Below are 144,179 nucleotides of genomic sequence, written 5' to 3' on the forward strand. Positions count from 1 at the left end.
AATCCAGCTCCACTACCGTTAATGGAATTGCACCGAAATTTACTGGACGGCCATTCAATGTTTATTGCTGTGCCCTGGCTTAGATACAAGGAACGGGTGTTCTCAGGAAAAAAGCACAGGATTGTGCAAGGTATTTTTAAAGTACAGATATGTCTGTGAGCTGCTGAAAGCACATTGCCTTGAGCCCAGTCACTTAGTGTGCTCTTACAGAACACGTAAGGAAGTGCGCTGAAACTGGAGAGCCGGAGAACCACACTGGAATGTCCTCCTTTTCGTACGGATCATTGACATCTTTAACCGCGCAGAGAGATTACGAGGAAAAGAAGACATAATGACACTTCCTTCGTGAAATGATACCGTAATTATAACTCATTAAAAAACAATTTCTTGTCATATTTAGCAGGCCTTGGTTAAGCAGCAGCCCTCTGGGTGGCACTCAGTGATCATCTGCCATTGTTTGAAAAGGCATAGACAACAAAGAGTCTGAAATATTGATTCTGGAATGATAGCTGGAACACACACCACGCTGTCAGAAAAAAAGGAAAAGGGATCAAAGATACGTTTTCCTTCCCCCTGCTGCTAGCCAGGTTGTTGTGATTGAAACTACTGCGTGTGTAGGGTGGAGTGGGGGCACAGCATATAATATTGCATTTCTTTGGCCATGCATTGTGACTGTGAGATTTACTGCATATTGGAATTACAGTATATATTTGATGAACTATTTTTTTTTTTTTTACCCATTTTTCTCCCCAATTTAGTCATGCCTGAATCTTATAACAGTATGGGCAAACAGTATATCAGTGGCGCTGACAGTGATGGAGATAGTCAAATGGAGCTCTACCAAAATATATGAGCCTCAGGGATGTGAAGGCATGAGCCAAGACCATCAGTGTGTTGGGTTTCGAGTCAGCAGACCCAAAGAAAGCATGGAGAGAGAGGCGTCAGAGAACAAAGCTGCACAGAGAGCCACATGCTGAGCTGAACTTACAGGTCAGTGCCGGAGATAATTAGAGTTGTTACCAGCCCTAATGATCAGGACGGATGTCTCAGAGATAAGGAAAATCTAAAGTAGCGCTGCACTTTGGAATTGGAATGTTACGACTGTTCATTTTCAATAAAGGAAGTCAAATCTTTGCAAAGGCTCTGCTAAAATACTTTGAGTTTATTCATATCTCAGGCTTCAAGCAAATCAAAGTGTCTTTCTTGGTATTTTGCCGAGATAATGCTCCAAGTTTTCAAGTCTGTTGTTAAAAGCATATTGAGAAACACTTTTGGCTCTAAACGTGGTTAAAACACTTGAAAGGTTTGGATGGAAGCTGGAATCACAAAGGAGCTACAATCAGTGAGGACTCTTTTGAGTTGTTTTTAGTTTTGACATTGACGTTACAAAATCTTATCCAGATCTAAAAATGGCAGCTATTCAGGAAAAAAGACAATAATCTTCTTCATTCATATTGTGAGTTAATGTAAAGACATTATATTGAAAGAGCTTATAGAGCAGCGGTTTTATAAAACACAAAATACACCTCCCATGTTCCAATTATGTATAATGTTTAGTGTTTATTGGGATAGTGATGGTGAATACGGGGGTTAATCTGTTCCTGTGCCTTTAGCATCCATACAAGTGGTAGGGAGAAAGTGTACAGAGCTCTGACTTTTCCCAGGCTTGTGTTATACTCAGTTACACCATACACACATGGCCCACCAGATAGCTATGCCTGATTGATATGTCCAATTGGGGTCACTAAGCCATTCAGCTCCAGTGACTGATTCTAGTTTTGTTTTTCCCCCCAGCAGCGTTTCTCGGCAGGTCTTTTTTGCTAATTATGGTCATGAATACTGATCCTTTGAAAAGAAAGGCCCTGGTTATGGGATCAGGGCATGGGCCCAGGGGAGAGGGGCGCTTTACTGTAACGGATTAGGCCTGAAAAGGTCAGGGTAAGACCTCCGCCGAGAGTTCATCTGCTTCAGGCTTTCAGAGAGAGCTCGCTTTCCTCCTGGATGTTGACTTCAATGGGAAACCTCATGGGAATGTGCTAATGTTGCTAAAGCTGTGTAACAAATAGTAAGGGGCAGTTAGCACCATCAAGTGAGATCATGTAAAATGGTCTTGCTAGCTTTATGCACTGTGTCATCTTAGCATTCTAGCTGTATTTCTTTGAGCTTGTTCATTAGAGCTGGGTTAGGTCTCAAAGGAGGGCACCTGGGAAACACACACAGACAGAAGTCCACAGAAGGTCTGCAGATGTTGTACTTTTGGTCTTTCAGCGCGAGGTAGGTCTTGGACTTGAGCGATCTTTTGCTGCATATGGCACTAATACTGCAACTGACATCATTTCCAGTCTGAAATATGTGTGGCCCAAAAAGCAGGGAGACCGCCGCATTGGTCAAATGGATGGATCCCGCTTTCTTGTGATCTTCAAGGCTGTGAGGAAGCATGTCATCAAATGTGTTCCACATTTTGGAGGCTTGTTACACTACCGTATGTGTGTCAATAAGTGAGTGATTTTCATGACATTGAGCTTCGTGTCAAGACCCTTGAGGTTTGGGGTGATTCTGATGTTTCCTCTGTCATTTGTGCCTGATTTCATTCCCATTCCATTTCAAACATGGATGTCGAATTCCTCAAAGACGATGGTTAGTGGCTTTGTTTGTCTTGAGCTTGTGGTTGAGCCGTGGTCGAGATGCATGCCCTGTGTGTGTTGCATTATGATTAAATCCACTAATGACTGATTCGCCATCAGCAGCAGGGTTCAACCATAATTAGTGAGCGTTCCAAGAAGTCTGCTTACTTGTTGCAGGCTCTTCTTGTTTCTCTATTCCCTTTGCCCACAACACCATCCAGACTGAACTTATAAATCATGGTGGCAAATCCAGAGCACCAGAGATGGGTAATAAATACAGGGTAAGTCCATAGTTGCAGGACACCCTTTGATTTCAGAAATGAAAGGGAAAATTACATATCTGAATACCCCTGCAAGTAATGGGTGAGGGGGCCATCTTTTAGGCTATGTCCAGAACATTTCCACCATCTTGAAAGCTGCCATATTGGATCTGGGGTAAATTGGGGTTGTCTTTGATATACTACATTACCCTCTTCCCAAAAAAACTTGCACTTGAGCCAATATAGCAGCTTTCAAGATGGCGGCCATGTTCTGGACATAGTCTAAATGATAGGCCCCCTCATCCATTATTTCACCCATTGCCTGGGGTATGTCATTTTCCCTTTTGTTTCTGAAATAAAAGCGTGTCCTGCAAATTCTGACTCGCCCAGTACTGTATATTTAACTGGCTTGTACTAAAGTGCATTTTAAATGAAGGAATCCTGTTGTTACATTGTGATTGGATGCATCACTGACTCTGGAGCTTTACTATTTTATTTCAGAGCTAAACTGTTTGTATACAAACAGCTCCACTGCAGTTTTATTAATAACTGTTCAGGCTTTAGTCATTGCCAAATCAAAATGTGGCAGTTGAGGCTCAGAAGCCATCTCTTTAAAACGACACAGTGCTGCTGAGCTGAGAGGGTGAACATTTGAAGCCTGTTTACTTAGCTGCCACCAATGATATATTTTGAAGCTTATCACCAGAACACCACTTATACCCTGATTGTTGCTTCACTGTGGACTGAGCATGCGATAGTTTTTATAGAGACATTTTCTGTATTCAGTAACAACTCCATATAAGATTTTACAAACATAGCTGCTACTATAGGAGATCTACTGAAGTAAGTTTGTTTGGGATGCTAACCCTTCCCTTCTACCCATTGTAGAGCACTACCATCAGCTTTTCGGTGCAGAAGAATTTCACCGCTCTCGAACCTAATAAAACTTGTTTATCTGATTCTGAGCCTCTCCATAAAACCATTTTATATGAAAGTCACCCAGATCAGTTATTGTCTTGATTAACACCGCCCTTACCACCCCTTAAAAAAAAAAAAAACAGGCCTTTGAATAGAAAAGGCCTTCCAAATGAGAAGGTGCGTCACATTGTAAAATAAATGACATGGTATTCCCAGCATCGTATCTCAATATTCCGAACCCTAATGACCACTGTGTGTGTGTCTGTGTGTGTGTTGGGGGTTTGGGGGCGGTGTCCACAGCTGCGTCACCACTCCCCGGAACGCTTTGATCTCTCCGATAAGTGCCATACCTAATCAGGTTAAAGCAGCACATGGCACGGAGGAAGGAAATTCCACTCATAATGGTAACATATCTGTTCTGCTCTTATGTGTCGCATTCCTCCAGCTAATTAGGAGTAAATACCTGACCCGAGGAGCGTCCGTATTAGCCCCCGCCAGTGTGGTCCATCTGCTCCTTCTTTCCCTTTTTTTGGATGCTAATTTGTAACACAGATGACACAAAACATAAGGAAGCTTTCCATGGCAGTTCATCTCTCACAAAGCACAGCAAAAGTTTGAGGGCACCTTTAGCTTAAGAATGATTAATAGTGAGCTCGTTATTACACCTTGCTATATTAAATCATACAACAGCACACTCATTATGCCATTATTAATCTTAAGGGTCTGAAAGTTTATATTCAGTGAATTCTATGGTACCCATATATAGAATTTGCAGTGTAAAGAGTTAATTATGGCCTTAAAAGGTTAGAGATACAATGCACAATAGTAAAAACAATGGCACTCAATCTGTATACCAAAAGCATTTTAAGTCCTCTTAGCTTATAACTTGTGGGTTATAACTTATTAACACACTCCCTCACATTTAGCAGTCCAAATGTTTTCCACAAGGTGGAGTTGTGTACTTGGTATAAATGATTGGAAGGAAATAAACTGACATCAACCCACGTCAAGCTAGAATTCACAACATCAAATGGCAACATCGTTTTTATAAATATTTTTTGATGGTGAAAATGGCTTGTTGGTCTTGTATTCCTAAATTTACCTTCTCTCCTTTTGTGTTTTGCTTTCAACATTGAACAAATAACACTGAATCAGCCTAAATGGAACCACTTTCTTGGTCTGGGAGCTGAACATGTTCTTTGCACCTGACCACTGTCTCCTTGGCGCAGCCTCCAGACTTCCACAACACTGCTGTCTCGTCTCATCCTGTGATGAAATTTGCTAAATATCTGAGGCTTTGTGGGTGCTCGGCTCACCATGTCAGCGCCCTGAGGCTCTGTGGAGTGACGTAAAGAGGCAGACGTTACCATACATCTACCACCCACCCCACAGGGCGATCTGGAGCGGGATGCCATTGATGAAACAGGGCCTGGCTGGGCGCGTGCAGCCACAGGCCGTTAGCGCTTGGCAGGCAGCCCCGGGTCCATTCCTCTCACCTTTCACCCACACAAATTACAAACCAACGTCATGGTGGTCCAGGAGCCTGCGCTCACCCACCGAGTCAGATATATCACAAAGGTATTATCTCGGGGTGGGGGAGCAGGACAGCTTAAGATATAACAGGAGCAAAGCTGAATTTAAACACAGCCCAAGCTTAATGTTTATGGTGTAATCTTCTGCTGCATTTTTCCATGTGGTAATGCCACTGGGTCAAGCAGAAGTGTAATACTAGGAGTGACTGTTTCCAAATAGATGGGACGTGTATAGGTTCATATACGTACGTGGTCAGGGGAGTCCTTGGCTGTTTCTGCTACGTGGTGGTTTGGTGAAAACATAGCTCATAAACACACAATGTCTGTGGTGTGTTTTTGTGGTTAAAGTGCTGATTGGAGCGAACAAATATGTTAAACAGTGTAAGCAAACCACTTTGGTGTGAGTGAGTGTTCACTCTGAGAGTTGTGAATTGCTGGATTCTTGGTCAGCTTTCAGCAGCCAATTCAACAATGAGCTTTCCATTCTTGAAATGGGATGCATCATTAGTAAGGAAAACAGCGACTACACAGCAGCAGATTTATAATTCCCCAAATAACTGACCTGCGAATGAAGCTCTCTCTCACATGGCGTCGCTTCACTGGTAAACTCTCAAGCGTTAGATATATGTAGGAGTGAAGGAAACAGCTTGAATGATGATTTATTCCAGACCCTGAGAGCCTTGGGTTGTCAAACGCAGGCCTAGGGAAGGCTGTATAGAGAGGGGAGGAGAAAAGCGAGACTGGGGAAGAATGGGGAGGCTGCAGGCCACAGGGATGAATGCCACCAGTGCTTGACCTTTTGGCATTAGAAGCCTTGTAAGTTCAAACCCCAGCGATTACCAAGCTCAGCTTGTGCCTGAAGTGGCCATTCAATAGCAAGCCTGAAGCCCATCTCTCTTCAAGGGACTTCAAGGGGATGGTGGCTGGGTGCGCAGCTATGTTGGACTGATTCACTGCCATTATTTCTGCCTGTGGTCTCGGAGATCTTAGCATCTGAGCGGACCCTAATTTCCACTGTGTTCCCTGCTTAAAAGGAAATGACCTTATTGGAATGTCATTGCACAAGATATTGGATTAAAGGCAGGAAATTGATTAAAGAAACATGTCTAAGGGTGAAATCATGTCACATGGTGGTCCAGTCTGGAGTTTGCCAACACTGGACTGCACCCTCTGGTCTTTTCTAGCAGCGGCAGCAGTGTGAGTGGTTGGGTTTCAGATGTTTTTAAGGGAGAGGTGGTGGTGAAAAGGTCAACAGAGTTCTCTGAGGGGTCAAAAGAGTGAGGAAAGTGTAGAGAATGTCACTTTTATGAATTTCGTATGGTCGTCTCAGTAGACATTCTAATGGGCTGAGACAGCTTTTAAAACACATGCTTCTGTGTTATGAAAATGTTCATTTAAAAGCGTTTACCTAATAGCGTTTATCGATTTCAAAGCTGTGCAATTCAGAGAGCACCATTCAATTATAAAACTTTAATTTTAGTGATATTTCAAGGTTATTAAAAAGGCAGAACGCTGTAAAACAGACACTATGCCCACACTTTCCTACATTTTTCACTCCTGCAGTGCTTTTTCTGGGTTTCATAATCCAAACAATCCTTAACACCTTCAGACACATTGACGTCTGTACTCTACACTACTGTACTCTACCGTGCACTGCATCCTTTCAGACCCATAGAGTGCAGCTGCCTCCTGCAGAATGCCCACCGACAGGGGATTTTGTTCAAATCTGAAGTGAGAGTGGAGTTTTGACGAGAGCGATTTTTCACCTCCCTCTCTCGAAGATGAAAGCTGCACTGCTGTTCATCTGATGGTGACTGTTTGGGTGGTCTACCAGGTCTTGCATGGTTATTATGGGTCTTATTTTCTCTGTAACTTTGAAAAGGTTTAAGAAAAATCTCCAGAAGCATCTATTGAAAAATTAAGGGCTTCTATTTAATGGTCATTTTTTTGACCAGAAATACCATAAATGTAAGGTGGTCTCAGACCTCATGAATTCATTCATCATCTGTTACTGGTTAATCCTGATCAGGGTTGTGGTGTGTGTCCAGAGCCTTGGTCTCAGTACTTTACACGTTTTTTTTTTACTATACTTTATTACATTACATTACATTATTGTTGTACATCTGTGTGAATTTAAAGGGGCCTTTGGTGGTTCTTGTTTTGAGGAGTTTGGAGCAGTCCTTATAAATATCTGAAACAGATATTGAGGGCCTCTATTTCTGAGACCACAAACTACACACAGCATATCACTGTGCTGTCTTTGTTATTTATGCCAGTTTTTTCCCTCCCTCACTCCCTCTCTCACAGAGGAATGTTTACTTCATATTTCCAGTTCCGTGAAAATCATTAAAATTTCTTCACTAGCTTCTAATATACATGGGTTTATAAGGGTGTGGAGAGCACATGCAGAAATCCACCCCATGCAACAATAAAACACATAAAATCACTGCTCACTCTTGTAAACCCACTCCTATACTGTATGCCTTTGTGTGCCAAGGCAAGTACGTTGAATATAAAACATCAAGGAAGGAAAAGAGGGGGAAAATATGGAGCGAGGGAAACAGAAAGAGTCCAAAAAGCACAGGTTTGTGGATGTAATTCACAACAGAATAGTGTTATCCCCCGGGGTGCTACGTGCCTTCACAGATGTTGCATTCAGGCCCTTGCAGCGTTTGGCCTCTCTAGAGGTGCTCCAATGCCTTATTGCATTCCCTTGCATTGAGAGAGAGAGAGAGAGAGAGAGAGAGAGAGAGAGAGAGAGAGAGTTAGAAAAAAAGGGAGTAGAGAGAGAAAATATAGAAAAATAGAGAGGGAGAGAGTGTGAGAGACATAAGGAGAGTGGAGAGAGAGAGAGCGAAAGAGAGTTGTTTACCACCCCCACCCCACTTCTCCATTCTCCCAGTAGTTAGCTTGAGGGAGGTGGGTGGGATATGTGTGTGTGTCGGGGTGGGGGGTGTGTGTGTGTGTGTGGGGGGGGGGGGGCTCAATTGCGAAGGGTCCAGCTTGGAGCTTGGGGCGGCGCAGAGGGTCACAGAATGGAGCTGCTGCGGCGTCTGGGCCTCCTGAATCCTGAATCCGCCGGGTGGGTGGTCTCCTCTCTCTCTCTCTCTCTCTCTCTCTCTCTCTCTCTCTCTCTCTCTCTCTCTCTCTCTCTGTTCTCCCAACACCTCAGAGCAGAGCGATTAGCTCATCCACTCTGGCCCTGGCTCGCTCTCTCCCCCTCTCTAGCGCCCCCTGCTCACATCTGGTGGTCAGTGGTATGGCTGTCTCTTCACAGATACATGGGGGACCTAGGCCCAATTTTGAACACATTTCAATTTTCTCCAAATACTTTAAACTTTAAAAGCCTTTACAAATACATTTGAGTTATTTTGTATATTTAGTATCAAAAATATGAATCTCTACTTGCATTAAGAGTTAAGAAGGTTTTTTTTCCTTCTCCTGTAAAGTTACTATTTTGGAGATACATGTTTATCTTTGGGTAGTGTTGATATACAGTTGGCCCTCTGTATCCACGGGTTTAACATCTGGTGATTCAACCAAACTTATCATTCATTCATTCATTATCTGTAACCCTTATCCAGTTCAGGGTCACGGTGGGTCCAGAGCCTACCTGGAATCATTGGGTGCAAGCCAGGTATACACCCTGGAGGGGGCGCCAGTCCTTCACAGGGCAACACACACACACAAACACACTTTTGGACACTTTTGAGTTCCCAATCCACCTACCAACGTGTGTTTTTGGAGCGTGGGAGGAAACCTGAGCACCCAGAGGAAACCCACGCAAACACAGGGAGAACACACCACACTCCTCACAGACAGTCATCCGGAGGAAACCCACGCAGGCACAGGGAGAACACACCACACTCCTCACAAACAGTCACCCAGAGGAAACCCACGCAGACACAGTGAGAACACACCACACTCCTCACAGACAGTCACCCGAAGGAAACCCACGCAGACACAGGGAGAACACACCACACTCCTCACAGACAGTCACCCGGAGGAAACGCATGCGGACACAGGGAGAACACACCACACGCCTCACAGACAGTCACCCGGAGGAAACGCATGCGGACACAGAGAGAACACACCAGACTCCTCACAGACAGTCACCCGGAGGAAACCCACGCAGACACAGAGAGAACACACCACACGTCTTACAGTCAGTCACCCGGAGGAAACGCATGCGGACACAGGGAGAACACACTCCACTTCTCACAGACAGTCACCCAGAGGAAACCGACGCAGACACAGGGAGAACACACCACACTCCTCACAAACAGTCACCTAGAGGAAACCCACGCAGACACAGGGAGAACACACCAAACTCCTCACAGACAGTCACCCGGAGGAAACCCACGCAGACACAAGGAGAACACACCACACTCCTCACAGACAGTCACCCGGAGGAAACCCACACAGACACAGGGAGAACACACCCCACTTCTCACAGACAGTCACCCGGAGGAAACGCATGCGGACACACGGAGAACACACCACACTCCTCACAAACAGTCACCCAGAGGAAACCCACGCAGACACAGGGAGAACACACCACACTCCTCACAAACAGTCACCCGGAGAAAACCCACACAGACACAGAGAGAACACACCAAACTCCTCACAGACAGTCACCCGGAGGAAACCCACGCAGACACAGAGAGAACACACCACACTCCTCACAGACAGTCACCCGGAGCGGGACTCGAACCCACAACCTCCAGTTCCCTGGAGTTGTGTGACTGTGACACACTACGTGCTCCGCCACCGTGCCGCCACAAACTTATCTGAAAACAAAAAAATGATAGTCCAGAAATTTTCAAAAAGCAAAATTTGGTGTCTTGAGCACTATGCTGAATATCCGAAAATGATGTGAGGTAGGCATACCCTCCTTTAGACTCCCACCATTTCACACATGTCCAGTGTCTATCAGGCACTGACTCTTTGAACACACCACCTGCTTCTGTACAATTTCACAACTACTACATACTGTAGATGAGGTATTATGACCTAAAGCATACAGGACGATGTGCATAACATTTCAATTGGTCCACACATTGTGAAATATTCACGCTATATGTTACCATTCTCCCTTGAGAACATTGGTGAGGTCAGGTTCTGATGGTGTATGATTAGATGTGGAGCAAAATCACTGCTTCAGCTCATCCCAGTTATACTGAATGAAGCTTTACCACCCCAGAGAACACAGCTCCATTGCTCCATTATATCCATCCAGCTGATATTTGGCGTTGGATATCGTGAACTTAGACTCCTGCTGATGCTTTAGAGCATTCCTTTTGATTAATGCTTTTCTGTACTGTTACATGTACTATTGTCTGTAATGTTAGCATTTTTATACTGCATTACACTGCTACAAATGCTCTCACGACTGTTGTTTACAGTCATTATTATGTAACTCCTAAAGGTCTGATGTCATTTTCATAACTCCAGTGTTCTTTCTAACGTATGCCTCTTTATTTGCACCCAATTCTTGTCTGCTACTTTATTGTTTACCATATTGTTTATCGTTTTCCGTGGACTTACGCACAGCACACAGCTGTATTAGATTCGAATACCACCAACGTTGTGGTGTAGCAATAAAGCATCTTGACTCTTGATTAGAGGGCCTCCTGGGTGAGCTGCGCAGTCAGGCCCACAGAGAGCCGTAGCCTTTGCTGCTGTTGGGCCTGCTCAACCTGGGCTGCCCAGGGCCCAGTCTTGGTCACAGCAAGTTCTAATCCTGTCACTGATTATCTCTGGCATGAGGAAATAAACAGTAATAAAGGGACACACAACCCCTTTCTTTACATAAATACACACACACACACACACACACACACACACAAATGCTTCTTGTTTGAACTTTTCAAGCTTTTTAAGCATCCTGTTAACTTTGACTGCTTGAAAACAGCTCTGGAAAGTAGGTCTTTAATGAGGCGTCTGTATAAAATCCCAGTGATTTTCAGTCGTCAGTCATCAGCACACGAGGTTTGTATTTACATTTCTAAAGCTCAGTCGGGACGCTTGTATTTACGGTGTAGAAACACTGCAGAAATTGGCAAAACAGCACCATCTTAAAGTAGAAAGGCAGTTCATAAATGTGATCTATCTTGTTATTAAACTGCGCAATATGTTTGTGCAATGAGCCCAGAAGGGAGGATGAACCTTAGGGTTTAATTCCATCCAGCTTTCACTGATTGATGTGATTTACTTTTGAATGTGTTCCTGTGTGCTCCAGCCTTGCTCTTTCCTACATTGACACCTTGTGGTTAAATGTGGCAGTACATGACACACAAACACAGGGTTTCAGAGTTCACTCATTCATCTTCCGTATCAGCTTCGACATGATCAGGGTCACGGCGGGTTCAGAGTCTAAGCAGAATCATAGGGTACAGGACAGCAACACACACTGGACACGGTGCCAGTCCATTTTAGAGTTGTTCTTCACTGTTGTTTTGTTTTTTTAAGAAATGAGGAGCTGATACTGAACAGATGTTTACACAACCTTGAAAAAGTCACAGGCCATGCTTCATTCATTAATCTTCTAGCCAAAGATTCTGGGAAAAAAAAAGACACAGGAAATGAAGACACAGAAAACACAATAACATTCATTTATTCATTAACTTTAAGCGCTTATCCAGTTCAGGGTCATGGTGGGTCCAGAGCCTACCTGGAATCATTGGGTGCAAGGTGGGAATACACCCTGGAGGGGGTGACAGTCCTTCACAGGGCAACACACACACTCACACATTCACTCACACACCTATGGACACATTTGAGTCGCCAATCCACCTACCAACGTGTGTTTTTGGACTCGAAGGAAACCCACGCAGACACAGGGAGAACACACCAAACTCCTCACAGACAGTCACCCGGAGGAAACCCACGCAGACACAGAGAGAACACACCACACTCCTCACAGACAGTCACCCGGAGGAAACCCACGCAGACACAGAGAGAACACACCACACTCCTCACAGACAGTCACCCGGAGGAAACCCACGCAGACACAGAGAGAACACACCACACTCCTCACAGACAGTCACCCGGAGGAAACCCACGCAGACACAGAGAGAACACACCACACTCCTCACAGACAGTCACCCGGAGGAAACCCACGCAGACACAGAGAGAACACACCACACTCCTCACAGACAGTCACCCGGAGCGGGACTCGAACCCACAGCCTCCAGGTCCCTGGAGCTGTGCAACAGCAACACTTCCTGTCGTGCCACAGAGCCAACCTATAGCATACAGGGGTCGGACAATGGAAGTGAAACACCTGGTTTTAGACCACAGTAATTTATCAGTGTGGTGTAGGGCCTCCTTTTGTGGACAATACAGCGTCAGTTGGTCTTGGGAATGACATACACAAGTCCTGCACAGTGGTCAGAGGGATTTGAAGCCATTCTTCTTGCAGGATAGTGGCCAGGTCTCTACGTGATGCTGGTGGAGGAAAACGTTTCCTGACTCGCTCCTCCACAACACCCCAAAGTGGCTCAATAATATTTAGATCTGGTGACTGTGCAGGCCATGGGAGATGTTCAACTTCACTTTCATGTTCATCAAACCAGTCTTTCACCAGTCTCGCTGTGTGTATTGGTGCGTTGTCGTCCTGATACACGGCACCGCCTTCAGGACACAGTGTTTGAACCATTGGATGCACATGGTCTTACTGGTGCAGTGTGGAGTTAATGAAGATTGTCCACCAGACTGCTCCAATTTAGCCATGAATCCTCCCACACTACAATGACAGGTGTGTTTGAGTTTCACTGTCTAACCCCTGTGTATTATATATACAATTCTCCCTTAGAAGTTGGTTGCATTTTCTGACTCATTCCCTTGTTTTGGTAGTGGAAAATTTATAAAGGAACTCTACATAATATTTGACCTTAAAATGACAGTTTCAAAATCACTGTGATACTTCACCAGCCTGTAATAGGGAGGACAGGGCTTCTGCCATCGCTACTCTCAACTCTCAACAGAAAGTGTGTGCTGTGAGGCATGGTGAGACGTGCGGGAGGGGAATTCACTGTCAACGAGGACTGTGTGCTCTGGAGTGTGGTATCCCCTTGCTCTCACCACGCATTGTGCCTCTATTGCCCTTTCAGTTGCTCACATGGTCCCTTTTAAAGATAATGCAGTTCCTGGACGTTAAAGACATGGGATTACGTTTTATTTAACAGTTTTGTCTGTTAATAATATAGTCTGGTCTCTGACTTTTGCACAGCACTTTATCAAACCTTGTACCCTGCAGCTGTACAGTTACATCTCATTTGTTAATGCATGATGATGAATCACTGGCCGAGACACTAATTTTTTATAAACCACATTAACACCTCTGATACACGCACACACGCACACACGCTGTGCTGAGAATAGTTCACCACTCCATTTATAGTGCAGCAGACCACTGATAAAGGCGTATAGTGAATGATAGACAGGAGAATATGTGGTATGGTATGGTGCAGGTGAAGAGTATAAATGTGCTCATAATAAAACACTGCTCATTGTCTCTCTCAAAACCGAACCCCATTCTCTGTGTGTACGGTACTATAGTAAAACACAGGGCACGGTACATTAGAAAACATTGTTTTGTTGCCATTGTTTCTAGGAACATTCGTCCTACAATAACCTTCACCTCACTTGTACGAGTGATAAATAAGAAAGGAAATATGGTACACGTTTATAATAGGAGTGCCTTTATGGTCACATACTAATGGGTATTGATTAGGTGATCCGAGATCACAGAGGTGAGAGGAAAAGACGTATGTGAACGTTTGGCCATACAAACTTCAGTTATGTCACTGTCTAACAGTCAAAGCAAATTTTCTCTGCAGGTAAAACATAACATCATGTAACTGTTCAGCTCAAACTGCATTTATGTTAAAGAAGAACATCTTCTGTAGCTTCCTTTTTTTACAGCACTTGAGCAACTTCTGCTACATCCTGTGAGGAGGCTGTGGTTATTAGCTCATCGGTCACTCCGTGAGCACAGCACGCACTTGATCTCTCTCTCTCTCTCTCTCTCTCTCACCTCTTACTCACTCTCTCTCTCACGCAGACACACACACAGTCTCTCTCTCATTCTCATACACACACCACTTGGCAACCTGAGCAGGATGGAGAAAATAACGGCCACCTTTTGGATTCTTACACTAACGGGTATGTGTAATAACATCTGTGTTATAAGACTGTTTAATAGCTATATATATATATATATATATATATATATATATATATATATATATATATATATATATATATATATATATATATATATATATGTATGTGTTAAGTATCTGACATACGGTTTCCAAGTGACCTGATTTGACACCATGTGCCAATACTTCTGTACATAACTCTGAATGTGCTTGTGAAAATGTAAAAACACCTGGAGTATCCAGGCACTGCTAATATTTTAATCTGTAAATTATCATGGCATTATCAAATACACGTAAAAATATTAGCTAAAGTTTTAAAAAGTTATCTTCCTGTTTGATCTGATTCCAGTATTCCATCATCGCTGAGCAGCCCTAAAGATGCAGGTTCTTATTACTGATGACAGTTGACTTAATTATTGCATGTGAATGAGTGTTTTTCCATGCCACAGGTGTTTGTGTGGCTACATCTCTGGCCAGTAATGCTACCACAACAACTGGTCCCCAACCCAGAAACAGAACCAATAAAGAGGACAGAAGTATGAACGCATCTACCGCTGGCTTAAGCAGCCCTGAAGCAGGACTCACATCAAACGGTGAAGTGCAGTGGTGTTTACTGTGATCTACTGGTGTTGTTTGTCTAAAGGTTTTGCTGGTTGTTTCAAGACAAGAGAAAAAGTGTCAGAAATCTTGGGCGTGGACACTGTGAAACCACCAGGCCTCTGCTGTTAACAAAAGCACTCCATGAGTGCTCACTTTACCTTTACCTAAACTGTCCTTTTAATTTCCTGACAATGACAGAGATACATTTTTTTACGCCTTTAAAATAAGTTAAAAAGAGTACCTTTAAAAGGGCTTATGAATATTTTGTATACATTTATTAGTAGTGCAAATATCTAACTAGGTTTGTGTGTTTGTGTGTGTGTGTGTGTGTGTGTGTGTGTGTGTGTGTTTTGTTTTCCTTCCCTTTTTCATGTTTCCTCCAAGTGGCATCTGTTGTTTGCTAAACTGCCATTGTAAATATAAATTAGTTCTTAATGACTGGCCTGTTTCTGTATAATAATAATTTAATAAAAAATCTTTAATAACCCCCAAATTTTGGGAATCATCCATATTCGGTTGTGTCTGACATTTTTAAATGTGATTACTTTTATTCCAAATGCATTTAATTCCGTTCTTTTCTAATATCATTAAGAACCATCCGTTGTGATGCGCTTATATTTTACACTTATGTGTTTTGTTATTCTCCAGAAACCTACACATCCACTAGCACTCCTAAGACATTTTCTACGGATTCTGGAACCGCACCCAACACTACGAGAAGTAAAGAAACATTCATGTAGTTCCATTTACAATGCGATGCATCACAGCACAATAGTAATGACTGTTTTTGGGGTGATTTTGAGGTCTCGTTGCTTTCTATTAATGCTTAGATGTGTTTTTACTACTTTTATTACTTGATTTAACCACAGTCTTATTTCACATAACTAACTGTTTTAACGTAAATATAACTATTTGTACTATGCACTTCTAGAACAGAAGTTTCAGCTATACATTTAATGCTTAGAACTTTAAAGACTGCACAAATCAACACTAAAACACCCTATAAGCCATGTTTTATGACTGTTTTCTCCAGCACTGACATGCGTTTCTGTGTAAAATAACGAGGTTAATCTTGGGTATTGACTTTGACTCACAGACCAAACTAAAGAGGAGACCCCCAGTGTCGCAACAACAAAATCCTCCACAAAAAAGACAAACCGTAAGTCATCTATGTCATATATACTACGGTTAAATCCCAATTAAAAATGTGTGTGACTGAGTTGAGCAGTTCTGCTGTCTACTGCAGGGGCATGAGGTGAAAAAACTCAAATGCATCCACGATTTCATAGCAATTAAAGCCTTTAATACGTTTCAGGGAGGAAGCTACATGGTCTTTTCAAGATTCATGTGTACATATTTGATTAAAAGGTTATTTTCAGGACTTGTACAATGTGTACAGCATAAGAAATCACCATTAACCCTAACCCTAGCCCTAACCCTAAGCTAGCAAACGTCAGAAGCAGCCCATCACGGCTAAGATAACATTCTACTTTTCAAATGTTTGCTTAAGCTTATAGTTTTGTTAAGTTTTATTCAATATTTCTACATGTGGTTACTCTATTAACTTATTATTTGATACAGAATATAATCTTAATAAGTATTTAAGTATTTTCAGATATTGATGCATTATATTTATAATTATTGCCACCACTTCATCAGCCAGTGAAAGAGAAACTACACACAGACCAATATTATGCAAAATTAAAATGAATAATGCATAATTGTAAAGTGGTAGTTCAATTTGTAGTGATGCACTTATATTTTATACGTATGTGTTCTGTTATTCTCTAGAAACTCTCACTCCCACCACCCCTCCTACTACAATCAAACCTACGACAAGTAAGGAAACATGCATGTAGTTTTATTTACAATATCACACAGTGATGCAACACAGCAGCACATTGTAATGGAGGTTTTTGAGTTCTTATTGCTTTTTATTAAAGCTTCGATTTCAATATAAGCATGTAATCTGCAGGTACAAACTATGCAGTGCTATTTGTACTTAAGTACTGTCTTAGGTCGTCTAACTAACTGTTTTAAGTCAAATACAATTTTTTGTAATGTAAATAATATCTAGAACATTTGTTTTTTCTTTGGTGAATGTATCCTAACGCTGACCATAGTAATCATATGGCACTTCCTAGAAAAGAAGTTTCAGCTGCATGTTTAACAGGTTAATGCCTTGAGCTTAAGAGATTGACCAAAAAAAATGAATAATAATAAAATAAATGGAAAAAAATAAAACCAACCAAATAAACAAACAAAAAAATGTATAAGCCATATTCTCTGATCTGGTTTGAATTGAGTTTATGTGTGAGCTAGTAAGATTAACCATGGGTATTGACTTTGACTAACAGGCTAAGCTAATAAACCAGACCTCCAATGTTTCCACAACTGTCTCAACAACACAATCCTCCACAAACACGAACATTTCAATAAACACAATACAAATTGTAATGCCATATATACTATGTGTTTAGCATCTCACAGAGGCACAAGGTGAAAAAACTCAAATGCATCCACAATTAAAACATTTTCTGTTACTGTTAGTACATTTCAGGGAAAGCTACATGGTATTTTTAAGATTAATTTGTACATATTGATTAACAGACAATCTTTAGGATTTTTACAATGTGTACATGATGTAGCTCATGCTTTGTGGATGAACATGTGATTTTTGATGAATTCTCAGCATCAGAAATCACCATTAACTCTAACCCTAAGCTACTAAACGTTAGAAGCCGCAGGGTTGTTTTCTCCATCAGGGCTAAGATAACATTCTACTTTTCAAATGTTTGCTTAAGCTTATAGTTTTGTTAAGTTTTATTCAATATTTCTAAATTTTGTTTATCATATTAACTTATTACATGACAATGAATATAATCTTATTAAATTACACAAACACCTTGATTATTTAGTTATCACACATTTTAATATTTCTCAGATATAGATGTTTTATATTTAAAATCCTCACTGCTGCAACAGGTAGTGTCGCAGTCACACAGCTCCAGGGGCCTGGAGGTTGTGGGTTCGATTCCCGCTCCGGGTGACTGTCTGTGAGGAGTTGGTGTGTTCTCCCCGTGTCCGCGTGGGTTTCCTCCGGGTGCTCCGGTTTCCTCCCACAGTCCAAAAACACACGTTGCAGGTGGATTGGCGACTTGAAAGTGTCCGTAGGTGTGAGTGAATGTGTCTGTGTTGCCCTGTGAAGGACTGGCGTCCCCTCCAGGGTGTATTCCCGCCTTGCGCCCGATGATTCCAGGTAGGCTCTGGACCCCCCGCGACCCTTAATTGGATAAGCGGTTACAGATAATGGATGGATGGATCCTCACTGCTACAGTTTCTCCTGTAAATTAATTACCCAAAGACTTTTTAACTAGTGACTACTGTTGTTGTTGTTGGGTTTTTTTTTTATTTGTTTTTATGTTTCTTTGATCAGTTCATATGTAGTGATTTACTTATATTTTATACTTATGTGTTCTGTTATTCTCTAGAAACCAAAACTCCCACCACCACTCCTGGAGGTACTAATTCAGCCAACCCTACGAAAAGTAAGGAAACATGCATGTAGTTTAATTTACAATATCGCACAGTGATGCAACACAGCACATTGTAATGGTTGTTTTTGGGGTCATTTTAAGTTCTCATTCCTTTTTATTAATGCTTCAATTTCTTTATAAGCATGTAATCTGCAGGAACATACCATGCAATACTTTTGTAATTAAGTACTGTCTTGTGTCATGTAACTAACTGTTTTAACTCAAAAATAATTATTTGTACTTAATATCTAGAGCATTTGGTATTTTGCTGTGGAATGTATCATAACGCTGTCCATAGTAACCATATAGTACTTCCTAACGAATGAATTTCAGCAACACCTTTAATAGCTTAATACAGGCTGGCAAAAAAAAAAAAAAAGTGAAAACAAAAACAAACAAACAAAAAAGAAACAAACAAAAAAACTAAAACAAAAAAGAAACAAAGGAAAAAAAAGAAGCAAAAAAACCAAAAAAAAACTAAAACAAGAAGGAAACAAAGGAAAAAAAAGAAGCAAAAAAAAAAACTAAAACAAAAAAGAAACAAACAAAAAAAAAACTAAAACAAGAAAGAAACAAAGGAAAAACAAACAACCAAAAAAGAAACAAAAAAAAACTAAAACAAAAAAGAAACAAACCAAAAAAAAAAAAAAAAAAAACAAACAAAAAAATAAAAATAAATAGTATAAGTCATATTTCATGAATATGAAAATGAGTTCCTGTGTGAAATAATGAAATTAATCATGGTTACTGACTTTGACTCATAGACCAAGCTAATAACCAGGCCCCCAATGTTTCCAGGATTTTGTGTTGCAGCAACCAAACCAGTCACAAACATAAAAACTTCAGCAATACAGCAGACAAGTCGTAAGTCATCATGTCATATATACTATGGTTAAATGGCAATTAAAAAGTGTGTCTGCGTTTAGCAGTTCTGCTGTCTACTGCAGAGGAATGAGGTGAAAAAAGTACAATACATCCACCATTACACAGAAATTAAAATCTTTATTACTATTATTACCTTTCAGGAAGGAAGCCACGTGGTCTTTTTAAGATTCATTTGTACATATTTGATAAAGATCATTATTAGGATTTATACAGTGTGTACCATACCCTTTTTTTCCCCTAAAATAACATTCAATTTTTCAAATATTTGCTTAAGCTTAAAGTTTTATTAAGTTTTATTCAATATTTCTATATTTTGGTTAATTTATTAACTTATTACATGAAAAATAATATAATCTTAAGTATTTGCACAAACTCTTGATTATTTAACTACCTCAGATTTTAACATTTTTTCAAATATAGATGCATTTTATTAAAAATCCTCACTGCTACAGTGTCTCCTGTAAAATTAGGCTAATTACTGTATTGAATAAACAATTTCAACAACCGGTAACGAAGAACCTCAACACAGCACAACATTAAGATGATTATCTCTTTAATGACAGTCATATAATTGTAATTTGTAATATGTTTGTGGTTTTACAGACCCTCAAATTGTTGATAATAACAGAAAAAAAACAAGTAAGTTTTTATTAAAGATTTTTTTTTCTGTAATCTCTGTTAAACATATAACAATATACATTGTAGGAATACATTGTGATTGTGCAAAACGTATCTGAACTGATGCTAGACTGTGTGTATATGTGTATTTGGTGTGTGTGTGTCTGTGTGTTTTTGTTTTAGTATTTATCATCATCTTCAGCATTGTCATCATATGTTTTGTGATAGCCATCGTTTATTGCTGTGTACAAAAAAAATCCCGGGTAAGAAACTATCAAATCAACATTCATTTATTTGTGTCAAACAATAATATATTCTTGGGAGTAAGGTTCGATATAAAAATAAAAATAAACGTTTACAGCACTGAATTACTTTAGCACTACAGTAGCTTTTAAATACTTTCAGAAATTCAGAATTCAAAATTAGAGCAGTCTGTTTTAGTATCCATGAGCCAACAGGCTTGTTTAACAAATGCTAGACTCCTGAGCGGCTGTTAAAAATACACCTCATGATACTATCTACAAATATATGTGAGGGCAAAAAAATCTATTTTCTAACATCAGTTGATGTAATCAGACAGTGTTATTATTTTCTAATAATAATAAATAATATTCACCCACAACATTATTTGTATCAGAGTTTTTCCCTAGATCGCGATGGGAAAATTGAAGATGCTCAGATGCCTCTGAGTGCAATGGAGCAGGAAGTGTTTGAGACCGGCTCACGAAAAGGTGCACAGACTTTCTCACACAGTTAAGGTCTTTCAGCTCTGTAAACTGTAGCTGGCAATACTGGATGTGATTTTTGACATCTACAGAAATGGAAACCTTCACTGCTACTGAGACCAGCGTGCCGGCTACCAGTGCTCCGCCAGCGGATGGAGTGGAGAAGCAGGATGGAGAAAAAGGTGTGTGCAAATTTTACATATCATATCACATTTCAGTTAAGGGTCGCGGTGGGTCCAGAGCCTACCTGGAAATCATTGGGCGCAAGGTGGGAATACACCCTGGAGGGGGCACCAGTCCTTCACAGGGCAACACACACACACATTCACTCACACACTCACACCTACGGACACTTTTGACTTGCCAATCCACCTACCAATGTGTGCTTTTGGAGCGTGGGAGGAAACCGGAGCACCCGGAGGAAACCCACACAGACACGGAGAACACACCACACTCCTCACAGACAGTCACCCGGAGAAAACCCACGCAGACACAGAGAGAACACACCACACTCCTCACAGACAGTCACCCAGAGGAAACCCACGCAGACACAGAGAGAACACACAACACTCCTCACAGACAGTCACTCGGAGGAAACCCATGGAGACACAGAGAGAACACACCACACTCCTCACAGACAGTCACATTTCACATTTGAAAAATATACAAAAAAAAAAAAAAAATCATAGAAAATGTCATCGGTTGGATTGGTTGCATTGCCCCGCAGTGCACTGGGGCCCTGATTAGTGTCTGCATTAGTGTGTTGCTGCCTAGCGTCGAATGACTCCCGGTAGGCTCCGGACCCAGTGTGACACTGATCAGGATAAAGTGTTTACAGAAAATAGGTTAATTCATTAATATAATAAATGTAAACCTCCACCAAGAAGTTGTATGATCATTTTTATAAGCCGTATTTAAAGATGTCTGTGAAAAAGATATCATTAACTGAGGAATATTGCACTGCAATTTTTGACCTATTTTGTCATCATAGACAAAAACTGTTACCTGTGGCTCCCAGATTTTTTATTTTTTTTTGGGTGGGCGGGGTATTATGCCTCCCTCAGGGGTGTGGAGCTATTGGGGGTGGGTTGGGGCACAGCAAGGCAAATGAATGAGATACGTAAGTCATGTCAATTGTAATTATTTCACAGTCAAATTTTTATTACTATTCCTTTTTTTAATAATAATCTGAGGCTTGTATTAATGACCGTTTTTAAAATAAATTTCAGTAGAGGCTGGAATCAAAACATGTGTCAGAGTTGGGGGCACTGAAGGAAAAACAAGTCCAATTAATATCACAGAACCATCAGGTAGAAGTTGTAGTAAAAATGTTTGAACTGAGAAATGAAGCCTGTACCCAGCTCTTCGGTGCATTATCACTAAGTTTCAGGATTTCAGAATAAAACTGAAAGTCATGCGCATGCTTATAGGTCTTTGCAACATGTGTTTATAGTTCCAGGTAATGATGCACCCTTCTACTTCCTCTTCAGCTCGAAAAACAGAAGGAAGTTGCTATTTAACTTTTTGTTCAACTTTTCCATCTACGTACATTTCTTCATTTTAAAATAGATCAAATGGCTCTGGCCTGGTGAAGTGGAAAAAGTAGAAAGTACCTAGTTGTGGTGAGGCCTATATTTGCTTCCTTTAATCATACATCATTAAGACCACTTGTGTAGTGTTTTCCTCTCACTGGCTCTGAATTACACACCCACATGCTTCCATTTAATTACTGATAATTATCAGTATTAAAACATATACACGTTAGACTAGGCCAGAGCTTCATACATGTCATGTATAGATCATGTGTTTTCAGTTGGCTTTAGCTTTGTTTTGCATATGTAACTAAATCTGAGCTCAAGCTTTTAGATAAAGTTATATTCAAATAAAATCTTTGTTTTATATAAATATATATAGGAAAAATAATTTTGAATGAAATGAATAAAACCTTACATAGTTCTATTAAATAACCAAAAACACCAAGGAGGCATAGGAATACAGGGTACAAAGTAAAAGTTTACAGCTTTGCTTACGTCCAGGTCCATACACAAGTTTAGGAAAAAAACAAGAGCTCATAATGGCTCTATTCTTTTGTCTAAACATATTTTTTCTGCAGTACTGTAGTAGAAACTCAGACCATCATTCAGGCCTCTGTAAACTCATGCCAGTGACTCACACAATGCTTCACACATTGGGAAATTAACCAATTCTACATTTTTCAATACAATATCCAAGCAAATATATGTCAGTGAAAGTTAATTTGCCTACAACTATGATATTTCATTATTGTGCATTGGCCAGTACTGCCCTTTAGTCTTTACACTGCTCTCGACCCAAATACGTTAAAATTGCATTGTTTATAATAAGTGTGGTTTGCCAGACAGGGAATAAGCCTAGATCTGAATGACACAGCTGATCTTTTTGAATCGTGATCTTTTGAAGTAATAAATAAATAAATAAATAAATAAATAAATAAAGGATGCAATGTGGAAGGCTTCCACTAGGTGGAAGTCTATGCTAAGAATAGAATAGTGAGGCCTCAGCCAAATTCCCTCAGTCACTTTAAACTTTTTTCAGGTTAAGACTCTTCAGAAATCTCTCTACTTCTAATTAATACCAACAGGTCATTTATTTATTATTATTATTATTATTATTATTATTTTTATTATTATTGGATGTATTATTACCAGATGGAGTAGATGTACAGTGGTCAGATCTTCATGATTAGAAAAAGTGAAATGAGAGGTAAAAATATACTGTGCCATAGGTTCTTTAACAGGAACTTGATTGGCTGTTTTTAGGATCTGTTTTTTAATCACAGTGCCGATCTGTGGGTGAGATATTTAGTAATATATATTTTTTTTAAAATGCCACCCCTCTCATGCTCAGGAAATGACACAATTCACAGTTCTCAATTTTGAGGAACCAGTGGATGCAAGGCCTTGTCAGCATACACACCCAGAGACCAGTGGCGCCAATACAAATTTGGCCCTCATGGTTCTCAGAGCCCTGTGCAGTGCGTGTCTCTGCCTTGTGTCCAATGGTTCTGGGAAGGGACCTGACCTGCTGCAATACTAAACAGAATGCATTGGCTCTGGAAGATGGATGAGTGAATGAATGATTTTCCTTACCATCTTTATTTTAATAATTTATTAAATCGTTTAACTGTGAATTTTTAAAGTCTTCAAAGAGATTTTCTGACTGCTGTCACTGACACTACATCTACAAGGTGAATCAAGAGGGATAGTGTGTCTAACAGAGTTGGCAATAAGTGGACACAGTGTTTAAAAACTTAAGCAGCACTGCCGTGTCTGATCCATTCGCACCAGCACAATACGCACTAACACAGCACCACCACATCAGTGTCACTTCAGCATTGAGAATGATCCACCTCCCACATTGCTCCTGCTCCGTGGTGGTCCTGTGGGGGGCTCCTGATCATTGATAAATAGGATAAAAGGGCGTTGGCTAATTATGCATAGCAACAGATGAACTAATGTCTGTAATTATAGAACAACAAAGTGTATCTATATGTTCAGTAAAGTTAATCACATGGTCACTTTTTAATATTTTAGCAGATCTATGATTAAAAATAAACTATTCTCACTAAAGTGAGAACATCTCAGTATGTGCCAAGTCCTCCATCTGTCTTCATAAACAGAGAGTCAGTGTCAGTCCCAAGTGCAAGTCACGTCACATGTCACTGCTCTGACAGGATAACATCTGTCTGTGAGCAAAACTTGACTGCCTGTGAATGTTTGCCAGTTTGAAACGTCTGTAATTCAAAACATTCCTGTCAAAGGCAGGGCTGGTTCCACAGCTACGTGTTTAAAAATAACAATCATTAACTGCATTTTTACTTTATATACAGGACTTTAAGACGTGTCCTGCTTTTGCTGCTTTCTCCCTGATTTATAACCTTTGTCTTTTCTTTAAACACCTGCAGGACTTTCTCAGACGGTCAGCACTAATGGAAATTATAAGTCGTGTTGTGGCTAATGACAGTGGTTTGAGCTCTTTGGTGCTGAGTCTGTAGATTAGAGTGTGAACCATGGGAGCCAGAAAGAACTGAAAATTGATACTAAAAGAGAGAAAGGCTTGGAGCGCTCTTGGCCCATGGCTGAAGTACAGTGTGGCTGGGTTGAGTCATGGCTTAGAAACTGCACACTGTGTAATAACGGGGTGTCTCTTTTTTCCCACCTGAACCAGCTGCAACTTCTTTAAAAAAACCTCCTGCAGATTCAACTGTGCTTACTAATCACACATCTGATTCACTTTAGCTGTTTCCATAGGGGGCATTAAAAGTTAGTTAAGGTGGAAGTGAGTATGTGGGAATGGACTAGGAACATAAAACTAAATGATAATGGAAGGAGAAAACGGTGGTGACACCAGCTGTTGAGTTTTTTTTTTTTAATCAATGGAAACAGAGAATCCTCTAAATATACAGTTCAGTTTTCATCAGGTGTCTCTGCAGATCTTTATCCAAATTTTATCTTATTCCTTATTTGCTCTGTACTTTCTGCAATTAATATTGCCATAAATTGGAGTGAAACACCTTAGTGACCCACATTTCATGTTCATGCAGAGAGTTTGCTATGGTTGATACTTAAATACTTATTGGGGACTTTGGGTGATGTGTTCTATATTTAACTGAATTTTTGCAGGGCTCAGATCAGTTACAGGGCATCATATGGTTCAAGTCGTTTCAAGTAGAACTGGGAGAGACGTCTCAGGCCATTTTCAGCTACAGCCCTAAATTAATAAAGATTTCATTTCCTTACACTTTTAGTCTTTTGAGTTTGAGTTTTGGTCTTCCTCATTTAGATGAAAGTATTGTTCCTGAAGCAAACCAGGCAGAGAAGGAGAGTTCACCTGACCCCCTGACCACCGCCCCACCACCTGAGAAAACAGGAGAGCTGACTGTCGTGGACCTGAATGATGGAGATGCAGCCATCTCTACCAAGACCTCAGTAGAGTCTCTCGATGAGCCACTCAATGAAAACAACAGTAACAACCGGGCACTAGCGAATGGTGGGTACGATGAATAGAAACGGGACTTAAAATGAGGTGATGGTTTTGCAGAATTCCTTATTCTAAAAAAGTCCTTATTCTAATCAAAAAGTTTACAAAAAGAACTCACGCATTATATTTTGACTTCATTGATCACATCCTGAGATGACATACAAGTGAACATTGATACTGAGAGCTTTTGCTCATTGTGCTTTCTCTCTAACAGTCTTTGATTATAATAACTTCATCGAGATCTCCCTTGGTGACCTGCTTTAAGTGAAACGGAATCTGCATCTTCTCAAGTTGTAACAACCGTAAGTTTGATATTCTGTGACCTATGTTTACACATATTAAGATAATTTTAATAAGACATTTATCTTAATCTTTACGAATGTTGGCAATGTGTTCAGGACGTTATGCTTAAGCTTAAAAGTAATCTGACAACCATTTTATCTCCATACAATTTTAAATCCACATTAAAGTATAAATGCAGCGCAGCAAAATGCAGCAAAATGTGGTGTGTTCTCTCTGTGTCTGTGTGGGTTTCCTCCGGGTGACTGTCTGTGAGAAGTGTGGTGTGTTCTCTCTGTGTCTGCGTAGGTTTCCTCCGGGTGACTGTGAGGAGTGTGGTGTGTTCTCTCTGTGTCTGCGTGGGTTTCCTCCGGGTGACTGTCTGTGAGGAGTGTGGTGTGTTCTCTCTGTGTCTGCGTGGGTTTCCTCCGGGTGACTGTCTGTGAGGAGTGTGGTGTGTTCTCTCTGTGTCTGTGTGGGTTTCCTCCGGGTGACTGTCTGTGAGAAGTGTGGTGTGTTCTCTCTGTGTCTGCGTGGGTTTCCTCCGGGTGACTGTCTGTGAGGAGTGTGGTGTGTTCTCTCTGTGTCTGCATGGATATCCTCCGGGTGACTGTCTGTGAGGAGTGTGGTGTGTTCTCTCTGTGTCTGTGTGGGTTTCCTCCGGGTGACTGTCTGTGAGGAGTGTGGTGTGTTCTCTCTGTGTCTGCGTGGGTTTCCTCCGGGTGACTGTCTGTGAGGAGTGTGGTGTGTTCTCTCTGTGTCTGCATGGATATCCTCCGGGTGACTGTCTGTGAGGAGTGTGGTGTGTTCTCTCTGTGTCTGCGTGGGTTTCCTCCGGGTGACTGTCTGTGAGGAGTGTGGTGTGTTCTCTCTGTGTCTGTGTGGGTTTCCTCCGGCTGCTCCGGTTTCCCCCCATGGTCCAAAAACACACGTTGGTAGGTGGATTGGTGACTCAAAAGTGTCCGTAGGTGTGAGTGTATGTGTGAATGTGTGTGTGTTGCCCTGTGAAGGACTGGTGCTCCCTCCAGGGTGTGTGTTCCTGTGCCCCAATGGACTCCCAAGCAACTTTTGAAAGAGTTCAAAACATTTCATCAGAGACTTAACAAAAAAAGAAAAAAAAAGAAAGATGAGTGCTGAAAACCTATAACTGCTTTTGGTGGGCTGTGAAGACAGCTTAGAAATGTTAGCAGTGTGAGGTGGCTCTGTACAGCTGCAGAAACACACAATATCAGTAAAAGCAAAAACAAAAATGCATACTTACAGAGTTGAAAAAAATGTCCACAGGCCTCTACATATACAACAGGTGAATTTCAATCCATAAAATATATCATTTTTCAGATTCTTCCTTGGCATGATTTACTGGTGTTATAATAAAATGTGACATATTCTGTGATTATTTAATGGTATTCAGCCATAAAAAAATATTGAGAACAAGTACTAAGGTTGTGTCATTACATTTTGATGCTGGGAGGCATTGGGAATGGTGACTTTATGCATTTCTGAATAATTTGATCATGATTTCTCACTGCTTCACAGCCCAATGTTGAAGGGCTTATACCCTTATAGCTGACAAATGGCATTGGCCATCGTGACTTTATGCTCATGATATCCATGCTATTAGTCTATCCTTTTTGGTGGGTGGGCACAAGTTTTTGCAATATCTGCCTGCTATAAGCTGCACTATAAATTACTAGCAATAACTCATTAGAAGAGGTGTCTACTAACATTTGAATGCATTGTGTAGCTGTAGTGCTGTGTTCAGTAAAATATAAATGCCTGAGCTCTGCATCATCTACCGGCTTCAAAGATCATTACCAGAAAAAGGCAAAAGTTGTAGTCAACTAAAATTGTGCACTGTCATCACACCCCACTCAGCACTCAATCAAACACACTCTGTCTGGTCCTCGTGTCATCAGACCCTTGAGAGTAGTAGCTGAGCTTGGGGATTTCTCTGTCAGAGTGTTGTTAGTGACAGTATGTTAGCAGCTCACCTGTGCAGGAGCAGATGGACGCTTTAACTCTGCCCCAAGCTCCCCATCCTTCTTCAGTTCCCAGAGGAATTCACGTGACACTTCCCAGCTGATGAGAGAGCTTTATCACAAAGGTTTCAACAGATACTGCCACCTTTTATAACCAGCTGAGGGAAGAGTACTGAAAAATATCCTTGTTGTGTTCTTACTTCAAATAAATCAGTGGAGCAGGCGTAAAAGTACACGGTGGAACGTGAATGGAACGTATGTTTCTTAAGAGGTGTTTGGAATAGTTTTGATGTATAGATACTGTAATCTTTGGCGAGAATCCTTCACTAACTTTGGACTTCCTCTGAACCTTGGTAGTAGTGTGTCAGTGGTGGAACAAGCAGACCAGTGGTACCCCATGACAACAATTCAAAGGAAATTAAATAGGTTAGCAAAATAAAACCATCAAAAACACTTTCAAGAAGCTTCCATCCTGTTCCAATTTTTACATTCTGCAACATCTTGCAGTTCAGAGACCCTCAGCTTTACATGTGAGATTTTTTTAACTACACTGCCTTGGTATTATAAGAGTTGAATTCACAACAGATCTAAAAGGTCGTTATAATGACTGGATAGTTCTATCCTTCTTCTCTGTGAGAACAAATATCCTAATGGTCACCCAGTTGTAATGGGCAGTAGCTGAAATAGAATCCAGGTAAGATTACCAGGCAATGATTAAGTCCGGTGAGGGGTCAAGCTTTGGCCACAGTTCAGGCTTTGTGAAGGACCAGACTCTGGGCTTTCATCTGTCAGCCATGACACACAGAACCCACAGGCAGAGCTCCTAATGCCCACTGTGGCGCCGCTCTGGAGGAAGGACAGGCTATGTTCAGCTCATGTGTCTAGTGGGTTTATGATCATGTATGAAAAACACTGATGGATGTTTTTGGGAGTAGCTTTTATCCTGAAATACATTACATATTCCAATGTTAGTAAGGATAAAAATTTAGTTAAAGACTAAAAATGAATAAGAATGAATAGTTGGTTACTTGGGTAAAATTAAAGTTTTAAGTAAAAGCAAATAAACTTCTTCAACAGCAACTTTAACAGAACAACAGAAGTAGCAGCTCAGTGTAATTCTTCAGTCCTGAGAAACTTCTAGAATTGCAGCAGAACTTAATTTAATCCACTACATTCAACATGTACCAGCACAGGAACTGAAAAATGTACAAATTCAAGCTTTCTTCTCGTTTTTGGATTCTTTAAGTCAGAACGTCAGAAGTGTGACAAAAATTAAAGGAGCAGAAATAAATTAAACTAACAGTAACTTTATTGGAATTCATTGTCATTTATTGGAAGTCAAAGTAGTAAAAGTAAGCCTGAATGTACTCACAGAAGTACAAAAAACATCAGCATTTTACAATATATTTACATGTACTTTTATTGGATTAAATGGATTTCCACACAGCGCTTTAGATGTTTATTACAGCAGTTTTAACTTGAACTAAAGCCAGCTCTAAACATCACCCCACTCCCCGCACCCCATTGAGGCATAATTGCACAAAATTAAAAATGAAATCCTTTCAGAAAATTGTCAAATATTTTAATCTGTTGGTTCACATTCACAAATGGAAAAAAAGCTGTTTAACCTATCACTTCATGACAGATATTTATAATCTCATCCACACAGCAGGCGTGTAACTCTATAGCTCATCCTGGCTCGATATGTCATTTTATACTAGCTCATATACTATCACCCCTCACTGTGAAATGTAGCTCACACAGGTTATTCTTTGCAGCACACACTTATACGCATTTACAAACAGTGAGCTCCGTGTTTACTTCTAGATGTGGCATTATTCCATATCTGTTCTTCAGATGTATGAGATGGGTTCAGGAATTAACTCTGGACTTCCAGATGAAGCCATGTCTAGCATGAATACTGTAAAGACATTCACATTCAAATAGTTTGTTTGTCTTTAAAACTCTCCACTATCTTAGAACTTTAATACATTATCTTCAAAGACAGCTACAACAGCTGCAGGAAAAGGTGGCTGACCTGGGAAGTAGACTCAGGGGGTACAACCTTCAGATATATGCCATACAGGAATATGCGTTTGCCAGAAGCTTTGACTAAAAGTGAGGAAACACTTTTTAGGTTATGAACACAAAACTATCAAAGAACTAAACTATGTTTAAAATCTGAATTAGCAATGTGTTGTTTAAACACTTTTTGCATTAGACATTAAATGGGTTTTTTTTTGTTTGTTTTTTGTTTTTGTGCCAAATTGTTGAATCATTAAAACACAAGCAGATTTACATGCCCAAAATCAAGGGAATGACCTAGAAGGCTAGTTCTGTGGACCTCTGTGTGATATCTGTTCAAAATTAAAAAAATCTATGATGCTACCACTTTGACTTTAATGCATCACCATAGGTGATCTGAGAAAGCACCAAAGAAAGTCCCATTTCGGAAAAAGTGACTGTTTCAAGAAAAAGACAAAGGAAGACATGTAACCTGTCATATACCCCATCTGGTTTTTTCCTAAATGGTGGGCTGGACAACCCAGCCAAGAAGAACCGTTACTGTTTATGACAGCCCTGACATTTCTTAGCCCAGAATCATTAGCCCCTGCCTGGGAAAGTGCTACCTGGTCTTCTGCCTTCCAGTAAAGTGTGGTATTTCTTGTGCTTTCCAATCAGTGTCGGATGAACCATTTCCAGGTATCTAAGATGGGTTGGTGGGAGTCATAAACACTTCACATGTAATGACAGGCAGCATTTACACATCACAGCCCCATTCTCCCCTTAGTGATTTACGGAACAAAGAGAAATGAGGCTTGTAATTAGCAGTGTTTTATTTTATAAGGAGAACAACCGTTGGTTAGTCTGTAAATAGATTTGAAGGTTCAAAGGCAGGACACTAATCTATAGATGATCAGACAAGGGTTTGGTGTGATCCAGCAGACAGCCGGAAGATTATCCATTCAGTTATGTAGCATTTATGTAAAGCTATGTACAATATTAATGGTGAACATACTTTGGGTGTTTCCAGTTGAAGTGATTTTATTGAAGGTTATTTACAAGAACAGGAGGTCAGAACTTAAACCAGTTTTCAGTAGCTAGCCAAAAATGTCAAATTAATTATCCAAGAAAGGAAAAAATAAATAAATGTGATTTTATCCTGTAAAAAAACATGAAATACCAATCATTTACCGATGTGATGTTTTTCCTCTGGTGTAGCAAAATGTTGGTGTTGTTTCAGTAGTAGTTTTCATTGTAGCCTACGTTCAGATGATGATCTTAAGCGATTTGCCTCTATTTAAAATAACTTGTAAAATTTATAAAGATAATTGTTTTTAAGAAAAGTATAGTTTTAATTTGTGCTTCAAATATGAAAACACACTGGAAAAGAATCCAAAACACATTTCATTTTTGTTTTTGAGGGACACAACATGTCAACAGTAACAACAGGACCCTGGGTATTAGTTTATTTTGTATATTTTTGTTTAGTATATTTTGTATTAGATGGTATTCACTTAATATTTGATAAAAAATTAAGATATATTCAACTTTCTGTTTGATGCTTATCAGAGTCTACAGGCTTAAGTTTTAGCATTAGCTAGAACACCCTAGTGAAGTTGTCCTAAGCTAAGTTCTAAGTTAAAGAAACTGTCATTTGTTTTTCTAATACAACAAATACATTTAGATTATTTAACATAACATAAACTTGCTTCTCGGCTGCATGTCGTGTGATGTGTATGTGCCAGCTGTGAATGCTTCTTAAGCTTATTGTATTGCTGCCATTATTAAATGCAAAGAGGTAAGTGGCTGTTATGCCAGTCTGTCTATGGTATGCATTTAGCCCAAGGACCCAGACTTTGGACACCCTGACTTAAGTAAAGCCACCATCCAATTAAGACTGGTTTGTCTATGGTAATGCAGCAATGATACCATTTCCTATCGTCACACTGAGGTATTAAGATATCCCAAACTGTGCAACACAATCTGTATAGACCAGTTTCCCTTACTGGCTCAACAAAGTGTGTTATAGAGTTATAGTGTGGACATACTGCTGATTTATAACTGCACCCTGTCTCTGGCCAAGACCTGCAGGGGATTACCCTCCGATGTGTGCGTCTGACTTAGTGTGTGTGACCACAGGTTTGTACAAGTGTAGTATATGCATGCCTGGTTTGTGTGAGTGTGTGCTTCCTGGCTGGGTTTTGATGTGGTAAAGGGGCTTAACTGCTTCACCTGGACAGCTGTAGTCCTGTGTTGAACAGGTGGTGTATGTGTTTTGCTGCTCTGAGCTGAGGTGAATGTGCATGAGAGCACATTTTTCCTTTGTTAATTTTATGACCAAGAATCACTCAGGTCAAATGCAAGGAATAGGATCCTGAAGAGAACTTAGGTCAAAGTATATGTAGATATTAATATCTGGAATGGACTGTACAAAAACAGTGAAAATGAGAGATTCTGTTATTTTTGTGGCTTATTATCATTTAAAGGGGCACCAGCTGTTCCACACGGGGCTGTTTAGACAGGTTGAGAATGGTGCTGTGATGAATGATCCTTGTCATATTTTGACCAAAGCATGTCACAGATGTTTCATAAAACCCCCGGAGAACTGTGTTAACTTGTGGAAAGTGGTATAACATGTGAGCTTCAGTGCTTGTAAATGATTAAATAAAATTCACTCTATCTAAGGACCACAAAACATTCATATATGCACACTTTTACCCGCCTTGTACTTCATTAAGTTAGAACTGATTGCAGCCCTGTCTGTCATCTGTCTGGGTAGCTACATTATATCTGTCGCTTAGTGGATCTTCAAATTTGAGAATTGCCTATAAACACTTCCATTTTCATATTTAATAAACACCCTAAAATAGGCTTCATAAGGGTTTCAATGCACCCGCCATATAATGTGTCCCTTCATACTGTCAAGCTTTTCACAGTATCAAGTTGGATAAGTTTTTGGAGCTGGATTACAGAAGTGGAGTGTAATTATAGTAAAACATTATTTACCAACGCCAAGCTACTAATACGTGTGTCTCCGAGGTAACATAAGGCAGGTGTGTTTTGATAGGATTGATGCAGTCTTTGGTGATGCCAGCGTGGCAGCGGTCATGTTGAATCAGGTTTTGGAAAGCAGGATGGTGAAGCACACCTCACAATTTATAGAATTTATAGAATTGCTTTATCCCAGAGTATCCATTATACACAATATGACCTTAAGTTGGTAGACACTTTATAACAGGGGGGAAATATAATTACATTAAAGGCAACCATTGTAAATATACAGTGTTTATAAACTGTTTATAAATTACATGAAAGGTTCCTGAGCAGTAGAGTATTGGCTTGAGGCACACACCATACACTGTGCCATGCATCAGCTGGAGGGGGAGTGATGGTTCAGTGATATGAGATAAGTTAGAATGAAGAACTAATCATCTGATGTCAGCGCAGATCAGTGCTGAAGCATTTTACACCTGTCGTTTCAGTATTCTGCATTGGTTGTTCAGGTGCTTGAATGTCCCATTTCTTTTCGCACAATGCTATGAAGAAGCGGTGTGTCTTTGTCCATGCTGCATCTTAAAATATCTGAAATCACTAAATAGAAATGGAAGTCCACACACTTGGACTCACAAACATCTACATGCTTCATAATCTTGAAAGTGTTTATATATGTGTATCCAGGCTTATATCAGTGTGAGTGTGTGTGTGTGTGTGTGTGTGTGTATTTGTGGGGTTGCTACACGGTTAGTTTAAGGACAAAACCTGTATCAGGGTGTTCTGCCATAAGTAAATGCCAGTATATCCCCTCGTCTTTAATTCACCATGAAAACATCCATCAGCCACGCTACCTTCCCATAAATCCTCACACCTTCTTTGTTCACTGCTATTTTTGCAGTGCGAGTGTGTGGTTTGGGGAAATGCGATAGGACCAGCAGACTTGCTGGCTTATTTTCCCCCATGGTTGGGAGGCAGAAAACACTAAGAGCCTTTTTAAATCTCATTATCCACTGCTCAAGTGCCATCCACACCACCTGCATCAATTATTTTGCATTTTAATACAAAAATACAGTTGTCCAAACAGATTTACAGGTTCATTACATTTTTAAGTTTTGCTGTTTTTCATGTAGGACACTGTATGTATGAGACACAGAAAACAAAAATGCATGTTAATCACAAATAAATAGAGCCCACTTAAATGCAAAAAAATTTACAATTAAACAACAGATCATTAAAGTTACGTGTTCTTTGATCACATGTCCAAGCTTCCTCTTCCCCAGCTGTCCTTTCTTACTCTGAAAACTTTGCTGGGTTCTTTTAGAAAGGCTAAATCGGTAAGTTTACAGCAGGCTCATATGAAAGAGGTGATAATTAATCCAGAGTAAATGAATGTGTGTTTGCGCCAGAACACCACCCCCTCCCTTCCCTTTCTTGTCGGTCATATTTTTAGGTAGCCTCTACAAATTTGTTTTTATGGCAGTTCTAAAACTAGCATGTCGTAGTAACAACATAAGCTTTATGTGCTTGCTCTTACTCAGACAAAGACATTCATTGCATTTTAGAGGTGCAAGTTGTTTAAATTATGGTCCCAGATATGATTACTACTTCATTTTCCTAAAATAAAATTGATGCTGAATCAAAATAAGATGTGAAATATGTTACAGCTACAAGGTCCAGTGTTCAAAGCTAAAAATGGCATATGAGCATAAAACAAGCCTTAACTTCAAAAACTGTCATTCGTAAGAGCCATTTGTATGAAACGTACGAACAGTTAATAATCAGTAAACATGGGTGCATATAGATTACAGCCATTTTCCATGCAATATACAACACATTACAATGATTTAATATTTTCATTAAAGTGCTTATTGTGCTTAGATGTAAATACACTATATGTGTGTTGAATAAAAGATATCTGCAACCAACTGAAAAGGAGAGCAAAGTGATCCATAGAATTATCTTGACTTTTGAAAATTTCAAACTTGATTCCTGCTGATAAAACCCAACCCCCCGATCTGCTCAGGAACCCCAACAGACTGCATTCTTACAGGGAGAGACCAGCACATTTTGCTGAAAAGCTATTGTTTGGCCAAGGGTACCCTAGTTGAGATAAGCAGGACCTTTACTAATGGGGTCAACATGAATGGGCCTGCAGTTCTGAGCAAAGAACAATTCACCAGCTACTCACACTCAGCTTGTCACATTTCTGGTTATATTTGGAAGCAATTTTTACCTGTTGATATTATGACTACAATGAAAATCATTTTTTCAAAAATATACATTTTTAAGGAGGTTACATGTTTGTTATTAGTGTACTAAAGAATACATATTTCATAAACATTTCTTACTTTGCTGCAACTTCTTTGAGGGCAGCCATGGCTTTAAGGTTAGAGATGTGAGCTTGAGGCTGGAGGTTGTGGGTTCCATTCCCAGAACCAGAAGAAGTTCAGCCGTGGCTGAATTGCCCTTGAACAAGGCACCTTACCCCCAAACTGCTCCCCCGGAGCAAGGTCATTGGCAGCCTGCTGCTCTGGTTGTGTGTGTTCACTGACCCCAATGTGTGTGAAGAATTTCTCAGTTTCTGTGTGTTCACTGCCACGGATGGGTCAAATGCAGAGAAGCAATTTCCCTAAAGTAATTACAATAAAGGTGTGTCTCTCTTCAACATTACATAACAACAAACCTAAAAACTTCCATAATAACTTTTAAAATGTACTGCCATGATGTTATGTGTGTTTTGTGAGGGAGATTTACACTAGTATGTAATGTCCTGTATTTCGAAAAATGACAAAAATGTATTATGTTTCATGCAACATTTCATGTGATCCGAGCTAATAAAGGACAAAGGCTTTACCTCTGAGTGTGAAAAGTATTCTCGAGCAATAGCTGAGAGTTGCTATAGCTAGTTTCTTGACCTTTGATCTTTGGAAAACTGTTGAAAAATCCTTGCGATACAATGTGATACTACATTCGAAAAATTACTGGATTTGTTGACTGAAGAGTATAGGTGTGTTATTATCTACCTGCTGACATATTTACACGTGGCATGTCTGCTTCCTACTGGTGTGTCTTCACCTGTCCTTGGGCACCTTGATGGGAACTGTGTCAAAGGTCAACCGTCATCAAAGTTCAGACCATCATAATTAGAGGAAACAGACTGACCATGAGAGTGAATCTCATAACCTTAGTCAACCTCTGTCAAACAACACATTCCAGTCAAGAACTTGAGGCAAGTCTCCACAGAGAGGACTCAGTTACTCGACCAATTACACGCAAATTAACATAAACCCCTATTTATATATTAGACTTAAGTACAGTCATAATGGTTTTGTGATGAACGCAAAAGGATTCGTTTGGGGGATGGTTCCTAGCTTGTATTTGGGGTTCTGATTGGAATTACACATTATCAGTTTCCAATCCAGATTGATTACTTTTTGTTCAACAACAACCAAAACAAATGACATAACTTTAATACTCAAAAATAGGAGAAGAACCGTAACATGTCATGTTTAAATTATTACATGCAGGGAAAAAAAGGGAAAGGAACAGGCCAAACCCAAAACTGGTCTTCTCTCTTTTCTCCCAGTGGCCTCAGAGTTCATGTCCTGCTGTGAGCGGCATTGCAAGGCAAGCTGTGATCAGACAGGCGTTGAAAGACCGATGCCTCCACCTGCCCATATCAACCTTACCCATCACAGCTGCATTCCTCAACCCAGCACTGACAAGAGAAGTCCAGAAATCACTCAGTCCCTTCTGCATAGAGAGAAACACTGAGGTCTCATTGGGATGATCTGGCTACAGAAGAGCGTGGCATGAATATAATCTAACAAGTCTAAATATAAGATAATGTTTGAAGGCTTTCTTATCCTCCTTTCAATGGAAAAAAATCACAATCAAAAATGCTGTGCAGTCCAGGACTAGGTTTAGTCTGTGTCTGTGATACCATCCCTTAGTATTCTTAACAGAGTCAGCCTATAAGGATGTCTTTACCTTTCAGTATACTTGGTGTATACTATAGTGTAGCACTCATGTTCTTGTATGATTCCTTCCCTTGCTGTCAGGCCACTGAAGATTGTTGTTCAGAGCAGAAAGCCCTAAATAGGACAGATAGGCCTGAAAATATGTGGGAAAGAGGGAAAGATTGCAGCACATTTCACCACAAAGATATTGCCAAATGTGTTTAATGTTGGCAGGCTCTGAAATAACACTACTTTTTTTGTATGCATTCTAAAGGACGTTTCTAGTTTCTACTAGGGATGTGTATTCTGACAATGTGTGTATTGTTGTTTCTGCAGCCACATATAGGTCTACAGTGAACTAACGTGTTTTTGGTGTTGCCGTGTAGTTGTGCTGGTACAAGAGGATCAGACACAGCAGTGCTGTTGAAGATTTAAACCCCTCAGTGTCACTGCTGGACTATCAATAGTCCACCCAACAAAACAATCCAGCCAAGTGTCCTATGGGCAGCGTCCTGTGACCACTGATGAAACGTTACAATGAAAGAGAAACTTTGCAGCAATAAAAATCTTGTAGCTCCACTTTGACAAACAACAGCACCTAGAGGTCACACAAATACCGTGGTCTCTGCTTGGTTATTTTTCATGTCCCAGCCACGGGGGGTAGAAAAACTCAACAGACTGAATCATGCTAGTATTGACTTGCAAGATTGACTTTCCACCTAGGTTAATTTAATTAGGCCACTCTCTCCACTCCAGTCCAAGTATAATCTCAGGTTCAATTGAAGAATCCTCTTATTAAAGGTTTTCATTTCCAGGATGAACATTATAAAACCAGTCCATGCAACTCAATCCATCATCGTCTTAGCTAAGTTTGGAGGGAATAGATCGTTTGAGCCTGGCTCTTGGATTAGTCCTGCAGGTTTCTTCCACCTTGATAAATCTCCCAAGGAATGCCTTGCTTTCAGCGGCCTACTCTCTCCTTTCCCAGGTCAAGGGGGTGGGGGGAGTGCACAGATTCTTATCACTGCTTCTGCCTCAGTTTTCTGTGTAGTTCTTACTTACTTTCTGCCACAGTATGCACAGTGATCCAACCCATAGCAAATCACTAGGGTCTTTAGTTGATGTGAATTTGGAGACACAGTATTGATGCCCATATGGTCATTCTCCAAAGAAAAACATCTCAATTATGGTTGAATTTAATTTTACAATATTATTTGAACACAGCAATATTATTTGAACAGTTAAGAAAGTTAAGAAGGTTTTTATCTTCACCAAAATGTACTTTTATGGGGATAATTGTCTTTCTTTGGACAGCGATTATATGATGGTTACCATTCTCACTAAATATCTTTGGACTGGTGTTGTGGAACCAGATGGAACCGACTCCAGGGCCAAACTGGCCTCTAAAATAAGATTTCACATTGGTTAATCTGTCAGAGGTCACCATGTTAACAAGAGCAAAAAACATATAAACTTTCAATCATTACTAATACGTAATCATTCAAATGTTATTTATTGATGTAGCTCATGATAACCTTGTGATTTCTAGATGCAAAGCACCCCAGGGCACTTGCTTATAACACTTTATGTCCTTGTTCATAAATCACAAGAATGGATTTTACTCGAGTCCCTCTCACAAACAGATGGTTATAGGCATAAAATATACTGTGTAACAAGCTTTTTTATTTTTAGTTTGAGATCAAAATTGTTACCCCTTTCAGAAAAAAAAAAGTTAATTGTATAATTTATTTTAATTTTAATAAAGGGCTGCTGACATTTGGAAAAAATCATAAATTTGTTGAACATTCCGAAATTTCAAAAGCTATAATAATGAATGTACTTGAAATACAAAAAAGATGATACACCCCTGAGCATTTCTTAAGGAAAATCTTTATTGTACAAACTTAAATGCCAGCTTTTTTTATGTGTAGTTTCTGATAGCAAATCCCAGTAGCACACATGACTTAATATATTCTTTTTGTTTTACAGACAGAGAAAAGGACAAACCCATTTAATTGGAACAGCATAGAAGATATGTGAAGATATTTGTAGGTTAGCAAAATAAACTTTCCCAAAGTCTAACTTATTATCATCATCAAAACAGATTTAGGATTTACTATAAACTGAATTTTATTTGAAACAGAGTGTACATAGGATGAAACAACATCAGCCGATTGTATTGTTAACATACACAGTATATATCTAAAGTGATTGTAAATAAAATAGTTAATTTTAAAATGTGATAGGATGTTAAAGTATCACACAAGGCTAATTAAGATGTTTTGAATATAACCCTGTACATGTTTTGCCTAGTGTTCTCAGTGTGTTCACTTTAGATTTTTGATTTGACTCAACAAGCTCTAAATCTGTTACGTTATAATTTCTTACTGTTGAATGAAATGCATCTCTTAACCTAAACACAGTAATTGCTCAGTTGATTTAACAACGTTTTCCCTGAAGGATTCACATGATAAATCTCTCAGACCTATGGATGACTTATTTTATGTTTCTGGGGTTTTTATTATTATTATTATTATTATTATTATTATTATTATTATTATTATTATTTCATGTTTATTTCATTTAATTATTTATGAATTTACATCTACTGTGTTTTTCTCCTTTAAACGGTAATATATTGGAAACCTAAATGTAAACTGTTTGACTTTAAGTTCCTTGTTTTATCTCTGAGTTTAATTTAGAATATTTGGCCCTTTTGTAAAAATACAGTATAGTAGTTTTTTTCAGGACAAAATTTGCATTACTATATTATTTACTATTTTGTAATAATATTCAGTAGAGTGCAAATTAGATTTCAGTCCAATATTTAAGAATATTAAATATATTTTTAATTCTGATATACTATTATACATACCTTATACATGTTTTTGACTGATACAGTTCATTAAAAAAAACTATACTGTTCAAGAGTTGTGTGGTTTTCTTTAGTTTGCTTATTTTCTGCAAAATTTTATATTAAATAAATGGATATTGGATCTGGGTAGTTTTCAGTATCCAACAGTGAAAAGACTGATGTTCAAGTTCTATACGCTCAATATCTGCAAACTTTATTACAAAAAGGCCACAGCTGGTGGGAATGTTCCTGTGAGGTGAATGGCCATAAAAGTGCTTCCATGCTTCATGTAGCCAACGATTGACATTGAACCTAGGAATACATTCACTCTCTCTCTCTCTCCTTCTCACATAACTACACAATATTGTCCATCCATAGTATCTCTGCCTGCGGCTACTAACTTAAGCTCCAGGTGCAAACACACCCATCTCAAATGCTAGGTGTAAAAAGGTAGGAATTAGATGGTACTGCAGGCCAGTCAAAACGTCCAGCAGATAAAGATGGTATAAGCTTTGATTTAGCATTGTCTGCACTTAAAATATTCAGAACATGCACATCATCTTATTTGAACCATTTTTACATCTTGCTTCCAAACTAACAAGGATAAAGTAAAAGTATAAGTTACATTACTGCACTTGTACTAATTACAGACTCGAAACTATAATTAGCTAAACATTGCATATATATATTTAAATGTCAGAAATCTGATGCCTAGAAGATTATGAAGGTTTGCTGTTAATTTGAGAAATGCATAAGGAATGGTCCAGCAGGAATGCTTTAAATTTTTAAATGTACTTAGAATACAATGTGGTTACATTAATTAACATTAAATAGTAGAAGATATTAAACTATGTCCCAAATGAAATGAGACTTCTTGCACTAAATAAATTAGTCTAAATTAAAGTAGGGTTAGATCAGGTCCAGCTGTTATATTGAGCTCTTGTTTCTATGCCTTTGAGGCAGAGTTTGATTACAGAAGATGCCAGCATTAAGAACACTGCTTTGACACACCAGTAAACCGCTGGCTTTCATGTCGCTTTTGTGGTTAGTGGGTGTGGAGAGAGAGAGAGAGAGAGAGAGAGAGAGGGAGGAAGTGTCACAGGAATGTAGAGATGACATGACCAAAGCACCAAGCACCGGGAGAGTGGTGCCAGTGGGTAGGGACAGGAATGCCGCCCTTCTCCCTGCTCTCTGTGCTCTTGATCCGCAGGGGTAAAGTATCCCAGGATCCTCTATTTATACAGTGTGTATATTTACAGTGGCGGATGGTCGGGATGCTGCAGCATGCGAAAGCAAAGAGAAAGTGTATCTCTCCTTTCTGGGGGAGAGTTATTCTGAGGCAAAAGTGTGGGCTGAGGTGTTGGTGACGTTGATGGCACTTTCAAGCCAGTAAAGCCTAGGCCTAGTATGACAATCAATAGAAACTAGTTCTGTAGACGTTTTACACAGTTGCATTCACTTAAATCCTAACCTAACAGGAACAATACTTGTGAAACCCATGTAAGCATCTCTCAACTAACATAACAGAATAGCGCAGCTACGGTTTTCCTCCAAACAAGCTAAAGAGTGTAATGACTCTGTGAATGCATGGTATGCTATACACCCTCCCACCTTGGTTAAATCTGCCTGAGACTAATTAAAAGCCTGATGATATTTCTGAAGGTGACAGAACTGATGCACATGTGTTAAACAGCAGTCATGTACCATTCAACAAGTTTGACAGGCATGTTCACTCCAAACCAAGACATCAAAAAACAATAGCCACAATCAGCCGTGACGGTACTGAAATAATAATGAGTTGTTTATTAGCATACGTCAGAATAGCGCTGTAGCTGCAGGGGAGCAAGACTCAGCAGAAATAACTCTTTGCCCCTTATCACCCTGTTAGACAGTGACACATATCTACAATTGCTCTCTGCAGCTGGAGGCAGCCCTACTTCAGCACGGCCATATGTCATACATAAGGTTGGGAGATGTTCAAGTATGATAAGGCTACGGGAGGTGATAGGAATGCCAGGAATGACTCAGGAGAAATTTAATTTTTGAGTATTTTACAGAGTATTTTACATTTTCATTGCATACATTTGAAATTTATTTAAGGTTTGTATTCTGTGTTTTATCATATTTATTAAGGCAAATGTTAGTCTTTTTAACACTGACACTTTACAAATCTAACGATGAAACCATGCAGATTCTGGATATTAGATACTGATATTGAGCTGAAACATCATGACCTTGACCAATACACTTAATCCTGTGTACCGCTGTCTCATGCCCTATAGCCCTGGTGCTGCAGAATGTTGGGAAAAATGATAGCTCAGATTAATTTGTACAGAGTTGTACCAATGTGGTCATCATGACCATAGTGGCTCTTTGAGTTAGAGACATTGAATTGAATCAGTGAAGTGACATCATTAATATTATCCTCCTAATGTCTGTCATGCATGTAGTATATGAGAACTAATATATCTCCACTCTGCAAGACAATACATTAAAAAAATAAGTGGATAGAAGCAACATAATGTCTTTATTTGGAACTAACTGGTCACTTATTATTAAAGATATTGATACTTTTTTAAAAAATTAAGCCTATTATTGACCTAATGCTTAGATATATTAATAAATTGAAGTGGACTTCATGCTTACTCAACTGCTTACTGAGCATGTTAATTAGTGGCTAATTAGTGGATTTGAGGGGTATTATAAAACTCCCATTTATTGAAGTGTTACTGCTTATTATGAAGCAAATATTGGAAAGGATGAATGTAACAGGAGAATAAACAATTTCCTTTTTCAGTGTATAGACCAAAGACATTTTAACCTGTCATTTAAGGTATTTTTAAAGCTCATCCAATATGACGCTACACTAGCCACCCTAAATGCTAAATCTGGCACTTAAATGCTAACATACTTTGTTTCTGCAGTGGGTTCATTTTAGCCCTGTGTATCCTCATTAGGTGCTTGACCGGTCATTAGTAAGGAGCACACCAAAGTTTATTTTAGCAAAGTAACAAAATAGAAAGGGATGCAATGAGTGCCTGTGGCGTTCTGAGCACTTCGAGTATGCTAACAGAGGGTTTGTCACAAGCGTCGCTAAGAACGGTGTGGAGCAGTCCCAAACACGCACAAAAATAAACAGAGTGCCCTTTATTTCTGTCCCTTTTGCTGAAAGCATCATATGATAATGTTCCACGCTCTGCATTGTTCACTTGTGTTTATAATTACTCTACAGAAAATTTATGACCATCACCTTCTCCAGGGAATGACTGTGACAAACGATCATCACGTCAAAAGAGGAACCTCGGTTAATCTTAACATCTTACTGTATGCAAAAATGAAAACCACATAGCTGTTTAGGAAGTTGACTGCATGGGTAAGTCTTAAAGAAAACAAGAGAAAATGAGAACTTAAAAGAAAGAGAACCAAACTACAGTTGCTAAAATCCTTCTTTTCGCTCCTGGGCTCTTATGGCGATCTGATCCCATTTTCATATAAGGGAACAGGCACTGAAACCGGTTGTTCCTAAGAGTGCTGTTTAAACATGGGGAGATCTCTGCTGGAAAGAATATGTGTCATTTATTGGTATTATTTGTACTATTTATTGGCTCTATTAATGCCAAAATATTTTCTAATGACCACAGCCAAGTGGCTGCGGAGTGTACCAGGACGACAAGACACCAAGCTGGGGAAGTGCTTATTTTTTAATTGTTGGTAAAAATGAAAACGGAATTCTTATTGATAAAAATGTGAATTCACACATTCTTTATTCATAGTTTTATTGGTTAAGATGAATACAATGTGTTTAATGGTCCATTAAAATGAATTTCTTTACACTGATGGTGATGTGAACCAGGGATTGTGATGTGTAGAGTGTAAATGTATATTATTTATGACCAATGAATGAACACTACTGATATTTTAATCGGAAACCATTTTTGAAGGTCCGGTATCATTTGCCATGTCCATTTGAAACACTGCTCCATAAATGGAAAGAGAGTATTTTTATCTTGACGCAGCCGTGAGGTTTCCATACACAGCGTGAGAGTGTGCAATCTCAACTATCTAACCCAATTCTCAATAAGCTGAGGTCACAGCAGGTCAGTATGTTCACATTCGAATATGAATGAGATGGAAGGTAACCGATGTATTATATCTTTTTTAAAAGGCCATTTCCTATCTTTTCCACACAGATGGATGGACAGTTGTCTTCTCTTTGCACTGGATGCTGTATTGATATCCTAGATCATGTGTCATGTTATTGGATAAACCCATCTGTGTCCTGACAGCAATGGGGGGATTTCCATCTTCAGCTACTGCACGTATTTAAATCTCATCCCCGGTGACAGCAACCACAAAGGTTATATTTAAACTTCCTAGGAATAAAATTATATGAGAAGTATTTGGATAAAAAAGGCAACAGGTTTACTCTGATTCCTCAACCCGGTCAAGCATGTGCTGCTGCCATATGGTTTAGAAATAACACATCAATGAAAAGTAAAGAAGTCTCAAAATATCCTTCACCAGAGCATGTTTCAAATGCCTTACACACATTGTTTGGAAAATGCTGACATCATATATTACAGCTTCTCCAGAGAAATGTGTATAATGTACACTATATGCTATAGCACTCAGCCACAAAATATTCATGAGTTCAGGTACTGTTATGTATGTAATGTAATGGATCACAAACTCCACACCAATTCATCCCAAATGTATTGGATGGAGCTCCATGACTCCGTAAAACAGTTCTATAGCACTGCAGCCCAGTGTTGGATTGCGTAGCCCAAGCTTAACATTGGTCATCATGACTGTAGACTCAGTATCTACAAATTATAGGATATTCAGTGTAGCATCATGACATTATTAAAATGTTTTTTTTTTTCTTCATACATGTGCATGCAAGCATGTAGTAAAAATGCAGATATGGACTGCATTTTTAAATTTATTCTCATTAGTAACCACTGAGTATAGATAACAATTAACAATTAATATTGAATACAGATATCACAAAGTACCAGTATTTTCCTGACACTGGCCTTTATTCCCTTTGTCCACCTGTCTAACCAGTTGCTCCTAATGGAAGAGAGCTGTCGGTGCCGGTGTGTCCACACTGAGTGACCTCCCAGGACACAGGCATGTCAAAATCCCATAGTCCAGCATTCTAAACTTACACACACCAGGAGGTCCACATTACTGCACATTTCAGTGTTTTTACTGCCCTAATACATCAAATATCAACTGATTAACTCAGTATGGTCAAGGCCTTCATGAGGAAAACTAGATTTGGAAGTGGAGAAAAACACTCAGCTCTTCACTAGGGATTGCAGAACTATTAATTATTTAAATCAAGTATTCATTCAAACAAGTCTGTTGTTATTTCCATTACTAAAGCAAACAGATATTCAGGACATCACTAGTTCTGAGTTTCTCATTAGTACAGCTGAAGGCTGAGCGAAGAATACTTCGAATTTCACTTAACAACAAAAACATTTCAAATTAAATTTCCAGCTTCAGGGCTTCTTTAGGCTTCATGTTTAAAGACAAGAAAAAAATATGTGCAAAATAATACATTTGTGCAGGAGCTTACATCAAATTGTCTGTTCTTTTTTAAACCTTCACTGAGGAAAACAAAACATGTAAAGACCAATTTAAACAAAATATAACCTCTCTTCCCTGTGCAGTCAACAAAAATACATTCTACTCACTTTCAATTTCATTATCTGTCATTGTTGGTCAGCAAAGTTCTGAAAACTGTGATGTTAGCCTGCCTGCATTTACTGTATTTAGTCTTGCTACTACTGGAGTTTGCTGTTAGCACTGGATCTTCACTCTGAGATGCTTATCGCAGAGGCATTTTTACTGTATTTTAATGCAGATTTACATATTGTGCAGCTGTTTGTAGAGTTGGATTCATGTTTGAAGTAATTGCAGACCACTGTATTTTGAGTAGCAAGGTGTTCCCCAGAACAGCTGTGTTTATATCATTTATATCATCTGCCTGATTCCATCCTGCTGATTTTTTCAATCCTCCCAAATGTGGACTGCTTCCCACTGCAGTGACAAGGATATCCTACTGGATTTGTCTGTGCAGTCCCTACTGTCAACTGGAGCCTTTCACCAAAACCCTGGAAACACTAGTTTGTTTTCTGTGCAGAAGACTGACACAATGTGCTTTCAGTTGTTAAATGTGAGTGAGCCAGTATACCTCATGAATCTAGTAGAAAGTGATTGCCATGATGTTTCCATTGTATTGTTAAACTCCAATTAACACTGTAAAATGATAACCTTTTCTACAAGGGTGATTTACTTAATGCTAAATAAATAATACATGACACTAAAGATGTTTATGTGAATGATTTGTGATCCTGTGTTAGCAGACACTGCCTTAAACTTCAAAGTTACCATTGAGTCTTTTAAATCCCTGCCTAGGGCATGTAGAGAATGAAAGAGTCAGAAGAGGGGGCTGGGTCAGTGCAGCATTGAGGGGGGCTGTCCAATCTGCTGCCTTAAATTAGCCGTGGGAGAGGTCGGACTGAGGGTGGAGTCATGCACTGTCACTGTCTTTTGGGTTAAGAATTACCTGCACTGCTTCAGAAGGAGGACTGCACTTGTGCTTTGTGTGTGGTTGAGTGTAGTGGGAGAAAGGGAATGAGACAGAGACAGTGTGTGTGTGTGTGAGAGAGGGAGAGAAAGAGTCTGAGAGAGAAAGGAGGACAGCACCAGCAGAGGACAGACCAAGTTTGAAGTGATTAAAGAAGGGAGACGCTCTTTCTTAACCTCTTGGAGACTGAATCTCTTTTGTTTTTGCACGTACTTTTTAAGCCTGCAGTGCAACTAGCTGTGGACATGGCTGGTTGTCTGCAAAGGACAAGACTCTTTGCAGACCACATGCTCCTGAAGTGTTTATTTGTGTTGTTTTCAGTGGGCTGTTGTTTCTACCCAGCAGAGGCAGATCCTTTGGACCCAAAGGTCTTCTATAGGCACCAATCTGGACCTAATGCAGACGCAATTTTGGTAGCCAACAATGGGATTAGAGTTCCTTTTGGACGCTCTGTCTATCTGGACCCTATCAATGACCTTGTCACTGAGGTGCAGCCAGGAGACCGCTGCCACATCACAGTCCTCGACAATGATCCACTGGCTCAGAGACCTGGAATGCTGACACCCAAAAAATTCCCCTGTGCTTTTGGAGCAGAGGAAGTGAAATACACTCATTTTGGCTCACGGAGTCCCAGCAAGGACCATGTGAAGCTGCAGCTGAGGTATGACTCCCATACAGACACTGTGATCATCCCTTTTATGCTGGAGGTGGAGGTGGTCTTCCAGCAGCTGGAGATCCTCACCCGTAACATACCTCTTGTTGTGGAAAAGCTTAACGGCCAAAGCAATCCCATTGACAAAAAGGGCCTGGATTTTGCTTATGAAGATGGTGTCACTACTTGCAAAGTGTCTACGCTGGTCGGTGCAGGTGGGCTCCCCAGGTATGGAACTCTTTCAGATAATTCTGTTAATGGGCAGATGATCGACTGTGATGAATTACTCAAGAAAGGCATTCGATATCAGCACACGGCCACCACCAAATCTCCTAACAGAGATTACATACCAATGTTAGTAGAAGTGCAGGATAATAACGGCAATACTATACAACAGGAGCATTTCCAGATCATGGTCAGAATTAAAGAAGGTACAGAAAATACGCCTCCAAAGGCCAGCTTTACATCTATGATGATGATGGAGGTTGATCAGTTTGTGATGACAGCAATAACATCTGATATGCTGGCAGGTGAAGATGTGGAATCAGATTCTGATGACTTAATCTTTAACATAACATCTCCCCTGGGCTATCAGCAGGGATATATTATCAGCACAGATGACCAGAATTTGCCCATAACCTCGTTTTATCAAAGAGATATCAAAGATCTGAAAATTGCCTATAAACCCCCATCTGAAGACTCAGACAAAGAGAGGATTTTCCAGATTGAATTTGAGATAGTTGATACTGATGGGTCTGTATCTGATACATTTGCATTTATGATTGTGGTGAAGCCAATGAATACATTAGCCCCAGTGGCAACCAAAAACACTGGTCAGCTACTCTTTGAAGGTCAGTCAAGGCCATTGTCCAGTTCTCAAAATTTGGAAATTAGTGATGAGGATAACCTTGAAGATGTGAAAATAACCATCATTGATGGCTTGAAACATGGTGAGCTGACAGTGTTAGGCTCTCAAAGAAAATTTTTCACACCTGCTGATCTGGAGGATGGCATTGTCGTATACCAGCATGATGGAAGTGACACCTACAGTGACAACATCATATTTAGAATGACAGATGGGACTAATGAAGTGGAGTTTTTATTCCCGATTACAATTGCCCCCACTGATGATGAGCCCCCGATCATTAATGCTAACACCGGCATTGTGCTTTTCAAGAATGAAATGATGCAGATCTCCCCGTTTATCTTGAGTGCTACTGATATTGACTCAGAAGACTCTACCATTAAATTTATTTTAGAGAAACCCTATTCCACTATCGGTGAGCTTCTGCTTAGACAAGTGGAGCCCCCTGCAGATGCCTCTGTGTGGAAGTTTAGTGCAACAGATGAAATGTTTGAACAGGTGGTGACCGAGTGGTTCCAACAGGATATTCTGGATGGGAAGCTGTTTTACCGCCACAAAGGTCCCCACAGCACCACCACGGTCACTGACCAGTTTGTATTCAGAGTCCAGGATGACAATGACCCTCCAAATCAGTCTGGAGAACATTCATTCACTATTAAAATCCAACCAGTGGATGACATACCTCCTACACTGTACCCAGGCACGGCTCTGCACATGACAGTTCAAGAGTATGAGGTGACACACTTTAAAAAGAAATTCCTACGCTACACAGACCTGGACTGTGATGACAGAGACCTCAAATATACCATCATCAAGCCTCCCACAGACACAGATGAGAACAACCCGGTGCCACTTGGAGCTATTGTACTGACTGATAGCCATGACACTGTCATTGCTGAGTTCACTCAAGCTCAGATCAACCACCATAAAGTAGCATACAAGCCACCTGACCAGGAGCTGGGTATCACCCCAAAGGTTGTCCAGTTCACTTTTACTGTAGAAGATACAGCTGGAAACTCTGTAGATGGTGTGTTTACTATCTTTTTACAGCCTGTGGACAATAAGCCTCCCGTAATCACCAACACTGGCTTCACTGTCCTGGAGAGAAGCACCTACATAATAACCAAGAATGAGCTAGATGCCACTGATCAGGACACAGAGGATGACAACATTGCCTTTAAAGTGACCCAAATCCCAAGGTATGGGCAGCTGCAATATTTAGGGATCGATATGTCTAATGGGGAAACATTTGTCTTAGAAGATATTGAGAGTGGTCGACTGACATATATCCACAGCGGTGAAGAATCTCTAAATGATGTTATAAAAATTGATGTTAGTGATAACTTCCATGAAGTGCCCATAGTTATTAAGATTAGCATTAAGCCTGTTGATGATGAAGTTCCAACCATCATGCTACCAGCAGGCCTCTTAGGGGCTTCGATTGATGTGCTTGAGAATGGAGCCACAGAGATCACTAGCAACATGATCCAGGGTCGAGACGAGGACACAGATGACCTCATGCTCACTTTTATTGTGGAGGAGTCTCCGAGGCTGGGAGAAATCTTGGTGAATGGTGCTCCAGCTGAGAGCTTTACTCAACAGGACATTATCAATGGAGTAGTTGTCTATGCCCACACAAGTGGTGAGATTGGCCCTATTAAGGAACATGATTCCTTTAACCTCACCATATCTGACATGTCGGATGAGTGGGTGGTAGGAGGCAACAAAGTCCAAGGGGTACAGGTACATGTCACCATCCTTCCTGTAGACAGCATTGCTCCTCTTGTTACTGTTGGGGAGCAGTTTGTGGTAGTAGAGGGAGAAAAGAATGTTATTACACTGGAGCATATCAAATCTGAAGACATTGACACTGATAGCGATGATATCCTCTGCACCATTATAGTCCAGTCAACATCTGGTTATGTGGAAAACATTTCTCCAGCTCCTGGCTCAGAAAAATCAAGAGCAGGGACTGCCATTACTGCCTTTAGCATTAAAGATGTCAGCCTCAGTCACATCTACTATGTTCAGAGCATTCATAAAGGTGTAGAGCCAGTGGAAGACAGGTTCACTTTCCGCTGCTCAGATGGCATTAATTTCTCAGAGAGGCATTTCTTCCCCATTGTCATCATTCCAGCCAATGACGAGAAACCGGAAATTTTCATCCGTGAGTTTGTTGTTATGGAGGGCATGAGCTTAGTCATAGACACTCCCATTTTGAATGCTGCAGATGCAGATATTCCAGGAGATGAACTAGAGTTTGAGATCATTAAGAACCCAGAACATGGCATGATTGTCCAGCAGATGAGCACCGGTGCTGTCCCTGTAGTTAAATTCACCCTGGAGCAGATCAAGGAAGCTTCCAACATTGTTTATGAGCATGATGACTCTGAAACCAAGGAGGATAGTTTCAAAATAAGACTCACTGATGGGAAACACACAGTTGAAGAAAATGTCCTTATAATGGTCATTCCTGTTGATGATGAGACCCCAAGAATGACCATCAATGATGGATTGGAGGTTGAAATTGGAGAAACCAAAGTAATTAGCAACAAAGTGCTCAAAGCAACTGATCTGGACTCTGAAGACAAAGAGCTTACTTACATTATCCGCTATGGTCCTGGTCAAGGCTTCCTCCAGCGGATCACCAAGCATGGATATGTTATTGGCAACATCAGCATTGGAATGAATTTCACACAGGATGAAATTGACAAAAACCTCATACAGTATGTCCACACCGGCCAGGAGGGAGTTCGAGATCTGCTGAAGTTTGATGTCACTGATGGTATCAACCCTCTCATTGACCGCTACTTCTATATCAACATCGGAAGCATTGACATGGTCTTCCCTGATGTCATCAACAAAGGAGTGACCCTTAAAGAAGGAGGCAAAGTTACCCTGACCACAGATCTCCTCAGTACAACTGACATCAACAGCCCTGATGAATACCTTAGCTTTAGCATTACACGTGCTCCAAGCAGGGGTCACCTAGAATGCACAGACCTTCCTGGTGTGCCCATCTCTACATTCACACAGTTACAACTGGCTGGTAACAAAATCTACTATATCCACACCTCTGATGATGAAGTGAAGATGGACAGCTTTGAATTTGAAGTGACAGATGGCTACAATCCAGTGTTTCGCACTTTCCGGGTGTCCATCACTGATGTGGACAACAAGAAGCCAGTCCTGACCATCAATAAACTAGTGGTGGCTGAGGGTGAAACCAAACTGATCACACCTTTTGAGTTGACCGTGGAGGATCGTGACACTCCAGATAGTCTGCTGCGTTTTGTGGTCACACAAGTCCCTGTGCATGGTCAACTGCTTTTCAATGGCACTCAGGCCATAACCACATTCACCAAGCAAGACCTAAATGAGAACCTAATTAGTTACAAGCATGATAGCACAGAGAGTAATGAAGACAGCTTCTCCTTCACAGTTACTGATGGAACTCACACAGAATTTTATGTGTTCCCTGATACGGTCTATGAGACCCGTAAACCACAGACATTGACCATATTTATCAACACAGTGGACAATGGTGTACCTCAAATCTTGGTCAACAAAGCTGCACCCACCCTCAGGGTCCTCCATACTGGGCATCTTGGATTCCTGATTACTAGCAAAGTGCTAAAGGCAGAGGACAGGGATAGTCCAAACAAAGTTTTAAAATACACTGTGTCCGAGGCTCCTCTGCATGGCTTCATCATAAACACTGCCCTGGGAAACAACAGCATCAAGACCTTCTCGCAAGGTAAGATGTTATAAAAGTTAAAGTACTTCCAATTGTACATTCTCCATTTCTGATATTGGTGTTACCTTCACTGAATGGTATATATGAGATAAAAGTTTCATGCATTGAGACAGATCGAAATTGATAAAAAAATACTAACAAGTAATTGTGTCTTATCAGGTGATATTGATGACATGAAAATCTGCTATGTCTTGCTTGATGGGTCAAATGCTACAAGTGATATATTCTACTTCACTGTAGAAGACAATGGTGAGTCCACATTTTTTCCCCCTGTGAATCTCTCATTAAGTGAAGCTGATGTGTCACAACAACTAGTAGTTGATTATTCATTTGACTGTTTGTAAGATGAGTTTCAATTAACAGAATTATTCCACCACAAAGCATCTTGAGGGGCAGCAGTGATTTAGCACTTTTCCGTGAAATCCGCAGCACAACAAAACCTTTTGAGTCTTTGTTGTCATGTCATGACAGTTGACTTTTGTTTCTGGAATTGTAACTAGGTTTAGTCTTTATAACACAGGTCTTTGTTGTTTTCTAAATTTATGTTGCCCTCAGTCAAGGACATTATTTTGGGTTGAACAAGACCTTTGTTGGAGGTTTGTGGTGCATACAACCATGGGAACGAAAGTCAGAACTATTGAGCTACTACCTTTGTAAATATATACCAAATAAATCACAGTTTTAAAATAAAATTATTGTATTTAAACAGTGAGAAGTTATTTGAAGATTTACAATTATTGGGGGGAGTAAACCCCATTCTCGTTGTTTAAAAATAATGTATAAAAAACATGCCAGTTAATTATTAACAAGTACGCGTGAACTTATTTTCATGAAATATTAATTTATCCAAATTTCTTACACATCTCCTGTGGAGATTGTTCCAAATGTAAAGTAACAAAATGTAACAGGTGGGAGGCTTTGCTATTTTAACTTCTGCTGTAAATGGTGTATGTATCCTGAGGTTTTGAAATGCAATCCACACTGCAAAGATTGGGCTATATTTATGCTGTATTGAGCATCATCAGAAGAGTAAGCTCATGGCAGTCACATTTATTTTAAAGGCTAACAAATCACCATGCCATCATAATAACATTCTACTAGCATGTTTGATCAGTGTTTATTTTGTAGTGTTATTTCCTTTCTATATAAGTATTTTACCTTGCAGTGCATTCCATAAATAATTAAATTATGTCAATATTCCGTTGTTCATAGATATTTTTTCTAATAAAGAATGTCTGAAAGTGACATTTGACAGCAGAAATTTGGCGGCAGAAGTTTCTCAATTAAAATACTATTTTTTTTTTCATAATTTTTAATCAATTCTATTTATACAGTTTGTTTTTATCAAGAGCCAACAAAAATGAATTAGATTTGTTTTCTTTAAACATTCTTTTCTTAGTTATATACATATTTCATAGTTATATGCAGGTATCTGTAAAATATACTTCATATCATAATGTCAGGAAAGAACATAAACAATTCAGTCTGTCCTAAATACTGCAGTTTTCAGGTTTCCTCTGCTAGCGTAATGCGGGGAGAGACTACAGCCCCCCTACAACAGGTCTGTCGATGTCCATGGTCCATAGCCCATCATTTCTTGTCGTAAGTCTTTAGCTATTCTTTGCTGAAAACCATCGTGAAAACCATGGAAGGCCACAGTTTTGTCAAGGATTTCCATAAATAGAAGAACAGTATGACCTTAGAGGTCTGGAACAAAGTCTTGTAGGAGTGGGTGGGAGGGGGGACAAGAAAAGATTAACCTGAGCCATGTTCCAGGTCATAGGTTCAAACAGTCAATGCAATTAAATACTTTTTTTACATTTTGGTTGCATTTTTAATGGCATATTTGAAACAGCTTTACATAAATCAGGATACAAAATACATTTTTTTAACTGTTTCAGATATTACTAGGATGACAATAGTATAATAGTAAACAGTAGTATTATAAACCATTTTCATATTGTGTTTGAAATAATTGCAAATTAATATATTTATACTATATACACTTAAGTGTATACGTTTACATTTGTGAAATGGTGAGAAAAATCAGTTATATTACGAAACTGTTTTAGTGACAGATTAAACACGCACAGCCCTGTAGGTCCAAGACACTCAGGACATTTATAGAAAATACCTAGACCTGGACCTTCCCATTGCTTGGGTGTTTGTCTTGGTGTGTTTATTCAGGAAGAGAATGGAATCTTTGTGTGGGACAAATGGATCTTCTAGTTATTTGAATGAGCGTTTTTTTCCTACTGTTTGAGATTTTAATGAGCTCATCAGAACCAGATGTAGGAATCTGTATCTGTGCGCGTGTGTTTTAAAGGTATGTTTAGTGTCCCACTCACTGAATCTCCCAAGCATGTGTGGGCACAAAAGCTGGACACAAGGGTCTTGCTGTAAATGGCCAGGAAGACTTAACCTCTCACCTCTAGCTCCCTGCCCCCTCCTCTACCCACACCTGAAAGCAGGAGAAGAAAGGAGAATGATTAGATGATTAGGCAGAGGCTGTGTTTCAGAGTGGACATGTCTGAGCGGGTTAAAGAGATTTTGTGGTCAGTAAACAACCACGCATGGATGATTGATGTTTCCGAGAACGTCTCATCAAAGTACTTGGATGGAAAGGCATCTTTAAAACAGAGCTTTTACTTTTCTATCTAACCTTCTCTGTAAAAGCTTTGCAGCTCCACATTCTTTCAGACCCACGTTGTTGAGTTACAAGGGAAAGTAGACGCAAACCTTTGTGTTTCTTAACTTTGAAGTGCTTGGCCTAAACCCAAAAATGTTCCAGACCCAGAACAATAGTTGTGAAGAAGTGTAGCTCTAGAAATTACTCAGGACATAATTTGTATTTGAGCTGCTACTTGGTATTAAATGGTACCTTACCATTTACCATTACTTTGTTTGTTTGTTTGTTTGTTTGTTTTTTATTTGTTTGTTTGTTTTGTCACTTAATCAGTGATTTTTCCTAATCTAATATCTCTGTTTATCCTGTTCGTTGTATATCATTTATAAAACAGATGGCATTCTCCTGATCACTGATTACATTCTTCTAGTTGAATTCCAGCTTGTCCTTTATCCAGAGAGGAATGCTGTGGTGAATGTGTATGAGTGTTTGTGTGTGTGATTGGAGTGGACCTCACTGTGTCTCTGGCAGCTCATCAGCTGGAAGGAGCTACTGGTTTAGGAGCCAGGCAGAGTTATCTATGGTTAGAGCCTCTGACAGGATGGTTGGGGCATGGCAACATTCAGTGCCAGACAAGAAACAGTACACGGCACTTTTAAAAATCCTGACATAAATCTCATTATTGTCAGGGTCTCATCAGAGAAAATCCTTATCTGCACTTTGTTTAGCGCTTGATTCTTTCCTAATATGACCACAAACTACCATTTAATGACATTTAACTAAAATCAACACATATATTTATTGCAAAAACTAGCCAACAGTAATCAAGTAGTCATATAATCTGTTTAAGTCAGGTTCACTCTAAAAGTGTTATGACAACCAAAGCAATCAAAGTTCTGCTTGAGAGGAAACTGCTTTCAGCAGCTCTACCTGTGTGTCTATATTTGTGTATGTTTGCCCTCTCATGCTCACACTCTCATAAGTGGGCCAAGTCTATAATCCTCCTCCATCATAAACACAAACATTCTGAGTGAAGCACTTCCTCTGGGACGTCTTTCCTCTGGCCTGTGAGGCCGCACCTGTTTGACTGTGAAATCAGATACACAGCATGTATAGAACCCCGTGAACCAAGCCCTGTCCCGAAATGTATACATATGCCTTGTAGAAGCCTTGGAGAAATATGCTGCTTCACACACACACACACACACACACACACAGACACAGCAGCTCATGTGTTGTGGAAGATGCACATTCTCATATAACTCTGTATAGAAATGTGGTCTTTAAAGGGTAGGGGAGGCTGGTTTATGGAGCAGTGGCCTAGTTAATAAAAAGAATCTCAATTTAGGACAGGAATAAGTTTATTGTAGATTAAAAAGCACCTTCCATTTCATGCTTTGAAAAAATATCTCTGCCTTAATTTGCAGTTGGTGTAAAACAGCAACAGTGTGTGACTGATAGTGGCATGCAGCCATATAAACGTTAAGATTTAAGATAGATTTTGACTGTCATTTTGACTTATTTAGGGTTGGAAAAAAGCATGATGTACAAATTTTGAATTTTTGGATTTAGCTTGCATTACTGCATCAGGATCTCCTAAAAATTAGCACATGTTCCACTAAAGGAGAACCCCAGAGTCACTCAGTACAAAACCCTCACTGATTGTTTCTTCTCCTGAACTGACTGAATCTAAAAAACGTAGAAGCACTGTTCTGAAACATGCTCAGTATTCATTATTTACATTGTATAGAATGTAGTAATAAGTTTAAAATATTTGCCTGTGTTCCTGAGGGGGTAGGAGTGAGGGTAGGGGTCAAATGATTTTGTTCACATTGTTATGGGTTTGATGGCTGCACAGATTTAAGGTTTGGGAACCTCTTTTCCAGCCAGTGGCACATTGCCAAGCATGTCCTGACTTGGAAATCTGCTCCTGGTCTTTTAGTTATAGCCAAGATAGACACATAAGTCTGGGAAACTAAGGGCTTGCTAAGCTGGGACAAGCTCAGATCAGTACCAAACTGTACACCAGCATAGGCATTCAATGGTGAAATGGGACTGGAACATATGCTCTGTACATTTAATGTCTCAATTCCACCACACTTTAAATTCTGTAAGGGAATAGTGGCCCATGCTTGTCATATCACACTTGATATCACTTTAAATACCTATTTTAAGTGTAAGCAGACAACAAAACCTGTCATCTAATCACTTGGTAGAAACAGGCATGCATTTTTTGCTCTCCTCCAGCCATCAAAATCTGAGTGGGAGATCCTAAACTCTTGTGAGTGTATATGTGCAAAGTCTGTCTGCTTACCCATCTCTTTTTAAAGCGTCCTGTACACCTGTAATCCTAACCCAGTTCTAGATCAGCTGATAAACCTGGGGCTTTCCGTTTCATCAGGCTAAGGGTAAATTGTCCTTCTATGTGAAGAGGAGGAGCAGTCGGCTAAGTTAATGCACACAGGTTGCCTTTGTATTAGTATGTTAGTAGGATCAGAGCTTCAGTTAAGCTTGTAAATGTGACACAAGCTTGAATATAATCTGAGAACATTCTTTCCGAGTCCATCCTGACCAAAATCACTGAAAAAAACGTCAACCCAACTTTATCCTCAGAAATTCTTTCAGAGCCATCGGCAAAAACTTTGGTCACCCTTTGACCTATAAATACAGACATTCCTACAGATGTGCTATCATTTGCTGATATTATGTGCTGTAGAGGGTGAAATAACTAAGATCTCTGCAACCGCTAATAGCATTTTAACTGTAGGATTTTTCACTGGCCCCTTTTTGGGAAAAGTTAAAGCCTCAACACATTTTTGCATGAAATTATATCGTCTTTTAAGAAGTTTTTAAAGCCTTCCTCAATGTTTCTATTTTTTCAAAAATTCCCATGGTCCTTATTCTTTTTAAAGCATGTTGAAAGCATCAATCTCTCTGAAATTAGGTTTGCAAGGACTCTAGATGTCGATCTTTGTAACACTGACCTAAATGGCCCAAGAACACGAAACAAGCCATTAAGTGTTTTCTAACACAGCGGGTCCTAAGGCCTGTTTCCTGACTGTTTTGTGATCTGACCTCACTCACTTGTGTCAGCGGCTGCTGAGGATTTACTGTTGACTGGTGCCATTGGCTGTTGAAATCTGGAACTTCCTCTTTAGCTCTCCAGCCTCATGTGTCAGAGCATAGATTTATGGTTTTTAGTGGGGAACTTGATGTATGACTTTGGGGTTATTCTTATCTGCTGCAAATGGCAAGGCTGTTCCTGTGCCCCAAGGTCTCTCTTCTCTCTTAGTTTTCTCTCTCGCTCTTTCACCCACCGACTCTCATACCATCTCATTCTCTTGGATATGGTATCTCTGTCTTTCCCTCAGGCTCCCAAGTGTCGCTCTCCTTCTCACTTTCTCCCAATGTCTGCACATCCTTTTGATACTCTGTAAGGTTCTTGACACAGTTAGTCTGCTTTTGGCATTTTCCAGTCAGGCGTCGGAGACCATGTGGCTATAGTACTGGTGCCTTGGGTGACTGGTGTCAAACAGGGCACTGCTGACTTGTCACCCCATCATCCATCAGCTCAAAGGCCTGAGGATCAGATCACTCCAATGGATACAGTATGATCAATGCTAGGGTAGGGCATATATCAGGAGCATGTATGAGCAGGTGTGCTTGTAGTTTGAGCTTTTTGAGATAAAACATTTTGTATTTTTGCTGTCCAGTGAACACATGTATTTCCAAAACAGCAACTTTGAAGTAGAAGGAAAAACCTTCATATCTTTAAATAGAAGTCAATGAAAAAGATATTATTTCAAGTAATTTTGGAACATTTCTATTGGTCCACTCCTCGTGAAAGTTTGAAGAACTTTTGCTGTGTTTTTCACTGGTCAGCAATAATATATTTGTGTTAGAAATGTGTGTGTGAAACTTTTAGCTTCAATTTCTGCACACCATATTTACAAGTCATTTAGTGGTGGCAAATAATCATGTAAAAAAAAAATATAATTTCTCTCCTGTCCAACTTTATTGTGATATGATTCACCTCAAATGATTCAGAAATTACTCAAATGGTTTTGACTTCTAGGTCAATTACAAAGCATTATAAATTATATCCTAAAATAATAGGCAAACTGATTCCAATTCATGATGCATGGTGTAATGTGTATGTGTATATTGACTGCTTTTGAATAAGTCAGAAAATATGACTACAGTAAGCACATGTCCATGTGTGGAATACCTAACATGGCCCTGAGTGCTAAGATGAGTATAAATGGAAAGAGAAATGAGGGGGAGAACTCTGAGCTGATAAACTTAGCACTGTACTTAAACAGGCACTATTGCTTACCCTTGCATCATGCTGCAAGCTATGAATGTTGACCTCTTCAGTCAGTGGCCCCTTGCTTCTAGCCCTGAGTAGCCAACTTAGCCAAATGTGGGCTAAGAGGTCACTCTTACTGAATAATCTGTAGATTTCTACTAACAATATTTTTCCTAAAAATATCATTATGATGAAAGATTTCCATACTAGGTTCCTGAGCAGTGGAACTGTATTCTCAAACAGAATATAACTCCAACCAGTACCATTTGAGTGGCTTTTGTGATCCAGAACTAATTTTCAGAATCTGATTTTCAAATTCTGATTTTCAAATTCTAATCAGGATCTGGCCTCCCTAAAGTTTATTTGGCTGAATGCAATCAGCTGAATATAACCAGGGTTTAATGTAATATCCTTGATTTCAGAATAAACATTAGGCAAGCTAGAGCTTACACATTTTTGGCACTCGTGTGCTGGCCTTCTCTCATCAGTATTGAGTTAGCAGTGTCTAAAACCCTCTGAGCTCCACAGAAGCAAAGGGCTATCCAGATAATTCTATCTAATACAAATACTATCCGGGCATTTTTATTTTATTGATCATAATTTTGTGAAAATTATGATCAATAAAATTATGATCATAAATATTCATCTGATTTGGCTTTATTTAACTAATAAACATTTAGCAAAATATTTCACCAATATGAAACTAAATAACACTTATTGAGTATGTAATGAGTTGAAAGTTTATGATGACTCCATTATGCTTTCAATCTTAAGTGCCCACAGGAAGCCATTCAGAGAATCTTGGCAAATCTCTTTTAGTGGATAATTAATACAGCTGTGCAAAATTAGCACAGAGCCGGCCGTGCTAACGTCACAGCCCAGAACATGTGACCAAATATTATCTAAGTTATTTAAGGATCTGCTACACCTTAAACACATCTGGAAAAAGGCCAGACAACTCCTGGGGTCTGTAAGACTAAGAAAAATGAGAGGATTTACTTAGATTTTTAGGGCAATATGCATGCTAATTTGGATGATTAGCATAAATATTTCAAGTTCATTTATTAAGCAGATTATTGCTGTCTCATCTTTGGATACACCGCATATGAAATATTTCAGTCATGGTCGATTTGGACTGTGGAGGTAATCTGACCTACTGTAGCGGAAGCCCAGACTAAATATTAGTTGTAAAGACTGCAGTAAATGTTTTAATAAATCAGAGGTTAACCATTCTGACTACTATTTCTGGAGGTTTTTATTAAAGGCTGGTGGAGCCCTGGTCTCAGGGAATGTTACAGGGGTGTTACATGAATTCTTTGTCTTCATTATTGCACTCATAAATACCTCTGGAGACCAAGGGTCTTTCTTACACTTGTGGACTACCAGTGTCCTCATTTACTGACGCCTTGTTGTGAAAGTGGGTAGGTGACTTTATTGCACCTTTTCTTCAGTGAAGCCTTGGTGTTGTATCATTGTCCTAGTGTTATACAAACAAAGTAAGTCAACAGAACATTTTGAGCGACTTCTACTAGTCCATTTGTCATGAAATGTTGATATGGAGTAAACAACAGATGAAGTGGTTAAAAAAAATGGAGATACAAGAATTTGCTCCAGAAAGTTGCATTGAATTACTATATCATTCTTGTTTGTCCTGGTCCATTAGGGGAAAAAAAGAAAAGAAAATAGGCAAAATACTAAGCAACAGTTTAAACCTTGTTTATTCCACATACAATCTCCCTTTTACCCGTCTGAAAGCCCCTGATCATGGAGGGTCTCAGCCCACCCAGACAGTGCCTGCTGTCTTCCTCAGTTGTTGCCTCTCTGCAGAAACAAAAGCTGACAAAAGGGTTGAGTGAGGGAGGGGAGAGGATGGGAAAGTGAGGGTACAGCTGTCAATCTTTGGGCCTTGGAATCTCCAAACCAGTGGAAATGAGGGCAATGTGGGAAAATAAGAGAAGTAAGGGTGAGCTCTGCCAAATGTGAGTCTGAAGCATCCAGTCAGAGGAGAGAAGGGACCTCCCTGTACAGTAAAATAACACCTGTCACTCACAGGGGCCATGAAACAGCTTAGCACTGTCAGCACTTACAGCTACTGTCACATTGGAGGTAACCCAACTTTTTATTGACAAGTCACTAAACCTCTATGTTGGAATACACAATACTAGAGACTGGAGTTTGCACACCTTGGGCATCATGCAAATTAATATTAATTCCACATTAGAGCTGTGATCTTTTACAGGCACTTAACTCTTCAGATATCAGGTTCCTATTGATTTGCTAACATCATAATAATTTATTTATGCAGAATTTTTGGAAAATTAGTGGAATTTTCATTTTTATATAGGTATAAATATGACAAAATCTCAAGATTCAAAGCTTTTATCAGTTTTGATTATACTGAAATACAGGATACAGTATGGACTACTGAGTGTGTTTGTATACTGTCAGACTCAGATTGCTGAGGAAAGCTGTGTGTGGTGTTTTTTTTTTTTAAGGGGCTCTTATTTTTACATCCACATTGGTAATCCAACCCCATTTTTAACAACTTGCAGATCAGGTGCTGAATGCTTAAATATAACCAGATATTAACATCATTCAGATCTTCCTCTTAACTTTTATAGTCTTGATTTATAATCCTTTGGCTTCTGACATACAACCAAAAGTTTGTGGACATTTGCTAATTCAACATTGTTCTGAAATCATAGTAATTAATAGGGAGTTTGTCCTCTATTTAATTCAGGATAAGCTCTATGCTTTCAGGAAGACTTTACTCAGATTCTCAAACATTGCTGTGAGTATTTGATGACGTTCAGCCTTAACATCACTGGTGAAGTCTGAACGTTTGACGATTAGTTCTGAATCCAGAAATCCACTCCAGTTGATCCCATTGCTACTCGATGAAGTTCCACATCTACTTTTCTAGGCCTCAGTGCTGGGGGGTTTATACACCTATAGCTGACCAGACATGTTAAAATGGGTGTCCCTGGAGCAGATGCACATGGCCAATCATTTCATGCTTTTTTTGGAGATTATAGAAACCTGGTAAAGCTGATTTCACTAATTATAAGTGCGTCTACGAACACTAACAATGTAATTTTGGAGCATTACTATTGGTCCATTTTGACACAGTGTGAATGACAGCTGCTGTGTTCAAATGATGTAGTAAACAAATATCTCACAAAAATGGAGATACATGCTTTCATTAGAAGAGTGATATGTTATATAGCTATTGCTTCCACATACATGTTCTGTACTGCACAGAGAGGCATTATCTAAGGAGATCTATTTATTATAATCTAGCAGACTAAGCGGCGTTCTCCAGGGCCGGAGGAATGTGACAGGGCACTGAGGCTACCTGCCGGATGCTTGGCTGAAAGAGAGCTTTTTGTCAGAGCACCGTTCATTTGATAATCCTCTAGTACACACTCTCTAAGCTCAATATCAACTCATACTTGAACTGGGCATGCTGCCCAAAAAAGCTTAACCACTCCTCTGTACTGTGCCCTTATTGTATACTCAGCTTGCAGACTCCTGTTCATCCCACATTTCTTCTAAATCAAGGGTATCAATAAGGAGTTTGTCCAACTTTTACAGCAGTAGCAGCCTCAGGAATAGCTTTACACTAGATATTAGTTGTGAAAGGCTGTAATAGATGGTACCCTTCGCTCCAGAAATTATCACTATAGAGTTCAGGGGCTTTAAACCCCTGTAGCTGACATCTTGCACTAAGCACAGTGACCTACAGCTCATGTGGAGATGCTTGGTTAGTGCTTTTCAATGGACACTGTAGACACTATAGGTGTGCTGTTGAATGCCTGTGATTAGATTGCCATTTGGAAATATTATGTCCTTCCACAAGGCCCCTGTATAACTAAGACGTGCTAAGAGCCACACAGTATTCACACTTATGTTGTGACTTAAGACATAAGCATTCCAGCTTGTTTTGGGTGCACTCTCATCTTGTTCGCCAATCACAGAAGAGCGCTGAGCCCCCGTGATGGAATGTGGAGCAGCCAGAGATGTATATGATAAATGTTTCCTATATTTTTAGCCTGAGCTCCCAGATAGGATGTCTCAAGGATAAGATTCTCCTTCCATACTCAGAAGCTTCTTAACCCCTGGGGGAGGTGGGAAGCAGAGGGATAGATGGAGAAGGCTCTCTCCTATTGAAATGCATGCAAGCTTGCTTTCAGTTTTCAGCCGTGGCGAACGCCATTAGGGCATGTTTTGTCTGTGTAAGCCCATTTGGCTCTGTGTTTTGATAGAGGTGTCAGGAAGTCGGCCCCATCCTATTCTCCTCTCCTGCATCTATACTCAAGTCTTCTTTCTTCACACTCACATAGCTGAACACCCTGAGTTGTGCCAGCTGAGAGGCCAAGGGTCAGCAGGATGCAGGTGGATTGTCTGCGTTGTATGTAGATGTGCCCTATGTCAGGTGATAGATAGTCACAGTTTATTTGTCTGCCCCCATGTATGCATTCTTCTTAGAAATACCCCAAAAAAATAATAAAGTATTTACAGAAAAACTCACACAGTACAGTGTTGTCCAGAGCCACCTGAAAAAATAGTCAGTGTTCCAGCTTTGTCCCACCAAAGGCTCCCTCAGAGGGTCTTGAAAAATACAAGAGTAGGTCATCAGTCCTCTGACCATGGAGTGCAGTAAGGGCTAAGCTTTAGGAAAACCTATGTCAGTGGGAATGACCTTAAAACAGGAGGATGATTTTCTTCTTTTGTAGGATAATAAGAGTCATGAGGTAGCACAGCTTAAAGGTGGAATGGAATAAAGGATCAGTTCAAAGTCATTAAAGATCATAGCTTGACTTCAGTCACTTTGGAAATTGGATCATACCACTGCAACAGGCCTCATAATCCACATCTGCTTTAAGATCTTAAGTGATTTAGCTCTTTTATTAGAGAGGCAGTCGCTAATCTGCTCAAATTTAGCTGTATCCTGAAAGATTGAATAGGGTAGTTTATGATAAACTGATAGGGTAGCTATGATAAACATATGGAAATTCGTGAAAAGTATATATTAATATATCTGCCATGTTGTCTATAAATCATATTAAAATGTTCATTTAGTAGGGGAAAAAAGGCTGGGGTTTAAGTTCATCTGGACTTGATTCTGGAGCAGAAAGAGGCACATAGTTGGTATCAGTGAATAAATGGCTCGTTGTGTTATAGCTGTGACACTTAGGGAAAGCCCCAGACGATGGGTCTTCCTCTAGTCCCCTGCTCCTGTTTCTGTCACGGTTGAGGATCACAGTAAATGAACCCTCTCTGTGTGTGTCGTTCTGCCCTGTCACCCCATCAATCCCACTCACAAAGACACCCACCCAACCACTCCCGACACACACACACCTAACCCCACACCTGACAGAATGACACGTTCCTTCCACTCAAGACAAGTAAAAATCTCATAGACTCCCATCAACCTTCACAGAATGAGGGCCCAACTGACCTTTAAAAGGCACACGGACCTTGTAACAACCTTAACCATCCAGGATTGGACCAGCTAAGATGAGTATGTTTCTCTCACACGTATTAAACATGGCTTTGTAACGCTAGAAGCATGACAGGAGCTTGGGTGGCTGAACTTATTGAGGTAATGAGCGTGAAGTTTTGCTGTGGGCAAAAGAAAATGTCTCAGAGCTCTGGTCGCCACCAGGTTTTAAACAATTCAGTGATACATTGTAACTTTTAGTGTATAGTTCTTAACTTAGCAATAACTCAGTAACTACTCTGAATACAATATACTCACTGAGTAATACGCTTTAAGACTACATTTTTGAGGGGTTAAGCATTCTACACAGATAAAAAAAACTATATAATACAAGGTACAAAAATTAAAAACTCGGATCATAATAATATGCACTTATTTAGATGTAAGGACCTGGCTTGTAACTATGCACTTTTAAACATATTCAGTCATCTTTAGCAGGCTAGAAATTCTCCACTAGGGGGTGTCATTAATGAGATACGGAATTATGCCATGTTTTCTTGTTATTCTTCATGATAACTGAAACTGATTGAGACTAAGTGATGAGTTTCTTTCTTTCCTGCCTTGCACTGACCTTATTGCACTGGAAAGGAAAGAACAAGAGGAAAATGAACCCTCTGAGGTTGATCATCATGTTGTCAATTGCTTTTCATATAAATGAAAATGATGTATAAAATATATAAAAATATGATGTATACAAATACAGGCCGTGGGCTTAAAACTAAAAGTGATCTCCCTAGTGAGCCACAAATGCCGCTGCTCTGTTTTCCAAGTTGTTCTTTTTCTGTTTTAATAACCCCAGGGGCCAACAAACTGAAGCCACAGCCCTTCCGTCTGAACTGGGCATGGATTTCTTTGGAAAAGGAGTACTACCTGGTGGATGAGGACGCCAAGTTCCTGGAGGTAACCCTCAAGCGTCGAGGGTATCTGGGAGAAACATCCTTTATCAGTAAGTAATTAAGTTGCAATCTTTTTAAATTATGGTAGAGATATGGTGAAAAAAAACCCCAAAGATTTTCAATTATTATAAGAGATTATTCTCAAATGTATTTAAAAAATTAAATAAATACTATCCATTTCTCCAATGATTCCTCTATATGTTATGAAACAGATTTTATATCTGGCTTCATCAAAGACATAAGATTCCTTTTGCAGAGTCTTTGAAAAAAAAAAGAGTTGTCACACACAAGCTCAAAGCACATTGTTACAAATCCACCCCCAAAAACAACTGACTACAATATCACTTTAACATAGTTGTTGTAAGTTAATAAATTTGTTATAAAAAAGAGTAGATAAGCTTATGTAGAGATAAATGTATAATTAATTAATAGACTATGGTTCACACAGCCTTTCACATTTGGATGACTGCATACAGCTGTACCAATAACAACTGCATTCGATTTTTTCTCCAGGTATTGGCACAAAGGATGGCACAGCTAAGAAGGACAAGGACTTCCGTGGAAAAGCCCAGAAGCAGGTCCAGTTTAACCCAGGCCAGACAACAGCCACCTGGAAAGTTAAGATCTTCACTGACCAGGAGTTTGAAACTTCAGAAACCTTCGAGATCCAGCTGTCTGAACCAGTCATGGCGGTCCTGGAGTACCCAGATAAAGCCACTGTGGAGATTGTGGACCCTGGTGATGGTAAGAATAAATAATTCATTGTTAAATTAGTTGGAGTTGAGGTCAATGAAGGAAGAAAGAATAAACATGATACAGCCTACAGCTGCTGTGCTTAAAACGTACCCATTAATCAAAGGTTGTAATCTCTGCTAATGTGTTCTGTTTGTCTGTGACCTTTTGCAGAGTCCACAGTGTTTTTCCCTCAGGCAGAGTATCTGATTGAAGAGGACATTGGGGAGCTGCTGGTTCCTGTGCGGAGGTCAGGAGATGTTAGCCAGGAGCTAATGGTCATCTGTTATACACAGCAAGGTCAGTTTTAATGGCTGAAATGTTCCCAAACATATTTATGATTCTACAGATGTGTCTATCCTTATCTTAATCCAGAGCAATCAAGTTTGGTTATTGTGTTGAAGTCAATGGGTTATATTTATTAGATAGACATCTATATGCCCTAAATTACCTACATTAATTTGTTAATATTATCAACTTGTGTTTGGTATCCTACATTTTTTCAGGAACTGCCACAGGCACCATTCCAAGCACAGTGCTGTCCTACTCAGACTACATCACTCGACCTGAGGACCACACCAGTGTCCTGCGCTTCGATAAAGATGAGCGTGAGAAACCCTGTCGCATCATCATCATCGATGATTCATTGTATGAAGAAGAAGAGAGTTTTAACGTGTCCCTGAGCATGCCTATGGGGGGACAGGTGGGGGCCAGCTTCCCCAGCACTAAAGTGGTCATCCTGGCAGACAATGATGATGGTGAGTTATTACAGATGGGGTGTGTGGGGGGCCTGCATGTGTTGAGAGGGATAAACAAGGTATAAACCAAGAAAGAAACAAAGAACCAAGACTAGAAAGACAGGGCATAAGTAACCAGAGATTATAGGATGCACCAGTGAGCACAGCATGTGCGAAACTAAAGGGATTTTATCATCCTCCATTTTAATAGTTCCTCCAGTCGCATATCTGTGCTGGGTGTAGCTGAGTCTTCTGTTTTCAGAAGGCTTGTAATCAAATCGAATCATCTTGAGTGTAGAGATTTACAACACTATTAATTACTATACCATTGCATTGCATTAAGTTACATGAGCTCGTTTTAGAAAAACCGCCCATTCATTACTTTCACCTGGACCAGCAGAGGAAAGCAAACCTGAATTTGGGACACAGAAAAAAGAACGTGCAATACTTGATTACTGATATTAAACTGAATGAATGCTTTTGTTTTTTGGAGCTGAGCTATAGAAAGAAAAAAGGAAGGCACGAGTCTTTGATGTGAGATCAGAGTGGTTCAGGATGTGGCTGCGTTCCACTCTTCCAGGCACTTAATGAGGCGGAGTCTAGATCGGCAACAGGAGACAAGTTTTTAGATTTGGTTCAAGTCTGTATTTTGCAAGGAAAAGCTTTTGGGCAAGAACATGGCAATATTTAGTAACAGATATTCACTTTAGCTGTGCTTCTGTTCATCTCTTGGGCACTGCCTTGGTCACTGAGTAATACACGAAAACAGACTACACACATTTACACATCTGTTGAGACTTAGTTTAAAGAACCAGAGAGGATCACAGAAAAGATTTGGTCAGTCTCTCTGATCCAAAATTTCAGAAATAAAGTGTGTGTGGCTTTCTGTTAAAAAGCAGTGACTATACACAGAGATCGAGTAAAGTTAGTAATGACCTGGATTAGGAAATGCCTGTAGAAGTCATGGAGAAAATCAACAGAAAATCATTCTTTGAGGGATGTCCAGACTTTTGCATACAACTGAATCAGATAATGTGGTTCAACACAAAACAGATACACTAACAACATGGACAAACTTAGGGTGAGCCATTTTGTGAGTACTTTCGCCATCGGGTCCATACAGCAGGTGTTACCGATCTGTATGTTGTTTTTTCTTTGATGCCTCTGTGCCTGCCACATTCTTTATGGGTCACCTTTACACACCAACAAGTCCTTTCATGACCCCGGCGTCTCCGTTTGTTTCGCTGGTGCTCCACGTTTCTATATAGTCGCCTCCTTGTTTTTGTTCGTTTGTCCATCGTTTGTCCTTTGGTCTTTAAAAGCACTGAATGGACTCAATGGTCTCCAAGTTTCTCTCTGTCACCATGTTAAAGCCACGATTGGAAGCCTGGTAACATGATAGTCCAAAACAAGAGGAAGAAACACAATAGAGCCTGAGAGGGTCCTATAAAGGGCCTCAAACCTCAGCCAGGCCAGATCAAAGGGCTCAGCGGAGATCATGTCCATACACGACAAGACTGAAGCTAGTGGTGGGACAGTGGTGTGTGTTAAAACCAATAGGGCAGGACGAGGTTAATAAAAGGCAGTGTGAACAGCTCAGACTTTTCTCAAATGGGAGTTAGAAAATTAAATCTGAACTTGATTCCGTGATTGTTGCTTAAGAAAGAAATGGAGAGTTCAGCTGAGTGACACCTAAGATATAAAAAAAAGTCTACTGTGGTGACTGTGAGACCGTGAGTCTAGGTATTGATGTTATGGACAATACATATCTTCATAATCATAAGGCAATTTCTAATGATAACTTTACGTGAGAATAATATTTTAAGTATAAAGTAAAAAAAGGACCTGATCACCACTCAAAAGATTTTACAAGCGGTGATACATTTGGAGCTCCAGTTAATGCTCTGACTTTAGTCCTGATTATAAACAGGAGCCCCCTTCTTTCAGTGGTGGTCCCTCCTCTTTGCTTTTGCAAATCTTTCCAGTGAAAGACAGATGAGTGGGAACCTGAGCCTGCAAGAGATTTATGGTTAAATAATGTATGTACACTTTTAAATTCAGCTAGTCTAATGTGACAGGAGAGGTTTTGTCCACACAATGAAGACCACAGCTCAGGCCAGACTTCTTGGTGGGTCCGAGACCTCAGTTTTTATGTGTGTGTGTGTGTCTGTGGGAAGTTCGATTGGACAGACCTGAAGTTTGGACTGAAGCCAAAGCTGAGCTCTTAATGTATGTGTGTAGTGGGGGGTTGGGGGCTGTTTTCTATAGAATACCTATGGGAGTATCTTTTTCTCCTTCTCTTCATCGAAATCCCTCATCTTATTCTCTTCTGTTTTTCTATTTTTTCATGCACACACACACACACACACATACACACACACACAAACATTTTAACAGCCAGTCTGTCTGGCCGGTGTAGTGGGCAGGATGTGGGCAGTGACAGTAGTTTCCTGTGCTGTTACAAAGTGATGACATTAGGACTCAAATGCCTGAGATACTAATGGTCCGAGGCCTGACTCACCTTGACATTGCCACTGACTGATGGCCAGGATCTTACTCTGCCCTGCCACAGAGAGTCTTACTTTTCCAAAAGCTTCATTCTACAGTACAGACCCATGCAAAATTTAAACAGCCCTAGACATATTACACATTCGGTTGGTTTTCTAACATACATTGTAAACATGGACACTGTTGATAAATGAAAGCCTGTAAGTCAATTTAAAGGCCAGTGTTTTGAAATATTTGTGTTAATTAACATAGCTCACAATATAGGTCTAAATTATTCTTTTTATTATTATTAGTAGTAGTATTATTTATATCATTTATATTACATTGGTTTGGTGAACTGCTTATTCCTAAGTAATAAGCCCCTGAATGTTTTTGTTCCCCTCAGAGCCATCTCTGTATTTTGGAGAGACGGAGTACACTGTGGATGAGAGTTCGGGTTACGTAGAAGTGAGAGTGTGGAGGACTGGTACTGACCTCTCCAAAACGGCCACCGTCACAGTGCGCTCCCGAAAGAGTGAACCCATCTCAGCAGAAGGTAAAAACCCCCATCACATTCATTTTTACTCCTACTCTACCATCCTAAACCTCAGACCTGATATACCTAAATATTTACTTTTAGCCATTCCACGTTACACACCTCTTAATACTGTTATTTCCGTTTAATACTTAATACTGTAATGTTTTAATACTGTATTATTTCTGTTTAACAGCGTTGTCAATATTCTATAATTTATTGGGGAAAAGAAATTAGTATCTGTAAAAACACTCATTTCACCTATGAAAAAAGGATAACCGCAATGCTTCTTTTCCTCTGGCTGCGTGTAGCGGGTCTAGACTATGTGGGAATCAGTCGTAACCTGGACTTTGCGCCGGGTGTCACCATGCAGACATTCCGGGTGACCATCCTGGATGACCTGGGCCGTCCAGAGCTTGAGGGACCGGAGAAGTTTGAGCTGGTTCTCCGCATGCCCATGAACGCTGTGCTGGGAGAGCCCAGCAAGACGGTCATCACCATCAACGACACTGTTACTGACCGTGAGTTCAGTCTGAACACTTACAGCATTAGATACAGATTAGACTCAAAAGTCTGAGGAATATTTTGTGTTATTTTGATTTATTTTGGTTTGCAGTCTTGTTGTTCTCCTGTATGTCTAACGCATTTTTTAATTGCTTTATTACATTTATAAGTGTCTTTTTTACACAGTTCCCAGAGTACAGTTCAGGGAGGCGGTGTATAAAGTGGATGAGTCTGATGGACAGGTAGTGGCCATGGTTTACCGCAGCGGTGACATCAGCCAGAAGTCCACTGTTCGCTGCTACACTCGCCAAGGCTCTGCCCAGGTCATGATGGACTACAACGAGCGTCCCAACACGGACGCCTCCATCATCACCTTCCTGCCAGGTCCGACAGTCTATCTGATATTCATTGATGTCATGCACCCATTCTTTTCTAATTCTTTTACTAATCTTTCATTTTGCACTTATGACATTATCCAGATGCTTACAGTTTTAAACATGGAACAGATGTGGGTTAACACAGTGTCAGTAGTTGCACAAAGGTTCATCCAAGTGATCCTAGAAGTCTAGGGCAATGAACCATAGTTATCTGAATAGAAAGCAGTGATATTAGACATTAGTCATTCATATTTATGGTCACAATCATTTTTAACAAATACATATCCACGGTTGTTATACTTTATACAAACTGTGTGTGTTTGTGTGGGTCCTCAGGTGAGAATGAGAAGCCATGTGTGGTGACCTTGGTGGATGACTCTCTTCATGAGGATGATGAGGAATTCCGGCTGGTTTTGGGGACACCGAAGGGCAAGTCTCCATATGGAGCAACACTTGGAGAACAGAAGGAAACTCTAGTCACCATCACGGACAAAAAAGACAGTGAGTTTGCTCAGAATGCTGAAAAAAAACATAATTATTTTTCTACTTCTTCCTTTATTTCTTCTGTCTTTCCATTTCTATTATTTGCTTTTATTGTTGTACCATTCTACAGTTTAAACTTGTTGCTAAGCTCGGCAGAAATAAGAGTACATATATTATTCTGTTCATTTTTCCTTCTGTAGGTATCTTATTTGACAGCTATACACCCCATAAGTCATAATCACAACATCCAAAATGAACTTTCAAGTCTTGAAGTGAATAATCTTGTCGTTTGAACTGCACTTTTTTATGTCATTTTCTCCTAGAGTCCATCATCAGATTCTCAGAGATTAAGTACAGTGTGAAGGAGCCGCAGGTTGCTGGGGAGATCGCCGTGGTGAAGATCCCCGTCCTTCGCTTAGGTGACACCTCCAAGGTTTCAGTGGTGAGAGTTCACACTAAAGACGGCTCCGCCACGTCTGGAGAGGATTACAACCCCCTGTCTGAAGGTCAGCAGATCACACACACACACACACACACACACACATGCGCAGGCTCAAAATGGAGACCCCAGCTAATTAGAAGTGTGAAGTGGGAATCTGAGCACGAAGCCTCACTAAAAGGGTCATTTTAGTATTTTGCTAATTGCCCAGTTTTAGAATTTTGGAAAAGTTTAGAATCGATTGTTATCTGTTGTTTTATTTAGAATTACACCATAGATACTGGAGATTGAAATATTACAAAGTAGACTCCAACATATTCTATGCACTCATTCATGTTTAGCAAGCTGGAACTTCCTCACCAGTTGACAAAGCTTTGCACGCTTCAATAGAGTGGTTCTTCACATCAATGACACCTACCAATGACTTTAAGATGTGAACCTGCACAGGACTAATATATTAGAATTGTTTTGAGTAATAGTTTGTATCCATGTGTGTGTACAGATGTGGAGTTTAAAGAAGGAGAGACGGAGCATGCGGTTGAGATCCAGGTTCTGTATGACGGTCAGAGGGAAATCCGTGAGGCCTTCACCGTCCATCTGAAGCCTGATGAATACATGGTGGCTGAGACACAGGTCAGAGTTCACGGGCTGTATAAATATCCCCACTGACATTATGACACACACATATAGACACACACAAACACACACACACAGTAACGTGCCTTTACCTCACTTTGCTAAAATAGTCACACAGCAGCTGCCTCTGTCAGCAGGGGTCACTCTCTGTCTCCTGTAGAGCTGACCGCTGTCTCTTTCTGTGATATGTGTAATATGAATGTGTCTCAGAGGACATAGTGACCTAAAAACAGAAGTGTGCTCCCATAATGTATAGGAATATACAGCGTCCAGCAGCTCAGCAGGCTTCAAAAGTAAAACTCAAAATAGTCAGATACATTGTTTTATCGTGTTTTTAACAATAGATAGATAAGATAATGAATTAAAGAAAAAATACAAGTGCGTATGCTTCCAGGGAGGTTTACTGCATGAAATATCTTGGACAAAATCTACATTTTGCAGCTGGTAGGTGTCGCAGTCACACAGCTCCAGGGGCCTGGAGGTTGTGGATTCGATTCCCGCTCCGGGTGGCTGTCTGTGAGCTGTGAGGAGTTTAGTGTGTTCTCCCTGTGTCTGCGTGGGTTTCCTCTGGTTGCTCCGGTTTCCTCCCACAGTCCAAAAACACACGTTGGTAGGTGGATTGGTGACTCAAAAATTGACCATAGGTGTGTGTGTGTTGCCCTGTGAAGGACCGGCGCCCCCTCCAGGGTGTATTCCCGCCTTGCGCCCAATGATTCCAGGTAGGCTCTGGACCCACTGCGACCCTGAATTGGATAAGGGTTACAGATAATGAATGAATGAATACGCATACAAGCCTAAGGTCACCTAATGGCAAGATTCAGTTAAAGAAGTAAAACCATGAGTATTGGGGCAGTGGATGTGTGTGTAAATGGAGCTATGTTCTCTGAAGTTATAGACTGCCATTCAATACCTTTTGATGAACTGGAGTTATGTTTGTGATCCAGAGCTAACCACCCAGCATCTGCACCAGACTTCATCATAAACACTGATCCACAGAGATGTGGAAAAACTGGCACAGTCTGATAATTATCTTTCACCATATTCTCCAAAAGTGGGCGAGTGAATGTGTGGCATGTGTTGGCAACAGCAGCTCTATAGAAATCATGTTTGTGTGCTGTGTCATATTTGACTTGTATTAGAAGCATAGAACTCTAACAGAACTCTAAATAACATCTAAATATAATTCAGTATAATAATATAACTTTAAAAACAACAGTCTCTGGCTGCTAACTGTGTGTGTGCCATTAAAGAGACATTGCTGATGGTTGATTCTCTTTTCCCTCCTTGTGGCCTTCAGATGAGTAAAGCTATAGTGTACATTGAGGAGATGGACAGTGTAGCCGATGTCACCTTCCCTGCAGTCCCTCAGGTGGTCTCTCTGCTCATGTACGATGATACAGCTCGGGCAAAGGAACAGCCCCATCCTCAAACGGGATACCCTGTAGTGTGTGTGACGGTAAGTGTGTCAGACAAAATATGCTTGACAGATTTAGGATGTCATTTTAGTTGTTTTTTTGTTGTTTGTTTGTTTGTTTTTAACTGAACATCCATATGAAATTCATATAATCAGTTCTGTTCATATTCCAAAATCAAAATGAAGTCTTTTGAACCAAATAGGTTCAAGTGAACCCCAAAATATATAACAACAATTTTGTATATGTCTTTTAAGACAACTGAAGAGTAAATAATTAGAAATCTTTATATATCTCACTAAATATCTTACTTCCCCAGTGTTTAATTCTCCACACTTTTCTACATTCCCTCAGGCCTGCAACCCTAAATATTCAGAGTTTGACAAGACGGGCTCTATCTGTGCGGTGGAGAATATTAACGACACGCTGACTCAGTACCGCTGGCTCGTGAGTGCCCCCAGTGGACCGGATGGAGTGACCAGCCCCATGCGTGAAGTGGATACCAACACCTTCTTCACTAACACCAAGTCCATCACACTGGACTCTATTTACTTCCAGGCAGGGTCCAGGGTACAGTGCGCTGCCCGTGCCTTTAACACTAATGGAGATGCAGGACTGGAGCTCAGCTCCCCCATCGTCATCATCAGCAGAGATGAGGGTGAGAGCCAGTTATTGGGGACACAAGAGACTACTGGCTATTTTGTATATATTCAATTTGTAACCATATTCAGAACTGCCTTGCTAAACCTGTAGGGTCTAATAAATAATTTTTCCTGAATTGTTATGCAGTCTATTACATAGCCATTATATAGCACCTCTGGTCTGTGATATTTACTCACACTAATGTCCAATATGAGTCACTTACATACAAAGTACTGTATGAGATTCAGCATTCGTCTATAGATCAGATTATAACTGTTGAATTATGATGCATATGAATACATAAAAAAAACAAACTCGTTTCATTTTCTGTAGGTCTTTGCCAGCCCCGAATTCCAGGCACAGTTGGTGCTGAGCCTTTTTCAGCTAAAATCCGTTACACCGGCCCAGATGACCCTGACTACCCCAACCTCATCAAGCTGACAGTCACCATGCCACACATGGATGGTGAGTGACGGCTTTACACAATCATATACTGTATGTTTAAAAGGCAAAATACATATAAGTGGAGTGAAAAACTTTCAGATGAATTATACTTTATTGATCATCAAGGAAATTGCAGATTCTTATATAAATGAACAGAAAAGCGCTAAATCTTGCAACAAAGAACCATATATGTGACATTATTTTTCAATTTAAACACATGCTCATCCTGAAAAAATATTATCCCCATTTCTAATCAGGCAGTTCTTCTAAACAATAAATATAGTTGATATATGGTTCTTCGCTGCAAGTCACTTTAACATACACCTAGTTTTAGAAGTCCTGATTCATCGTTTCACTCCTCTACAAACAAATGGTCCTCAACATAAAAGTCAAATCTACTACACATACAGTACTGTGTCTGTTTTTTTATTCAGGCATGTTGCCGGTCATTTCCACTCGTCCACTCTCCAACTTTGAGCTAACTCTAAGTCCAGATGGCACCCGAGTGGGAAACCATCGTTGTTCCAACCTTCTGGATTTCAACGAGATCCTGACAGGCCACGGCTTCATCACAGACGCCACCAAGAACCCAGAGATAATCGGGGAGACATCGCCTTACCAATACAGCGTGGCTCTGAGAAGTGCCAACTCCCTGCGCTTCTACCGCAACCTCAACCTGGAGGCCTGTCTGTGGGAGTTCAGCAGCTACTACGACATGTCGGAGCTGCTCAACGAGTGTGGAGGGTCCATAGGCACTGACGGACAGGTGAGGGATAAGGGCACATAACATTTCACAAAAATAACAAGTAATTTGTGAGGACTGTCCATCAATCAATCTCAGTCACAATAGAACCCAGTGCCTTTGAGTCATAGAGATGTCAAACCTAGACCTGGAACTTGGGCCTGACATGAATTTAAGGATGATGCATGATGTCAGAAGTCAATTGGACTCCAGGAACAGGATTCACATGCTCATTCCTGCTTCCCTGTTATTATATGTGTGTGCAGGTGCTGAACCTGGTTCAATCCTATGTTACTCTGCGCGTTCCTCTTTACGTGTCCTATGTGTTCCACTCTCCTGTGGCTGTTGGTGGCTGGCAGCACTTTGACCTGCAGTCTGAGCTACGTCTCACTTTTGTTTATGATACTGCCATCTTGTGGCAGGATGGTATTGGCAGCCCACCTGAGGCAGAACTCCAAGGTAAATCATCTGTTAACAAAGCAACTTGTTTTTGTCTCAGGGATGGTTTCAAAATACAATGTCATTTGCGATAAGAAGTCACTGGATGATGATCTGACTTTAGATTTACAGATAAAAAATTGAAGACTCTCAAACCTGTCAGGACAAATATCAAGATATTTCTTTAACAATATATTGCAGTGTGTAACACCCTTACAGCACAAAAATTTTTGTTTTATGATCTGGTTATGAAACCTCCACAGGTGCCATGTATCCCACCAGTATGAGGATCAATGAGGAGGGTCGCCTGGTGGTCAATTTCAAGACGGAGGCTCGCTTCAGGGGGCAGTTTGTTATGTCTCACCCAGGTAAATAGTCCTTCTCAGGGTCAGTATCATTAGCTGGTATCAAAGAGGACGTCCAGAGTGAGACACTGGCAGATCTCTCTGCAGGACCTCTATCCGTTTGAGTTTCTGATTTATTTTATCTGCTACCTGGCTTAAAAACTAAGAAACAGACAGAATTATTCAATCCTCTCTATCACTTACCGCCACCTAGTGGTGGCTGAGTGCAGGTGGATATGATCAATGTGGGTTTGGGCTCCAGCTTGCGTTCATCAAGTCACATTTCTCTACAGATAAAGTGTAGAAGATTTAACCATTCAGTTAATATTTTAATCAAAGTCAAAATCATGGTCTTATTTCTTCAAACTCAGACGTGTTCTGCTTATTATAATTCAACCCTGGTTATCTACATCAGGCCACACTTACGCAGAGATGATGTGACCTATCTTTTCTGTTAATCTACAGGAAGCAGCTTGTCCTCCATGGTGATGTCAGCAGATCATGCAGGACTGACTTTCACGCTCTCTCTGATCAGGACTGAGCCTACATACAATCAGCCCATGCAGCAATGGAGCTTTGTTTCTGACTTTGCTGTGAGTAGAAGCCAGATGATAAGTCATTTTTGTGTCTGGAGAATTTCTACAGATTATGATGAATGAATAACTCAGTACCCTAAAGCATCAGTTCAACTATTTATTACAACACAAATTATACTTTAGGGCTGTTCCTAGGTCAAACATTCTTCCAGTCCATCCCTAAACATGATGGAAAACTAATGGTCAGTATGTTTTCTGAAATAGTTTGATACATTTTGGGGTAACTTCCCGGATGGGGATTAAACCTAGTCCTGGACTACACAGGATTTAGAATTGTGATTTTCCACTGTTGTGACCTTACACTTAAAGGAGGATATAATCCAGGACTAAGCTTAATCCCTGTCTGGGAAATACACCTTTTTGTAAATTGAATCACAGACTAAAGATCGAATTATTGTAGTGTAAAATATTGCAATTATTATTTTAATGGTGTTGCAGACAGTTCAGTTGTGATCTTAAACAGACAATGACATTTCATTTTAGTTTTCATTGTTCTGTGTGTGTGTGTGTGTGTGTGTGGGGGGGGCTGTTTGTCATAGGTCCGGGATTACTCTGGCACTTACACAGTGAAGCTGATTCCCTGCAGTGCTTCTCCTAATGGAGAGTTCAGTATCCCACCTGTGTGTCACCCCAGAGAGCCCCTCACCTTTGACATGGACATCCGCTTCCAGCAGGTCAGGCTCAGCTTTCAGAATAAAATGAATAGCACTTAGATTTCAGTAACAATTACTGCTGTTTCATTAACAGGGATTAATACGGTCATAAGAATTACCACTTATTTTTTTAAACTGAATGCAGCAATAGTAATTGAATGTTTGCTTCATTTTTCCTGGCACCAGCTCCAGATATATGCAAAGTTTATATACATCTAAAACAAGTGTGTTAAACATTTTAGTTAAGACTTCTGAATATAATGACAGTGAGTAAGTCATGTTTTTCTCCCAGGTGAGTGACCCCGTGGCAGCAGAGTTCAGTCTGAACACACAGATGTTCCTGCTGTCTAAAAAGGAGCTCTGGCTCTCTGATGGCTCCATGGGATTCGGGGAAGGAACAGATGCAGCTTTCATGGAGGGTGAGAACCCTGAGCTGGCTTTAACTACGTATGAATCGTATGAATGAGTGCACTGCTGTGTAACTGAGCATCCAGATATATCAACATATTTCATTAAATCATCCGCAGGAACGTTTAGAGGCGTGTTGAACACTTTACCACAGCTGTTACACAGCAGTAAAATGCACAGTCTTACCTCTGCATTGTACATTTGAGATTAGTGCTGCTTACACAGTTAAGACAAGTGTAAACTAATGAAATGTCTCATAAGAACTAATTTATTTAAACTCATAATTTTTTTAAAGACTAAATGTTAGTTTAGATCAATGAAATCAATATTTTCCATCAGTTGCAGCCTCCTAAACGCAGCCTCAAATGAACAGTGTTTAAATTCTCATCCCTGAATGTGTAGGTTCTACTATTTATGGCCGAGTGATGGTGGATCCTGTGCAGAATCTGGGAGATTCTTTCTCCTGCAGCATAGAGAAGGTCTTCCTCTGCACAGGCACTGATGGCTATGTGCCAAAGTATAATCCCACCAATAAGGAGTACGGCTGCCTGGCTGATGCCCCCTCACTGCTCTACAGGTTTAAAATACTGGTATGTGACGTCATTCCCCTGAACCTGCGTGAGACAAAATGATGCTGTTTTATCAAAGGCTTTAATATAAATTATATTTTACCTTATACACTACACGTATTACCTGCCTGTTACATGGTGGTGTGAATTAAAACTACACTGGGGTATGTCTACAGGTGGGCTGGAATCATCTGCCTACCTAGACACTTCTAGAAACCTCCAACTCATTATAAATATGAATCCATTGTCATTGTCATCCCCCATTCTGCGTCCTTGTTTACATAATCTACATAACCATTTTTGTTAATGCCCACCCAAGTAATCCAAATTCCTTCCCAAAGATAACATCCTAGTAATGTTTCTGGGACTAGAGTCAGTTTAATTACCTAAAGACTGACACCTGTAAATGGATTGCCTTGATCAAATAACTGAAATGTGTTGACGTGTGTTGGTCAGGAAAGTTCACCATCAGCCTGTGTTCCGCGTGTGGCGCCCAGATACCGAACATTTCTTTAGTCCTTTCAGCAATATCTCCTTTTAAGGGCTGAATACAGGAAGCAGTTTGGCTTTATCTAAATACGGCTATATCTCAGTCTCCTTTCTCTAATTTGACACACAATTTACACGTTAATTTTATAGCAAAACAATGTTTCTTTGTTATTTTTATGTAAATACCATGTTTTTTACAGTATATATCTGTTTTTTTAACAGAAATGTACTGTAAACAAAACAGTCCTTAAATGTAAAATTTATGATTGCCAAAAACGTGACCGTATATTTTACGGTGAAATTCTGGCAACCACAGCTGCCAGTATTTTACCATAATTTTTTTTTTACAGTGTACGTTAGTGTTTTCCATCTATTGCAGATGTGATGTTTCGGAGATTTTGTTCTGATAAAAGTATGTAATAACTGTGTTTTTGGCTTGTAGGACAAAGCCCAGCCTGAGACGCAGGCCTCTGTCTTTGGGGATATTCATTTTGATGCCAGACTGGCTATGGACGCTCCGGGAGCTCTGCCTTTGGTCAGACAGCCGGGGTCAGACGGTTTCACACTGTCCTCTTCCCCACTTTTTCAGGTTTGACTCTAATTTACAATATCAGAAACAAACGTTCCGATTTTAATTGTGTTTATCAATATCACATATATTTTTCTAACATTTATTTACGAGTGCTCAGTGTTAGAAATAACATGGACAAGTCTTTTTAGATCTTGGACACATCTCTTAGAGTATCACTGATAATACGAAAGTTAGGTAAAATATTTCTGAAGACATTAAAATTTAAGTAGGTTACAAAAAAAAGCTAAAACCAGAACATGATTTATTTTTTAGGTCGCTGCTGGTCGTGAATGGTACATCCACACCATATACACCCTTCGCTCCAGGGACAATGCCAACCGCGGTATTGGTAAGAGGAGCCTGGACTACCAACACACCATTTCCTCTGTCCTGCCTGAATCTGGTGCCTTGACCCGCCATCGCCGGGCTGTACCTGATCCAGAAGCTTTGGACATCGGTGTGGAGAACAACCGTGGCACCAACATCCAGCACATCGCTTTGGACCGCTCCGACAGGCTCAGAGTGAACCAGCGGCAGCCTTGGGGCAGCGAGACCTACTTGGAGACCCCATTGGTAGAAGGGAGCTCAGGTAAAGAGCCTGGCTCTGACTCTGCCCTGCCAGCTGGCATGCCCACACTGCTAGGAGTGGCTGGTTTGATCCTGTTGGTTTGCCTGGTGGTGGTTCTGGTGGCTCTCTTGATCCGGCGTAAGAGGAAAGAGAAAGAGTATCCACCCTACTCCACCTCCTCCTGCTCAGCCTACAGTGGGAGCAACAGCAGACAAACAACAAGCACGAGACACACTGGAGACAGTTCCGAAGTTTAGACATCGACACTGAGGCCTTTCCTGTCCACAATCATCTGTCCATATCTGGGGGAGAGGACGTTTCTCAAGCAAGAATCAGAAACCGGGGAATATCAGGTTTAGATCCAAGTTGAGCCTCATTCATGTCCCAAATGACTTGCTTTTCCATTTCTGTACCACTCTTATAAACTGCTAGCTTTACCCCCAAACAAGCACTGAGGACTTCCGTTCATACAGAAGATTCCTGGATCAAAAGGTCTTCATATAAGGGACTTCAAATCTCAGTTCTCAAAGAAAGTGTTCCAAGCCTCAAAGTTTCGATATGATGAGCAAATCTGGGCTTTGCTTATCATTTACTCAGACTCATGGAATTAGGTTATATTTTGTAGTAACACTCTACTTGCTACATAACATTAGCTGACAGATGAGATGAAAAATATACGCCATTATGACAGAATATATCCAGTAATAACATTGCCCTGTAACTATATGCTTCTCTCCTTGAGAATAGTAACATATAGCAAATATTGTGATGTATGCTGTCATCACATAAAACCAATAACAGTAACATCAGACTGATATATTACTGAACAAATTATGCCAGGTTTATAGGTGAGTTATGATAATGTTATGTGGTAGGGTTCAATTAAGGAGTTCTTCGGTTCTTATGTGCTGGTGCACATTGTAAAATAAAAAAAAGAAAAAAAAAGAAAAAAAAAAAAAAAGCATATCTGAACATCAATGTCTCAGCACAGTGTGCATCTAAAACTTTTATTTTAATTCTAAAACAGTAACCACCCATTTCTTTTAATAAAGTATAGGTAAGTCCAGTGTTTTTCCACCTGGCCGTGCAGTAGGTCATGGTACAATTACTAATCAGACCTCCCCATATACAGTTGTCCATTTCATCAAACAGTGGGCAGTGTTCTTTACAGACTGCGTGGCCGTACCTTGGTTTCTCACACAATACTAATGTTAACAGTATTTTGAGGAGTCACAGACAGTGCAAGCAAGTGTTTTTAGAATTGAAGAACCTCAAAGACTTGGCTTGTCATTCACTCCCTTACACAATCCTGTTTAGCAGGAAGAAGGTTCTCCACAAGAGGGAGCTATTAAAACTCAAATCAGTTTTGGTGCGGTGTGAGAATGACACGGTGTGTCTTTCTTAACAAATAGTGGTCATTTCACTTACATGAAGATTGTGATTACTGGGTTTGACTAAGCAGTAATCTGCACTATTTCTAGCTCCGCTCCATAAGTTCGGACTTGGACACTCAGGTACAGTATGGGTCACTTGCTGGTGGAAATTATAAGGAAATACATTCATATGGATTTGTAACCATACCTTACTGCTCTGGACAATGGAAAAACACCTTCATGGTGTGGTAGTACAGGTCTGCAGTCTTTTGACCTGATCTCAGTCAGGATTCTGAGATTTAATTATTGTGATGATAAGTTTACTGCAGATTTATCTTTAATTTGTAAACTTTCTTTTCTGAACGTGTGTCAGATGTTTGCAGTAGAGGTAGAAGTAGAAGAGCTGGATTGTTCAAACATTTATGTAATAAATGTATGTATTTTTTTATATTCATGACACACTGCTGTGTACCCTCACGCACACCTGTGTTCCCATGATGACAGACCATAATTATGGTGCTATGGAAAAGGGACAGTGATGTTTAGTTGTAATAATTGCAGGTGCATAAGTATTCAGATTTTTATATATTTGTCAGGATGCGATAACACATCTGTGTATAGTAATCTTATGTTTGTACGTACTTAAATACACACCATCAAACAGCACAATGGCAGCAGAAGGTATTACATCCTGATAAAACTTGAAAAGCTGTGAACCACATGTTGTGATTTTTATAATTGTTACCTGTGGTGAATTTTCCTTTAAATGACAGAATTGGTTCAGATTTCATCAAAGGTTTATAACATACCAATTATTTGACTCACATTAATAATGATTTATATGATTTCGATTTGGTGTTGCCACTTTTAATTTGTTTATTTTATTAAAGTTTAATTGCCAAATATCAGCTTCCCACTGTCACACTTTCCTTTTTCAAAGCAGTAAAATGAGGATTGACAACTGTACATATATTTTAAAAATTCATTCATCCATCCATCCATCCATTATCTGTAACCCTTATCCAGGGTCGCGGTGTGGCCAGAGCCTACCTGGAATCATTGGGCGCAAGGCGGGAATACACCCTGGAGGGGGCGCCAGTCCTTCACAGGGCAACACAGACACACACTCACACCTACAGACACTTTTGAGTCGCCAATCCACCTGCAACATGTGTTTTTGGACTGTGGGAGGAAACTAGAGCACCAGGAAGAAACCCACGCAGACACGGGGAGAACACACCAAACTCCTCACAGACAGTCACGCAGAGTGGGAATTGAACCCACAACCTCCAGGTCCCTGGAGCTGTGTGACTGACACTACCTGCTGCGTGCTGCCTATTTTAAAAAAATATTTTTGAAATTCAAACATATTTCTTCTGCTGGACTGAGGAGAAACTTAACACCTTTAGAAGGCAGTGGTGAGTTGTTTGTTTATTTGATGATTGACACTGCCACACAGCTCTAGGGTCTCCAATTTCAGTCTGTGAGGCATGTTTTCCTTGTGTCTGAATGGGATTCCTCCTGGTGCTGAAGAAACACACATACTGGTAGGTAGATTGGCTGTGCGTAATCCTCCACAGATGCAAGTGTGTCACGCCCTGTGATGGACTGGTGCTGTGCCCGTTTGCAGCCAATGTTGGGAATTCACAAACTGTGGACCTTATCAAGATGAAGGGGTTACAGAAAGTGAATGAATGAATGAATGAATGAATGAATAACACCTTTAGGAGGATGGCAGTGAGAGTGCTTATTATTTTAGATAGAGTCGGGTCTGTTTCTGGATTGAAAGGTACTGGGTATTAACAGTTAGGGAGTGAGATAGCTAAGAAGGCGATTTTATCATTTTAAGTGCTTTAAAAGTTACATTAATTTAAAAAAATGCTAATAAAATATTAATTACTATTATTTGATGACAGTTAATCTTCAACTATCATTTCCAGATTTTGACTATTTTAGTCTCTACACTTTTGAGAGGCATAATTAATTATGGTAAATTTTTACTATAATTACCTGTGAAAATCACAGATATCTATCCAAATCTTAAAGGTCCTTTTTGGGAGAGATGTGTGCACTAATCTTACTTTGTAATCCGTTTTTCGTTTGGAATTCATGTGGTGACTTGCACCCAGCAATAACAAACACCAGAGGTTTCCAGAAAAGGTGTGTTATTACTTCTAGTTTCATTATAGTACTCCCACAGAAATGCAGGTTTTCCCTTCTGGGGTGGGCAGGGGTGAAATACTTTGGTACAGTCCTACAGCAACTGATGACAACTGTTTTATGATTTAGAGTTTATAAACTGAACCAAAACTTTTAAAGAGAGAGACTGAACCACAAGCCAGGCCTTCAGTTCAGGACAAATAGACCAATAGTGAGTCAAATAAAATATATACAAATAAGTTCATATGACAAACCAGTGAACCTCTGTAAAGGCCTAAAAAGACCCTGAGTTGTTTCTTGTTGTATGAAATTAACATGAATTTACCACAGGTTCCTCCACGAGGCTGACCATTGTTTCCATAACAAAAGAGAAGAGTTTGCTTACCATGGCAGCAGCACACATTTGTGTTATTACGTTTTTTCAATTTGTCCACTTACCTGTAACTGTAAATACTGGTTGCATAAGCCCAATGACTGCACTCAATTCATGTAAAATTCCTTGTTTGACTTCTCAGTAAATGTCTCATGCATGAGTTTTTTAAAGCAAATATAGCATGAAATCTTACACAATATATTTATAAACAGGTTTCACGTCAAACGACCTCCTCATTCTGGTCACATTCTCACAAAAATCATTTTGAATGAATAAATAAACAAATAAATAATATCAGTAAAGAGCCATGAATACTGTAAAGTGACAGTCTTCTAAACTCCTGGTCAGACTCCAAAATTCTTGTAACTTCTAAATCACTACAATCATTTTGAGCAGAAATAACTGGCCAATAGCCTTTTGTTCCTTAAATAATAGATGCCACTTACACACCTATGTGTACATAAACCCAAAATGGAAAAATTCATAATTCCTCTCCAGTGTATTTATTCTGAATGTTCATATGCAAACAACTGTACATGTCCTTTTTCAAACAGGAATCCTTTAAGAACAGTTACTTTTGACACTACATCAGACATGCTACTGATAAACAGACATCATCAAACAGTCCAAACCCATGCCCATTTTTTTCAAGCAAACAATATCATAGCTCCTAACTAAGGTTTCACTGGACAAAATATTATATATGTATAAACAAGACGGCCCCAGAGACTCAGAATTAAATACTGACTATAACCCCCAAAAACTCTCTGAGATTCAAACTCAGCCTTGTGTTATATTTAAGAGATTCAAGGACGAATTTGGACTGCAGCTCAGACTCTCAGTCCAGAGACTCAACACCTGACTGAACCAGCTCATAGCCCTGAGACTCAAAATGTATCTGTGATGCTTTTAATTTAACTTGACTACTTTGGTCTGGCCCAAAAACCATTTCACAAACCTTGCACTAAACACAAACATAGATGATTTATCTTATAGATTATGAATTTTTCTATAGCCAGCTGTATAGGGAACCTGGCCCATAAATGAAGCATAAACTTTTTAAAAATGAGGTCATTGACATTTTTATTAAATGTCAAAATAATTCAAGAAGTGAATTTATAGTACTTCTTGTTTCCTCCTACACGTTTCAGTGGGCTGGTTTCATCCTCTTATCTGCCACTCCTTGGCCTTGTCTATATAAAAATGTTGCACAGGGTTTCTTTACAGAGCGTGAGACCACTGCTGTGATCCGAAGCTTGGAGCTGCCAGGTATGACTTCCACATCCAAAGATAGAGGCTGATGTGTAAAAATGTAATTAATCAAAATTTAACAATTTGTTATTTCTAATAGAATTTCATATAAGAAAGGCATTAATTCCAAGTGATTTTGGAACATTTCTGTCTGGCCCAGTACTGTGAAATATGATGTACAGTAGCAAGCATTTTCAGGTGATGTAATTAAAAAAAAAAAAGATGCAGGAGTTTGTTACCAGAGCAACACTTTCTAACAGGAAAACTCAGCAACACCAAAATTAGGGTGACCAGACCTCCTCTTTTACCCGGACATGTCCTCTTTTTTAGACTTAAAAGAATGTCCAGGTGGAATTTCACAAACATCCGGGATTTTGTTTTTCTAGCGCTTACATAGAATTTCAAGAAGCGTTTCGTTCACAAACTAGTCCCGCCCTCCCCTACTCTGATTGGTTCGCTTGAGTGAGAAGGGGGTGTGGTGAAGTAGCCTAAAATCTTCTGATTGGACGGTCTGACTGTAGAGCTACTGTTATTGGTCGAGAACCTTCTCTGTAAACATTTAATTGGTCAGTCTGCACGTCAGTAGTTCTTGTTTACGTCAGGCAAAGCTCATGTACCTACCCTCATCTCGAGCAGGTATGCCGAAACGTAAATGTAAGTTCTAAGATGAATTAAAAAAGAAATTCCCATGTTTTCCCATGTGTAGCAAATAAATGAGTAAGGGACCTAAAAGCACACATAGGTTCAGCTAAGCATACAACAGCAGCGAGGGGCGAGAGCTCATCAGCCCCCCCATGAGACGTGTCCTCTGTTTCACCATCTCAGATCTGGTCACCCTGACCAAAATGTATATTTAACTTGCTTTTAAGATGAAGACTACTGTAACATTGTTCTTCTCTAATTTTAGATTTGGTGACAACAACCATGGGTCTACTGACCAGAACATCTCTCTGTTTCGTTCTCATGGTCCTCATGCAAAGCCGGACAGTGGCTTTTATATTTTTCTCATTTAAGTCAATGACTCATGGAGAAATAACTCGCTCTGCAATTTTGAATGCAACCCTGCAGGCCTGCAAAGAACAAGCTCTACAACAGGGAAAGGAGTTTGTAGAGGTGAGTAAGAAGAAAAAAAATCAAAGCTTTTCTGTTGGCTTTGGGTAATATCGGCATTTAATTATAAAATGTAATAAAAAGTTTTTAATGTTTTTTAGTGTTTATTTTTTTTGTTTAATAAACAAATGGTTTGCTTCACTGCAGCCAAAAACAATGACTGAAGAGTCACTGGCGGCAGCTTGCTCTTCACCTGATTCAGCCAAAGGTTTTAAAAGGACCATCAGCAAAATCAGAAACAGGAACGCCTGGGTGGATATTTATCATGTCTTTGAAGCTAAATATCACTTTGATGATGAGAGCTTTTTGAAAGGACGGGATCTCATCACCAATGGAATGAGCATTGTGAAGGCCGGTGTTAAACAGCAGAATTATGAAACTGCCCGAGAGAAGCTTGGTGAGATCCTGCACACGCTACAGGTAGGACAGCAGGCTATTTTACAAAATGGAGATAAGTCTTTACTATTTAAAATTTGTGGGTGAATTCTCAGTTAAATCCCTTAAAATCCCAGGCAATCATATTTTTTACTTATAAAATTTGTATTGGTACATTGTAAGAACAGGCAGTCATATATAATTATACCAAGAGAGAGGGAGAAAAAATATTCTTTCCTTCTCTAGCCACAAAAGATAGAGTTATGAACTCCATATGCTTCATTTCTTTGACCACTTCCATCAATTGGTTGACAACTGGGGGTGTCACGCTCTAAGGATTTGAATACATATTTGTCCTTTTCCCTCCATTCTCCAGGGAAAAGGCCCAAGTACAAAGTGGTACATTTATATCCTACTCACAGATATTATATCTATAAAGTATTTCCAATATGAAATCTGCTTTGTTTTAAATGCTTCAAACCTCTTACTGGCTTCCTCCAAGATCTAGTCAATGTAGCTCTGTGCTGGGAGTTGCAGATCCTATCACATTTCTCCTCTGTAGTGGTCACTTCAAGTTCCCTTTCCCAGCTATTTTATATATAACTTGAGATCCTCATGGAAAATAAACACATTTGTTTTTATGACAGCTGGAGGAAGATGCCTAAAATACCTTGGGTGTATTTATTAGTCTTTAGCTTAGTGGCTAGCAGTCAGGTTTACATTGTGGGAAATTCCAATGGATTGAATAATGTATTCATGTTTGTACATCCTGGGTATTGTTTTCAAAGAATAGTGATGAATGAAAATGGGATTAAATGGTGAACTGTGTCAGATCAGTAAGAATTTATAGAAGGATGTAATACAGGAATCTTCATATATGGCTTATAACATATTAAACTTAATCCCAAACTACTTTGAAGTCGTAGGAGTGGGCAATAGGCACATTGACATTTCTCTCACATGTCTCTCATTTCTGACACTGACATGTCTCTCACAGGATTTCTACAGCCACAGTAACTGGATTGAGCTGGGAAACATGGGACCTTATTCAAACCTGATCAAACCAAACAGCAAAATTGAGAACATAGCTGGTAAAAGCCAAGTCTGTTTCTGTGTGAACCTCTGTAGAAATCTCAGATGGGCGAATGAGAGTCATGCTTAAGAAGGAAAAATAAACATGCTTTATCTGTCTGTTCGTCTGTATTCCACTCTGTCATGCAGTCTATGTACCATTCTATCTGGGTTTATGGTTTGGGGCAAGAAGGATACTGTATACTGTTTTTAAAAGATGATTAGATATATGGTGTGTTGTCATTATACTGACTGAAATGAAGCCTTGGATTATACAATCACCCAGACCGTTGCAGATGTGGACCACATATTGGCACCACATTAATAATTAAAACAAACAAACAAACAAACTAAAAGCCTTACATTTCCCACACATCTGGCCCACTCTTTCCAAAGTTATGGGCGTACTGGCCATTGTAAACTGGAGAAGAGCATGGAACAAAATGAAAACTGCAGGAAAATATTTGAATATTTAAAGTGCTCATACGTTGCATAAAACGTTTTATGTTTTATTTATTAATTACCACTAAGTACAATTTTAAAGTGATTGGAGACTGTCCAAAGATTAAATGTGGGCTGTCAGTGTATACAGTAAACATGTCTTTACCAGTCCAATGTTTACTAAATAAATACCTTTCTAAACTAGATTCAGAAACATGCAGAAGTTGTGTTGGAATTGACTGCACAAACAACATATTGGAGAATATTATCACAGAGAAGAAACTCACCTCAGGATACTTTGCCATATTTAGCTCCAGCAAACCAAAAGGTACTGCATTTTAAAAAGAGCAAAAAGACCTTTTTCCACCAAAACATTTCTGTGAAAGTAACTATTTTTACATTAAACAAGTCCTTTAATACCCAACACTTCACAAACAACTGACATCAAGAGTTTCTACAGAAAGGTATTTGACCAACTTAAAAAAGAGAATTCAAACATAATTTGTTGTATTTTTATGTAATTTCATTGGAAATTACATAAAGGAAAATGCAGCCATGGTGGGTTTTTAGATCGGACAAAAGGTACAGATCCCAAAGGTGGCATCAATAAGGACTCCACAACTTCAGAACATGGCAACCTACACAATCAGGCTGCAGGGATAGCTATCGCTGCAAGCAAAGAGCTACTGGAGGACATTAGGGCAGCGATCGGAGATTCTGAATTTTTGAGGTAAGCAAGGAGCTCTTGCTCTGTATTTATTTCTTTTCTTTAATTAAGATCGGAACGTTTACAATCTGAGATGGCAAACGGCTAAAAAAGTGTCATTTGAACTACATACATTAACAAAGAGAAAAAATACATTTAACTGGATCCCATCCATTTTTTGGAAAATTTGAGAAACATCCTTGATGTTGAAAGCTTATTCATAAGCCGTCGGTGACTGGTTTTGAAATGCAAGCTTGAATTATTTTGGTAGTCACTTAGCAAACATAGGAATTGGTCAGCTGACATACCAAGGATGAGAAGTTTTTGCCTCCAAGCATTCAGAGTGATGTTTTAGGGGCATGTTTTGACCTCTCGGTTATCAGCAGGTGGGAGTAGGTAGCATGCAGCAGTAAGAAGAAATTTAACAGCTATTATGATCAGTTATACCTTATATATTATAAAATTATGTGCCAATTATAACCTAGGTATTTTTGTTTGTTTGTTTTTCCTCAGACTGATGGGATTCACTCAGAAGTCAGTGCTGTGTTTTGTTATTGACACAACTGGCAGCATGTCTAATGACATTGCTGAGGTCAAAAGAGTTACTGCATCCATCATTGACAGTAAGTTGGACTCTGGGAATCAACCCTCAGAATACATCCTGGTGCCATTTAATGACCCTGGTAAGATATATTCCTGATTCCTCAAACAGCACTAATGTAGAACACCCTTTTAATAGCTAGAAATGGATTATTTAAGGATAATAAGCTAAATATTCAGTAAAAGAAAGTTTGTGAGAAATCAGACTCAGCTTTTACTGCCAGGAAAATGACTGCATGCTTAGATGGGCTGAAAATAAATTTCATATGACAATGATTCACATATGTTCCTCTTTTCATTCACATTCCAACAGATTTCGGCCCACTTACAAGAACAACAGATCCCAATACATTTAAAAGCAAAGTCAATGCCCTCACAGCTAGTGGTGGAGGAGATATACCTGAGTTGTGTCTCACCGCTCTCCAGGTATGACTCCAGAATGCACTGCAGAGTTGACGCTGATTTCAGTGATGCTTTGGAAATCTGCTTTTTAAATTACATTTTCATATCATCATCATCGTCTTTATTAATTTCTGTCTCATGATGGTGTGTCTTACACAGAAAGATCAATTACACTGTGAATCTGCTCCCACTTGCATTAGCCACCAACACTGAGCATTTTTACTATGTTCATTTCCAGTCAAGTGTACTTTTACATCCACAGACATGGGCTTGTGGGGTATTAAAGCTGAATGCAACCAAATCTTCACAGCTTAATTTGAGTGAATTATTTGAGAGTAGAGATGATTCTCCAGTAAACCACCTGATTTCAGACAAAAAGCATGCTCTGTAGTGTAGTGTTCATATTTGCAGTAGGACTGACAGGCCTCATCCATGCTAGATACTGTAATTAAAAATCGTGTGAATATCCAAACCTTTCTTCAGATTAAATCCAATTCACTCCATCATCTCTGAGGAGCAAAGTCAAATTGGGCACACGGAAATCTCACAAGGGAGATCAAAATAACTGTTAAATTATATTTCTTGTATATTGCAGTTGGCCCTCACTGGCTCCCCACCTCAGAGTGAGATTTTTGTTTTCACTGACGCTAATGCAAAGGACAGATGGCTAAAGAGCACAGTGCTGGCTCTGATTGAGAGAACAAAGTCTTCAGTGAGTAAAAAAGAAACTACATAAACACACACACCATCTATATCTAATATGGTAAACTAAATTTTAAACTTTATTTATTAATTGTTATTTATTTAACTTTATTCCACTATTTATAAAGAAAACCCTGATCAAGTGTACATTTATCTGGTTTAATGCCTAGCATGGGGTTGTTGTAATGTATTTGATAACACTGCTGACTATGAATCAGCCTAGGGTTCAATTCCCTGTTTGTGTAAGCACACCACAGCAGTCTTTGGGTAAGTTTCACATAAGGGTGCAAAACAATGTTCAAATTCCCAAACCACCAAAAGACCCAAAGATAGAATGCCAAGAAGCCCTGATTAAAGCAGATAAAATAATTAACAAATCCTCTTCCTTCTTTAATGTGAAGCTCAACTTCATGCTGACCAATGCTCTCAGTGCTCGGCGACGACGGAGCGGAGAAAGACCACACACTGATCAGTCAAACTTCTCCATTCGATTGTCAAACCCATTAAACAAGATCTATCACGATCTGGCCCAGGTCTCTGGAGGGCAGGCCATTGAGGCCACTAAAGAAACACTCTCCCAGGCCACCAGCATCATAGGGAACACCATCGCTGCTTCTCTGGTAAATAAAAGCAATACCTCAGTCAAACCTACTAATACTAGACTAACAGTGAACATGTAGATGTAGTAAATAAACATGAAGTCAATATGCTCCTTATATTCTTATACTATATTCTTTATACTGAGAGCTGTTTGTAATAAAACCTGTATTCTAGTCTCTTGAAGGGTATACAGTCAGTGGAGTCTCATCATTTCACTGTTTACAGTAGCACTAAAAGATGCCATAAGACCAATAAACAGCATAAAACAGGGTGTGGTTCTCATATTTTTAAAACACACCCTGTCAGGCACGAGGAGGAGGACTGACTGGGGCGGACGCACTTGCTAAAACACCGTAAACTTTTAATTAAACAAAACAGAATCCTACAGAACAGACTTAAACAGAAAGGAAACACGATGACTGAAAAACAAATGAAAACAACGGAAACAAAACAAGGACGTGAAAAACAATGAACTAGAAACAGCAGAGACAAACAGACTTGAGAAGACAACTGACTAGACATGATACAAAGAACGAATGACCAACAAACAGGAAGTGCAGGAAGGGGACTTAAATACAAAACACAGACGAGACGCACCTGAGACAGATAATAAGGGGGCAGGGTAACAAATGACACAGACGAGGAGGCAGAACAAAGGCGGGACTAGAACAACAACAAACATAGCCATGTGCTAAAAGAGCATATGGCCGGGGAAAACAGACATGACAAGACGAGGGCGTGACACACCCATTCTTTGTTGTTTACTAGCTTACTGATATCTACCTAGATTTAATGATTCTTTGAATGTTCCAAGTTTCTGTTTTTATTTTAAAAAGTAATACATGTCTGTAAGGAGATGTTTCTAGGAAACTTAAAGAAGAGAGTCAAGGATTTAAGTATTCTCAGAAATGAGTCAGCAATGTCATTAATATACAACAGAATTAGATTTAAAATTGAACCCTGAGGGACATCAAGTTACATGTGATATATCAGGGAAGTATGTTTGAATCCTGGACTGTTTATTGTAAGTGAATAAACCTTAATTCATTGTCCAGTTCAGGGTTGCGGTGGGTCTGGAGCCTACTCTGAAGCAAGGTGGGAACACACCCTGGAGGTGGCACCAGTCCTTCACAGGGCGACACACACACTCACAAGTTCATGAATAATACAGGAAATACAAGATGACTAACACTTCATCCCATCATAAAGTCATAAATTATGCCCTGTTCACTTCTATTAATAATTCACTAATTTCAGTATGATCAGTGAGTAATGAATGACATGGATATTTGGGTTTCCCCAGGTCACTGTTCTCCAGGCTGTAAGAAACCCGGCTAAAGCAGAAACCTTCTCGTTCCTTGTGGACTCCTCTTTGCAAAACCTGATCATTTACATCACAGGAAACTCTCTATTTTACAACATCACCAGTCCTTCAGGTGACTGGCTTGTGAAATTCTCAGGAACCCATGCCCTGCCAACTTACAGTATTTCTGTATTCCATCAGCTCTATTTTAAAGAGTCAGTACCGCACATATAATAAACTAGGATCAAAACGTTTACATGGACTGCACCTCATGGACTTGGCTTGTATTTCACTCAGAAAGTAACATTTAGCAGGCTCAAGATTCTCCAAAATGGGGCACTAAGTGAGAGTTGTGCTTTGCTTTAGAGACCCTTTGTATATTGTATAATTGTTCTTAATTATATATTTAACAAATATTCCAACAAACAAATTAGAATTATTGCATAACTATTTCTAAAATAAAGTTGTATTGTAATTTAATTCCCAATACTTGATGCATATTATGAACACAAGAAATTAAACAGGATCCCCCTGTTCTTATCAAAGATATAATCGAACTGATCATGTAATTAAATTGTGTGTTATGTATATTATTTTCTATAACCATGCTGAAACATTTCCTATATGTAGGAGCCTCACAAAGCAGTGACCAAAGAAATGGAGATGTGGGGATCATTCAGACGGTCGGTAACTTCCAGACAGTGCATCCAAATATTGCTGATGTAGCAGGAGTGTGGCTCATCAGTGTGAATTCAGAAAAGCCCTACACCATCAAAGCCTTTGGTAAGATGAATACACCTTTTGATTATTTGCTGGCATTGAGTTCATATTTTTTTGTGATAGTGGTCAAAGTTTGAGTTGGTCTCGAATGTCACTGTGTTTACATTGTTATTTTATTATTCACTGTCCAGGTAAAAGCCCGATAGATTTCCTGTTCGACTTTGTTTAACTTTCTGATAATTATCAAAGTTACGCGGTGTTGAACAGCAGACCTGCAGCCGGTGAGTGAACCTCCAGTCATAACTGATTATAAAGTAAATCCCTCCCCTATGCATTAACCCTATCTTTTGTCATCTGTTCAGACGGCAATCTCACACTCATAGTTTCAATGGTCGGCGGAGACACTGTGAGGCCTACAGAGGTAGCTCTGATTGGGGCATCAAATTCCAACGCCTATAATTCTCTGAAGGACTCTGAAGGAGGTGGCTTTTGGTATGTACCTGGCAACCTTTGACAGTGTCCCAGCAGGAGGGTTTTTTGTTCGTGTTACTGGAATGAACACATCTAGAGCTTCAAATGGCCTCTTTCAGAGACAGTCCTCAATTCAGCTGCAAACATCGAGTATAAAAGTTACTGTGAGTTTTCAGTTTTCATTGAAAGTTTGGTCATGCCTAGTTTAGGGCTACCACAATTATGTGAGAAATTATAAATAAACATGATTTATTGATTGGTTTTAATGACAAAAGCAGTATAAAAAAGGCCATATGTAATTAAATAAATAAATGAATATAAATTCATTGATTTTTCTTGAACCCAACTGTGTTAAACATATCAAGTGTATAGTTTTATTCTAATCAAACAGGGCCCAATTAAAAACATTTGAGAATGGGTTGGTATCATTCAAATTTGGATACCAATATGGACACCTTAATTTTGACACAATTGGGTTAAGAAAACATATATCATATAAACTCTACATTCATCTAATTCATGTAATTAACAACTCCCTTTTGTGCTATATGCTCTTAGACTCAAGCTCCGCAATCACTTGAGCCAGGAAAAACACTCACTCTGCCCTTCACAGTGGCAACAACAGGCTCTGGAGGAAAATTTAGTATTAGTGTCGGCAATGACCGCAGTTTCAAAATGACTAGCGTTCCTGCATCTCTGACTGTTGAAGATCAGGGCAGTGCAAATGGCACAATAACTCTGCCTGTCCCTGGAAACACCCCCTCAGGGAGTGAAATCACTGTGACAATTGAAGCTGCAGCCCCAGGAGGAAAAGATTTTAACTACGCAGTTTTGAGGCTCGCTGTTGCTGCACCGGTAACTGACTGCATTTGATTTCATATTCATCTTAACAGTCCTTGCTTGGCCACTTACACTGAAAAATATGTTGGTTTGAGATGACTTGATGTAACTGAACTCTGGTAAAATTATACTGTACTTGATAGGGTTGGGGGAGGGGGGGGGGGGGGTAACTACCTCCCTAGTCCCATCCCAGCAAGTGCCCCCAGGCCTTTTCAATCCACTTTTGCGCATGGATCAAAAGCAGAGTTGCTGTGTTCCATTCACTTATTTTAGCATTAGCATTAGTGGCTTAAAGTCTTTAAGCAAGGGGTTTGGTACTAGAAAAGAAACTCAAGGATCCAGAGAAGTCTCAAGGAGACAGGTTTCTAGAGACAAGGTCTGGACCTAGAAAAGCTCACAAAGAAAGAGAGACCCTGGAGAAAACTCGAGGAGATTACCAGATTACCGACTGAGCCTTGTGATAGCCCTCTGAAAAAGAGGACAAGACTCAACGCCGAATACACGGAAAGACTGCTTAAATTTGTGCAAGAACAGGTGATTCAGATCACTCTCTTGGTTACTGAAGAGGGGCTGTGTCACCCTCTAGTGGTCAAGTGCGGTTTAGCAAGCAGTCCAGCCATAGGTCCAAGCCATTGCAAATTATTTTAAATTATTAAAAGACACTTATATTTTTAATACGCAATCATTATCGTAAAATGACGAGTGAAAGAATGTTTGCATTTTTAATTAAAATCTTTAGACAAAAGTCTGTACACATGTGAAACAAGTACATCCACAGCAGGATTCCTGCTTTCTTTGCAACAACATCTAATTACAGAAGGCATTTCAGGTTTAAAACTTTGCTGGTTAAAACGATGAGTCATGACTTTGTTTCTAAACTGTTAGGAGCAGTGTATTTCTGGAGGCTAGCAGCCTAATGTTGTGCAGTAACTTTGTCTTTCCAATATTTTAAGGTAACGGACATTACTCCACCAGTTTGTGAGGTAGTTAGCATTGATGCTAACTGCTTAGGAAACTGCAGCCTCTCTTCCTGGGAGCTCTTGGTGAACATGAGTGACAGTAGCGGTTTGGGTATCCAGAGTGTGACCGTACGCCAAGGAGTCGGCTCCCTCAACACCAGCTCTGTACTGGACCAAGGGGTGAACATTACTATGGCCTTCTACACTGCATCCTGCTGCTTCCCTCTGGTGGAGCTGGTGATGGTGGATGCAGAGGGCAATGTTGGTCTCTGCTACAAATCTTTAGTCAATAATGGTGCACAATACCATCCGGTTTTGCCAACCTTCATTTGGTTGAACTTGGGAATCATCTTGTATCAGTTCATGCAGCTGTAGGAAAACCAAAATTCCAACTATCAGCATTTTTAGGCTCAGTGATTACCAACAGTCCCCTGAGTTATTCTGTCCTTATGCCCATATATGTATTCTAGGTCTAAGTGTGATTTCAGGATATTAATAGTAACGGCTTTCAAAAACTCTGGGGTTATCTATAAATAAATAAATATGCATGGAATAATAGCAGCAATTACCCTAAGTTTAGAGCCAAATCCTTCACATGGGTATGACAGAATGACACCATTTAAGTGATCTATGACACAATAATGCATTTAATCACTGTTTAATTGAAATCTATAATGAAATATTCACAAATACTCAAGCTAGCACTTCCATAATTTACAGCCCTTTTCAGTCCAGTTACATCATATGCTTGTACTAACAGAATAAGAGGGAATTAAGGGATTATCAGAACTAAGCAAAATAATAAAACATGGTAATTAACTTTGATTAACCTTTGATGTTCTTATAAAACCATGCATTTCTGGAAGCAGGTTTTAAAGAGATGCATGTATTTTCATTATGTCATCAATCTCCTCAAGAATACTGGTGGAAAAAAAATTCAATTTCTAACCTTCAATTCACCTTTCAATCTGGCCAACGATCACAAGTATATAATGCTATGGCCACACTAAGTACACTACTGTATGATGCATGTCAGTTTTTTTTTAATGTACATTACTTTGATTCATAAAAAAAGATATAAAGAATCAAGGAAATCTGAAGTTTGCAGCCGAACACCTGTGTAAATAAAAGGGTTGGAAAAAAAGAGTGTGGGCAGGCATTGGAATTAAAATAAAACAAGGTTCTTGACAATTCTTTCAAGGCCGCAATCTTTTTGTAATGTAAAGTTTAGTTTAGGACATCTCATTCATTGTTTTTTTAAATTTATTATTCATTGTAAGTTAATATGGAATACATTAAAACTATGAAGGAACACTTCCAATTCCATATGGAATTATGTAGCAAAAAAAAAAAAAAGTGTTAAACAAACCTCAGTATGTGTTATCCATTCGATTCTTTACACTAGCCAAATTGTGCTGTCAGTTACTTTTTTCAGCGAACAGCTGTGGCCTTGTTAAGAGTTAATTTGTGGAACTGCGTGCCCTCTTAATGTGTTTGAGACCATAACTTGGGTTGTGCATAGGTAGGGGCTGGTATTGCGTTCTATATAGTTACTAGCCCTATTCCAACAAATGTGTTGATGTGTTCAAACTTTTGACTGATACTGTATGTATATATTTATACACACACACACGCAGAGCGCCCTCCACAATTATTGCCACCCCTGGTTAAGATGTGTTAAAAGCTTTAATATAAATGTAACCTTTAACTCAAGTGAATTAAAAAAAAATCCCTGACAAAGATTATTAAGATTATTATTAAGATTATTATTTTTCATAAAATTACTTGGGAATGGTTGGTGATATTAACTTCCTGTTTGTCGCACATTAGTATATGGGAGGGGAAAAAGATTTCAAGACGGGTGGTGACCATGGTGGGCCATTTTGAAGTCAGCTATTTTGGATCCAACTTTTGTTTTTTCAATGGGAAGAGTTTCAATCCCACTCTTCACACACTGATAGCAACACCACAGGAGAAATGCTAGCACAGGTTTCAGTATCCGTAGTTTCAGGCGCTGCACATCTCGTATCTTCACAGCATTGACATTTGCCTTCAGATGAACCCAAAGATAAAAGTCTAAGGGGGTCAGATCGGGAGATCTAGGAATGCTCAGACCTGACACCCGTAATGTGATGGTGCACCATCTTGTTGGAAAAACTCAGGGAACATGCCAGCTTCAGTGCATAAAGTGGAAAACACATCATCATGTAGCAATTTTGCATATCCAGTGGCCTTAAGGTTTCCACTGATAAAGGATGGCCCCTTTTTATCTTTTATCTTTGTACCCCATATAGCACACCATACCATCAATGTTTTTGTTCCAACAGTCTTAGAGGGATCTATCCAATGTGGGTTAGTGTGAGACCAATAGCGGTGGTTTTGTTTGTTAACTTCACCATTCACATAAACGTTTGGTTCATCACTGAACAAAATCTTCTGTGTAAACTGAGGGTCCTGTTCCAATTTTTGTTTTGCCCATTATGCAAATTCAGTGCGCCGATCTGGGTCATCCTCATTGAGATGCTGCAGTAGCTGGAGTTTTTAAGGGTGCCATTTGTGAGTAGCTGAAGGGATGTTCGACTGATGCCACTATCCAGTGACATGCGGCGAGTGCTACGCTGTGGGCTCTTGCTGAATGAAGCTAGGACAGCCACTGATGTTTCTTCATTAGTGACAGTTTTCGTGCATCCACATTTTGGCAAATCCAACACTGAACCAGTTTGGCAAGTGGTTTGCGAACTGTAGCATGTGAGATGGGTGGTCTCGTAGAGTGTCTTGCATTGAAATCTGCTGTAATGACCCAGTTATTGACTTCACTGGACAACAACACAATCCTCATGTGTTAATCTTTGTGACATGTCAATGGCTGTAAACAAAGAATTTTCCCGCCTTGTGCCCAATGATTCCAGGTAGGCTCTGGACCCACCGCGACCCTGAACTGGATAAGCGGTTACAGATAATGAATGAATTAATTAATTAATAAAACCAAGCACACCATTGATTCTTGTGAAATTCCCAATAAGTTTGATGTGCCACATGAAACCTCTTCCTACTGAAAAAAACAAAAGTTGGATCCAAAATGGCTGACTTCAAAATGGCCACCATGGTGACCACCAATCTTGAAAAGTTTCCTCCTCCCATATACTAATGTGCCACAAACAGGAAGTTAATATCACCAACCATTCCAACTTTATTAAGGTGTATACATATAAATGGCCCTCCCTGTAGTTTATAAAGTTGATCAGAGTATCTAGGAAATTTTATTAAGTCATCACTTTCTCTCTCCCTGGGGTATAAATATGACATGACACAGAGGCCTATTTCTCTTTTTCACTATTCAACATGGGAAAGACAAGAGAACATACTATTAAGGCAGATGTGTGTTGACCTTCATAAGTCAGGCAATGGCTACAAGAAAATAGCCAATCGCCTACACCTGGCCATGTCAGATGAATCATCAAGAAATTTATAACAAATTGAACAGTGGCAAACAAGCCTGGATGAGGACGCAAGTTTATCTTGCAACCACGCACTTTGGAGTAGGATGGTAAGAGAAGTCAAATGTTCTCCAAAGCTCACTGTTATGTTATGTTATGCACGGAGAAAGCCTTTTCACACTTAAAATTATAAACATAAAAGCCTGGAGTTTACTAAGCAGCACTGGGACTTCAACTGGGTCTGGCGTAACACAAACAATGAGGAAAAGTACCTCATGCCCACTGTGAAATATTGGGGAGGATCAGAGGTGCTGTGAGTCTGTTTCTCTTCCAAAGGCCCGGGGAAACTTGCTAGGGTGCATGGCATCATAAACTCTTTGAAATACTATCCATCCATCTTATGTCGCTGGGGAAGCCGTCAGAGTAAAGAAACCCAGACCTCCCTCTCCCCAGCCACTGATTCTAGCTCCTCCGGATGTATACAGAGGGATTCACAGGTCAGTTGAGAAATGTAATCTCTCCAGCATGTTCTTGGTCTTCCCCGGGGCCTCCTCCCCGTTGGACATGCCCAGAACACCTCACCAGGAAGGCGTCCAGGAGGCATCCTGACCAGATGCCCAAACCACCTTAGCTGGCTCCTCTCGAAGTGGAGGAGCAGCGGCTCCACTCTAAGTCCCTCCTGGATGTCCAAGCTCCTAACCCTGTCTCTAAGAGAGAGTCCAGACACCCTGTAGAGAAAACTAATTTCAGCCGCTTGTACCCGCGATCTCATTTTTTCGGTCACTACCCAAAGATTTTGACCATAGGTGAGGGTTGGGATGTAGATTGAATGGTAATCGAAAGCTTTTGCTTTTCTGCTGTTCCGCTGCACAGACCCGCCTGTCAATCTCTCGCTCCACCCCCGCATAGACCTTAAAGGGGAGGATGAGGAGTGTGATCCCCCTATAGTTGGAACACACCCTCCGATCCCCCTTCTTAAAACGGGGAACCACCACCCCAGTCTGCCAGTCCAGAGGCACTGCCCCCGATGTCCAAGCGATGTTGCAAAGACGTGTCAGCCAGGACAACATTCAGAGCCTTGAAGAACCCGGGGCGAACCTCATCCACCCCTGAAGCCCTACAACCAAGGAGTTTTCCTATTACCTCAGTCACCTCAGCCCCAGTGATAGACAAGCCCTCCCCAGGATCCCCAAACTCTACTTCCTCTGTGGAAGATGTGCTGGTGGGATTGAAAAGATCCTCAAAGTATTCCTTCCACCGCCTAACAACATCCCCAGTCAAGGTCAACAACCCCCCACCCCCACCATATACAGTGTTGGTGGAAAACTGCTTTCCTCTCCTAAGTCACCTGATGGTTTGCCAGAATCTTCTCGGAGCCAATCAAAAGTCATTTTCCATGTCCTCACTGAACTCCTCCCACACCCAAGTTTTTGCCTCAGCAACAGTTGAAGTCACGAGCTGCTTGGCTCTTCGATACATGTCAGCTGCCTCCGGAGTCCCCTGAGCCAACCAGGCTTGATAGGACTCTTTCTTCAGCTTGACAGCCCCCCTCACCTGGGGTGTCCACCACTGAGTGGGGGATTGCCACCCCGATCAGCACTGACAAGTTTGCAGCCACAGCCCGTGGGCCAGGAACATGGCCCATTTGGACTCAATGTCACCGGCCTCCCACGGGCTGCAGTTGAATCTCTGCGTGATATGGGAGTTGAAGATCTTTCTGACAGGTTCCTCTGCCAAACGTTCTTAGCAAACGGAATGGACAGAGTGAAAACTGGCGCGTTTTGCTTCCGCTGCTTGCCGGTAATTTTAAACTTGTAGATGTCTAGTATAGCGGACTAAATGACTTTTCGATTGTTCTTATCAGACAGTATCAACCATTTACCCAACACCATTGACTGGAGTATACGGATTATTACTTTCTTACCTGTTCTGCTCCGGCCATCGAGACCATCCTGCCTCCGCTCACCTGTCCAAGCTGCCCGACTATGTTAATCAGCAAGATTCATATGTGGTCAGTGCTTCTCTGGGCTCTTTTGGCATTTATTCATCAACCCATGACGGGTCTGCTGCAGTATTCTGTTATCAAGCTTCTCCCGCCGCGTTTTCACCACCTGTCTGCACCTCTGCCGGCTTCATTACTGCTCCATCCAGACATAACTTTCCTGCCATGCCAGAGATATGTCCACCGTGGATCTCGCCAAACTAACCACCAAGACACAACAAAAACAATAACATCCATTTGGTCCACTTCTTGTCAACCTTCACATAACACCTGCCGGGTCGCTGACCATAGTGTGCTAGCCTGCCTAGCCTGGTCGGCTAACACTCCGGCCTAATGTGGTAACTCCACCGTCAACTTTGGTCTGCTCAACATCCGCTCAATCAAGAGCAAGGGACATTTCATTCAGGATCTCCTCATTGACTGAAAAATGGATTTTCTTTGCTTAACTGAAACTTAGCAATAACCCAATGACTTCTCCCCACTTAATCAATACACTCCTCCAGGGTTTGTTTGCATCTGCCAACCCCGAGGCACCGGCCGGGGAGGAGGTCTCGTGATAATTCACAGAGAGAAATGGAAAGTCTCTCAGGTGCCTGTTCCTGCCTTCTCCTCTTTTGAATTGACCATCTGTCAACTGTCTGGATCCACTCCCACCATCATCACCATTGTTTATCGTTTCCCAAAATCTAATCCCGAGTTTCTAAATGAATTTGCTGCCCTGCTCACACACCTGTCCACCCTCTCACCAAACAATATAGTGCTGGTAGATTTTAATATCCACATGGACAATATCAATAACCCTCTCACTAAAGATTTTACATCGTGCCTAGAGGGTTTTGGATTCCAGCAGTACACTAATGTTCCCATTAATTCTAAGGGACACACCTTGGATCTCATCTGCTGTTCTGGCGTCTCCCCTCTCGAGAACACAGTGGATGAACTTCCTATAACTGTCCTAACTTTAATGTCAGACTCCCTCTCTCCATCAATAAGCTTCCCCGCCTCATTTCTTTCCGCAATATTAAGGACATTGATTTGGATTCTCTCTCCTCCAGCACCTACTCCATCATGGACACTCATAACTTAACCACCCCCGATGAGCACTACAACACCGGACTTAATTATTTACTCAACTCCCTCGCTCCGCTAAAAACCAGGTCTGTTACATTCTCTCGTTCTGCCAACTGGTTTACGCCTGAACTTCGGCTCATGAAAGCCATCTGTGGCTCCAACGGAAGATTGGTCTAACTGTTCACAAAGACATCTACAATAATCATATGTTACGCTACAAGGACTGTATTATTCAACCCAAAGCTGCATATTACACTAGTATTATCTCAGCTAACAAAGGTAACACCAAATCACTCTTTTCTCTGTATAAGAATATCACCCAAGCTCCGAACTCTCTACCATCTCATCTGTGTTCTACTCCTTTCTGTAATTAACTCATGACATTCTTTGTTGATAAAATCCAGAAGATTCGCCAGCATCTCAGTTTACTACCCATCTCCTGTATAAATTCTGAACTTCCTCCTTCTGCTCATTCTTTCTCCTTCTTTCAGCTTCCTTCTACTTCAGAAACCTCAGATATCATCCTTAAGTCTAAGCCATCCACGTGTCAGCTGGACCCTCTCCCCACAGTTTTGGTCTTCCTTCTCTAGTCTCTTTCATCTCTGCCATAATCCACTCCTCTCTTTCCACTGGAACTGTTCCTGCGTCATTTAAAACTGCGGTTATTACTCCAATCCTGAAAAAACCTGGTGCTGATCCTACCAATTTAAATAACATCCGTCCAATCTCCAATTTACCCTTCATTTCCAAAATTCTTGAGAAAATAGAAAAGTCTCAACTTCTGATGTAGAGTCTCAACTTCTCAACTTTTTTATGAGAGCACTGAAATTGCTCTCATAAAAATCACCAATGACCTCCTAATGGCAGCTGATTCTGGTTTACTCACTATCCTCATCCTCCTCAACCTGATTGCAGTATTTGACATCTGTCACACCACCCTCCTCAATAGACTATCCTCCATTGGTATCACTCAGTTTCCTCTAAACTGGTTCATACCTCTCCGGCCGCACTCAGTACATCCAGCTTAAAAATTTCACTTCCCACCCTTCTTCTGTTACTTCTGGTGTGAAGAGGCCCCTCCTCTTCCTCATTTATCTTCTTCCCCTTGGCCATATTTTTTGTAAGTACAACACCAATTTCCACTGTTACGTGGATGACACCCAGCTCTACCTTGCCTGTAAACTCTTTTCCAACCTCCCTCCCCCCTCCCTTACTGACTGCTTAACGGAAATAAAATCTTGGCTTTCCTCAGATTTACTGAAAACTAAACAGCGATAAAACTGCGGTTCTGCTCATTGTCAACATTATCCAAAACTGACAGTACTCTTTCTTTTCAGTCTCAATAACCTTACCCAGTCTGCCTATTTTCATCTCCTTAACATCAACCGTCTCCGCCCCTCCCTTACTCCCCATACCACTGCCATCCTTGTCCACAGTCTTATAACCGCCCGCCTTGATTACTGCAACTCCCTCCTTTTTGGTATTACCCACAAATCTCTCCATAAGCTTCAACCGGTCCAGAACTCAGCTGCCCGTATCATCGCTAGAACCCCCTCCATCCACCACATCACTCCTGTTTTACAACAGCTCCACTGGCTTCCAGTCAAGTTCTGCATTTATTACAAGATCCTTCTGCTAACATTCAAGGCCATCAACAATTCAAGTCTTTACTCAAAACCCACCTGTTTAAGATTGACTTTGTCTCAGTTGCATTGTTTATCTGTTTTCAATACTGTATACTTGTGTGTTTTTCTATATTATTTATTTTTATTGTTTACTTTGTATTATGTAAGTTGTCCTTGAGTGACAGAAAGGCACCTATGAAATAAAATGTAACATTATTATTATTATTATTATTATTAACCATCAACACACATTTAGGTCTGCCAGGTCTGTTCAGCATCCTACCCCGCCATCTCATCCAACTCACCACTAGGTGGTGATCAGTTGACAGCTCAGTACCTATCTTCACCCGAGTGTCCAGAACATATGGCCGCACATGCGGCTTTGGGTATCTTGATGCCAGGTGAACTTGTGGACACCCTTATACTTGAACATGATGTTCGTAATGGATAAACTGTGATGGGTACAGGAATCAAATAACTGAATACCACTCGGGTTCAGATCAACGAGGCCGTTCCTTCCAATCATGCCCCTCCAGGTCTCACTGTCATTAACCACGTCAGTGTTGAAGTCCACCCGCAGAACAATGGAGTCCGCAGAATGAGTACTCTCTAGCACCCCTCTAGGGTCCCCAAGAAGGCCTCATACTCTGAACTGCTGTTCGTTGCATAAGCACAAACAACCATCAGAGCCCTTTCCCCAACCTGAAGGTACAGGGAAATTACCCTCTCGTCCACTGGGGTAAACCCCAACGTACAGGCCCACTCCTGCCTTACACCTCTCACACTGGGCAACTCCAGAGTGAAAGAGCATCTACTCCTTTACTGGGTGTTCCAGAGCACATACTGTGTGTCGAGGTGAGCCCAACTATATCTAGCTGGTACCTCTCAACCTCACGCACCAGCTCAGGCTCTTTTCCCCACCAGAGATGTTACGTTCCATGTTCCAGGAGCCAGTTACTGTGGCTCATTACTGTGAAATATGATGTACAGCAGCAAGCATTTTCAAGTAATGCAATTAAAAAAAATTAGATACAGGAGTTTGTTACCAAGGCACTTTGTTTGGAGTTTGGTTGATAGGAGCCACTATCCCTAACAGGTAACTCAGCAACCCCAAAATGTATAATTAACTTGCTCAAAGATGATGAGCACTGTAACATTGTTCTTCTCTAATTACAGATTTGGTGACAGCAACCATGGGTGTACTGACCAGATCATCTCTCGGTTTCGTTCTCATGGTCCTCATGCAAAGCTGGACAGTGGCTTTTATATTTTTGTAGAAATAAATAAAATGGAGAAATAAATTGCTTTGCAATTTTGAGTGCAACCCTGCAGGCCTGCAAAGAACAAGCTCTACAACAGGGAAAGGAGTTTGTAGAGGTGAGTAAGAAGGAACCAAATCAAAGCTTTTCTGTTGGCTTTGGATGGTGTCTGTATTTCATTGTAAAATGTACTTTTTTAGTGTGTTAGTGTTTTTTAGTTTAATAAACAAATAGTTTTCTTCACTGCAGCTAAAAAGCAGCTTGCTCTTCACCTGATTCAGCCAAAAGGTTTTAAATGGACCATCAGCAAAATCAGAAACAGGAACGGCCAGGTGGATATTTATTATGTCTTTATTTATATTTATTATGTAATTTTGTTAATATTTAAATCAAAGTCAAAATCATTGTCTTATTTCTTCACACTCAGACTTGTTCTGCTTATTATATTTTAACCCTGGTTATCTACGTCAGGCCACTCTTACGCAGAGATGATGTGACCTATCTTTTCTGTTAATCTACAGGAAGCAGCTTGTCCTCCATGGTGATGTTAGCAGATCATGCAGGACTGACTTTCACACTCTCTCTGATCAGAACTGAGCCTACATACAATCAGCCCATGCAGCAATGGAGCTTTGTTTCTGACTTTGCTGTGAGTAGAAGCCAGATGATAAGTCATTTTTGTGCCTGGAGAATTTCTACAGATTATGATGAATAAATAACTCAGTACCCTAAAGCATCAGTTCAACTATTTATTACAACACAAATTATACTTTAGGGCTGTTCCTAGGTCAAACATTCTTCCAGTCCATCCCTAAACATGATGGAAAACTAATGGTCAGACAATGGTCAGTATGTTTTCTGAAATAGTTTGATACATTTTGGGGTAACTTCCTGGATGGGGATTAAAACTAGTCCTGGACTACACAGGATTTAGAATTGTGATTTTTCACTGTTGTGACCTTACACTTAAAGGAGGATATAGTCCAGGACTTAGCTTAATCCCTGTCTGGGAAATACACCTTTTTGTAAATTGAATCACAGACTAAAGGTCAAATTATGCTAATGCAATTATTATTTTAATGCAGGTGAGTGACCCCGTGGCAGCAGAGTTCAGTCGGAACACACAGATGTTCCTGCTGTCTAAAAAGGAGCTCTGGCTCTCTGATGGCTCCATGGGATTCGGGGAAGGAACAGATGCAGCTTTCATGGAGGGTGAGAACCCTGAGCTGGCTTTAACTACGTATGAATCGTATGAATGAGTGTACTGCTGTGTAACTGAGCATCCAGATATATCAACATATTTCATTAAATCATCTGCAGGGATATTAAGAGGCATGCTGAACACTTTACTACAGCTATTACACAGCAGTAAAATTCAGTCTTACCTCTACATTGTACATTTGAGATTAGTGCTGCTTACACAGTTAAGACAAGTGTAAACTAATGAAATGTCTCATAAGAACTAATTTATTTACAACTCATAAATATTTTTTTAAAGACCAAATGTTATTTTAGATCAATGAAATCAATATTTTACATCAGTTGCAGCCTTAAGGTCCATTTTACACATTTTGTTAGTCACATAAATGCAGTTTTACACTGTGCCAATTGTTTGAGAAAGATATTTATACAGGCCTACATTAGTGTTTTCCAATTATTGCAGATGTTTTGATGATGTTTTGTTCTGATAAAAGTATTTTTACCCTGCATTTAAAGTAACTGTGTTGTTGGCCTGTAGGACAAAGCCCAGCCTGAGATGCAGGCCTCTGTCTTTGGGGATATTCATTTTGATGCCAGACTGGCTATGGAAACTCCCGGAGCTCTGCCTCTGGTCAGACAGCCGGGGTCAGACGGTTTCACACTGTCCTCTTCCCCACTCTTCCAGCTTTGACTCTAATTTACAATATCAGAAACAAACCTTCCGATTTAATTGTGTTTATCAATATTACATATATTTTTCTAACATTTATTTACAAGTGCTCAGTGTTAGAAATAACATGGACAAGTCTTTTTAGCTCTTGGACACATCTCTTAGAGTATCACTCTGATAATATGAAAGTTAGGTAAAATATTTCTAAAGACATTAAAATGTAAGTAGGTTACAAAAAAAAGCTAAAACCAGAACATGTTTTATTTTTTAGGTCGCTGCTGGTCGTGAATGGTACATCCACACCATATACACCCTTCGCTCCAGGGACAATGCTAACCGTGGTATTAGTAAGAGGAGCCTGGACTACCAACACACAATTTCCTCTGTCCTGCCTGAATCTGGTGCCATGACCCGCCATCGCCGGGCTGTACCTGATCCAGAAGGTTTGGACATTGGTGTGGAGAACAACCAACATCCAGCACATCGCTTTGGACCGCTCCGACAGGCTCAGAGTGAATCAGCGGCAGCCTTGGGGCAGCAAGACCTACTTGGAGAACCCATTGGTAGAAGGGAGCTCAGGTAAAGAGCCTGGCTCTGACTCTGCCCTGTCAGCTGGCATGCCCACACTGCTAGGAGTGGCTGGTTTGATCCTGTTGGTTTGCCTGATGGTGGTTTTGGTGGCTCTCTTGATCCGGCATAAGAGGAAAGAGAAAGAGTATCCACCCTACTCCACCTCCTCCTGCTCAGCCTACAGTGGGAGCAGCAGCAGGCAAACAAGCACAAGACACACTGGAGACAGTTCAGAAGTTTATACATTGACACTGAGGCCAGGTTTAAGGGTGAGTTATGATGATGTTATGTGGTAGAGTTCAATTAAGGAATTTTTTGATTCTTATGTGCTGGTGCACATTGTGTGGACTGTAAAAAAAAAAGAAAAAAAAGCATATCTGAACATCAATGTCTCAGCACAGTGTGCATCTAAAACTTATATTTAAATTCTAAAACAGTAACCACCCATTTCTTTTAATAAAGTATAGGTAAGTCCAGTGTTTTTCCACCTGGCTGTGCAGTAGGTCATGGTACAATTACTAATCAGACTTCCCCATATACAGTTGTCCATTTCATCAAACAGTGGGCAGTGTTCTTTACAGACTGTGTGGCTGTACCATGGTTTCTCACACAATACTAATGTTAACAGTATTTTGAAGAGTCACAGACAGTGCAAGCAAGTGTTTTTACAATTGAAGAACCTCAAAGACTTGGTTTGTCATTCACTTCCTTACATGATCCTGTTTAGCAGGCAGAAGGTTCTCCACAAGAGGGAGCTATTAAAACTCAAATCAGTTTTGGTGCGGTGTGAGAATGACACGGTGTGTTTTTCTTAACAAATAGTGGTAATTTCACTTACATGAAGATTGTGATTACTGGGTTTGACTAAGCAGTAATCTGCACTATTTCTAGCTCCGCTCCATAAGTTCGGACTTGGACACTCAGGTACAGTATGGGTCACTTGCTGGTGGAATTTATAAGGAAATACATTCATATGGATTTGTAACCATACCTTACTGCTCTGGACAATGGAAAAACACCTTCATGGTGTGGTAGTACAGGTCTGCAGTCTTTTAACCTGATCTCAGTCAGGATTCTGAGATTTAATTATTGTAATGATAAGTTTACTGCAGATTTATCTTTAATTTGTAAACTTTCTTTTCTGAATGTGTGTCAGATGTTTGCAGTAGAGGTAGAACTAGAAGAGCTGGTTTGATTAAACATTTATGTAATAAATGTATGTATTTTTTTTTATATTCATGACACACTGCTGTGTACCCTCATGCACACCTGTGTTCCCATGATGACAGACCATAATTATGGTGCTATGGAAATGGGACAGTGATGTTTAGTTGTAATAATTGAAGGTGCTTAAGTATTCAGATTTTTATATATTTGTCAAGATGCGATAACAAATCTGTGTACAGTAATCTTATGTTTGTACGTACTTAAATACACACCATCAAACAGCACAATGGCAGCAGAAGGTATTACATCCTGATATAACTTGAAAAGCTGTGAACCACATGTTGTGATTTTTATAATTGTTACCTGTGCAGTGGCGGATGCTGGTCTTTCAAGGAGGGGAAGTTCAATTTCGGTCTACATCATAAAATGTGTCGGTTTATTCATACGTAAATTCTACCCTCCGTAGAATGATCTGTGACCCTGTCGTACCAACAAGGCATCTTTTCCAGGGACTTGACAAGTGTCCTCTCAATGGCCAGCAGAGCTAGGCTGCTTAAACGGCCTTGGCCCATGTGAAGTGTGTCCATCTGTGAGTGCTTTGTGACGGTGGATGGGGCTCAGCAGCACCCGCTGGACAGACACTGCGATAGAAGTCAGAAAGAGTGATAGAAGTCAGTCTCCAAACATAAGCAGCTACAAAAAACCCACCAGAAATAGAAACTTGATTTGTCGCTAGTCGTTTTTAACAAAGAAAATGCCGCTAAGAATCCACCTAAGAATCGCTGATTCGCTCATTTCGCTGTCAATCAAAAAGGGATTCAGCCTCAGACAGATCATCCAATCATCATGCAGAAGCTGAGCGTCCGGGCCAGCCGAGGCCAGCCCACTGCCTCATAGACCCCCAGAGTCGCTGAGCGTCCGATGGGCGGGACAAAGCCCAGCATTTATCCAATCATTCGTCTCGTTTCCCTGCACTTCGCTGCTTCTCCATTGAACTCTGTGGACGCTCAGTGTCCGCACTGTTTAAATCACTGTGAATCTGCACGAATGATTGAGAGGAAAGCCTCGTCTTTACCAGTGATAAGAAGCTGACAGTGACAAAGAAAAACTCCCTCGAGGCTGGAGGAAGAAACCTTGGGAGGAACCAAGACTCATAAAGTGGACCCATCCTCCTGTGATCAAACTATAGATTGAATTTTAAATGATCACCAATGAAGTGTCATTATGCTACATAATAATAATGTAGCGGCTTGACCTTATTCAAGCTCGTTATGCTTAATAGTGATTTAACTAATGATAATAATTACTATTATTATGATTGACGTAAATGACAAAAACATTAACAATTAATTAGAGAGTGAATACTGTCACCAATACGTGAGTTCTTCAGGATTTTCAGACTCTTAATGAACAAACTCCACACATTGTTATTTCAAATAATGGAAATATTTTATTAAGAGAAAAGAGAATATTTAATTAACATAGCACAATCTCAAAATTTCACAGCATCAGTGCAGGTGAAACCGATTCGAATTTAAAGGTAGGCTAGGCGATAAGGCTTGTGACTAATGTGTTGCTAAATGAGATTTAATTAATGTATAAATTTATCAAGAGACTTAATTAGGCATCAGCTTCTGAAAATGAGTAATTTATGCTTGCTTACTCTTGTCGCTTTTATAACCAAGCCGATGGGTCCAGCAGATTCAATCTCCGTTCTCCGGGTCTTGGCCCCCTGTCCTCCCTGTGTCACTGAAGGTAGGCTTGTTAGGAAGGGGATTCCTTCCAGGATGAGTCAGCCACTCTTGGCCTTAGACAGTGTGATGTCAGTCGGGGGATTCCCTTCACAGAGAACTACTGGCCTGGGCAACCCCTTTTCAGATGTGGCGTGGTCACGCCCATTTGGGAGGTCTCCTTTCTTTGATTGGATCCTGGATCTGAGGCTCACGTGACTTGTTTCACGTTTCAGAGAGGGAAGAGAGTCACGTATACTGGACAACATAGAAAACTGAATAAAGTAAAAATACTTATACAAACTTGTGGTATGGCACAATGAGTGTCCTGGATTATTTTTATCAAATATCCATGTATGTATGTATCTTGAGTGCATTACAATTACATCCCATTATAATATTATATCTAGATGTTAGAAACTAATTCATTTTCTAAACAGAGACAGAAATTATCCTTCATGATTGAAACAGTAATACACATCACTTCATTAATTAGTAGGCATTCACTTGAGAATAACAAAGGGTAACATTAATACATATTTGCATAAAACATATTCATAAACACCCGATGTGTCCGTTATGCATTTTGAAGGTGGCAGGGCAAAACGTGATTTTGCAAACGTCCACTTGGGGGCGCTGTTGGTCCATTCTATTTGTTTGGTTTGGATCAGGGTTGCAGGACTTCAGTGCAAGGTCAATTCTGGAGGCCACCTGTTGATTTTGTATAAGATAAGGAGTCGCCATCTTGACGCCGAGGGTGTCCTGCTTAGCCTTTGTTGATGTGCGTGAGTTTGTTTGTGTGTGTGTGGGGGGGGGGGGGGGGTGCAGAGTCTTTCAGCACACACGCATTCTGTGGAATGTGGGGTTCTGTTCCAAAAAATCCTTATTCAGAGTGGAGAGTCTTTTCATTCAGAACTTTTCATTTCTTGGTTTGGTCCATACACCACTACATTTCCCCCCTTTTTCAGTTTTATGGTCCGGCAGGGAGCATGGAGCTGAAAATAACTTTTGCTGTGGAGGAAGGTGAGATCAGCAAGCATATTCAAACACATTTCCAGAGCTGATGTCTTCCTATCAGTGTATGGGTGCATATGGAGTGTTGATGTTTGCATGCTGAAGGGATTCTAATTACTTAGGGGTAGGTCTTGTTCAAACGCAACCTCGAGAGCTGGTTCTTCGACATGGCCTTCGGCTTCATATCTAAAACTTGGGGGTTTACCTCTCTGGGCTCTCATGTCTAACGAATTTAACCATTTTATTAGACCAAGTTTCTAACCTGCTCTGTAGGGCTCCAGTGCATTTGAAATAGAACCAAGCTATACCAAAGGTCAAAAGATATCCTAATCCTACCAGGGTAACTAGTAAGGTGTCTGGAGTGGACCATGCATAGGTGACAGGCTGAACTGGCCAGAGGGGTTGAGACGACAGTTCTCTAAGAGTGTTATCGATAGAGGTTAGGTCAATGACTTGGGTTCCCTCATATTCTAGGCGAGTTAGTGTTTTAGTATCTAGCTCAATGGTGTGTTTGGAGAAGAACTCTGAAATTTCTATGTCGCTCTCATATTGGTCAGGGTTCAGGTGATACAGGGCCAGGTCTCCTACATGTAGGATTGCGTTTACGGGGACGTCTACCCAGAAAGTCTGGCTAGGAAGGGGTACCCTTTCTGAGGTGTCATGTTGATCATAGGTCAGTAGGGCCTCTCTAAAGGGGGTGTTAACCAACCAACGGTTTCCAACAATCTCAGCTTGGGTACTGGTTACCAAACGTCGGGGTGTGACGACCACTGGACATTGAGTATTACTCATCATAGGCTTAAGGCCACAAATCCCATTTGCGCTGTCACGAATAAAAGGTTTGCTAGGGCACAAGTAGTGGATGTCTTTAGTGAGTGTGCACATAAGCAAGTTGGGTAACAGATGTAGGTCAGGGTTATCGTCTTGGTATGCTACAAGATATGTTGTCTTTACACAAACATAGGCAGAATCTTACCAGAAGCCAACGTTGACAACATCTTTCAAACGGTAGATGTTTTCAGGCACCATTATTGGAAGGTTAATGATAAATGCTAATTCTCTGTCTTGAGGATTGACATAAATTGGGATGGCGCTACCCAAGGTATAGGCTAGGTGGGCCTGGAGATCAATAACTACTTCTCGAGTTGCTGTAGACAAAATCTCCTGTACTAAGGATAGAGGCACCAGATAGGGAGGAATTCTCCCCATGGCTAGGCTATCCACAGAGGAGCTGATTTCTTGTAGCATATCAGACAATAGCATATTCACAAGCTGGATGTGGGCAAGGTCAAGTTGCACTACTGAAAGCATAGAGTTAACTGTCTGGAGCGTTTTGTTCAAAGTGACACTGTGAGCATTGAGTACTACGACGGTGCCACGTAGGGTTTGCCCAATTGCTTGCAGGTGTTGTTGCTGCTTGTTTTATTGGGTTTTAATGTTTGGAATTTCAGCCTGCAATTCTCCTACTTGACGTTTGACAGTGGCTACATTGACGGCGTTGACAGCGGATGTTTCGAGACTCAGTAGCAATCCCACAGTTGCAGCTGACATTAGCAATCCGCCTATGAAACGTTTAACCCGTTTGTTAAAACCACTTAGTTCTGATTGCGTTACGGTAAACTTTTGTAGCTGGTGGAGCATATAAGTTACGTCAGCTTCGGCATTGGCTGATAGCTTCCTCAGTCCATCTAACTCCATTCCGGCCAGTTTGCAAGGTGGTTATCGGTAGGTTTTTACTACACGCTTCGGCAGGATTCAACCGTACGAATACTCTCTGGGTATGGAGGCGGCAATTAGTGATTAGCAGTCCTGGCTGGTCTTTCAGTATTATTCCAGAGTCAGGACCCGGTTCAATCACTTCAGGGAGCACGGCGGTTCCTAGGGAGCCGACAATCAGGAGAATGAGCAGCGGGGCCATCCTACTGGGAGAGATGCTCATGGTTAGATTTAGGGTATTTACGGCGAGTCGTTTTTATACAAGTTATAAAATTTTCCACTACACCCCCCTTTTGATAAAATTTTCCTAGGATAAACACTCTACAATAATTGACGATGAGGGACTAGGATCTTGCACCCTGAGTGTCCTCAGTCTGGTTAGAAGCTTGTTGCCTGCTGAAGAGTGAGAGGTAAAGGGGAAAAAGGGATAGAAGAACTAAGGTGTGAGTAGAAGGCTGTAGTTGTTTTTTAACCAACACCCTTCTTGCCTTTGGTTCTATTGTTTATGACCTAACACAAGCGTTAGTATCCCCTACAAGTCCCATGGGGGTTGGGTGTGGTCTGATTTGGTTGCGGTGGACCCATTTGAGCTCAGTACTGCCTCAAACTTTGTTTATCTTGATCCTGTAAACAACGGGGGACAGTTTGTCTGTGATCTTATAGGGACCAGAACATCGGGGTAGGACTTTGCAGGCCAGATTCCCCCTTGTTTTTCGTGACCTTCCAACAGGTTGGACAAAGATGTAGTACCATACCATGTCCCCTATTTGAAGTTCGTCGTGGGATGCCTTGTGATCATAGTACATTTTGCGACCTTCTGCACTTTTTGCCAGTTTCTGCTGGGCGAAGGCGAAAGTGGCTTTGAGGTGTTTCTGCAGATCCTCCATATACTTATGAGTAGTGTAGGCTACTGCTATGCTAGCTTCACCTGGCTGATATAACAGATGTAGAGGCAGAGTCATCTGTCTCCCTGTCATCAACTCAAAGGGTGAGACCCCGATCCCATCATGTGGGGTCGCCCGTATGGCCATCAATACAAGGGGTAGCTTGACATCCCAGTCTCGCTGGTTTGCTGCTACGTACTTTTTCAGTATGCTAACAACAGTTCGGTTGGCTCGCTCTATCTGACCTGAGCTTTGAGGATGGTAGCTAATGTGAAGGCTGGCTTTTACTCCTAAGAGTTGCCAGAGCTGCTGCATGACCTCAGCTGTGAAATGTGTCCCTCTGTCACAGTCGATACGGCTGTGTAGGCCAAACCGTGAGAAGACATGGTTCATCAGTAAGTATGCAGTGGTTAGCGCTGTGTCATTTGGTGCGGGGAGGCATTCTACCCATTTAGTGAATGCACACGTGACTGTGAGGAAGTACTTGTTACCTCTTACTATTCGAGTAAGTGGTCCAACCCAGTCTATCTGGAGGTTTGACCAAGGGAAGGATAACCCTTTCTTTTGCAAGGGGGCTCTATGAAGAAGATTTGAGGATTGAAACTGGCAACATACCAGACAGCCTTTAATGTAATCAGCCACATCTTTTACCATGTGGGGCCAATATGCCACCTGTCGGAGTGCATGGTGTGTTGCTTTTACCCCTTTGTGTCCCACAAAAGGGGAGTCATGGGCATGCATCAGCATCACCCCCCCTGTGGCACTGAGGAACCACATGTACAGAATTCATGAACGCAGGTGAAGTGTGCGAGTAAGTGGTATGAACAAGCAAGCCTTTGACGACTTGGAGGGATGCTCTGGCGCCATATAGGTCTTTAAGGCCTAGTATGGTGTCAAAATCTTGGGCTGAGATGGGACATGTAGATGGGTTAGAGACATGGCTAAGCATTTTAGAAATAGATGGGTCCCGAGCTTGGAGAGTAATTAAGTCAGCGTCAGAAAAAGCAGGGTTAATAGAGACCATGGTAGTTTTAGCATTGTCAAGTGACGCCATCGCTACAGTTTGAGACCGTGTAATAGCTAGGACTTCGATGTCGGGCGGGTTTGGATAAAGGGAGGGATCGAATGTCCATGATGTGCCTTCGCGGGCCCCTTGTTTGGCTAAGCTATCTGCCTGGTCATTGAATTCTTTGTCATCTCCCGGGATCCGGGAGTGACCCCTCACTTTCTTCCAGTAGATCTGCAGGTCATGTGTGTCTACCAAGTGTTCACAAGCCGCGAAAAGCTCTGTGTGTTTGACTGGCTTTTTGTTTGATGTGGTGTAGTTGTTGGTTTTCCACAGTTTCAAGTGGCATGTGAAGCTTAGGCGCGCGTAGTTGGAGTCTGTGCAGATCACCAATGTTTTTACGCTTTCCTGGACCGCAGACTGAATTGTGATGAGAATTCCTGCTATTTCAGCATATTGGGAGGACTGAGCACCCAATTTGAACATTAGGGGTTCGTGAGGCCACCCGTTTATTCCGACAATACCCACCGCTGCCTTCAGGGTGTGTTCTCGGTGGAACGAACAACCATCTACATATGCAGTGACAAGGTCTTTGCATGTGTTAGGGTCGAAATAGTGGTGGTTAGCCATGGTAGGTAAGAGGGTTTCTGGAGCCTGTGGCACTTGGGAAGGAATGTCTCCTTCACATCGCCTGCAGGAAGCAAGGCCTGTGCCTAGGGGGCTCTTGTAATTTTGTGCGTAACGTACCTCCAAATCAAAGCTTTGGAGAGCCATTAGCCAGCGTTAGTTACTACACCCTCTCAAATTTGTTGGCTGTTCAGGAAAGTGACTGGCTGATCTTCTGACCACCTAGGTAGTTGGAGAAATGTTTGACTGCCCACACTGTTGCTAGTAGTGCTTTTTCACAGTCACTGTATTTGTGTTCAGCAGCCAGCATAGTTTTACTAGCATAGGCTATGACACGTTTGTCTCTGTCATGTAATTGATACAGACCAGAGCTGAGACAGACAACCCTACTTCTAGGTAGAATTCTTTGCTACTGTCAGGGTAGACAAGGTATGGGGCCTTGCACAGTTTCGATTTCAGTGCCTGCATGGCTTGTTCCTGGGCTTCGCACCAGGTGAATGGAGTATCCTTTTTAGTAGGTCATAAAGTGAATGAGCTAGATCCGCATAGTTTTCTATGAACTGGCGTGAGTAGTTGCATACTCCTAAGAAACTATGGAGTTCCTTAAGTTTGGTGGGTGCTGCGAGGTCTGTTACCCCTTGCACTCGACTCACTTGTGGTCCAACACCATCAGTGCTTACGAGCAGACCAACGTAATTCACCTTTGTTCTGCACCACTGACATTTGGAGAGTGATATTTTCAATCTCGTCAATGTGTGCCTGTAGGGAGTGGTTACGCATAAGTATATCCACATATATGAGGGTGCCCCACTCGTGGGCATCAGGGCATGCTTTGTTCAAGAAAATGTTGAACTCCGCTGGAGAGTTGGCATACCCAAAGGGGCACCGAGTGAATGTGTACTGTCGGTTTGCGAAGGTGAAAGCTAGCTTGTGTTGGTCTTCTGCTTGCACTGGGATGTTCCAGAAGCCAGAGGCTACATCGATGGTGGAAAAGTATTTAGCGTTTCGGACCGAGGGGAGTTCTTGCTCTAATTGTGTCATCGGCCACCGAGACAAGGGAACCTGTTGATTTAGTTTCTGATAGTCGATGGTCAGGCGCCATTTACCATTGGGTTTTATGACGGGCCATAATGGTGCTGAGTACGTGCTGTTGCAGGGTCGAATTATGCCCTTTTCCAGCAAGTCATCAATGATTTCTTGTACTGGTTCATAGGATGCCAACGGAATTTTGTATTGGCAGACACATGTGGGTGGTGCTCCTGGACAAGTGGGAATGCGCACTGAATGAATGTCAGTGAGACCACAGTCGAGACACAGTTGAATCTTTGGCAAAATATTTTTGGTATTTAAGAAGCACTTCACAGAGTTTCTCGCGTTCTTCTTCGGTTTGGAGGGCATCTGCCTCCTTTAGAACTTGTTCGACTTGAATCCTAAATTCAGAGTCAGATAGTTCTTTTGAATTGCTTGGATTTAAAGTGTCTTCTCCTGTTTCGGGGAGAAGAGATGGTTCCCAGGAGGATTCCAGGGATGAATCTACAGAAAGAACCATGACCGTCATTTGATCATCATCAGCAAGATCTATTCTGCAAATGGCATTTTTACCCATGTCCAGAGCCGAGAAGAGAGCAACAGCTCGTGTCGGATGAGTATGGAACACCTTTGATTCTGGAGGATCAAGAAGCAGGGATTCAGGCATTCGCAACTCGAAGTCATGGAATTTCGTACTGACCAACAAACCCAGAGGAGATGAATGAGGAATTGTCAAGGGTTGAGTGGTTTCATTACTTACGAACAGATAGGTGGATCTTGCTCGTGTTTCCACCAAAGGTGTGGCTTCGAGGGTGAGACCTAGTTCAAAGAACTGAGGTGACGGTTGGAAAAGCACATGAGCATGGCTTAAGTGTTGGCCAGGTTGCATGACCAAGCGGATGGGTACATTTGCGGTGTTCGCAGGTACCACAAGTGAACCTTGGTTAGTAACCTGACATACCTCAGGAATAGTTTGTCCTGAGCCTAGGTTCTTGGGATCTGAGGACCAGGTTTCTGTTGAAACATCAGTCAAGGACCACAGCACACTATTGAGGGTGTCTACGTGAACATCAAGGCGCACCAAGAAGTCACTTCCAATGTAAGCGTCATGTGGCAAGTTAGGGACAACCAAGAAATAATGGGTGAGTACCCTTTTGTTCCACTGGATTGTTAGAGTGCAAATTCCATCAGTGGGTGACATTACTATTGATGTCGGGTCGAGAGGAAAGCGACAAGGACTGCTCACCAAAGGAATATTTGGTTGAGTGAGGCGCAGGGTCTCAAAGAGGGTTTGGCTTATGGTGGACTTGTCAGTCCACATAGAACAACATTGTCAACATGATGCTCCTGCATTGTGAGACCATTCACGATGGGAAGGCCGGGAGTGTCTGTTGTGGAAGGCTTAGTGAAAGTGCACAGAAATGTGCTCCGCTGTTCTAACATGGCATTAGGGGGCCAGGAAAAGACTGCAGTCTCTGGTGTTGCCACCATGGGCTCAGTTTCCTCTTCCTCAAAGTGAGGGATCTGACTTGGTGGATCTCCTATTCATTCAGGCCGGATTTCAAGGTGGCAACACTGAGCTTCCCGGTGGTGTGGGGTGCAGATAGACAAAGGTTCACGCACTTGTGCCCAGATTTTTGACCTTTTGAAGTCAATCAGTGGTTCGAAGCGATTAAGGAGATCTTTGCCGATGAGGAAGGGAATTGTTTCAAGAGGAGACACATGAACTGGATGCACTAAAGTCATTGGTCCAATGGCTAAGTGTATTAGTGCCATAGATTGGGTCGTGAGGCCTGCATGTGAATATGGCTGAATTTTATGAGAACAGTTTTGGAGCTGTATCTCACGATTTTCACGCCGCGCAATGGCTCGAACCTGGTGGAACAAGGTGGTAGACATGAGGGTGACATCTGATGCGGTGTCCAGCAGGGCCTCATGTACTAACTCCTTGTTTGATCTCCTTCGGCTTAAAAGCGTCATAAACTGGTTCTGGTTTTCTTTACATTCCTGGGGGGTCACTGGAAAGTGTCCTGCTTAGCCTTTGTTGATGTGCGTGAGTTTGTGTGTGTGTGTGTGTGGGGGGGGGGTGCAGAGTCTTTCAGCACACACGCATTCTGTGGAATGTGGGGTTCTGTTCCAAAAAATCTTTATTCAGAGTGGAGAGTCTTTTCATTCAGAACTTTTCATTTCTTGGTTTGGTCCATACTCCACTACAGTAATAAGGTGAGCAGCTGGTCTGGTCTGGTCTGGTCTCGGCCGCTGGAGAATCCAGCAAACAATCTTCCATCAGTGGGCCACCATTTTCTCAGAAAGCAGTAAAGGGAAGCAGTTAGTTTGGTTGAGTGCAGCAGAGAATAAGAGCATGTGAATATTTTCATTAGTGCAGTGACGGATCTGACTGTAACAGACTGTGAGGAGGGAAACCAGAAGGAGCTCAGGCAAAGACATCCTTCCGCTCCAAACAAGAGAAATTGTGAGCACACCAGCAGCGTTTACCCTGATTCCCCATGTCCATGAGTTCCTAAAACGATAACCTTAGACAGCGGTTAGTTGCCAAAGGCTAAACTCAACAAGTGTGTGAGCCTAGACTTAAACATAGTGACTGTGTCTGCGTCCCGAACACTAGCTGGAAGATTGTTCCAGAGCTGAGGGGCTTTGTAGGAGACAGCTTCCCCCCCTGCTGAAGTCTTATGAATTCTGGGTACTAGTGAGAGGCCGGCGCCCTGAGATCTGAGTAATCTTGGCTGTTCATAGTGTGTGATGAGGTCTCGCAAGTATTCAGGGGCGAGACTGTGTAGGGATTTATACGTGAGTAAAAGAATTTTGTAATCAATACAGAATTTAACTGGAAGCCAGTGAAGGGCCAATAAGACTGGCCTGATATGATCAAATTTTCGAGTTTTAGTGGGGACCCTGGCTGCAGCATTTTGAATTAACTGGAGTTTACTCAAGTTTCTGCTGGAGCATCCTGATAAAAGTGCATTGCAATAATCTAATCTTGAGGTAATAAAAGCGTAAACTAATTTTTCCGCATTTGGGAGGGATAAGGAATTTCTGAACTTAGCGAGGTTCCGAAGATGTAGGAAAGCTGTTTTTGTAACGTTACCTGTAAGCTAATCAAATGATAGATCTGAATCAATTATAACACCCAGATTTTTAGCTGATGAACTTGGGAGAACAGGGAAGTCAAAATTTTGTATTAAGTCTGATACCTTATTTATAGCAGATTTTGGACCTAGAAGGAGAACCTCGGTTTTGTCGCTGCTTACCAGAAGGAAACTGTATGACATCCAATGCTTCACTTCTTTAACACTGTCCTCCATTTTCTTTAGTGTTGGTTTGTCATCTGGTTTGGCTGATATGAATAACTGTGTGTCATCTGCGTAACTGTGGAAGGTAATGCCACACCTGCTAATAACTCTGCCCAGTGGCAGCATGTATAATATGAATAGTAAATGTCCTAGAATGGAGCCTTGGGGAATTCCAAATCTCATTTTTGTATGAATAGAAGAAACATTATTTACTTTTACAAACTGATAGTGAAACTGAAACTGACTGCTTTAGAGTTAAGTGCTCTTATATTGAGTAGGCCAAACTTTAGGTCTGAGGGGAAGATACTACACTCTGTTTCTGATGGTTTAATAGTGATTAGGTTATGTGTCACACTCTGTGATGGACTGGTGCTGTGCCCAGGGCGTGTTCCTGTTTGCAGCCAGTGTTGGGAATTCACAAACTGTGGACCTTATTAGGATGAAGGGGTTACAGAAAATGAATGAATGAATAACATCTTTAGGAGAATGGCAGTGAGTGTGCTTATTATTTGGGATTGAGTTGGGTCTGTTTCTGGATTGAAAGGTACTGGGTGTTAACAGCTAGGGAGTGAGATAGCTAAGAAGGCGATTTTATCATTTTAAGTGCTTTAAAAGTTACATTAATTTAAAAAAGGTGGGGGACGCTAATAAAATATTAACTACAAACATTTTATCATTTCCAGATTTTGACTAATTTTGTCAGGAACGAGGGGCGAATTGAGGGAGGCGGACGCATTCGCTAAAACACGGGATAATTTAATATAAACAAAACAACGATACTTAAACAGGACACAAACAAACAAGGAGCCAAACAAGCTAAATAAAACAAAGGAAACTGGACAGGGAAAACAGGACAGACGGACGAAAAGCGACACGACGAAAAAGGAGAAGAAACGGGGAAACTCTAGAGACAGACGGACAGACTAAATAACATGACCAACTAAACACAGGATAAAGGGGAAATGTACGACAAACGGATGAGAGACAAGAGGGCTTAAATACTCACACAAACGAGACACACCTGGACAGATAACGAGGACGGGTAACACATGACACGGATGAGGAGGCGGAACAAAGGCGGAGACTCGAACATAAACAAAACAGAGCCATGTGCAAATAAAGCACATGGCAGGGACAACAGACTGACAGGACGAAGGCGTGACAGATGCCCCCCCCAAGAACGCGCAACTCCCGGGCGCGTACTCCTAAACCCCCCAGGAGCTGGCGCAGGAGAGGGCATGAAAAACATGACAGGACAACAAACCAACAGGTGACAGGACTCAGGACAGGACGGGAACCGACACAGGAGCTGGGGACACGACAGGACCGAATATACGAGACGGGACATGGGACATGACAGGAGACTGACAAAGGGGAGCCACAAGAGACGAGAACGGACTGGACAGGACAGGAGTGGACACATGGGAATTGACGGGAGACTGGACTGGAGACAAGACAGGGGACTGAACGTGGGGCGGATACGGAGACTGGACACGTTTGGGGACAGAAGACTGGACATGGACAGGTGACAGGACAGGGGACTGGAATGGAGACGGGACTGATGACAGGACTGAGTGCTGAGACTGAACGGGAGCAGAGACTGGTGACAAGACACTGGACAGGATAGGAACATTAGACTGGACAGAAGACAGGACAGGTGACATTACACTAGACTGATACGGAGACTGGACATGACCAACTGGGGACTGGACATGAGACAGGACAGAGGGTTGGAACGGGGACTGAACAGGAGATGGGACTTGAGACTGAACAGAGGGTTGAAAGGGAGGCTGGACAGGACTAACAGGGGACTGGACATGTGACGAGACTGAGGGTTGAAACGAGGACTGAACAGGACTAACAGGGGACTTGACAGGAGACGGGACTTGAGACAGGACCGATGGTTGAAACGGTGACTGGAGAGGAGACGAGACTTGAGACTGGACAGGGGGTTGAAACAAGGACTGGACAGGAGACGGGACATAGGGTTGAAATGGGGCCTGGACAGGACTAACAGGAAACTGGACTGGACTAGGTAGGGGAACAGGGACCAAGACATTCAGGGGAACAGACACAAACACAGTGACAGGGACTGGGACAGACACAAAGGCAGACACGGGTACAGGGACAAGGACAGAGACGGGAACCAGGACAGGGACAGACAAGGGAACCAAAGTAACAGGTGGATGCCCAGGACTGGCAAAAGTTTGTGGGGCAGACTGAGAAGCCAGCCTGGGCACAACTCTAGGGATTGGCCCCGAAGTCCTTCGGGCCGACCTACGGACTTGACCAGGAGCGGCCGGGGCCACAGTCACGGGGGCCGGAACGGCCGAGGCCACAGTCACGGGGACAGGAGCGGCCGTAGCCACAGTCACGGGGACAGGAGCGGCCGTAGCCACAGTCACGGGGACAGGAGCGGCGGGTGCCGCCATCAGGGGGACAGGAGCGGCGGGTGCCGCCATCGCGGGGACTGGAGCGGCGGGTGCCGCCATCACGGGGACTGGAGCGGCGGGTGCCGCCATCACCGACACTGGAGCGGCGGGTGCCGCCATCACCGACACTGGAGCGGCGGGTGCCGCCATCACCGACACTGGAAGCCCCGCAGCAACGTCCACGGGGGCAGGGGAACCTGCGACGTCGTCCACGGGGGCAGGGGAACCTGCGACGTCGTCCAAGGAGACAGGAGAGGCGCGCGCCGTGCTCTCGAGGACAGGCGCGGCTGGAGGCGCCGCGTTAATGAAGACAGGCGCGGCCGTTGGCGCTGCTTTTACAAGGACAGGAGTTCGTGCTGCTCGCCTGGCTCGCGCTGGAGCTGTAAAGGGTTTAGGGGGTTTCACAGGCGCACCCATTAGATCACCTCGAGGTGCGCCCCTGTTAGCCTCAGACCTCAGAGGTACGGAGGTGAGGCTAACAGCCCCTACCCTTAACGCCCCCCCAAAAATTTCCCCGGACCTGAGGGGGTAATCCTCCAGTGAGGGGGGAACTCCAGCACGGTTCTTTCGCCGACTCCTACGACTCGCGCTGGAGCAATCACTCGACTCATGAATCGACTCCTCCCGAAGGCGCTGAGCCACTGTGGCATGTATCTGTCGGAGCCGGCTACTCCATTCCACAGCCCTATTAAACGTATTTTCTGTGCTAGCTGCGTCCTGGTGGTCGTACATTCTGTCAGGAACGAGGGGCGAATTGAGGGAGGCGGACGCATTCGCTAAAACACGGGATAATTTAATATAAACAAAACAACGATACTTAAACAGGACACAAACAAACAAGGAGCCAAACAAGCTAAATAAAACAAAGGAAACTGGACAGGGAAAACAGGACAGACGGACGAAAAGCGACACGACGAAAAAGGAGAAGAAACGGGGAAACTCTAGAGACAGACGGACAGACTAAATAACATGACCAACTAAACACAGGATAAAGGGGAAATGTACGACAAACGGATGAGAGACAAGAGGGCTTAAATACTCACACAAACGAGACACACCTGGACAGATAACGAGGACGGGTAACACATGACACGGACGAGGAGGCGGAACAAAGGCGGAGACTCGAACATAAACAAAACAGAGCCATGTGCAAATAAAGCACATGGCAGGGACAACAGACTGACAGGACGAAGGCGTGACAGATGCCCCCCCCAAGAACGCGCAACTCCCGGGCGCGTACTCCTAAACCCCCCAGGAGCTGGCGCAGGAGAGGGCACGAAAAACATGACAGGACAACAAACCAACAGGTGACAGGACTCAGGACAGGACGGGAACCGACACAGGAGCTGGGGACACGACAGGACCGAATATACGAGACGGGACATGGGACATGACAGGAGACTGACAAAGGGGAGCCACAAGAGACGAGAACGGACTGGACAGGACAGGAGTGGACACATGGGAATTGACGGGAGACTGGACTGGAGACAAGACAGGGGACTGAACGTGGGGCGGATACGGAGACTGGACACGTTTGGGGACAGAAGACTGGACATGGACAGGTGACAGGACAGGGGACTGGAATGGAGACGGGACTGATGACAGGACTGAGTGCTGAGACTGAACGGGAGCAGAGACTGGTGACAAGACACTGGACAGGATAGGAACATTAGACTGGACAGAAGACAGGACAGGTGACATTACACTAGACTGATACGGAGACTGGACATGACCAACTGGGGACTGGACATGAGACAGGACAGAGGGTTGGAACGGGGACTGAACAGGAGACGGGACTTGAGACTGAACAGAGGGTTGAAAGGGAGGCTGGACAGGACTAACAGGGGACTGGACATGTGACGAGACTGAGGGTTGAAACGAGGACTGAACAGGACTAACAGGGGACTTGACAGGAGACGGGACTTGAGACAGGACCGATGGTTGAAACGGTGACTGGAGAGGAGACGAGACTTGAGACTGGACAGGGGGTTGAAACAAGGACTGGACAGGAGACGGGACATAGGGTTGAAATGGGGCCTGGACAGGACTAACAGGAAACTGGACTGGACTAGGTAGGGGAACAGGGACCAAGACATTCAGGGGAACAGACACAAACACAGTGACAGGGACTGGGACAGACACAAAGGCAGACACGGGTACAGGGACAAGGACAGAGACGGGAACCAGGACAGGGACAGACAAGGGAACCAAAGTAACAGGTGGATGCCCAGGACTGGCAAAAGTTTGTGGGGCAGACTGAGAAGCCAGCCTGGGCACAACTCTAGGGATTGGCCCCGAAGTCCTTCGGGCCGACCTACGGACTTGACCAGGAGCGGCCGGGGCCACAGTCACGGGGGCCGGAACGGCCGAGGCCACAGTCACGGGGACAGGAGCGGCCTTAGCCACAGTCACGGGGACAGGAGCGGCCTTAGCCACAGTCACGGGGACAGGAGCGGCCGTAGCCACAGTCACGGGGACAGGAGCGGCGGGTGCCGCCATCAGGGGGACAGGAGCGGCGGGTGCCGCCATCAGGGGGACAGGAGCGGCGGGTGCCGCCATCGCGGGGACTGGAGCGGAGGGTGCCGCCATCGCGGGGACTGGAGCGGCGGGTGCCGCCATCGCGGGGACTGGAGCGGCGGGTGCCGCCATCGCGGGGACTGGAGCGGCGGGTGCCGCCATCACGGGGACTGGAGCGGCGGGTGCCGCCATCACGGGGACTGGAGCGGCGGGTGCCGCCATCACGGGGACTGGAGCGGCGGGTGCCGCCATCACGGGGACTGGAGCGGCGGGTGCCGCCATCACGGGGACTGGAGCGGCGGGTGCCGCCATCACGGGGACTGGAGCGGCGGGTGCCGCCATCACGGGGACTGGAGCGGCGGGTGCCGCCATCACCGAAACTGGAAGCCCCGCAGCAATGTCCACGGGGGCAGGGGAACCTGCGACGTCGTCCACGGGGGCAGGGGAACCTGCGACGTCGTCCACGGGGGCAGGGGAACCTGCGACGTCGTCCACGGGGGCAGGGGAACCTGCGACGTCGTCCAAGGAGACAGGAGAGGCGCGCGCCACGCTCTCGAGGACAGGCGCGGCTGGAGGCGCCGCGTTAATGAAGACAGGCGCGGCCGTTGGCGCTGCTTTTACAAGGACAGGAGTTCGTGCTGCTCGCCTGGCTCGTGCTGGAGCTGTAAAGGGTTTAGGGGGTTTCACAGGCGCACCCATTAGATCACCTCGAGGTGTGCCCCTGTTAGCCTCAGACCTCAGAGGTACGGAGGTGAGGCTAACAGCCCCTACCCTTAACGCCCCCCAAAAATTTCCCCGGACCTGAGGGGGTAATCCTCCAGCGAGGGGGGAACTCCAGCACGGTTCTTTCGCCGACTCCTACGACTCGCGCTGGAGCAATCACTCGACTCATGAATCGACTCATGAATCGACTCCTCCCGAAGGCGCTGAGCCACTGTGGCATGTATCTGTCGGAGCCGGCTACTCCATTCCACAGCCCTATTAAACGTATTTTCTGTGCTAGCTGCGTCCTGGTGGTCGTACATTCTGTCAGGAACGAGGGGCGAATTGAGGGAGGCGGACGCATTCGCTAAAACACGGGATAATTTAATATAAACAAAACAACGATACTTAAACAGGACACAAACAAACAAGGAGCCAAACAAGCTAAATAAAACAAAGGAAACTGGACAGGGAAAACAGGACAGACGGACGAAAAGCGACACGACGAAAAAGGAGAAGAAACGGGGAAACTCTAGAGACAGACGGACAGACTAAATAACATGACCAACTAAACACAGGATAAAGGGGAAATGTACGACAAACGGATGAGAGACAAGAGGGCTTAAATACTCACACAAACGAGACACACCTGGACAGATAACGAGGACGGGTAACACATGACACGGACGAGGAGGCGGAACAAAGGCGGAGACTCGAACATAAACAAAACAGAGCCATGTGCAAATAAAGCCCATGGCAGGGACAACAGACTGACAGGACGAAGGCGTGACAAATTTAGTCTCTACACTTTTCACAGGCATAATTAATTATGGTACATTTTTACCATAATTACCTGTGAATATCACAGATGTCTGTTCAAAACTTAAAGGTCATTTCTGGGTGAGATGTGTGCAATAATCTCACTTTGTAATTTGTTTTCCATTCATGTGGTGACTTGCTTTGTTTTCATACAGTTGCACCCAGCAATAACAGACACCATAGGTTTCCAGAAAATATGTGTTATTACTTCTAGTTTCATTATAGAATTCCCACAGAAATGCAGGTTTTCCCTTCAGGGTTGGGCAGGGCTGAAATACTTTGGTACAGTCCTACAGCTATTTTATGATTTAGAGTTTATAAACTGAACCAAAACTTTTAAAAAGAGAGACTGAGCCACAAGCCAGGCCTTCAGCTCAGGACAAATAGACCAATAGTGAGTCAAATAAAATATATACAAATAAGGTCATATGACAATTTGTTGTTTTAAAAAGTTTTATATAAATGCATTCATGATTAAACTTTTTTGAAGCAGTAATAGATCAAACACAATATATATATGAACATGATAAAGTTGTTTTTTGTATGAAATTACACAGGTCCCTCCACAAGACTGACCATGGTTTCCATGAGAAAATAGAAGAGTTTGCTTACTGTGGGAGCAGTAGACATGTGTTTTTGTTTTTTTCAGTTTGTCTACTTACCTGTAACTGTAAAAACTGCTTGCGTAAGCCCAACGACTGCACTCAATTCATGTAAAATTCCTTGTTTGACTTCTCTGGAAATGTCTGAGTTTTTGAGGCATATGGCATGAAATCTTACACACGTAGTGAATTACAACATATATAAACAGGTTTCACATCAAACAACCTCCTCATTCCGGTCACATAATCACCAAAATCAGATTGAATGAATGAATGAACAACTAAACAAATAAATAATAACAATAAAGAGCCATGAATTCTGTAAAGTGAAAGTCTTCTAAACTCCTGGTCAGACTCAATCACTACATCCAGTTTATTCATTAAATAATAGATGCCACTTACACATGTGTACATAAACCCAAAATGGAAAAAGTCAAAATTCCTCTCCAGTGTATTTATTCTGAATGTTCATATGCAAACAACTGTGCATGTCCTTGTTCAAACAAGAATCCTTTAAGAACAGAAATATTACTTTTGACACACTTCAGTAAGATGTGCCTTTCAAATTCCTTCTACTGATAAACAGATATTGTCAAACAATCCAACCCCATGTCAACTTTTTTCAAGCAAACAAAATATCATAGTCCAAAACTAAGTGTTTACTGGACAATATATATATATATATATATATATATATATATATATATATATATATATATATATATATATATATAAATACCCTGTGATTATAGTCCGACTACGCCACCTGAGGAATTTCACCTCAGGAAATAAGACTGTAACGACACACTAAATGAATACTAATTGCAAAAACAAGAAGGCCCCAGAAATGTGACTGAGTCAGAATTAAACAATTGACTCTAATCCCAAAAACTCTCTGAGATTCAAACTCAGCCTTGTGTTATTTTTAAGAGATGCAAGGACGAATTTGGACTGCAGCTCAGACTCTCAGTCCAGAGACTCAACACCTGACTGAAACAGCTCATAGCCCTGAGACTCAAAATGTATCTGTGATGTTTTTGGTTTAACTTGACTACTTTGGTCTGGCCCAAAAACCATTTCACAAACCTTGCACTAAACACAAACATAGATGATTTATCTTATAGATTATGCATTTTTCTATAGCCAGCTGTATAGGGAACCTGGCCCATAAATGAAGCATAGACTTTTAAAAATTGAGGTCATTGACATTTTTATTAAATGTCAAAATCATTCAAGAAGTGAATTTAAAGTACTTCTTGTTTCCTCCTACACGTTTCAGTGGGCTGGTTTCATTCTCTTATCTGCCACTCCTTGGCCTTGTCTATATAAACATGTTGCACAGGGTTTCTTTACAGAGCGTGAGACCACTGCTGTGATCTGAAGCTTGGAGCTGCCAGGTATGACTTCCACATCCAAAGATAGAGGCTGATGTGTAAAAATGTTATTAATTAAAAGTTAACAATTTGTTATTTCTAACAGAATTTCATATAAGAAAAGCATTAATTCCAAGTTTAATTCCATTTTGGAACATTTCTGTCTGGTCCATTACTGTGAAATATGATGCACAGCATTTTCAAGTGAAAAAAAAGAAAAATAAAAGATACAGGAGTTTGTTACCAGAGCAAAACTTTTTAACAGGAAAACTCGGCAACACCAAAATGTATATATTTAACTTGCTTGGAGATGATGACTAATGTAACATTGGTCTTCTCTAATTACAGTTTGGTGACAGCAACCATGGGTCTACTGACCAGATCATCTCTCGGTTTCGTTCTCATGGTCCTCATGCAAAGCCGGACAGTGGCTTTTACATTTATGTTATCTACGTCAGTGACTCATGGAGGAATAACTCGCTATGCAATTTTGAATGCAACCTTGCAGGCCTGCAAAGAACAAGCTCTACAACAGGGAAAGGAGTTTGTAGAGGTGAGTAAGAAGAAACCAAATCAAAGCTTTTCTGTTGGCTTTGGATTGTATTGGTATTTCATTATAAAATGTACTTTTTTTAATGTGTTAGTGTTTTTTTAGTTTAATAAACAAATAGTTTTCTTCACTGCAGCCAAAAACACTAACTGAAGAGTCACTGGTGGCAGCTTGCTCTTCACCTGATTTAGTCAAAGGTTTTAAAAGGACCATCAGCAAAATCAGAAACAGGAACGCCTGGGTGGATATTTATCGTGTCTTTAACGCTGAATATCACTTTGATGATGAGAGCTTTTTGAAAGGACGGGATCTCATCACTAATGGAATGAGCATTGTGAAGGCCAGTGTTAAACAGCAGAATTATGAAACTGCCCGAGAGAAGCTTGGTGAGATCCTGCACACGCTACAGGTAGGACAGTGGGTTATTTTACTAAATGGAGATATGCTTTACTGTTTAATATGTGTTGGTGAATTCACAGTTAAATCCCTTATAATCCGAGGCTTATTATATGTTGGTAATTCAGGATTAAAAAATAATACTTCTTCAGTATACAATACTGTGCACAAATAAGCATGTAATACATAACTAATGATTTCTTCATGGTGAATAATATACTATAAAAGCCCTGAAGGGCAAGGTAAAAAAAAAACAAAACAGAAACTGTTCTTGCTGCCTTTGATACCATTGACCATAAGATTCTTATAGATAGACTCACAAACTGGATTGGACTCTCAGGAACAGTCCTGAAGTGTTTTTTTTTTCTTACCTGGAAGGCAGAAACTACTTTGTAGAAATAGAAAATAATATTTCAGAGAACATGCCAGTGACCTGCGGTGTCCCCTGGGCTCTATTCTTGGTCCACTTTTATTTAATTTATATATGCTTCCTCTTGGCAAGATTCTACAAGATTATGGGCTGTCCTATCACAGCTATGCAGATGATACTAAGATTTACATGGCTTCAAACGACTCTGGTCCAGTTGACTCATTAAGCAAGTGCCTTGAACACATAACAAACTGGATGGGACATAATTTTCTGCAGCTTAATAAAGATAAAACTGAAATTATTCTATTTGGGAATAGCAATGAGAGACAAAGATTGGCTGTGTATCTGGATTCGAGGGCCATAAAATCTAAAGAACTGGCTCGCCTTGGTGTATTAATGGACTCAGATCTCAGTTTTAGTAGTCATATTAAAGCGGTTACTAGATCAGCATTTTACCATCTTAAGAACATCATTAAAATTAGAGATTTTCTGACTAAACCAGACCTGGAGAAACCTATCCATGCTTTTATGTTTAGCAGGATTCATTACTGTAATGGTCTCTTAACTGGACTTCCAAAAAAGACCATTAAACAGCTTCAGCTGATTCAAAATGAAGCTGCCAGAGTTCTCACTTGGAGCAAAAGAAGAGACCACATCACCTCCACATCCTCAAATCCTTACACTGGATACCAGTCTGTTACAGAATAGATATTACTGGTCTATAAATGTCTAAATGGGGTAGGACCAGTGTATTTATCAGATCTGCTACAGAGATATGAGCCGAGCAGAGCTCTCAGATCTTTAGGAACTAGTCAGTTAGTCCTGCTTCAGGTCAAAACTAAACATGGAGAGGCAGCGTTTAGCTCCTATGCCGCTCAGAAATGGAACCAGCTGCCTGAGAATATTAGTAGAGCCCCAACTTTAGACACTTTTAAATCAAAGCTTAAAACATTCCTGATTGAGCAGATACAGCTCAGTTTAAAATATTCTGTACTTTTATTTCTGTAACGGCATTTTATTTCTTTTCTTCTATTGTACCATTTTAATTTCTTTAATCATTTTTAATCATTTAATCATTTTACTCTTTTTATGTAATTGTTTTATTGGACTTCTGTGATGCTATTCTGGCTGTTAATTTAACTGTTTTTCTTCTGTAAAGCATTTTGAATTTCTGTATGAAAGCTCTATAAATAAACTTGCCTTGCCTTGTATAACAAGGCAGAGGAAAAATAGTTAATGTGGAACTAGAATTAGTCTGAACCTTTTTTTTTACCTTGCCCTTCAGGGCTTCCATAATATACACTAATGGTCAATGTATCAGGACATAAGTGTATACAATAGGGCACATAATAATAATCAATAAACATTAAGTAGATGTGTCTTGTTAACAAGAAATATCAAGTAACAAGAACTTGTTAATGCATTCTGTTCACACTTACAAGATATATTAAGATCCTTTTCACAATGCAGGATATATTTGGATGCTGTGAGTGTTATCAGCAGTGATTATGATTAAAATTGCCTCTTATAACAAGTGTAATACCTAACTTCAACTGTTATTATTATTGCATTTCTCTCCTTCACCATCAAATGAAAAAAAACTAAAGCTAATCTTAACTAAAGATAACCCAAAACTTATACACCATTGTATTAACCTTTTGTAACACCTTACTTGAGCTTGCCTACTTTTCTCTGGCTTAAGAATGGCAGGATCCAACTCTAGAATTACAGATATTATACCTATAAAGAAAGCTGCTTTGTTTTAAATGCTTCAAACCTCTTACTTGCCTCCAACTTGAGATCCTCATGGAAAAATAAACACATTTGTTTTTATGACAGCTGAAGGAAGATGTTAAAAATACCTTGGGTGTATTTATTAGTCTGTAGCTTAGTGGCTAGCAGTCAGTTTTACATTGTGGGGAATACCAATAGATTGAATAATGTATTCATGTTTGTACATCCTGGGTATTGTATTCAAATAACAGTTATGAATGAAAATGGTATTAAATGGTGAACTGTGTCAGATCAGTAAGAATTTATATAAGGATGTAATACAGAAATCTGCATATATGTCTTATAACATATTAAATTTAATTCCAGTCTAAAACTGCTTTAAAGTCATAGGAGTTGGCAATAGGCACACTGAGAGTTCTCATTTTCAAAGCTTAGCATTTTTATATTTAAAGATGGTTTCTGACACTGACATGTCTCTCACAGGATTTCTACAGCCACAGTAACTGGATTGAGCTGGGAAACATGAGACCTTATTCAAACCTGATCAAACCAAACAGCAAAATTGAGAACATTGCTGGTAAAAGCCAAGTCTGTTTCTGTGTGAACCTCTGTTGTCTGTCTTGCAGTCTATGTACAAACTGGATTCCAAAAAAGTTGGGACACTAAGCAAATTGTGAATAAAAAACTGAATGCAATGGTGTGGAGGTGGCAAATATCAATATTTTATTTGTAATAGAACATAGATGACAGATCAAAAGTTTATTCTGAGTAAATGTAACATTTTAAAGGAAAAATATGTAGTTCTAAAATTTCAACAAATCCCAAAAAAGTTGGGACAAGTAGCAATAAGTGGCTGGAAAAAGGAAATTGAGCATATAACGAACAGCTGGAAGACCAATTAACACTAATTAGGTCAATTGACAACATGATTGGGTATAAAAAGAGCTTCTCAGGGTGTCAGTGTCTCTCTGAAGCCAAGATGGTAAGAGGATCACCAATTCCTCCATTGTTGCACAGAAAGATAGTGCAGCGATACCAGAATGGTGTTACCCAGCGTAAAATAGCAAATACTTTTAAGTTAGCATCATCAACTGTGCATAACATCATCAAAAGATTCAGAGAATCTGGAACAATTGCTGTGCGTAAGGATCAAGGTCGTAAAACTCTACTGGATGCTCGTGATCTCCAGGCCCTTAAACGTCACTGCACCTCAAACAGGAATGCCACTGTCAAGGAAATAACAGAATGGGCTCAGGAATACTTCCAGAAAGCATTGTCAGTGAACACAATCCACCGTGCCATCCGCCGTTGCCAGCTGAAAAACTACAGTGCAAAGAGGAAGCCATTTCTATGCAAGCTCTACAAGTTCAGATGTTTGCACTGGGCCAGGGCTCTTTTAAAAAGGACTGTGGCAAAATGGAAAACTGTTATGTGGTCAGATGAGTCACGATTTGAAGTTCTTTATGGAACACTGGGACGCCATGTCATCCGGACCAGAGAGGACAAGGATAACCCAAGTTGTTATCAACGCTCCGTTCAGAAGCCTGCATCACTGATGGTATGGGGTTGCATGAGTGCTTGTGGCATGGGCAGCTTGCATGTCTGGAAAGGCACCATTAATGCAGAGAACTATGTTCAGGTTCTAGAACAACATATGCTCCCATCTAGACGTCATCTCTTTCAGGGAAGACCCTGCATTTTTCAACAAGATAATGCCAGACCACATTCTGCAGCAATCACAACATCATGGCTACGTAGGAGAAGGATCCGGGGACTGAAATGGCAGCCTGCAGTCCAGATCTTTCACCTATAGAGAACATTTGGCGCATCATACAGAGGAAGGTGTGACAAAGAAGGCCCAAGGTGATTGAACAGTTAGAGGCCTGTATTAGACATGAATGAGAGAGCATTCCTATTTCTGAACTTGAGAAACTGGTCTCCTCTGTCCCCAGACGTCTGTTGAGTGTTGTAAGAAGAAGGGGGGATGCTACACAGTAGTAAAAAATGGCCTTGTCCCAACTTTTTTGGGATTTGTTGACGCCATGAAATTTTGAAACAACATATTTTTCCCTTAAAATGATACATTCTCTCAGTTTAAACTTTTGATCTGTGATTTGTGTTCTATTCTGAATAAAATATTAGATGTTGGCACCTCCACATTATTGCATTCAGTTTTTATTCACAATTTGTTTACAAATTACATAACTTTTTTGGAATCCGGTTTGTACGATTCTATCTGGGTTTATGGTTTGGTCCAAAAAGAATACGTTATACTGTTATTAAAAGATAATTTGATACATAGTTGTATAATGACAACATACAATGTATCAGTTTTCCAGGCTGAAATGAAGCCTTGGATTTTAAAATCACCCAGACAGTTGAAGATGTGGACAACATATAAGTAATAATAATAACATAACATAATAATAATGAAGTTATGGACGTACTAGCCATAGTGAACTGGAAAAGAGCATGGAACAATATTAAAATGGCCGACAGAAATTCTTGAATTTTAGTAACATGTGGCCCACAACAGTTGATAGGAACTGAATTGCTTTGCTGTCTGGGTATATAAAACATAATAATAATAAAAATAATACATGTGTAGAAATAAAATGTAAATGTTTTTTGTAACATAACCATAATTCCAAATTCATACATTCTCCTGTTCTTGCCATTTGATGATAACCATTGGTTTTAAAGACAATTGTCATTTAATATTCTAAAAATTACCTAAAGAATTAAGTATTAATTCACTACATCCAAACTTTTCAACATCTTTAAAATTTGTCTATACCAAAACTCTAAATACTTTTGAATATTGTACCCAAGAACACAAAAACATCTGCTTTGCAGCACTTTTCCTTGATGAAACACATAACGAAAGCAGTGACCAATACATTCCAATAAATTGCCATTTTGAATGTTTTCTTTTAATTAATTTGTAGGTTATATATTGTTCGTTTTTTTTGTTTTACTAGGCAAGAGTTGCCATAAAATGACAAGAGTGCAGAAGAATGTTTGAATATGTAAATTGCAATTATACGTTGCACAAAAAGTTATAATTTATTTTATTTTTCTAATATCACTAAGGACTTCACTAAAAAGTTCAGTACAAATTTAATGTGATTGGAGACTGTCCAAATATGAAATAGCTGTCAATGTATACAGTAAACATGTCTTTACCAGTCTGATGTTTACTAAAAGAACAATTATCTTTCTAAACTAGATTCAGAAACATGCAGGAGTTGTGTTGGAAATGACTGCACAAACAACATATTGGAGAATATTATCACAGAGAAGAAACTCACCTCAGGATACTTTGCCATATTTAGCTCCAGCAAACCAAAAGGTACTGTATTTTAAAAAGAGCAAAAAGACCTTTTTCCACCAAAACATTTCCGTGAAAGTAACTATTTTTACATTAAACAAGTCCTTTAATACCCAACACTTCACAAACAACTGACATCAAGAGTTTCTACAGAAAGGTATTTGACCAACTTAAAAAAGAGAATTCAAAGATAATTTGTTGTATTTTTATGTAATTTCATTCCAAGGAAAATGCAGCCATGGTGGGTTTTTAGATCGGACAAAAGATACAGATCCCAAAGGTGGCATCAATAAGGACTCTACAACCTCAGAACATGGCAACCTACACAATCAGGCTGCAGGGATAGCTATTGCTGCAAGCACAGAGCTCCTGGAGGACATTAGGGCAGCGATTGGAGATTCTGAATTTTTGAGGTAAGCAAGGAGCACTTACTCTGTATTTATTTCTTTTCTTTAATTAAGATCGGAACGTTTACAATCGGAGATGCCAAATGGCTAAAAAGTGTCCTTTGAGAGGCACTACATACATTAACAAAGAGAAAAAAATACATTTAACTGTATCCCATCTGTTTTTTAGAAACATTGAGCAACATCCTTGATGTTGAAAGCTTACTCATAAGCCTTCTGTGTCTGGTTTTGAAATGCAAGCTTGAATTATTTTTGTAGTCACTTAGCGAACATGGGAATTGGTCAGCTGACATACCAAGGATAAGAAGTTAGTGTTTGCCTCCAAGCATTCAGAGTAAAATTTTAGGTGCAGATTTTGGCCTGTCGGTCAACAGCAAGTAGATGTACATAGCATGCAGTATTTAGAAGGACAGTCATAGTTAACTGCTATCAATTATACCCCAAATAATTATATTAGAGTTAAGGGTTTTTTTCCTCTCTTTTTAACTTATTGTTCCTTAGACTGATGGGATTCACTCAGAAGTCAGTGCTGTGTTTTGTTATTGACACAACTAGCAGCATGTCTGATGACATTGCTGAGGTCAAGAGAGTTACTGCCTCCATCATTGACAGGAAGTTGGGCTCTGTGAATCAACCATCAGAATACATCCTGGTGCCATTTAATGACCCTGGTAAGATATTTCTGATTCCTGAAAAACACTGGTGTATGAAACCCTTTTAAATAACTAGAAATGGGCTATTTGAGGATAAGCTAAATATTCTGTAAAAGAAAGATTGTGAGAAATAGTTAGTGGATTTAATTCCTAGCCAAACTTGGCTTTTACTGCCAGGAAAATGACTGCATGCTTAGATGGGCTAAAAATAAATTTCATAAGACAGTGATTCAAATATATTCCTCTTTTTATTCACATTCCCACAGACTTTGGCCCACTTACCAGAACAACAGACCCCAATACATTTAAAAGCAAAGTCAATGCCCTCACAGCTAGTGGTGGAGGAGATATACCTGAGTTGTGTCTCACCGGTCTCCAGGTATGATTCCAGAATGCACTGCAGAGTTCACTTAGATTTTAGTGATGCTTTGGGAATCTGCTTTTTAAATTACATTTTCATATCATCATCATCAACGTCTTTATTAATTTCTGCCTCATGATGGTGTGTGTCTTACACAGAAAGATCAATTACACTTTGAAACTGCTCCCACTTGCATTAGCCATCAACACTGAGCATCTTTACTATGTTCATTTCCACTTAAGTGTACCTTTACTTCCACAGACACAGGCATGGGCTTGTGGGGTATTAAAGCTGAATGCAACCAAATCTAAACAGCTTAAATTGAGTGAATTCTTTGAAGAGCAGGGGTGACTCTCCAGCAAACCACTCAATTTCAGAAAATAAAGCATGCTCTGTAGTGTATCTATCTATCGTTACACTTATATAGCGCCTTTCTAGATACCCAAGGACGCTTTACAATCCACATTGCTCCGAACGCTCAGAACACTCAATCCACACACTGGTGAGAAGCGGCAGCCAAACGCGCACAGCATACTCTCGACCAGGAACGACCGTCCACCTGGAGGACTGCATCGGGCACTAGGATTTCACCCAGGACAGAGTGCCAATCCATATCTGGGCTCACACATACAGACACTCATTCACACACACACCAGGACAGTTATTAGACAGAAGCCAATTCACCTACCCTCCATGTTTTTGGACTGTGTAGTGTTCATATTTGCAGTAGGACTGACAGGCCTCACCCATGCTAGATACTGTAATTAAAAATCTTGTGAATATCTAAACCTTTCTTCAGATTAAATCCAATTCACTCCATCATCTCTGAGGAGCAAAGTCAAATTGGGCACACGGAAATCTCACAAGGGAGATTAAAATAACTGTTAAATTATATTTCTTGTATATTGCAGTTGGCCCTCACTGGCTCCCCACCTCAGAGTGAGATTTTTGTTTTCACTGACGCTAATGCAAAGGACACATGGCTAAAGAGCACAGTGCTGGCTCTGATTGAGAGAACGAAGTCTTCAGTGAGTATAGAAGAAACTACATAAACACATACACCATCTATATTTAATATGGTGAACTAAATATTAAACTTAATCTGTTATTTATTGACGTTTATTCATATTATTTATGAAGAATGCATAATCGAGTGTAGGTTTATGTGGTTTAATGCCTAGCATGGAGTTGTTGTACTGTATTTGGTAACACTGCTGACTATAAATCAGCCTAGGGTTCAATTCCCTGTTTGTGTAAGCACACCACAGCACAGAGTCTTTGGGTAAGAATCACGACAAATCACATATTACTGAGAATTGTGTTCTTTTGGATAAGGGTGCAAAAACTATTTTCAAATTTCAACAACTGTACATGTCTCTGCCAAAAGTACTAAGTCCCGATAAATGTAGATAAAATAATTAACAAATCCTCTACCTTTTTTGTAATGTGAAGCTAAACTTCATGCTGACCAATGCTCTCAGTGCTCGGCGACGACGGAGTGGAGAAAGACCACACACTGATCAGTCAAACTTCATTCAATTGTCAAACCCATTAAACAAGATCTATCACGATCTGGCCCAGGCCTCTGGAGGGCAGGCCATTGAGGTCACTAAAGAAACACTCTCCCAGGCCACCAGCATCATAGGGAACACCATCGCCGCTTCTCTGGTAAATAAAAGGAATAATTCAGTCGAATCTACTAATACTAGACTAAGTAGATGTAGTATTAAATATGAAGCTTAACTTTTAAACTCAGTCAATGTGCCATTTATATTCCTATACTACAGGGTGGGCCATTTATATGGATACACCTTAATAAAATGGGAATGGTTGGTGATATTCACTTCCTGTTTGTGGCACATTAGTATATGGGAGGGGGGAAACTTTTCAAGATGGGTGGTGACCATGACGGCCATTTTGAAGTCGGCCATTTTAGATCCAACTTTTGTTTTTTCAACGGTAAGAGGGTCATGTGACACATCAAACTTATTGGGAATTTCACAAGAAAAACAATGGTGCTTAGTTTTAATGTAACTTTATTCTTTCATGAGTTATTTACAAGGTTCTGACCTCTTATAAAATGTGTTCAAAGTGCTGCACATTGTGTTGAATTGTCAATGCAACCCTCTTCTCCCACTCTTCACACACTGACAGCAACACTGCAGGACAAATGCTAGCACAGGCTTCCAGTATCCGTATCACATGACCCTCTTCCCATTGAAAAAAAACAAAAGTTGGATCCAAAATGGCCGACTTCAAAATGGCCGTCATGGTCACCACCCATCTTGAAATGTTTCCCCCCCTCTCATATACTAATGTGCCACAAACAGGAAGTTAATATCACCAACCATTCCCATTTTATTAAGGTGTATCTATATAAATGCCCCACCCTGTATATTCTTTATACTGAGAGAGTTGTCTGTAATAAAACCTGTATTCTAGTCTCCTGAAGGATATACAGTCAGTGGAGTTTGATCATTTCACTGCTTACAGTAGCACTAAAAGATGCTATTAGACCAATAAACAGCATAAAACAGGCTGTGTGGATCTCAGCCTTTTTTTTTAAAATATGAATCATATTTACATATTTTTAAAACACACCCATTCTTTGTTATTTACTAGCTTACTGACATCTAAAATATTCGATCTACCTAGTTTTAAGCATTCTTTGAATGCTCCATGTTATTTTAAAAAGTAAAACATGTCTGTAAGGAGATGTTTCTAGGAGACATCTCTTAAAGAAGAGAGTTAAGGATTTAAGTATTCTCAGAAATGAGTCTGCAAAGTCATTAATATGGATACAACAGAATTAAATTTAAAATTGGACCCTGAGGGACATGCAAAAAAAATTACATGCAATATTTTTGTGTCCATACACTGCAGTCTATCAGGACAGTGTGTTTGATCCTTGGACTGTTTATTATAAGTGAATAAACCTGAATCTTATCCAGTTCAGGGTCGCGGTGGGTCTGGAGCCTTCCCAGAATCACTACCCGGAAGCAAGGCAGGAACACACCCTGGAAGGGGTGTCGTCCTTCACAAGGCGACACACACACACACGTTCATGAATAATACAGAGATACATAATGACTAAAACTGATATTTTTGGATACTATACAGAAAATGTTCATCCCATCACAAAGTCATAAATTGTGCCCTGTTCACTTCTATTAATAATTCACTAATTTCAGCACGATCAGTGAGTAATAAATGACATGGATATTTGGGTTTCCCCAGGTCACTGTTCTCCAGGCTGTAAGAAACCCGGCTAAGGCAGAAACCTTCTCGTTCCTTGTGGACTCTTCTTTGCAAGACCTGACAATTTACATCACAGGAAACTCTCTATTTTACAACATCACCAATCCTTCAGGTGACTGGACTGTGAAATTCTCAGGAACCCATGCCCTGCCAACTTACAGTATTTCTGTATTCCATCAGCTCTATTTTAAAGAGTCAGTACCGCACATATAATAAACTAGGATCAAAACGTTTACATGGACTGCACCTCATGGACTTGTATTTCACTCAGAAGTCACATTTAGCAGGCTCAAGATTCTCCACAAGGGAGCACTAAGTTAGAGTTGTGCTTTGCTTTAGAGACCCTTTGTATATTGTATAAATGTTCTTAATCATATATTTAAAAAATATATTCCAACAAACAAATTAGAATTATTGCATAAATATTTATAAAATAAAGCTGTAGTGTAATTTAATACCCAATACCCAAAACATGCCCAGAATTAAAACAGGATCCCCCTGTTCTTATCAAAAATATAATAGAGCTGATCATGTAATTAAATTGTGTACTATATATATTATTTTCTATAACCATGCTGAAACATTTCCTATATGTAGGAGCCTCACAGAGCAGTGACCAAACAAGTGGAGATGTGGGGATCATTCAGACGGTCGATAATTTCCAGACAGTGCATCCAAATATTGCTGATGTAGCAGGAGTGTGGCTCATCAGTATGAATTCAGAAGAGCCCTACACCATTGAAGCCTTTGGTAAGATAAATACACCTTTTGATTATTTGCTGGCATTGAGTTTGATTTTTTTGAGTTGGTCTCGAATGTCACGGTGTTTACATTGTTATTTTATTATTCACTGTCCAGGTAAAAGCCCGATAGATTTCCTGTTCGACTTTGTAGAACTTTCTGATAATTATCAAAGTTACGCGGTGTTGAACAGCAGACCTGCAGCCGGTGAGTGAACCTCCAGTCATAACTAATTATAAAGTAAATCCCTCCCCTATGCATTAACCCTATCTTTTGTCATCTGTTCAGATGGCAATCTCACACTCATAGTTTCAATGGTCGGCGGAGACACTGTGAGGCCTACAGAGGTAGCTCTGATTGGGGCATCAAATTCCAACGCCTATAATGGGACTCTGAAGGAGGTGGCTTTTGGTATGTACCTAGCAACCTTTGACAGTGTCCCAGCAGGAGGGTTTTTTGTTCGTGTTACTGGAATGAACACATCTAGAGCTTCAAATGGCCTCTTTCAGAGACAGTCCTCAATTCAGCTGCAAACATCGAGTATAAAAGTTACTGTGAGTTTTCAGTTTTCATTGAAAGTTTGGTCATGCCTAGTTTAGGGCTACCACAATTATGTGAGAAATTATTCTGACTGTTAATAAATGTGCTCTACAGTATTTATTGGATTTAATGACAAAAGCAGTATAAAAAGGCCACAAATAAATAAATACATTTAATAAATAAATATACAAAAGTTCCAAATTCTTCTTGAACTCAACTGTGTTAAACATATCAAGTAAACAGGGTCTAATTTAAAACCTTTGAGAAGGGTTTGGTATCATTCAAATTTATAGACCAATATGGACAGCTTAATTTTGACACAATTGGGTTAAGAAAACATGTATCATATAAACTCTACATTCATCTAATTCAGGTAATTAACAATTCCCTTTTGTGATATCTGCTCTTAGGCTCAAGCTCCAGAATCACTGGAGCCAGGAAAAACACTCACTCTGCCCTTCACAGTGACAACAACAGGCTCTGGAGGAAACTTTAGTATTAGTGTCAGCAATGACCGCAATCTGACAGTGATCAAACTTCCTTCATCTCTGACTCTAGAAGATCAGGGCAGTGCAAATGGCACAATAACTCTGCCTGTCCCTGGAAACACCCCCTCAGGGAGTGAAATCACTGTGACAATTGAAGCTGCAGCCCCAGGAGGAAAAGATTTTAACTACGCAGTTTTGAGGCTCGCTGTTGCTGCACCGGTAACTGACTGCATTTGATTTCGTATTCCACAGACAGTCCTTGCTTGGCCACTTACACTAAAAAATATGTTGGTTTGAGATGACTTGAGGTAACTGAACACTGGTAAAATTATACTGTACTTGATGAACTACCTCCCTAGTCCCCCCCCAGGCCTTTTCAATCCACTTTTGCACATGGATCTAAGAAGCACAGTTGCTGTGTTCCATTCACTTATTTTAGCTATCAAACATGGTGCCCACCACTGCTATCTTAACACCCTTTACTACAGAGTTGCTGCTTCTGGTCACAGGAGCATTAGTGACTTAAAAGCAAGGGGTTTGGTACTAGAAAAGAAACTCAAGGATCCAAAGAAGTCTCAAGGAGACAGGCTTCTAGAGACAAGGTCTGGACCTAGAAAAGCGCATGAAAGAGAGACCCTGGGGAAAACTTGAGGGGCTTACCAGATTACCGGCTGAGCCTTGTGATAGCCCTCTGAAAACGAGCACAAAAATCAACGCCGAATACACAGAAAGCTGCTTAAATTTGTACAAGAACAGGTGATTCAAATCGCGCCCTTGGTTATTGAAGAGGGGCTGTGTCACCCTCTAGTGGTCAAGTGCGGTTTAGTAAGCAGTCCAGCCACAGGTCCAAGCCATTGCAAATTATTTTAAATTATTAAACGACACTTTTATTTTTAATACGCAATCATTATCGTAAAATGACGAGTGAAAGAATGTTTGCATTTTTAATTAAAATCTTTACACAAAAGTCTGTACACATGTGAAACAAGTACATCCACAGCAGGATTCCTGCTGTCTTTGCAACAAGGTCTAATTACAGAAGGCATTTCAGGTTGAAAACTTGGCTGGTTAAAACGATGAGTCACAATTTTGTTTCTAAACTGATAGGAGCAGTGTATTTCTGGAGGCTAGCAGCCTAATGTTGTGCAGTAACTTTGTCTTTCCAATGTTTTAAGGTAACGGACATTACTCCACCAGTTTGTGAGGTAGTTAGCATTAATGCTAACTGCTTAGGAAACTGCAGCCTTTCTTCCTGGGAGCTCTTGGTGAACATGAGTGACAGTAGCGGTGTGGGCATCCAGAGTGTGACCATACGCCAAGGAGTCGGCTCCCTCAACACCAGCTCTGTACTGGACCAAGGGGTGAACATTACTATGGCCTTCTACACGGCATCCTGCTGCTTCCCTCAGGTGGAGCTGGTGATGGTGGATGCAGAGGGCAATGTTGGTCTCTGCTACAAATCTTTAGTCAATAACGGTGCACAACACCATCCGGTTTTGCCAACCTTCATGTGGTTGAACTTGGGAATCATCTTGTATCAGTTCATGCAGCTGTAGGAAAAAACTAAATTCCAACTATCAGCATTTTTAGGCTCAGTTATTACCAACAGTCCCCTGAGTTATTCTGTCCTTATGGCCATATATGTATTCTAGGTCTAAGTGTGATTTCACGATATTAATAGTAACGGCTTTCAAAAACTCTGGGGTTATCTATAAATGAATAAATGTGCATGGCATAATAGCAGCAATTACCCTAAGTTTAGAGCCAAAGCCTTCACATGGGTATGACAGAATGACACCATTTAAGTGATCTATGACACAATAATGCATTTAATCACTGTTTAATTGAAATCTATAATGAAATATTCACAAATACTCAAGCTAGCGCTTCCATAATTTAAAGCCCTTTTCAGTCCAGTTACATCATATGCTTGTACTAACAGAATAAGAGGGAATTAAGGGATTATCAGAACTAAGCAAAATAATAAAACATGGTAATTAACTTTGATTAACTTTTGATGTTCTTATAAAACCATACATTTCTGGAAGCAGGTTTTAAAGATATGCATTTATTTCCATTATGGCATCAATCTCCTCAAGAATACTGGTGGAAAAAAAATTTCTAACCTTTAATTCACCTTTCAGTCTGGCCAACGGTCACAAGGATATAATGCTATGGCCACACTAAGTCCACTACTGTATGATGACAGTTTTTTTTAATGTACATTTCTTTGATTCATAAAAAAGATTTAAAGAATCAAGGAAATCTGAAGTTTGTAGCAGAACACCTGTGTAAATAAAGGAATTGGAATTAAAATAAAACAAGTTTCTTGACAATCCTTTCAAGGCCGCAGTCTTTTTGTAATGTAAAGTTTGGAGGACATCTCATTCCATGTTTTTTTTATTATTCATTTTAAATTAAAATGGAATACATTAAAACTATGAAGGAACACATATAGCATTATGTAGTGTTAAAAAAAGTGAAAAAAAAGTGTTAAACAAACCTTAGTATGTGTTATCCATTAAATTATTTAAACTAGCCAAATTGTCCTTTCAGTTTTTGTTTTCAATGAACAGCTGTGGCCTTGTGGAACTGCATGCCCTCTTAATGTGTTTAAGACCATAACTTGGGTTGCGCATAGGTAGGGGCTGGTATAGCGTTCAATACAGTGACTAGCCCTATTCCACCAATAACATGATATGTCCAAACTTTTGACTGATACTGTATGTATATATTTATACACACACACAGAGCGCCATCCACAATCATTGCCAACCCTGGTTAAGATGTGTTAAAAGCCTTAATATAAATATAACTTAACTCAAGTGAATTTAAAAAAATCTAACTAAGATTAAGATTAAGATTAATCTAATCTAACTAAGACTAAGATTATTAAGATTATTATTAAGAATATTATTTTTCATAAAATTACTTGTTCCACAATTATTGGCAGTCCTATCAATTCCTAGAAAATAATGTAACTGAAGCATTTCTGAAATTTCTACTGTACAGGGTGGGCCATTTGTATGGATACACCTTAATAAAATGGGAATGGTTGGTGATATTAACATCCTGTTTGTGGCACATTAGTATATGGGAGGGGCAAAAGTTTTCAAGATGGTTGGTGACAATGGCAGCCATTTTGAAGTCAGATATTTTGGA

The 144,179-nt window shown here is 40.8% G+C and overlaps 3 protein-coding genes and 1 pseudogene across 4 annotated transcripts; all 4 read left to right on the plus strand.

The window, feature by feature from the left end:
- Positions 1–14,374: 14,374 nt before the first annotated feature.
- si:dkey-27h10.2 (putative uncharacterized protein DDB_G0290521) lies at positions 14,375–39,969 on the plus strand. Its single transcript, XM_066679426.1, has 13 exons — positions 14,375–14,502; positions 14,951–15,094; positions 15,750–15,821; positions 16,198–16,260; positions 16,893–16,940; positions 18,593–18,649; positions 20,126–20,161; positions 20,324–20,403; positions 20,778–20,871; positions 20,958–21,047; positions 25,687–25,893; positions 26,099–26,186; positions 39,089–39,969. The coding sequence occupies exons 1-12, from the start codon at positions 14,460–14,462 to the stop codon at positions 26,146–26,148; spliced, it is 984 nt and encodes a 327-aa protein (XP_066535523.1). The 5' UTR covers positions 14,375–14,459; the 3' UTR covers positions 26,149–26,186; positions 39,089–39,969.
- A 6,830-nt stretch (positions 39,970–46,799) lies between these two features.
- frem3 (Fras1 related extracellular matrix 3) lies at positions 46,800–80,225 on the plus strand. Its single transcript, XM_066679391.1, has 24 exons — positions 46,800–51,828; positions 51,988–52,077; positions 65,066–65,212; positions 65,676–65,906; positions 66,069–66,194; positions 66,401–66,652; positions 69,525–69,674; positions 69,965–70,174; positions 70,344–70,541; positions 70,871–71,035; positions 71,341–71,523; positions 71,959–72,089; positions 73,390–73,548; positions 73,859–74,162; positions 74,480–74,611; positions 75,025–75,356; positions 75,599–75,791; positions 76,034–76,138; positions 76,580–76,707; positions 77,250–77,384; positions 77,656–77,782; positions 78,174–78,361; positions 79,272–79,418; positions 79,674–80,225. Exons 1-24 carry the CDS (start codon positions 46,800–46,802, stop codon positions 80,223–80,225), a joined length of 9,414 nt encoding a protein of 3,137 aa, XP_066535488.1.
- Positions 80,226–86,049: 5,824 nt separating this feature from the next.
- Positions 86,050–95,800, plus strand: LOC136705075 (von Willebrand factor A domain-containing protein 7-like; annotated as a pseudogene).
- A 32,383-nt stretch (positions 95,801–128,183) lies between these two features.
- Positions 128,184–143,319, plus strand: LOC136705412 (von Willebrand factor A domain-containing protein 7-like). 2 transcript variants are annotated; one of them, XM_066678958.1, is made up of 16 exons: positions 128,184–128,212; positions 128,537–128,741; positions 128,860–129,147; positions 131,722–131,815; positions 134,468–134,590; positions 134,796–134,982; positions 135,478–135,647; positions 135,896–136,008; positions 136,902–137,018; positions 137,443–137,658; positions 139,228–139,360; positions 139,846–139,998; positions 140,107–140,196; positions 140,278–140,543; positions 140,940–141,236; positions 142,193–143,319. In XM_066678958.1, the coding sequence occupies exons 2-16, from the start codon at positions 128,553–128,555 to the stop codon at positions 142,571–142,573; spliced, it is 2,817 nt and encodes a 938-aa protein (XP_066535055.1). In that variant the 5' UTR covers positions 128,184–128,212; positions 128,537–128,552; the 3' UTR covers positions 142,574–143,319. The 2 variants fall into 2 exon arrangements, with proteins under 2 accessions (XP_066535055.1, XP_066535056.1); XM_066678959.1 differs by having other exon boundaries at positions 128,875–129,147.
- The last annotated feature ends 860 nt before the right edge of the window (positions 143,320–144,179 follow it).

The sequence above is a fragment of the Hoplias malabaricus genome, chromosome 8 (genome assembly GCF_029633855.1).
Source record: "Hoplias malabaricus isolate fHopMal1 chromosome 8, fHopMal1.hap1, whole genome shotgun sequence".
Classification (NCBI taxonomy): Eukaryota; Metazoa; Chordata; class Actinopteri; order Characiformes; family Erythrinidae; genus Hoplias; species Hoplias malabaricus.

Coding starts and splice junctions, on each gene's coding strand:
- frem3 (XM_066679391.1), top strand. CDS start 46,800: ATGGCTGGTTGTCTGCAAAGGACAAGACTCTTTGCAGACCACATGCTC. Junction 70,542..70,870: donor CATCATCACCTTCCTGCCAG/GTCCGACAGTCT, acceptor GTGGGTCCTCAG/GTGAGAATGAGAAGCCATGT. Junction 77,783..78,173: donor AGATGCAGCTTTCATGGAGG/GTGAGAACCCTG, acceptor CTGAATGTGTAG/GTTCTACTATTTATGGCCGA.
- si:dkey-27h10.2 (XM_066679426.1), top strand. CDS start 14,460: ATGGAGAAAATAACGGCCACCTTTTGGATTCTTACACTAACGG. Junction 15,095..15,749: donor AGCAGGACTCACATCAAACG/GTGAAGTGCAGT, acceptor GTTATTCTCCAG/AAACCTACACATCCACTAGC. Junction 20,404..20,777: donor GTGTACAAAAAAAATCCCGG/GTAAGAAACTAT, acceptor TATTTGTATCAG/AGTTTTTCCCTAGATCGCGA.
- LOC136705412 (XM_066678958.1), top strand. CDS start 128,553: ATGGGTCTACTGACCAGATCATCTCTCGGTTTCGTTCTCATGGTCCTC. Junction 137,659..139,227: donor ACACCATCGCCGCTTCTCTG/GTAAATAAAAGG, acceptor GGGTTTCCCCAG/GTCACTGTTCTCCAGGCTGT. Junction 139,361..139,845: donor CAACATCACCAATCCTTCAG/GTGACTGGACTG, acceptor TCCTATATGTAG/GAGCCTCACAGAGCAGTGAC.